Source organism: Coregonus clupeaformis, chromosome 1, assembly GCF_020615455.1.
Source record: "Coregonus clupeaformis isolate EN_2021a chromosome 1, ASM2061545v1, whole genome shotgun sequence".
Lineage (NCBI taxonomy): Eukaryota > Metazoa > Chordata > Actinopteri > Salmoniformes > Salmonidae > Coregonus > Coregonus clupeaformis.
The window spans coordinates 41533312-41677490 of record NC_059192.1 but is presented as its reverse complement, the minus strand read 5'-3'; the positions used below and the strand labels follow the sequence as shown (position 1 = coordinate 41677490).

The 144179-nt window shown below is 43.4% G+C and overlaps 5 protein-coding genes across 8 annotated transcripts; 2 read left to right on the top strand and 3 right to left on the bottom strand.

Annotated features, from left to right (window-relative positions):
• The first annotated feature begins 2197 nt into the window (after nt 1-2197).
• Nucleotides 2198-11012, top strand: LOC123491204. Its single transcript, XM_045221203.1, has 6 exons — nt 2198-2545; nt 8492-8597; nt 8725-8939; nt 9124-9329; nt 9466-9625; nt 9899-11012. The coding sequence occupies exons 2-6, from the start codon at nt 8524-8526 to the stop codon at nt 9916-9918; spliced, it is 675 nt and encodes a 224-aa protein (XP_045077138.1). The 5' UTR covers nt 2198-2545; nt 8492-8523; the 3' UTR covers nt 9919-11012.
• A 102-nt stretch (nt 11013-11114) lies between these two features.
• On the bottom strand, nt 11115-22074 carry LOC121567485 (BAG family molecular chaperone regulator 3). The gene is made up of 4 exons (XM_041877955.2): nt 21746-22074; nt 16362-16700; nt 15793-16143; nt 11115-13646 (listed from the first exon to the last, which is right to left on the bottom strand). Exons 1-4 carry the CDS (start codon nt 21938-21940, stop codon nt 12735-12737), a joined length of 1797 nt encoding a protein of 598 aa, XP_041733889.1. The 5' UTR covers nt 21941-22074; the 3' UTR covers nt 11115-12734.
• Nucleotides 22075-24930: 2856 nt separating this feature from the next.
• LOC121568780 (nucleolysin TIAR) lies at nt 24931-48110 on the top strand. 2 transcript variants are annotated; one of them, XM_041879214.2, is made up of 13 exons: nt 24931-25129; nt 34363-34459; nt 36160-36258; nt 39604-39658; nt 40029-40116; nt 45412-45487; nt 45810-45918; nt 46019-46114; nt 46261-46345; nt 46852-46975; nt 47112-47269; nt 47733-47771; nt 47869-48110. In XM_041879214.2, the coding sequence occupies exons 1-13, from the start codon at nt 25101-25103 to the stop codon at nt 47987-47989; spliced, it is 1176 nt and encodes a 391-aa protein (XP_041735148.1). In that variant the 5' UTR covers nt 24931-25100; the 3' UTR covers nt 47990-48110. The 2 variants fall into 2 exon arrangements, with proteins under 2 accessions (XP_041735148.1, XP_041735142.1); XM_041879208.2 differs by having other exon boundaries at nt 36109-36258.
• Nucleotides 48111-62507: 14397 nt separating this feature from the next.
• Nucleotides 62508-110177, bottom strand: LOC121568768 (myopalladin). 3 transcript variants are annotated; one of them, XM_045221194.1, is made up of 21 exons: nt 109957-110177; nt 107170-108447; nt 98295-98470; nt 98031-98079; nt 95542-96025; nt 91047-91139; nt 90723-90864; nt 90428-90451; nt 88210-88326; nt 86037-86817; nt 83685-84914; nt 83291-83435; nt 82594-82674; nt 69131-69352; nt 68594-68743; nt 68417-68499; nt 64775-64904; nt 64383-64590; nt 63932-64097; nt 63565-63698; nt 62508-63400 (listed from the first exon to the last, which is right to left on the bottom strand). In XM_045221194.1, exons 2-21 carry the CDS (start codon nt 108444-108446, stop codon nt 63222-63224), a joined length of 5871 nt encoding a protein of 1956 aa, XP_045077129.1. In that variant the 5' UTR covers nt 108447; nt 109957-110177; the 3' UTR covers nt 62508-63221. The 3 variants fall into 3 exon arrangements, with proteins under 3 accessions (XP_045077129.1, XP_045077132.1, XP_045077130.1); XM_045221197.1 differs by lacking the exon at nt 82594-82674; XM_045221195.1 differs by lacking the exon at nt 90428-90451.
• A 682-nt stretch (nt 110178-110859) lies between these two features.
• LOC121568762 (CDK2-associated and cullin domain-containing protein 1) lies at nt 110860-117609 on the bottom strand. The gene is made up of 9 exons (XM_041879176.1): nt 117160-117609; nt 116028-116154; nt 113929-114031; nt 113651-113746; nt 113386-113488; nt 113157-113246; nt 112760-112898; nt 112520-112563; nt 110860-112393 (listed from the first exon to the last, which is right to left on the bottom strand). Exons 1-8 carry the CDS (start codon nt 117479-117481, stop codon nt 112521-112523), a joined length of 1023 nt encoding a protein of 340 aa, XP_041735110.1. The 5' UTR covers nt 117482-117609; the 3' UTR covers nt 110860-112393; nt 112520.
• Between the last annotated feature and the right edge of the window lie 26570 nt (nt 117610-144179).

Below are 144179 nucleotides of genomic sequence, written 5' to 3'. Positions count from 1 at the left end.
TCTAGTCTCTTACACGGGTTGTAAAAGTTCACTATTACCATATTCCCCCCTCCCAACCATACCTCTACCACTACATACTCCTGTTCCACTCCCTCTCCCACACACCTATATGGGATCCCCCGCTTTATAAAGGTAGAACCACCTCCTCCTCCCCCTGCCACCCTTTCTCTACGGACTGCAACAGAACCTTGTAATACAAAATCTACAGTAGGTTTAAGCCATGTCTCCTGGAGACATATCACATCAGGTTTGACCGGTAACTCCTCAAGAAACTGTTTGAACTCTTGCCCATTAGCCATCAAACTTCTGTCATTCCATTGAATGATTAACACCATTATGAAAATGAACCAATACATGATTCCTGTCTGGACTGATTCTCAATCATTTTCCCATTTCTGTCCTGTGATTCCAAGATACTTCACTGCCTGCTCCACTATGATCTGTATCTTCTTAGTCAATTGATTGCTGCTGTCACAAATGTAACAACCTTCCTCATGTCTACTACCAGTCTTGTATTCGCCCCCATTCTGCTTCCTGCATCCCGACCTGCCCTGGAATACCTGCTCTTTTGGGTGCCCCACTTGTTTCTGCGTGAACTACCTTCACTGCCTCTGCATGCGAGATTTTACGCTCAATCCACACCTGCTGCACTTCCACCTGTCCTTTCATCAATGCACAACCCCCATATGCCACACTATAGGTGCCCCCAAAGTTACAGCACTTTAACCAGACCCGGTCTCCACATTCCCCATATGCACATCTCCTTTTGCCTTTACACACCGCCGCCACATGCCCAAACCTTTGACAGTTATAGCAGCGCAATGGTTTTGGAACATAAACTCATCCATAGTAACTCATATACCCAATCCTAACTTTTTCTGGCAGTACCTGATCCTCAAAGTTTAGTAGCACTGACTGGCTATCCACCTTCTTCCCTTCTTGTGTCATCTGGAGGCGCTGTGCCTCAATAAGAGAGCCTCCCTTCAAGTGGTCCCTTATTTATTTTGTGTTAACAATTTCTGGAACTCCTGTAATAACTCCCTTCACCCACTGCCGTCCAGTTGAGCTGGCATGCTACTAATCAAATCAAATGCATTTAAAGCCCTTTTTACATCAGCAGATGTCACAAAGTGCTTATACAGAAACCCAGCCTAAAACCCCAAACAGCAAGCAATGCAGATGTAGAAGCACGGTGGCTAGGAAAAACTCCTCTCTAGGAAGAAACCTAGAGAGGAACCAGGCTCTGAGGGGTGGCCAGTCCTCTTCTGGCTGTGCCAGGTGGAGATTATAAGAGTACATGGCCATTAAGGCCAGATCGTTCTTCAAGACGTTCAAAGATGACCAGCAGGGTCAAATAATAATCACAGTGGTTGTAGAGGGTGCAACAGGTCAGCACTTCAGTAAATGTCAGTTGGCTTTTCATAGCGCAGCATTCAGAGGTCGAGACAGCAGATGTGGTGGAGAGAGAGAGAGAGAATACTTAAGTTCACACAGGACACTAGATAAGACAGGAGAATTTCACCACATAGGACCAGGACACTGTGGCCCTGTTTGACGATACCCCAGGACAGGGCCAACCAGGCAGGATATAACCTCACCCACTTTGCCAAAGCACAGCCCCCACACCACTAGGGAGATATCAACAGACCACCAACTTACTACCCTAAGACAAGGCTGCTTATAGCCCACGAAGATCTTCTCCACCACACGAGCCCGCGCAAAACCGGACAGGAAGATCACGTCAGTGACTCAACCCACTCAAGTCGAGTATTGCGAAAAAAGCATGGCACAACGTGACACACCCCTACTAGGATGGCATACTATAAAGCACACGTGTACATATCTGCTTGAGTTTGAGTGCATTATCATACTGTTTGGCATTGACACACACCACCACTAAACTTCCATCACGAAGAACTTTAGCAGACGCAACCTCTCCTACTTTACTCTCCAAATCCCTAGTCAACGCGATCGGACTCACCGCCGTGACTCCACCTAGGACCTTACATTTCACCAACACCTTGAACTCCACTTCTCTCAGTACAACACAGAGAACCGAACCTCCCTCCCCAGCTAGCACAGTGGATCTGGGCTGATTCCGGCTGAGAGTCAGACTCCGCCGACGTCATGTGGCTTGAGTCTGGCCCGCCTTCGGCAGTATTACTTATGGCTAGGATGCGGGGATTCAGCTCGGGCCGATTCCGGTGTGCGTTATCAGGCCCAAATGTATTACTTGGGGCTCGGGACGATTGTGGATACTCTGGCAGATGATTACTGTGGCAATAATTAACATTTCATTATTTTTCCATAAAATGGTAGTTCAAATAGAATTGATAAGAAAGACAAACTAAATGTAGATTTCAGCTTTGAAAGTCATTTTGCGCGGCCGTATTCAGTATGGCTACTCGTTGAGTTTAAACCTCCACGGCTTGGACCACTACCAGCGATCGAGCAGATCTACTTGATGTCTACCAGCGCACGAGTTAATGAAGCGCTTGCTATTCCAACTGTCAAAAACTGTCACTAGAGCTCGACCATCAAGACGGTAGGTAGACCCCTTTTATTAAGATGGAAACAATATAGCTAGCCAGCTAATTATTGTTATTTTGTGACAGTTCTAACGTTAAAGGTAATCTATTTATGATATTTTGTTTGTGGTATCGTTTGCTAAATGGTCTGGTAAAATGATCGGGAAATCAGAGTACGTTCACGTTATGGGTTTCTGTGATTGTGTTTAACTTACAATATAACGTTAAACTTCAAAGGTAAATAATATTTCTTATCCAATTTGGACATTAAGTAACTGGATAATTTTTGTAATAAAATTCTGCAGAAAAGTATGTTAAAAGGCAAGTTGCAGTAGCCTAACGTTAATGTATAGGACTGAGTAGGATATCAACACATAAAACGACTAACGTTAACGTTAAGGGACTTCTAACATGTTTCGAGGCCAGTTTCATAATCAGCAATCAGATTGTGTTGTCTGTGATGTTAACTTACAGCAAACTGCTAACCAACCTCTTCTGATTAATCAAGGTGAGTGTTCCCTGAAAATGACGGACGTTTTTGAATGTTAATGCAGTCACTTTGACTCCTAGAAATCTCTGCCCTCTCTCTAGCCTGCCAGCTAATTACAGCAGTAGCCCCAGTCAACTATTTATAACTGACATCAACCCCCTGAGACAACAATATGTATCTGGAATCTGAACACAATACATTAATATTCCCTTACTGTTATGATTTACCAGTATTAGAACCCAAATGCAGACAAGTACACCAAGCCAGAGAAGGTTTAACAGGTTTATTTAAAATGTTCAATAGTCCAGGTTTCCAATAATAGGGGAAGAGCAAGTCCAGGTTACAGGGAGGGTAACAGATCCAGGTCAGGGCAGGTGTGGTACCGTAATGTCCTAGTGTCCGTGGTGAGTCCAAAAGAGAGGTCCGGTAGTGGAGAGCAGGATGGTGGTGGCAGGAGTGAAGCGGAGGCAGGAGTCAGGTTCCAAATATATGGTCATCTTGACTATGATCTGACGATGAGTGGTAAGTTTGACCGGGTCTTAAAGGCTGAGGTGATTATGGTGAATGAGCTGCAGCTGGAACCCTGACTCCCGCACACCAGACTTCACTCCTGCAATCAAGGACAGACAGAGGGGAGGGAGAGAGCAGAGAGAGAGCTACCTAGCAGCAGTAGGCCTAACAGTACCCCCCCCTCTACGGACGCCACCTGGCGGCCGACGGGGTTTATCGGGATGTAACCTATGAAACTCTCGGACCAGAGCAGGATCCACAATGAAGCTCCTGGGCACCCAGAACGTTCCTCAGGACCACAACCCTCCCAATCCACCAGGTACTGGAAACCACGACCGCCCGGGCGAAACATCCAGAAGTCGCGGACAGTGTGAGACCGGACCCCCACCCACGATCCTGGGCGGAGGAGGGGGACGAGAGGGCGGGCACAGAGGGCTAACCGACACAGGCTTAATCTGGGAAACATGAAAGGTGGAATGAACCCGTAGGGAGGCAGGAAGCTGTAGCTTAACCGCGCAGGGGTTAACAATAGACAGTATCTTGAACGGTCCTATAAAACGAGGCGCCATCTTCTTAGACTCCACCTTCAATGGAAGGTCCCGTGACTTCAGCCATACCTCTTGACCAGGAGAGTAACCGGGAGCCTGGGACCGGTGACGGTTGGCTTGCCTCTGCATGTACGCCCGAGCTCGGGACAGAGCTACCCTGGCCTTCCTCCAGACCTTGAAGCAGCGGCGCATGTGGGACTGCACCGAGGGTACCGCCAGTTCCCTCTCTTGAGAAGGGAACAGGGGAGGTTGATAACCCAGAGCACACAGAAAAGGAGACAAACCAGAGGAAGCGTTAGTCAAGGTGTTGCATGAGCATATTCCACCCAGGGGAGCATGGAGCTCCATGACCCAGGGTTAGACCCTGTGACACAGCGAAGAGCGGTCTCCATCTCCTGGTTCGCTCTCTCGGCTTGCCCGTTGGTCTGGGGGTGATATCCAGAGGACAGGCTGGATGTAATGCCCAAAGCTTTACAGAAAGCTTTCCACACCTGGGAGACAAACTGGGGACCCCTGTCAGAGACAATATCCGTGGGTAGACCATGAGAGCGGAACACATGTTCAACCAAAATATCAGCTGTCTCTCTGGCAGTGGGCAGTTTAGGTAGGGCCAAAAAATGAGCGAACTTAGAAAAACGATCAATCACCGTAAGAATTACAGTCTTTCCAGACGAGGGGGAAGTCCAGTGACAAAATCCATAGCGATATGCGACCAGGGCCGGCTGGGTATAGGTAGAGGTCGTAGATGACCAGCGCTGGCCTGGGTGGAGTTCTTACTTCGTGCACATACCGTACAAGCAGCAATGAAGGCTCGAGTGTCCGCCTCCATCGTGGCCCACCAGAACTTCCGTCGCACAAAGTCAAGGGTCCGCGAAACTCCAGGGTGACAGGTAAGGGAGACGAGTGAGCCCACTGAAGTACCTGGGAGCGAGCAGACTCAGGGACAAACATCCGGTTAGGAGGACCCCTCCCAGGGTCAGCTTGATGATGTTGAGCCTGTCTAACAATCCCCTCGATGTCACATGTGACGACCGCAATACTGCAGGTAGGAGGCAAAATGGGTCCAGGGTTACTACCAGTATCAACAGCCGAATGAACACGAGACAGGGCGTCAGGCTTGACGTTACAGTGACCCAGGACGGTAAGACAGAGAAAAATTGAATCTCCCAAAAAATAGTGCCCACCTGGCTTGACGGGGTTGAGCTGCTTCGCTGACTGGAGGTAAGCCAGATTCTTATGATCCGTCCAAACGATGAAGGGTTGTTCCGCCCCCTCCAACCAATGTCGCCACTCCTCGAGAGCCAGCTTAACGGCGAGCAGTTCACGATTGCCAACATCATAATTCCTCTCTGCCTGAGAAAGTTTCCTTGAGAGAAAAGCACAGGGATGCAGTTTGTTATCTTCAGGAGAACGCTGTGACAACACCGCACCTACCCCAGTGTCGGATGCATCCACCTCCACGACAAACTGGCGGTCGGGGTCCGGCTGCATCAGAATGGGAGCCGAGGCTAAGCGATGTTTCCAGTTCTTCGAACGCTGATTCGGCCCCTTCATTCCAAGCGAACGGTGCGTGAGATGGAGGTGAGAGCGGTGAGTGGCGCCGCAATGCGGCTGTAGTCCTTGATGAACCTCCTATAGAAGTTCGCAAACCCCAGAAATCGTTGAAGTTGTTTGCGGGTAGAGGGGGCTGGCCAGTCCGTGACAGCAGAGATCTTAGCTGGGTCCATCCGCAACTCCCCTGAGCGATGATGTAACCCAAAAAAGAGGTCTCAGACACATGAAATTCACATTTCTCCATCTTCACAAACAGTTTGTTCTCCAACAACCTTTGCAACACCTGGCGCACATGCAGTTCATGTTCCTGGGAGGACTCTGAGAAAATCAAGATATCATCCAGATAGACAAAAACAAACCGATTCAACATGTCCCGAAGGACATCATTGACTAGTGCCTGAAAAACAGCAGGGGCATTAGACAACCCAAAAGGCATAACCAGATACTCAAAATGTCCCAAGGGGTGTGTTGAAGGCAGTCTTCCATTCATCACCTTTACGAATGCGCACCAGGTGATACGCATTTCGTAGATCCAGTTTCGTAAAGATGGTAGCACCATGAAGGAGGGGAAAAGCAGAATTAATCAAAGGCAGAGAATACTTGTTCTTAATGGTGATGTTGTTAAGTCCACGGTAATCAATACAGGGTCTGAGGGTCTTATCCTTCTTAGCAACAAAAAATAATCCCGCTCCTACAGGTGACGAGGAAGGACGCATAATACCTGCCGCCAAGGAGTCCCGAATGTAGTTCTCCATAGCCTCCGTCTCCGGCCGGGAGAGATTGTACAGGCGACTGCTGGGGAGCGGGGCTCCTGGCTGGAGGTCAATGGCACAGTCGTAAGGCCGGTGAGGAGGAAGAGAAGTAGCTCTGTGTTTGCAGAAAACGGATGCCAGGTCATGATACACGTCAGGAACATTAGAAAGATCCATGGACTCCAGTGGAGGTCGAGGCACAGTACTGGCAGGAGTCAGAGCAGAACACAAACAATTCACATGACAAAATGTGCTCCATGAAACAATTCTACCTGTCACCCAATCAATGTGTGGATTGTGTCTTATGAGCCAGGGGATACCAAGGACCAGAGGGGTCTGTGGGCAGTCGATAATATGGAATTGAATGTTCTCCCTGATGATTTCCCGACACTCTAAGACAAACAGGAACAGTCTGATGGGTAATATGGGTCAACAATTGTCCATTCAGACCCTTAGCCTGCAGCGGACAGTCCATAGGAACAGTCTCCAAATCCATTTGTTGAGCCCACTCTCTATCCAAAAGCTTCGGTCTGCACCAGAGTCAATCAGCGCACTAACAGAGAGATTCTGGAACTGCCACTGGAGGGATGCCTGGAGCAGAATGCGGGGAGAAGAGGAAGAATCCGCTGCTCGGCTCACCAAAACTTCTCCCATTAATGATGAGCCGGCCCTTTTCCCGGACGAACTGGGCAGGAAGGAACGAAATGACCAGCTTCTCCACAATACAGGCAGACCCGAGCCTGAATGCGACGTGCACGCTCCTCTGAGGACAACCGTGCACGACCCACCTCCATGGCTTCGGGTTCAGTGCTCCTCGTATCGACTTCGGGAAGACACGGCTTTCTCCGTAGGGAAGATGCGGGGAGGAGTTTGTTGATGACAGACAGGTTGCTTGGAACTAACACTCCTCTCCCGGCGGCGCTCCCGAATCCGATTATCCAACCTGATGGTGAGTGAAATAAGATTATCCAGCGTAGGCGATTCATCATATGACACCAATTCATCTTTTAAAGTCTCAGACAAAGCATTGATGAACACTCCTTGTAATGCCTCGTCATTCCAACCACTCACTGCTGCTAAAGTCCGAAACTCCACTGCCATCTCCGCCACACTGCGAGCCCCCTGCCGAAGAGAAAACAACCGTTTCGCAGCCTCCTTGCCTCGTACGGGGTGGTCAAAACCTTCCTCATCTCAGTGGTGAAGGCAACGTAAGCGTTGCAAATGTCCGACTGACTCTCCCCAGACCGCGATCCCCAGGCACGAGCGGAACCGCTAGTAGAGTTGATAAGGTAGGCAATACGGGCTCTTTCTGAGGCGTAGGTGAGGGGCTGTTGTTCAAACACTAACGAGCATTGAGTCAAAAAATCGCCACAGGTTCCCATGTTCCCGTCATAGCGCTCTGGAGCAGGAACAAAAGGCTCTCTGATCTGGGCTGAAGGGGTAGTAAGGGCAGACACTTGATTGGTGAGTAATTGAACCTGATTAAGCAGCACCTGACTGTCCTCAGCAATCGTCTTAAACAGGGTATCATGTTGGCCAAGTAAAATGCCCTGATTGGCTATGGCAGTCCAAATTTGAGTGCACTCTGGGGTGGTATCCAAGCTACTGTCTGCTGGGTTCATGATGGTCAGATCATACTGTTATGATTTACCAGTATTAGAACCCAAATGCAGACAAGTACACCAAGCCAGAGAAGGTTTAACAGGTTTATTTAAAATGTTCAATAGTCCAGGTTTCCAATAATAGGGAAGAGCAAGTCCAGGTTACAGGGGGGGTAACAGATCCAGGTCAGGGCAGGTGTGGTACCGTAATGTCCTAGTGTCCGTGGTGAGTCCAAAAGAGAGGTCCGGTAGTGGAGAGCAGGATGGTGGTGGCAGGAGTGAAGCGGAGGCAGAGTCAGGTTCCAAATATATGGTCGTCTTGACTATGATCTGACGATGAGTGGTAAGTTTGACCGGTCTTAAAGGCTGAGGTGATTATGGTGAATGAGCTGCAGCTGGAACCCTGACTCCCGCACACCAGACTTCACTCCTGCAATCAAGGACAGACAGAAGGGAGGGAGAGAGCAGAGAGAGAGCTACCTAGCAGCAGTAGGCCTAACACTTACAGACAAATATGAAGAGGCTCGCTGTAAGCTTCCTATGGCTGTGGTCCAATCTGATCTTCAGACTGAGGAGGAGGATGACCACCCTGCATATATGAAGAGAAAAGGAAGGTATAACAACTATAACAAATATGATAAAAAAAAAAAACATTTCTCAGTGGATGGCCTAAATATCCAACATATGTTTACTTTACTGGTCATTCTTATGAGTTCAATAACCGTATATTTTTAACATCAGGGGCACAAATACGCAAATATTCAGTGTCACTGAAAGTGATGATGAGGAGCCAAAGGAAATGTTTCCACGCAAGGGCCAGTCAAACACCTCTAAGGGTTTGCCACCTGCACCAGTTATCAGACCTCCAGAGGACAGAAGAGAGACACCTGGGAATTCTGATAGGCCAACAAGGATTGAGCCAAACATTCAACAACAGCAACAGCCAGTGTGTGATCGTAAGTGTTACATGTAAGGTACATATTGTGGCCCCCACCAACATCAAAGTTGCCCACCCCTGATCTATAATGTGATTGCGTTGATTATGTTGTTTATATTGATCTTTGTTATCCTTTATAACTTTTACTACTGAAAGAATGTGAGGGATAAAACACAACTGTGTTCTGTTTTGTATTTTTGCAGCAATTCTTTGTGAGATCTTAACCTCCATAGAAATTATTAAGCAACAGCAAAAGCTGATTTTGCTGCAGCTGCAAAAGCTTCAGGCGAACAGATCAACCCTGGATGAGGTTCCAGATTTGACAGACCTTCGACTTCCAATGTCCTCGCTGGAAAACTTGAGGAGAATTGAGGGCCAACTTTCAGATCAAGACTTTAAAAATAACCTGGTATGACAAGATATCATTATATCATTACATGTATTGCTGAAAAGTAATCAGCCAAACCATAATCTGACCCAGAGTAACATTCCAGCTTTCTTCAAATTAGTATTATATTCATCATATACAAGTTTTTGTTTTTCAGACCATATATTTGGGACTGTCTGGAGGGATGACCACCAAGGAGATTGTGTGGAGAATCCTCTCAAAACTCCTTACAAATGGCCTGGCCATGAAAATGAATTGGAGAGGGGCCAATGGGAAACAGGCTTTTGAACCTCTTGCCTTAAAAAGTGTTGTTATCGGTAAGTTTGCTTTCAAGGCCACTGCATGGGGCAGAGAGACATAATGTCACAGAAGTGATTAATTCAATAAAACAGGCCAGCATGTCAATTTGATTGTCAGCAGGGAAGTTCATTATTATAACAGTTTTCAAGGCAGGAAGAATATAATGAACTGGAAATATTTTACAAAAAGCCATTGATAAAACTATTTTGTAGGGATAGGGGAGATGTATAAACTATGAGTCATATTTCAGGGAGTATTTCAATAAGTCTCTCTTTCTGATATTTACAAAGGTGCATCGCAGCCATTCTGAAGTTCCTGATGTGGAGATAGAAAAATACATAAAACGATGGATGCAGCTAGCCCCTGACAGAGATGGGGGGAGAAAAAGGAGAGAGCGAGTGAGAATGACCAGACCTGGGAGGAGTGATGGAGAAAACTGAATGACTACCAGACCTTAAATAGAAAGAAAGCTTAAGTAGTCAAAATCAATGTTTCTGTGATGAAAAAAAATGAAATTAACATTTAAATTAAATTCTTAAAGAGTCTTTCCTGTTTAAATAGTATTTTAGTATTTTGATACTTTATGCAAGGCAATTGATCAGCATTAAAAAATTGGTGGATGGGTATAATTTGTATGTATAAAATGTATAATAGTAATATTTAAAATGACTAAATCGGGTAATTGTGTATACATTTATTAAAATTAGCATCGGGCCGCTTATGGGGGGATTCTGGTAAGATGCCGGCAAAGTCGGCTGAATTCCGGTAGACGGAAACACTTGGGCCGATTCTGGGCAGTCATTCATTTTGATTCCGGGCAGAGTCAATCAGTTCCGGCCCCCCGGAAGAGGGACGCTTCTGTGCCGATTCCTCATTGCTAGCTTGGTCATCACTATTCTCTGACGACCTGCAAAGGTTCCTTAGGCTTCCTCTTCTTCTTAACCTTTAATTTCACTACTCTACCTCCACCTTTTCCCACTCCACCACTCCACTCCATCCCATCCTCCTCAACTCCTAACCCACTACCTTTCCATCCATCTCTGCTCCAGTCACAGCCCAGTCAGTGTTGCTCAACCACCTCCACAGGATTTCACGCTCCAAAACAAAAAACAATCACAAGTGACCATACTCTTCATTCTATATCAACCTCCACCAGATACACTCGATTTACCTCGCCCAGTGCACAGATTGATGCGCGTCTCTTTTCTGTGACTGTCCAATATGAGCGCCATATGGAGCTAAATCCAACGTACAGTAAGTTTTAGGTTTTCAAAGGTAGGCTCAGCTGTTTGAGCTGATGGAGTCTGAATTTGTGACACGTCTCTCATAAGAATGTGAACATTAAATTCAAATAATGTTTTATTGATATACTGGTATTTGGGTAATTACACATTTAGGCTACCAGTTATTATCAATGTTAATAGGCTGATTATGAATGTCGAAGGTCTATCATATCAAACTTTCACTTCCCCCTTATGTTTGTATGTTGAAAATGTACTAGTCAAGCACGGTTCATTATGATATTTATTTCAAGTGGCACTTACAGCAGGGTTATATGCTCCCCTAGTGAAAAACACATGGTTGGTGGTGAACAGGACATTGAATGGAATGCATTAAACCTAAAAATACAACTAAACACCCATTTGCCAAGTTAATAGAGTGCTTATTCAAGACTGTGCATTCTCCTAAAGTCTGTCAATTTTACCTGGATCCACATGAAGTGTAGATCCACCATGTGTCGCTTGTCTCAAATAAGACATGATGGTGAGGATACAAGGAGAAGTTTAGGTTTGCGTAAACCATATAGAGACACTTGATAGCAAGGATGTCAACATATCACAATACTGTAACCTACTGTATAATCACTCAATTATAGACAATGTAAAAATAAATAATTGTATTTGCAACCATGCCAACGTGACTCCAAGCTGTCAACACTGCAACAACCTGCAATGCACAAACTGTGATAAACAATGCATACTTTTACATTGACACTCTGACCCTTTGAATTGTTATTCTTGATTAGCAGCTGATGCTGATAGTGTCACATCTCATGAGGTTATGCAGCTCACATCCAACATTTCTAAATGCATTCTTAAATTCATAAATAATTCCTTTCTTTAAATAACATTACAAGTGAAATTACAAATGTAAAAATCTTGTCAAACAATCTACCAATTTTAAATCTTACTTGAATCAAAGGTGCCTGGATGTAATTGTTGAATGTAACATATCAAGATCCCTAATAATTATAAATGAAATATAAACATATTATAATGGTGAAATAAGTGCCAAGACCACAAAATAGACAATGCACCTACGGGCTGAAACGAATGAAACCCAAATTAACCCTATCAACCATATCATTTGTTGGGTGTGTGTAAAATAACTCATATTTTCGGGAAAATAATTGAGAGGAAGAAAATGAATATTTTGCCCTCAAGTGGCTTTTTGTCACCTGAGGCACAAAAATAAATGCTTTTCTCTGACTGAATCATTAACATTAACTAACATTTATCCCATTTCTTCATGTAGAATCTGAGGTAAATATTGTTTCTCGAAGTAGTGGATTAGAACTAAGAGGGAAATATTACACATCTCTTACAATAGCCACTGAAGCCCTTTCTTAGATAGAGAGATGTATCCTACTACTATACATACTGTACCAACCAGTGTTCTCTTATTGAATATGTATTGAATAACTTTACAACAACCACGTCACATGGTCCGAAGGTAACAACATAGACGTACATAAAAAAAATAAAATAAGCTATTTTCATAGTATTTTCCTTTATGGATGGATAAAGGCCTCTTTGATCATCTCCATTCTGCATGTGTCTAACACAATGAACATGACAATGGTCTTGCAAAAAGACATTGGCACAGCAAAAGGCAACAACAGTGGCTAAACATAATTGAATACATGTTGCACTCAGATACCACCATCACATATGTGGTGAATACCAGACAATACCAACACTGTAAATTAAGCATACATGCATCTTATAGTTCATATGTGATATCTGCCGTAGAAAGGGGGGTATAGGGAGCGTTGGGAGCAGCCTATTTCCACGTCATATTTGATGACATTTCTCATCTCTTCACTCTACTAAAGCAACGCAGTCATTATAAGATCTCACTGGCCATCTCCACATTCACTTGGTTGATCATGCTGGGCTGCTCTCCTTTCTGTGGCGGGCTCTCGCCCTCCATCGAGGACTCACTGACTGGCCCTGATGGCCGCTCATCCAGTATCTCCAGTGCATCCAGTATGGTCTGGACCCTCCGGACTCCATCGCGTCGCACCTGCCGCACATCCACACGCCCCTCTGGGTCCACTGAGTCCAAGGCCAAAAGCTCTTTGGTCAACAGCTCCTCCAGCAGCAAGTACCTCTTATCGTTCTTCTTCCCAACAAAGCATTTCACCTCTTGCTCTAGTTTCGCCACTCTCTCCACTATCTTTTGTACTTTAGCCAAGCCTGGGTGACACTGAGCGGCGGACTCGTTTTCTGCTTTTGTGGGCGGGACCTCCTGTGGAGCAGGAGCAGCCACTGGCTCCTGGGCTTCTGGTTTCGGGGGCATCTGGACTGTGATGTTTGCTGTCTGTTTCGGCTGCGGTTGCAGCTGTGGCTGTGGTTGTTGTGGAGGTTGTGGTTGTTGTTGGGACTGTTGTGATAGTTGATACTGCTGCGGTTGTTGGTACTGTTCAGGTTGTTGGTATTTTTCTGGCTTTTGGTACTGTTGTGGCTGTTGTGGTTGTTGTGGTTGTTGGTACTGTTCAGGTTGTTGGTATTGTTGTGGTTGTTGTGGCTGTTGGTACTGTTGTGGCTGCTGTGGTTGATGTTGTGGCTGCTGTGGTTGTTGGTATTGTTGTGGCTGCTGTGGCTGTTGTTGTGGTTGTTGTGACATCTGTGGCTGTTGAAGCTGCTGTGTGTCAGCCTCTCTCTGCACTGTTTGGGGATACTGAGCGATCTCCTGCTCCTGCTCCATTCTGTGGGGTGATTCTATCTGTGGGACATGGTGGTGGTGGACCTGGACCTGGGGAAGGAAGAAGGAATTATTCGCAGGTTGGCATTTATTGTCATGAATCTTGACCTGGAGGCAGCTCTGCAGAGTGGTCACTAGCTAGCATAGCTACAAAGTTATAAAATCTGATTTTAAACCTAACCTTAACCACACTGCTAACCCTAACCTTAAATTAAGACCAAAAAGCACATTTTAGTTTTCATGGCATTTTATGATATAGACAATTTTGACGTTGCAGCTGGCCTATCTAGCGGAAATCACTCAGTTCTGCCTCCTGGGCAAGATTCATGACAAACGTCAACCTGTGAATTATTCATCAGGGATAATGTCAAATGTGCTATTCTGGCATTTATGGCTATGTACAGTGCCTTGCAAAAGTATTCATCCCCCTTGGCATTTTGTTGCATTACAACCTGTAATTCAAATGGATTTTTATTTGGATTTCATATAATGGACATCTAAAAAATAAATAACGGAAAAGTGGTGCGTGTATATGTATTCACCCCCTTTGCTATGAAGTCCCTAAAAAAGATCTGGTGCAACCAATTACCTTCAGAAGTCACATAATTAGTTAAATAAAGTCCACCTGTGTGCAATCTAAGTGTCACATGATCTGTCACATGATCTCAGTATATATACATCTGTTCTGAAAGGCCCCAGAGTCTGCAACACCACTAAGCAAGGGACACCACCAAGCAAGTGGCACCATGAAGACCAAGGGCTCTCCAAACAGATCAGGGACAAAGTTGTGGAAAAGTAGAGATCAGGGTTGGGTTATAAAATTATATCAGAAACTTTGAACATCCCACAGAGCACCATTAAGTCCATTATTTAAAAAAATGGAAAGAATATGGCACCACAACAAACTTGCCAAGAGAGGGCCGCCCACCAAAACTCACGGACCAGGCAAGGAGGGCATTAATCAGAGGCAACAGAGACCAAAGATGACCCTGAAGGAGCTGCAAAGCTCCATAGCGGAGATTGGAGTATCTGTCCATAGGACCACTCTAAGCCGTACACTCCACAGAGCTGGGCTTTACGGAAGAGTGGCCAGAAAAAAAGAAAAATAAGCAAACACGTTTGGTGTTCGCCAAAAGGCATGTGGGAGACTCCCCAAACATATGGAAGAAGGTACTCTGGTCAGATGAGACTAAAATTGAGCTTTTTGGCCATCAAGGAAAACGCTATGTCTGGCGCAAACCCAACAACTCTCATCACCCCGAGAACACCATCCCCACAGTGAAGCATGGTGGTGGCAGCATCATGCTGTGGGGATGTTTTTCATCGGCAGGGGCTGGGAAACTGGTCAGAATTGAAGGAATGATGGATGGCGCTAAATACAGGGAAATTCTTGAGGGAAACCTGTTTCAGTCTTCCAGAGATTTGAGACTGGGACGGAGGTTCACCTTTCAGCAGGACAATGACCCTAAGCATACTGCTAAAGCAACACTCGAGTGGTTTAAGGGGAAACATTTAAATGTCTTGGAATGGCCTAGTCAAAGCCCAGACCTCAGTCCAATTGAGAATCTGTGGTATGACTTAAAGATTGCTGTACACCAGCGGAACCCATCCAACTTGAAGGAGCTGGAGCAGTTTTGCCTTGAAGAATGGTCAAACATCCCAGTGGCTAGATGTGCCAAGCTTATAGAGACATACCCCAAGAGACTTGCAGCTGTAATTGCTGCAAAAGGTATTGACTTTGGGGGGGTGAATAGTTATGCACGCTCAAGTTTTTTGTTGTTGTCTTATTTCTTGTTTGTTTCACCCCCAAAAATATTTTGCATCTTCAAAGTGGTAGGCATGTTGTGTAAATCAAATGATACAAACCCCCCAAAAATGCAATTTAATTCCAGGTTGTATGGCAACAAAGTAGGAAAAATGCCAAGGCGGTGAATACTTTCGCAAGCCACTGTATGTAATAATAAATAATAATATGCCATTTAGCAGACGCTTTTATCCAAAGCGACTTACAGTCATGCGTGCATACATTTTTGTGTATGGGTGATCCCGGGGATCGAACCCACTACCTTGGCGTTACAAGCGCCATGCTCTACCAGCTGAGCTACAGAGGACCACTATGTATATTATAACTTTTATATAGAGGAATTCTACTGTTATTGGATTGGCAATAGGGTAAGTGATGAGGGAAAAAAGGTACCTGTGGTCTCTCTGTAATGACCTGTGCTCTGAGGGGAGACTGGCTCCTCATATGCGGTGGGATATGGATGGCAGCAGTCTCGCGGTGCTGGGGAAGCATGCTCGGGGAGGGGGAGGCACGGTCCCGGGAAGAAGGCGTGGACCCATGATGACCGCTCCAGTCCTCTGGTTGCAGGTGATGGAAGGAGGGCTGGTGCTCTGAGTAAGCCGGAAAGCGCTGGGTGTAGAGAATGGAGTTGACAGGGGCTTGTTGTGTGTGACCTCCGGCCCTCTCGTGGATCACTGGGATAGGAATGTAACCTGCCTGGAGGCCTGTGCTGCTGGGTCGCGGGGGCTGTTGGAGGGGGTGGCCCTAAGAAATTAAAGTTTAGCGTGAATCAGAGGAAGTACAATTGTATATTCAATTTAGAAGTAGCTCTAGAAGTAGCTAGAGGTTTAGTTTGATTCCAACATCAAACACCTGCATGTAACTACAACTTTCCCTGCAAATCCTCCAATGACATCAATCTATGGTTAAAGCAAATGGTAAGAGTTAATATGCAGTAATCTCATTAGCTAAATCAATCTCACCTCAGGTCCCTGTGAACTAGGCGAACAGGACATGTAGGGCTCAGGGGTAGTGCTCTCGGAGGGACCCTGCAAAGGAGATCTAGGCCTGCAGTGGAGCGTCGGGGTGGGGGAGGGTGTCCGCCCGTCTGCTCGTACATTTTGCAGAGCAGTCGGCTGGATGTAGGAGAAACATGGGTGTTGCTGTTGCTGACGGAGGTCTGCGCCTTCATGGCAGACTGGGATTGGGATGTAACCCTGGCGGAGGGTGGGGTGCTTCATGTCTCTCACAAAGGCCTTCTGCATCTCCTGAGGACTCGGCTCTGGGGGCACACTGGGGCCATTTTGAGACAACTGGCTGACCTGAAGATGAACAAAAGTCTGAATTAATACATACAGTGGGGAAAAAAAGTATTTAGTCAGCCACCAATTGTGCAAGTTCTCCCACTTAAAAAGATGAGAGAGGCCTGTAATTTTCATCACAGGTACACGTCAACTATGACAGACAAAATGAGAAAAACAAATCCAGAAAATCACATTGTAGGATTTGTAATGAATTTATTTGCAAATTATGGTGGAAAATAAGTCTTTGGTCAATAACAAAAGTTTCTCAATACTTTGTTATATACCCTTTGTTGGCAATGACACAGGTCAAATGTTTTCTGTAAGTCTTCACAAGGTTTTCACACACTGTTGCTGGTATATTGGACCATTCCTCCATGCAGATCTCCTCTAGAGCAGTGATGTTTTGGGGCTGTCGCTGGGCAACACAGACTTTCAACTCCCTCCAAAGATTTTCTATGGGGTTGAGATCTGGAGACTGGCTAGGCCACTCCAGGACCTTGAAATGCTTCTTACGAAGCCACTCCTTCGTTGCCCGGGCAGTGTGTTTGGGATCATTGTCATGTTGAAAGACCCAGCCACGTTTCATATTCAATGCCCTTGCTGATGGAAGGAGATTTTCACTCAAAATCTCACAAAACATGACCCAATTCTTTCCTTTATCCGGATCAGTCGTCCTGGTCCCTTTGCAGAAAAACAGCCCCAAAGCATGATGTTTCCACCCCCAAGCTTCACAGTAGGTATGGTGTTCTTTGGATGCAACTCAGCATTCTTTGTCCTCCAAACACGACGAGTTGAGTTTTTACCAAAAAGTTATATTTTGGTTTCATCTGACCATATGACATTCTCCCAATCCTCTTCTGGATCATCCAAATGCACTCTAGCAAACTTCAGACGGGCCTGGACATGTACTGGCTGAAGCAGGGGGACACGTCTGGCACTGCAGGATTTGAGTCCCTGGCGGCGTAGTGTGTTACTGATGGTAGGCTTTGTTACTTTGGTCCCAGCTCTCTGCAGGTCATTCACTAGGTCCCCCGTGTGGTTCTGGGATTTTTGCTCACCGTTCTTGTGATCATTTTGACCCCACGGGGTGAGATCTTGCGTGGAGCCCCAGATCGAGGGAGATTATCAGTGGTCTTGTATGTCTTCCATTTCCTAATAATTGCTCCCACAGTTGATTTCTTCAAACCAAGCTGCTTACCTATTGCAGATTCAGTCTTCCCAGCCAGGTGCAAGTCTACAATTTTGTTTCTGGTGTCCTTTGACAGCCCTTTGGTCTTGGCCATAGTGGAGTTTGGAGTGTGACTGTTTGAGGTTGTGGACAGGTGTCTTTTATACTGATAACAAGTTCAAACAGGTGCCATTAATACAGGTAACGAGTGGAGGACAGAGGAGCCTCTTAAAGAAGAAGTTACAGGTCTGTGAGAGCCAGAAATCTTGCTTGTTTGTAGGTGACCAAATACTTATTTTCCACCATAATTTGCAAATAAATTCATTAAAAATCCTACAATGTGATTTCTGGATTTTTTTTTTCTCCTTTTGTCTGTCATAGTTGACGTGTACCTATGATGAAAATTACAGGCCTCTCTCATCTTTTTAAGTGGGAGAACTTGCACAATTGGTGGCTGACTAAATACTTTTTTCCCCACTGTATCTAGGAAATGCAAATAAGTATGTGAGTGAAACCCTAGCCACAGAGGCAAGCAATTACTGCCAATCCATCATAAAACATGTTTTCTATAAGGGAATGATGTCCAACATCCCGGAAAGATTTGGGTTTTTTCCAAACTAAGACCATTAGGCTACTGAGATTAAATTGAGATTGATTGAAAAGAGCCATTCGCTAGAGGCTGAAACAAATGAGTCTGCTCTGGAATCTGCTCTGGCATTAGGTACATTGTGAAATATCCCTGGGAGATGTCAAAAGTATCATTTTTCTGACCACTTGGAAGAGGAAACTACACTCTTAGAAAAAAAGTGCTATTTATAACCTAAAAGGGTTCTTCGGCTGTCCCCATAGGAGAACCCTTTGAAGAACCCTTTTTGGTTCCAGGAAGAACCAATTTGGATTCCATATAGAACCCATTCCACAGAGGGTTGTCCTCTAAATGAAACCCAAAAGGGTTCTACCTGGAACCAAAAAGGATTCTGCTATGTGGGACAGCCGAAGAACCCTTTTGGAAAAAAAAATTTTAAGAGTGTAGTTCTTATCCAATTGCAAGTATGTGGATCTCAGAAGAAGCAAGCCATCACTACATGTGGGTATGTAGGCTCTGCATTTGTTGGTTTGCTAGGCAGTGTTTACTATCATAAAACATAACAAATCATAGTTGTCTCATGTCCTCATATGCATGTTGATAATAATTCACAATAGAGACAAAAAACTCCATGATGCTGTCTTGGTGATCACCAGGACAACCAATTAAACTGTCAACTGTCAGAGTGAGACACCTGGCTGTGACAGCGAGGAAAGGTATCTCTGTGATAGCACTACATGACCAGTTGTGTTTCACCATGCAAATATAATTAGCAATACAGTTTATTGTGAGTGATTTAAGAATATCAGTCAGTATCTGGTGTGACCACCATTTGCCTCATGCAGCGCGTCACATCAACTTCGCATAGAGTTGATCAGGCTGTTGATTGTGGCCTGTGGAATGTTGTGCCACTCCTCTTCAATGGCTGTGCAAAGTTGCTGGATATAGGCGGGAACTGGAACACGCTGTCGTACACGTCGATCCAGAGCATCCCAAACATACTCAATGGGTGGTGACATGTCTGGTGAGTATGCAGGCCATGGAAGAATTGGGACATTTTCAGCTTCCAGGAATTGTGTACATGGGGCCATGCATTATCATGCTGAAACACGAGGTGATGGCGGCAGATGAATGGCACGACAATGGGCCTCTGGATGCCTGCCCATACCATAACCCCACCGGCCACCATGGGGCACTCTTTTCACAACGTTGACATCAGCAAACCGCTCGGCCACACGATGCCATACACGCTGTCTGCCATCCTAGAAGAGAACACTTCTCCAGCGTGCCAGTGGCCATCGAAGGTGAGCATTTGCCCACTGACGTCAGTTACGATGCCAAACTGCAGTCAGGTCAAGACCCTGGTGAGGACGACGAGCACGCAGATGAGCTTCCCTGAGACGGTTTCTGACACTTTGTGCAGAAATTCTTCGGTTGTGCAAACCCACAGTTTCATCAGCCGTCCGGGTGGCTGGTCTCAGACGATCCCGCAGGTGAAGAAGCCGGATGTGGAGGTCCTGGGCTGGCGTGGTTACACGTGGTCTGCTGTTGAGGCCAGTTGGACGTACTGCTAAATTCTCAAAAACGACGTTGAAGGCAGCTTATGGTAGAGAAATTAACATTCAATTTTCTGGCACCTTCTCTGTTGGACATTCTTGCAGTCAGCATGCCATTTGCACGCTCCCTCAAAACTTGAGACATACGTGACGTTGTATTGTGTGACAAAACAGCACATTTTAGAGTGGTCTTTTATTGTCCCCAGCACAAGGTGCACCTGTGTAATGATCATGCTGTTTAATCAACTTCTTGATATGCCACACCTGTCAGTTGGATGGATTATCTTGGCAAAGGAGAAATGCTCACTAACAGGCATGTAAACAAATTTGTGCACAACATTTGAGAGAAATACGCTTTTTGTGCATATGGAACATTTCTGGGATCTTTTATTTCAGCTCATGAAACATGGGACCAACACTTTACGTGTTGCGTTTATATTTTTGTTCTGTATAAGTCCACACAGTTTGATACGACAAAGACAAAAGTTTGTCCACAAGACTATGTAGGCCCATTGGACACAATGTATTGGGTCCAATGCTGCTCATCTTTACATCATTCCTTGGCTTCTTTTGTTGTTGATACAACAACAGTAGTTATGACACAGCCAATAGCTCTGAACGACCCTTTGCCCTCTGCCATTTTGGCAGGGTCCCTGTACACTGCCAGCATTGCACCAATGTTATCCCCTGACAGCTGTGTCTTTCCAGCAGATTCTTAGTGACACTAACTTTGGACAGCAGCAAGTGTTGATCTTCCTAATGCAAGACGCCAACTGGCAGCCTAGGGTCTGCTCCCCCAACCCTTCAACATTTAAAGTTGACACATAGTTCTTCTGCACACAGTTCAATTGTGTAAAACCCTATCAACAAATTCAGTGATTTGTTAATTTAATGTAGGCTTGGAGCTGTTATATATGGGTGGGTGATGAACACCCTCAAATCCCTTGTAAGGAAAAGTTTAGTAAAAAAGGTGCTATCTAGAACCTAAAAGGGTTCTTTGGCTGTCATGGTCAGAGAACCCTTTGAAGAACCCCTTTTGGTTCCATGTAGATCCCATTTGAGTTCCATGTTGAACCCTTTACACAGAGGGTTCTACATGGAACCCAAAAGAGTTCTACCTGGAACCAATAAGGGTTCTCCTATAGGGACAGCCAAAGAACCCTTTTGGAAACCCTTTTTTCTAAGAGTGTACGAAATATGAACAAATGCAGTCTGCTTGGCCTAATAGGCTTAAATAAACATTATGGAAATGGTCAAACACATTAAGGCATGGCTTTACATATGAATGCAGTGCGTCATCAACAAACCTGCGTGCTTAGATCATAACACAAGAACATAGCCGTTTATAACAGCCATTGCTATTGTTAGTTAACCCGTTATAATGCATGTGGGAGAGGGCTGGAGCCTACAATAGACAACATTCCATTGCGTTGGCGTATATTACGTCTTAGCAGAGGCAATTTGTAGCCGATGTTTCTAAAGTATATAAAAAGATATAGAAGCATAGCCTACTATAAATAGAATATGCCCACTCTGTCTCCCCTATAATAAAAGCCAATGAGTATCAGAAGCAGTGACCATCATTATTAACAACTGAAGCGCTTGATCGAGGAACGTGCCATATATTAGAGAGATGATGTGTTGTGTCTGCCATGCTGTCAAGCAGACATTACATTTTCAATCCAACTTTGAATAGGTATCACACTAGCCCTCCCACGCTACACATCATGTTACTACACATCCATGAGCCTACCTTTTTGAAGCCGTGTCTTGGGTCATTCCAGCTTGTTGTGCGATTAATGTGATCCACAAAAAAATGCCATCCTGTCTGTGGGTCAATTTTAATTTCCCATCCTGGCGGCAGAGGGTCGTTATTAATGACCATATCTACCATTGGTAACTGTGTCTTCATGCTGCTTAAACTCCTTGATCCTTTATACTGTGCCATTTTATACAGTCAACGGACCCTTTAAAGATTCTGCACGGGTGACGTGTGGGGATGGGCTGGAAGTTTCTCGAAATATATAGCACGGTCAATGTTGCGTAAAAGTTGCCAGTGTATCTCGAGATTCTTGGGGTTCCAGCCTGACAGTGAGCCGACTGGCATTTCAGTCAGGAACCTCAAAGTTCTGTATGTATCCTTCACACGTGGTGGCTATAATGTATTCAGCTCAGAGGGTGGCTACAGATACAAATGTATCATTGGTCAATGTTGATACAGTAACGTTATAATTTACTGTATTATTTATTTAAATATATATACACACTACCGGTCAAAAGTTTTAGAACACCTATTCATTCCAGGGTTTTTCTTTATTTGTACTATTTTCTACATTGTAGAATAATAGTGAAGACATCAAAACTATGAAATAACACATATGGAATCATGTAGTAACCAAAAAAGTGTTAAACAAATCAAAATATATTTTAGATTTTAGATTCTTCAAAGTAGCCACCCTTTGCCTTGATGGCAGCTTTGCACACTCTTGGCATTCTCTCAACCAGCTTCCAGCAGGTATATCTCACTGGTCATCCCCAAAGCCAACACCTCTTTTGGCCGCCATTCCTTCCAGTTCTCTGCTGCCAATGACTGGAACGAATTGCAAAAATCTCTGAAACTGGAGACTCTTATCTCCCTCACTAACTTTAAGCATCAGTTGTCAGAGCACCTTACCGATCACTGCACCTGTACACAGCCCATCTGAAATTAGCCCACCCAACTACCTCATCCCCATATTGTTATTTATTTTGCTCATTTGCACCCCAGTATCTCTATTTGCACATCATCTTTTGCACATCTATCATTCCAGTGTTAATACTAATTGTAATTATTTTGTACTATAGCCTATTTATTGCCTTACCTCCATAACTTGCTACATTTGCACACACTGTATATATATATTTCTGTTGTACTTTTGACTTTATGTTTTGTTTTACCCCATATGTAACTCTGTGTTGTTGTTTTTATCGCACTGCTTTACTTTATCTTGGCCAGGTCGCAGTTGTAAATGAGAACTTGTTCTCAACTGGCTTACCTGGTTAAATAAAGGTGAAATAAAAATAAATAAAATAAAAAATGAGGTAGTCACCTAGAATGCATTTCAATTAACAGGTGTGCCTTGTTAAAAGTTAATTTGTGGAATTGATTTCCTTCTTAATGCGTTTGAGCCAATCAGTTGTGTTGTGACAAGGTAGGGGTGGTATACAGAAGATAGCCCTATTTGGTAAAAGACCAAGTCCACATTATGGCAAGAACAGCTCAAATAAGCAAAGAGAAACGACAGTCCATCATTACTTTACATTTACATTTTAGTGATTTAGCAGACGCTCTTATCCAGAGCGACTCACAGTTAGTGAGTGCATACATTTTATTTATTTATTTTTTCATACTGGCCCCCCGTGGGAATCGAACCCACAACCCTGGCGTTGCAAGCGCCATGCTCTTCCAACTGAGCTACACAGGGCCCACTTTAAGACATGAAGGTCAGTCAATCCAGAAAATTTGAAGAACTTTGAAAGTTTCTTCAAGTGCAGTCGCAAAAACCATCAAGCGCTATGATGAAACTGGCTCTCATGAGGACCGCCACAGGAAAGGAAGACCCAGAGTTACCTCTGCTGCAGAGGATAAGTTCATTAGAGTTACAAGCCTCAGAAATTGCAGCCCAAATAAATGCTTCACAGAGTTCAAGTAACAGACACATCTCAACACCAACTGTTCAGAGGAGACTGCGTGAATCAGGCCTTCATGGTCGAATTGCTGCAAAGAAACTACTACTAAAGGACACCAATAAGAAGAAGAGACTTGCTTGGGCCAAGAAACACGAGCAATGGACAGTAGACCGGTGGAAATCTGTCCTTTGGTCTGATGAGTCCAAATTTGAGATTTTTGGTTCCAACCGCCATGTCTTTGAGAGACGCAGAGTAGGTGAACGGATGATCTACGCATGTGTGGTTCCCACCGTGCAGCATGGAGGAGGAGGGGTGATGGTGTGGGGGTGCTTTGCTGGTGACACTGTCTGTGATCTATTTAGAATTCAAGGCACACTTAACCAGCATGGCTACCACAGCATTCTGCAGCGATACGCCATCCCATCTGGTTTGCGCTTAGTGGTACTATCATTTGTTTTTCAACAGGACAATGACCCAAAACACACCTCCAGGCTGTGTAAGGGCTATTTGACCAAGGAGAGTGATGGAGTGCTGCATCAGATGACCTGGCCTCCACAATCACCCGACCTCAACCCAATTGAGATGGTTTGGGATGAGTTGGACCGCAGAGTGAAGGAAAAGCAGCCAACAAGTGCTCAGCATATGTGGGAACTCATTCAAGACTGTTGGAAAAGCATTCCTCATGAAGCTGGTTGAGAGAAAGCCAAGAGTGTGCAAAGCTGTCAACAAGGCAAAGGGTGGCTACTTTGAAGAATCTCAAATATAAAATATATTTTGATTTGTTTAACACTTTTTGGGTTACTACATGATTCCATGTGTTATTTCATAGTTTTGATGTCTTCACTATTATTCTACAATGTAGAAAATAGTAAAAATAAAGAAAAACCCTTGAATAAAATGTAAAATTAGTAGGTGTGTCCAAACTTTTGACTGGTACTGTATATAGAACATAAAATACTGTAAAATCACCAGGAGCTCAAAGTAGTTTTAATTTAGAAAATCTGTTCCCAAGTATTCCCACCCATAAATAGAGGACTATGTGATCGTATCCCACTGTAAGGTTTGTAATTGTTCTGTTTTTGTAAATTAGCCTACTATATCTGTTTGGGATTCTTGCGGTCAATTTGCAGTGTAGTTTACTATTTATAACTATGTTTCCGCAGCATCATTCGGGCGCTGCATCATTTGTGAGGGACGACATGTTTACTGTTGTCTTGTTTTATTCTAGTGCTGACTCAACTTTCTATTTCACTCTCAGTCCCTCTGTAGGCGACATGCGCATCAGTCGGCTTCCTGGCTCTCCGGTTTGCGCCATTTTCTTCCTCTTTGCTAGCTAGCTAGCTTAGATACCGTATAAATACATTGATTTAGGCCCTCTTCTTATTTAATTTAGCACACCCAGTTAGTTAGTCGACATTTATACCAATCGATTTCTGAACATGGAAGACGAAAGCCACCCCAAAACCCTGTAAGTAGTCAACACAACAGTCACGACGTTGCCAAGTTAGCTTGCTAATGTTAGTTAGCTATATCGACCTCACAGCTTCCTCATTTCAACCTCTCACTCATCAGCATACTGTTTATCCCTAAGTGAAACAAAGGTTACAAGACTATCAACTAGGTTGACCAAACTATATACATGAACTTATGTAATAATATATTGCATGACACATCAGCTAGTTAGAACTAGCTAGCAAGCTATAGGTATCTTCTTAGCTAGCTATCTTCATGTTGAAATGTTCCAATCATGGCTGGTCTAAGCTGAGGTCGGAACGCTCAACTCTGTTCTTATATCGAGAACGGAGTTGAACGTTCCTCAGCTAGGCTGGCCATGGCTAATGTTAGCTGTCAGCGAGGTGCTTTTAAAAATGTCAAAATAAAAGTCCTGCACCTACGTCATATGTGGACAAAACGGAAATAATTTGTGGTGGACTTTTATTTTGACATGAGGTAAACAGAGAGGAAGTGGGTCTACAACAGACTCACGTTTCAGTCGGTTTAATAATACAATCTTTTAAATATTTTGTCTCAAATTCCCCCGTTATAATGATCAACCGTCCTGCCCACCAGTGCAGTAAGTTAATGGAATTGTATTTAACTTCTGGCTTCCCGTGGACTGTTTTTGTCCAACCCAATACAATTGAAAGCAATGCTAAAGTATGTAAATATACCCGCGTCCTACTAAGTGTTTTTGGTATTTGGTATTTTATTAGGATCCCCACTAGCTGTTGCAAAAGCAGCAGCCACTCTTCCTGGGGTCCACATGAAACATGACATAATACAGAACATTAATAGACAATATTTGCTCAAGGACAGAACTACATACATTATTTTTAAAAGCACACGTAGCCTACATATCAATACATACACACAAACTATCTAGGTCAAATAGGGGAGCGGCGTTGTGCTGTGAGGTGTTGCTTTACCTGTTTTTTGAAACCAGGTTTGCTGTTTATTTGAGCAATATGAGATGGAACGGAGTTCCATGCAATAATGTCTCTATGTAATACTGTACACTTTCTTGAATTTGTTCTGGATTTGGGGACTGTGAAAAGACCCCTGGTGGCATGTCTGGTGGGGTAAGTGTGTGTGTCAGAGCTGTGTGTAAGTTGACTATGCAAACAATTTGGGATTTTCAACACATTCATGTTTCTTATAAAAAGAAGAAGTGATGCAGTCAGTCTCTCCTCAACTCTTAGCCAAGAGAGACTGGCATGCATAGTATTTATATCAGTCCTCTGATTACAATGAAGAGCAAGACGTGCCGCTCTGTTTTGGGCCAGCTGCAGCTTAACTAGGTCTTTTCTTGCATCACTGGACCACACGACTGGACAATAATCAAGATTAGACAAAATTAGAGCCTGCAGAACTTGCTTTTTGGAGTGTGGTGTCAAAAAAGCAGAGCATCTCTTTATTACGGACAGCCCTCTCCCCATCTTTACAACCATTGAATCTATATGTTTTGACCATGATAGTTTACAATCTAAGGTAACGTCAAGTAATTGAGTCTCCTCAACTTGTTCAACAGCCACACTATTCATTACCAGATTCAGCTGAGGTCTAGAATTTAGGGAATGATTTGTACCAAATACACTGCTCTTAGTTTTAGAGATGTTCAGGACCAGTTTATTAGTGGCCACCCATTCCAAAACAGACTGCAACTCTTTGTTAAGGGTTTCAGTGACTTCGTTAGCTGTGGTTGCTGATGCGTATATGGTTGAATCATCTGTATACATGGACACACATGCTTTGTTTAATGCCAGTGGCAGGTCATTGGTAAAAATAGAAAAGAGTAGAGGGCCTAGAGAGCTGCCCTGTGGTACACCACACTTTACATGTTTGACATTAGAGAAGCTTCCATTAAAGAAAACCCTTTGAGTTATATTAGATAGATAGCTCTGAATCCACGATATGGCAGAGGTTGAAAAGCCATAACACATACGTTTTTTCAACAACAGGTTATGGGTCAATAATATCAAAGGCTGCACTGAAATCTAACAGTACAGCTCCCACAATCTTTTTATTATCAATTTCTTTCAACCAATCATCAGTCATTTGTGTCAGTGCAGTACATGTTGAGTGCCCTTCCCTTTAAGCATGCTGAAAGTCTGTTGTTGATTTGTTTACAGAGAAATAGCATTGTATTTGGTCAAACACCATTTTTTCCAAAAGTTTGCTAAGAGCTGGCAGCAAGCTTATAGGTCTGCTGTTAGAATCAGTAAAGGCCGCTTTACCATTCTTGGGTAGCGGAATTACTTTGGCTTCTCTCCAGGCCTGAGGACAAAGACTTTCCTCTAGGCTCAGATTAAAGATATGACAGATAGGAGTGGCTATAGGTTCAGCTACCATCCTCAGTAGCTTTCCATCTAAGTTGTCAATGCAAGGAGGTTTGTCATTATTGATCGATAACAATTTTCCCACCTCTCCCACACTAACTTTACAAAATTCAAACTTGCAATACTTTTCTTTCATTATTTGTTTTTTATGCATGAATACGATTGCTCACTGGTCATTGTTGGCATTTCTTGCCTAAGTTTTCCCACTTTGCCAATGAAGTAATCATTAAAATAATTGGCAACATCAAATGGTTTTGTGATGAATAAGCCATCTGATTCGATGAAAGATGGAGTTTTTGTCTTTCTGACCATAATTCCATTTAAAGTACTCCAAAGTTTTTTTCCCATCATTCTTTATATCATTGATCTTGGCTTCATAATACAGTTTCTTCTTCTTTTTGTTGAGTTTAGTCACATCATTTCTCAATTTGCAGTAAGTCAACCAGTTAGATGTGCAGCTAGACTTATTAGCCACTCTTTTTGCCCCATCTCTTTCTCATTGATCTTGGCTTCATAATACAGTTTCTTCTTCTTTTTGTTGAGTTTAGTCACATCATTTCTCAATTTGCAGTAAGTCAACCAGTTAGATGTGCAGCTAGACTTATTAGCCACCCTTTTTGCCCCATCTCTTTCAACCATACAGTTTTTCAATTCCTCATCAATCCATGGAGCCTTAACAGTTCTAACAGTCAGTTTCCTAACAGGTCCATGTTTATCAATAATTGGAAGAAGCAATTTCATAAATTCATCAAGTGCAGCATCTGGATGCTCCTTATTAGTCACATCAGACCAACAAATATATATATATATTTTTTTACATCATCCACATATGAGTCACAGCAAAATCTTTTGTATGATCTCTTAAACACTATTTTAGGCCCAGCTGTTGGAACTTTGGCTTTCCTGGATATAGCCACTATATTGTGATCACTGCATCCAATGGGTACGGATACAGCTTTAGAAAAAAGTTCTACAGTATTAGTAAAAATGTGATCGATACATGTGGATGATCTTGTTCCTGTAGTGTTTGTAAACACCCTGGTAGGTTGATTAATAACCTGAACCAGATTACAGGCACTGGTTACAGTAAGAAGCTTCCTCTTGAGCGGACAGCTTGATGAAAACCAGTCAATAGGCAGGTCCCCAACAAAGTAGACCTCTCTGTTTACATCACATACACTATCAAGCATTTCACACATATTATTTAGATACTGACTGTTCGCACTTGTTGGCCTACAGCAACACCCCAAAAGAAAAGGCTTTATATATGGCAAGTGGTTCCAATCATTTTTCCACCGTTCATTTTTCCCATAGGGGATTTTAGGAACACTTAAAATAAATCAAATCAAATGTTATTGGTCACTTACACGTATTTAGCAATAAGGGCTGTGTTTCATGTAGGCATGCCCTGGCATGACGTTTTGATAAGCATGTAAATGACAAGGTGACTTTTATCAATCTATTCGCCTGTAGTTACCTCCCCCCAAAAAAAAATGAAGTGCTAATTAGCTGCTAATGAACTACAAATGCCATGATGATCTGGACGAGACTGCCAAATCGAGGCAATGCTAAGAATCACTGGATTAACTATCTAATGTTAGCTAAATGTAGTAATGAATAAATTGGCTACATTTATTTAAATCAACAATTCTGTGAACTGTCTTATGCAAGTTTTCAATTGACACAATACCTGTTAGCAAAGGTGTCAGCTAGAGATGATGTGCAGGAGCTTGCTGGGATTTGTAGTTTTGCATGATGTCTACTTTGATGCTAATTAGCATTTTCAAATCTGAGAGTAAATAGAGCCGAATATATTGATAAAAGTCACCTTGTCCGAGAGAGATTTACATGGTTATCAACACGTCACGCCAGGGTAAGCCTACACGGAACACAACCCTTATTTTAAGTGTTTCTAGAATCCCCTATGGGAATAATTAATGGTGGGAAAACGATTGGAACCATTCCCCTGTTTGACCACTAGGTTTTAAGGGTATTATGACACCTCCACTGTGGGACTCTATAGGGCCATAAGATAACAAGAAAATGCTCACCCAGAGGCGGCGCTCCTAAAAAAATAAAAGAATAATAATATGCCATTTAGCAGACGCTTTTATCCAAAGCGACTTACTTATTTTTTTTTTTTACAATTATTTTTGTGTATGGGTGGTCCCGGGGATCAAACCCACTACCTTGGCGTTACAAGCGCCGTGCTTTTTAATGAGGTAAAACTGAAATCTGTTTTACCTCATTTCTACCAACATGTCACCTCTGCAACTAAGGCGAAAAATCATCTTTACTCCACATACAGAGACACATACAAAGCTCTCCCTCAGTCCCCCGCCCTAAATTTGGCAAATCTGACCATAACTTTATCCTCCTGATTCCTGCTTACAAGCAAAAACTTAAACAGGAAGTACCAGTGACATGCTCAATACGGAAATGGATGTTAAAGGAAAAATACATCCAAAACCACTAATTCCTATAAATTTACAGTGCTACATAACACTAATATGTAACAACAATATTTTTTGTGAACAAATGTTTCATTTTGTCGTCATAATAAGGTTGGTAGCAACGTGTTAAAAATAATTGTGGAAATCTGTTTGTCAATGCTGAGGTGTATGCGGCGGTGAAGTCAGGCGCAGGACACAGAGGATCAGTAACGACTACTTTACTTTCCAAAGTAAAATACGCACAAAACAAACACCTCCAAACACAAGAGGAGAAATGTACGCGGAGTGCGTAATAAACAAGATGGTCAATGCCGAACATACATACAAGAGACGCGGACAATAACACACAAAGGCAAACATAAAACAAGGGAACTTATATGGTACATAATCAATACAGAATACGAAACAGGTGTACCAACTAGACAATACAAGACAAACATCGAAACATCGAGCGGCAGTAGCTAGTACTCCGGGGACGACGAACGCCGAAGCCTGCCCAAGCAAGGAGGAGGAGCAGCCTCGGCGGCATCCGTGACACTGTTGCTGCTCAAGTCGACTACAAAACCCACAATGCAATGCTCTCTCTATGGGCTGGCTGGCTAGCTAGCTAGTTAGGTAGCTACACACAATAATACCAAAGTCGATTACAAAGGGAAACCCAGCCGCGAGCTGTCTTGTGACGAGAACCTACCAGATTAGCTAAATACCTTCTATGCTTGCTTGAAGCCTAGCAACACTGAACCGTGCATGACAGCACCAGCTATTCCGGACGACTGTGTGATCACGCTCTCCGTAGCCAATGTGAGTAAGACCTTTTAAACAGGTTAATATTCACAAGGACGCAGGACAAGATGGATTACTAGGACACGTACTCAAGAGCATGCGCTGACAAGTGTCTTCACTGACATTTTTTACCTCTCCCTGACCCAGTCTGTAATACCTACATGTTTCAAGCAGACCACCATAGTCCCTGTGCCCATCGTCCCGTAGCACTCGCATCTGTAGCCATGAAATGCTTTGAATGGCTGGTCATAGCTCACATCAACACCATCATCCCAGACACCCTGGACCCACTCCAATTCGCATACCGCCCCAATAGAGCCACAGATGATGCAATCTCTATTGCACTCCACACTGCCGTTTCCTACCTGGACAAAAGGAACACCTACAGTGGGGGAAAAAAGTATTTAGTCAGCCACCAATTGTGCAAGTTCTCCCACTTAAAAAGATGAGAGAGGCCTGTAATTTTCATCATAGGTACACGTCAACTATGACAGACAAATTGAGAATTTTTTTTCCAGAAAATCACGTTAGGATTTCTAATGAATTTATTTGCAAATTATGGTGGAAAATAAGTATTTGGTCACCTACAAACAAGCAAGATTTCTGGCTCTCACAGACCTGTAACTTCTTCTTTAAGAGGCTCCTCTGTCCTCCACTCGTTTACCTGTATTAATGGCACCTGTTTGAACTTGTTATCAGTATAAAAGACACCTGTCCACAACCTCAAACAGTCACACTCCAAACTCCACTATGGCCAAGACCAAAGAGCTGTCAAAGGACACCAGAAACAAAATTGTAGACCTGCACCAGGCTGGGAAGACTGAATCTGCAATAGGTAAGCAGCTTGGTTTGAAGAAATCAACTGTGGGAGCAATTATTATGAAATGGAAGACATACAAGACCACTGATAATCTCCCTCGATCTGGGGCTCCACGCAAGATCTCACCCCGTGGGGTCAAAATGATCACAAGAACGGTGAGCAAAAATCCCAGAACCACACGGGGGGACCTAGTGAATGACCTGCAGAGAGCTGGGACCAAAGTAACAAAGCCTACCATCAGTAACACACTACGCCGCCAGGGACTCAAATCCTGCAGTGCCAGACGTGTCACCCTGCTTAAGCCAGTACATGTCCAGGCCCATCTGAAGTTTGCTAGAGTGCATTTGGATGATCCAGAAGAGGATTGGGGAGAATGTCATATGGTCAGATGAAACCAAAATAGAACTTTTTTGGTAAAAACTCAGCTCGTCGTGTTTGGAGGACAAAGAATGCTGAGTTGCATCCAAAGAACACCATACCTACTGTGAAGCATGGGGGTGGAAACATCATGCTTTGGGGCAGTTTTTTCTGCAAAGGGACCAGGACGACTGATCCGTGTAAAGGAAAGAATGAATGGGGCCATGTATCGTGAGATTTTGAGTGAAAATCTCCTTCCATCAGCAAGGGCATTGAAGATGAAACGTGGCTGGGTCTTTCAGCATGACAATGATCCCAAACACACCGCCCGGGCAACGAAGGAGTGGCTTCGTAAGAAGCATTTCAAGGTCCTGGAGTGGCCTAGCCAGTCTCCAGATCTCAACCCCATAGAAAATATTTGGAGGGAGTTGAAAGTCTATGTTGCCCAGCGACAGCTCCAAAACATCACTGCTCTAGAGGAGATCTGCATGGAGGAATGGGCCAAAATACCAGCAACAGTGTGTGAAAACCTTGTGAAGACTTACAGAAAACGTTTGACCTGTGTCATTGCCAACAAAGGGTATATAACAAAGTATTGAGAAACTTTTGTTATTGACCAAATACTTATTTTCCACCATAATTTGCAAATAAATTCATAAAAAATCCTACAATGTGATTTTCTGGAGAAAAAAATTCTCATTTTGTCTGTCATAGTTGACGTGTACCTATGATGAAAATTACAGGCCTCTCATATTTTTAAGTGGGAGAACTTGCACAATTGGTGGCTGATTAAATACTTTTTTCCCCCACTGTATGTGAGAATGCTGTTAATTGACTACAGCTCAGCGTTCAACACCATAGTGCCCTCCAAGCTCATCACTAAGCTAAGGACCCTGGGATTAAACACATCCCTCTGCAACTGGATCCTGGACTTCTTGACAGGCCGCCCCCAGGTGGTGAGAGTAAGCAACAACACATCCACCACACTGACCCTCAACACGGGGGCCCCTCAGGGGTGCGTGCTCAGTCCCTCCTGTACTCCCTGTTCACCCACGACTGTGTGACCGGGCACGACTCCAACACCATCATTCATTTTGCAGATGACACGACGGTGGTAGGCCTGATCCCTGACAACAATGAGACAGCCTACAGGGAGGAGGTCAGAAACCTGGCAGTGTAGTGCCAGTTGTTGTCAGCAAGACAAAGGCACTGATCATGGACTACAGGAGGGCAGAGCACGCCCCCATCCACATCGACAGGGCTGTAGTGGAGCAGATCGAGAGAGTTCCTCAGTGTCCACATCACTAAGGAATTATCATGGACCACACACACCAACGCCTCCTTCTCCTCAGGAGGCTGAACATATTTGGCGTGGGCCCTCAGATCCTCAAAAAGTTCTACAGCTGCACCATTGAGAGCATCTTGACTGGCTGCATCACCGCTTGGTATGGCAACTGCTTGGCATCTTACCGCAATGCGCTACAGAGGGTAGTGTGTACGGCCCAGTACATCACTGGGGCCAAGCTCCCTGCCATCCAGGACCTCTGTAACAGGCGGTGTCAGAGGAAGGCCCTAAAAAGTTTAAAAGAGTCCAGCCACCCAAATCATAGACTGTTCTCTCTGCTACCGCAAGGCAAGCGGTACTAATGCACCAAGTCTGGAACCAACAGGACCCTAAACTGCTTCTACCCCCAAGCCATAAGACTGCTAAATAGTTAGTCCAGGTAGCTGTTGGTTAACTATTTAACTATCTGCCTTAACCCTTTTTGCACTCACTCTAATGACCCATCACATTTACATTTACATTTTTAAGTCATTTAGCAGACGCTCTTATCCAGAGCGACTTACAGTTAGTACACTGCTGTTACTCTGTTATCTATTTGGTTGCCTAGTCACTTTATCGCTACCGATATGTACAAATCTACCTCAATTACTTCGCACCCCTGCACATCGACTCGGTACTGGTACCCCGTTATGAAGCCAAGTTATCGTTACTCATTGTGTATTTATTCCTTGTGTTATTATTTTTCTATTATTTCTCTTTTTTGTCTCTCTACATTGTTGGGAAGGGCCCATAAGCACTGTTAGTCTACACCTGTTGTTTACGAAGCATGTGACAAATAACATTTTATAACATTTGAAATAACACTTTCAATCAAAATTTTGTCAGATCTAGAGGCTATACAGACCTATAGGCTAAACTTTAAAATGCCTATACAGATATTTTGCCTTTATGGGTGCTCTAGTGCTAAAAAGGGTCTCCTAGGCCTAGAGCCGAAAGTCCCTTAAATGGACAGAATTTTTTTCCAGATATGTCCTCATTGGACAGGTAGGGCCACGCCTTCCCACAACCATGAGCAAAGGCATAACTAAACTTCCATAGTGTAGCCTATCCTTAAATCGTCAGCTGCCAACCTAATAAGATCACTAATTTACCCCATCTTTTTCCTAGGTATGTTGGTAACCTGTCCAGAGATGTAACAGAAATTTTGATTCTTCAGCTGTTCACCCAAATTGGACCTTGCAAAAGTTGTAAAATGATAACTGAGGTAAGATGTATTCTGCTCTATTAGCTATGATGACTTATGGAGACAATTAGTTTCATTAATGGATTATGTACTAGGTCTAGGAATTCACGTCAGTATACAGTATAGCTACTACTGTTAACCTTTGACTGTAACAACTGTCATTAGCTAGGTTTCCATCCAACTGGTGACAGATTTTCATGCAAATATTCAAAAATCTGCATAAAGAAAATATGCGCATTTTCCCACCAGTGGTGTGTTTCCACCAAATGGGCTTGTTGATTATTATGGATAAGAGTGAGAATTATTTTTATTTGTCAAATGGCAGTCAAGCATCGATCATTGTGTCACCAGAATAAGACCCACGATATTTATTGGAAAGGAGCATCAAGCTCATCACCGTACACTTTCACCACCCTGTGAAGTTCATCATAATTTATTTCATCTGTAGCCTAATAAACTGCATGGTTTCCTGAGTCGTAGTGGGAGGACCACGGACCATATCATCACGTGACTCCAAGTTTACGTTGAAATTATGGTTATTATATCAATATTTGCGCATAAAGGCTTTTCTACGGTATGACTTTACTCTCATAAATACTGTGGATGGAAACGTGTTTAATGGCACATACCAGTTTTTCACATAATTAAGTCCCTTTTTATGTCCCTATTGTTTTATCAATGTTGCCTTTGTTGGTCTTATTTCTCACTTAAAACTGATTACATTTGCATCATGTTGATAAACACACCATTACATTTACATAATTGCTTTGACACATCAAGGAGAGAAAAGGTCATTTGTAATTAGGCTAGGCCTACCCTTTTATAAAGCATTTAGCTTAGATCCTTGCAGAACCTAAAATTGATTTTTTATGCAGTTCTCTTCAAAATAATTTTAATCGTCACCCAAAAGGGATCAGATTCAGCACCTCCCCTAACTTGAGAGTAAACCTTTCTAATATCCTCCTCCTTGCAGTTACCGTAGTTACAGGGGGAGAAGGGTAAACATGGTCTACCATGGGATGCTGATGTAATGGCCTCTAGTGGACCTGTCCTCAAGTTTCTCGACATCTCCAGCGTAGCTGGGTGAGACAGTATAGGCTACCCTCCATATGAACTAGATGACAGTCTTTGATTTGATCTCTTTTTTTGTCCTGAATAACTCGTTTAGTCAGATGTATCAGGGGATATTTACTAGTCTAAATGGGGTGTTTTCCGTTTTGGCTACTTTTCTCTCTCCTTTAGTAAATGTATGATTAGGCCTTTTTCAAATGCCTCAAAAATGGTAACTGATTCCTCTGCTATTATAGTGGGTTATATCTATATATTGTGCAATGAATGCAATCAGATCAAATTGCTTATTTTTTTAATGGATGAAACAGCCATTAGGTTAGCCTTTGGCGTTCCTGTCCAAAAGAGGAAAGTTAGGGTTATTGAATCCCAGCCTTTTAAACAATGGCCATTATTTTAATTGGCTAACATCTCCGTTACATATTGCAACACAATGTTGATGATACATGGTAATCCCCCCAATAGAGTAACATGGTCACTCAGTTCTTGCAATTGTATTCCAAATAACATTATATGTTTGGCAATAATATACTCTCCCAACTTGGCAATAATATACTCTCCCAACTTGGCAATAATATACTCTCCCAACTTTTTTTTCTCAGCAACCCGATAGCAGGAGGATGAACTCTTCTGTCGGATTTTCTGTTTTGCAGCAATCAAGCAATGACCCGTATTGCTTTGTGGAGTTCTTTGAACATAGAGATGCTGCTGCTGCCCTAGCAGCCATGAACGGGAGGAAGATATTGGGAAAGGTAATTTTTCCACTCTGAAATGTAGGACTCTGTGTGTGAGGCGGTTTTCTTGCTAAGAAGTGCTGGTTCTAACTAGGGTTGAATGGCGGGAACCCGGTTACCGAGATTTACCGGGATTTACCGCCCAAAACCACTCCCTTTTCCCGGGATAAATAACTGCGAGAAACCGGTAAATTATAATAAATCATTTATATGAACAGCATGACGTGAAATGGAACTGTTAAATTACATGCGATGTCTAAATCTGGCTTCTCTACGGCTTCTGTATGATGAATCAACACTCAGGGTGGGGACAGACAGCCCATCTCAGTATGGAGCGCAGTTCACAATGCATGTAGACCTATCATCTCATCATGGTAACTTTTTTTCTTGTGACAGGTTGGCCTACATTTGCTGCAGCATAGCCTATGCTACAGTAATATAAAGACAGAGTTAGCGTCTAATTTACCCATCTCCATCTGGCTTTCGGGGGTCACCTTGTTTTTTTAATTGTAAAGATAAAAAACATTTTTTTATTGCAGTTGAAGAGTTTTAAAACAGCCTATCATTTGAATATCAGTGCATGCGCGAGCACTCTCTCGCAGTCTTTCTCTCTCTCTCCATCAACTCCATTCAAATTGCATCCAAAATAGATAATCCTGTTCTAGATTCATATATAGCCCTATATATAGATGTCCTAGCCTACCTCTTTCAGGTAATACATTCAATGCAGTATTAGCCTTATATTTAGCTAATTAATGGTGGGTTATGCATAATAAGCTTCTAACCTCTGTCTCTTGTGCAATATGCAAGCACCTGTGCTCCGCTGGCCTCTCCTTAAAAAACGCTCCTTAGCTCTTGTAGTCCCATGCAGGAAAAGCTAGACTAGAATAGCTTGCTGAACATTTTTTTTTTTAGCATTTGTTATACCAATAGACTATTCAAAGATGGACGCAAGCTCTTTTTTGCTGAATGTTAAATACAGCAGCCAATAGAATTCACGGGTAGTTTGAAAGAAGAGTGAATGCGCGATGGCGGTAGGCTATAGCAGTTATTTATTCAGACCCATAACCATTCAATCTTTGTGAAGAGAAGGGAAAGCCTTCTGCATCTAATTCTAGTCCTATATTATTCAAGGATGTCATTAGAATGATTAAGATAAGGACCACAACTTATTTCATTTAACTTTTGAACGTGATGAAGGAATGAAGCAACAATAGAGAGAGAAAGAGGAGGTAGGCTAATAACATTAGGGGAAATATTATGAAAGGGGTCGGAAAGTATTCAGACCCCTTGACTTTTTCCACATTTTGTTACGTTACAACCTTATTCTAAAATTGATTAAATAAAACAATTTCCTCAGCAATCTACACACAATACCCCATATTGACAAAGCGAAAACAGGTTTTTAGAAATTTTTGCAAATGTATTAAAATAAAAAACGGATACCTTATTTACATAAGTATTCAGACCCTTTGCTATGAGACTCGAAATTGAGCTCAGGTGCATCCTTGAGATGTTTCTACAACTTGATTGGAGTCCACCTGTGGTAAATTCAATTGATTGGACAAGATTTGGAAATGCAAACACCTGTCTAAATAAGGTCCCACAGTTGACAGTGCATGTCAGAGCAGAAACCAAGCCATGAGGTCGAAGGAATTGTCCGTAGAGCTCCGAGACAGGTTTGTGTCGAGGCACAGATCTGGGGAAGGGTACCAAAAAATTTATGCAGCATTGAAGGTCCCCAAGAACATAGTGGCCTCCATCATACTTAAATGGAAGAAGTTTGGAACTCCACCAATCAGGCCTTTATAGTAGAGTGGCCAGATGGAAGCCACTCCTCAGTAAAAGGCACATGACAGCCCGCTTGGAGTTTGCCAAAAGGCACCTAAAGACTCTCAGACCATGAGAAACAAGATTCTCTGGTCTGATGAAACCAAGATTGAACTCTTAGGCTTGAATGCCAAGCGTAACGTTTGGAGGAAACCTGGCACCATCCCTACGGTGAAGCATGGTGGTGGCAGAATCATGCTCTGGGGATGTTTTTCAGCGGCAGGGACTGGGAGACTAGTCAGGATCGAGGCAAAGATGAACGAAGCAAAGTACAGAGAGATCCTTGATGAAAACCTGCTCCAGAGCACTCAGGACCTCAGACTGGGGCAAAGGTTAACCTTCCAACAGGACAACGACCCTAAGCACACAGCCAAGACAACGCAGGAGTGGCTTCGGGACAAGTCTCTGAATGTCCTTGAGTGGCCCAGCCAGAGCCCGGACTTGAACCCGATTTGAACATCTCTGGAGAGACTTGAAAATAGCTTTGCAGCAACGCTCCCCATCCAACCTGACAGAGCTTGAGAGGTTATGCAGAACGGAATGGGAGAAACTCTCCAAATACAGGTGTGCCAAGCTTGTAGCGTCATACCCAAGAAGACTCAAGGCTGTAATCGCTGCCAAAGGTGCTTTAACAAAGTACTGAGTAAAGAGTCTGAATACTTATGTAAATGTAATATTTCAGTTTTTTATGAATTTGCAAACATTTCTAAAAACCAGTTTTTGCTTTGTCATTATGGGGTATTGTGTGTCGATTTGGTGAGGCAAAAAAACTATTTAATATATTTTAGAATAAGGCTGTAACGTAACAAAATGTCAAAAAGGTCAAGGGGTCTGAATATGCGTCAGCCTACTAATTATACTAATAGGCCCTGTTATATTAAACAAGTAAAACCAAATTCGCTAGCCTATACTTATGCTGCACCAGAATCGCATGTTCTCTTCTGCTTCATGGTTTGAACGAGATGCGTAGTTCCAGTCCATATAATACAGAATAATACAATACAGTACAGTAATACAGTTCACACTCAAAAAGATTAGCCTACCGGAGCTAGTTTAATATATTTACCCAAGAGAGCATATAGCTAGCGACATCTGTGGGCTTTTATGTTTTTCTGTTGTGCGTAATGTGTTGTAGCCTATATCATGTATGTATTGGATAACGGCACAATCATTTGGGCATTTTTGGGCTTGGGCTCATTAAATGTTGTTAATGTAAGGATCATAAAATGTATTTAATATATGGCTCATCAGGCTCAGGTAGCATCAGGTTTGACTTTTCATGCTGATCAAAGCTCTAATCAAATCCAGACATTTATATGCCTTAAAATGCTTTTGAATTACACTTCCGGTTTTGGCGGGAAGTACCGGGTTACCCGGGAGAAAAGTGATTTATTCTCGAGATGGAACATTTGTAAAATACCGGGAAAATATTCAACTCTAGTTCTAACCCTTTCACAGTGGCTTTTAGGGACATGGAATGAATGTCTTTGCTCCACTTACGTTTGATTGTTCTGTGAAATGTTTTATCTTCAGGAGGTCAAAGTAAATTGGGCCACCACTCCAAGTAGCCAGAAGAAAGACACATCTAGTAAGTGTTTACATTTGAACTTTTTCCTCTTTTACTACAAAGGCAGTAAAAAAAAAAATACAAACAATTTTAAAGGCACTCGCACATCTGAGCTATCTTTGGGGTTTTTCACAGTAAAAAAAGAAATAAAATATGTTTTATTGTCGCATACACTGGAAAGGTGCAGTGAAATTTAGTAGTACAGCGCCCCTGGAGAAAATTCAGGTTAAATGCCTTGCATAAGATTACATCAACAGATTTTTCAGCTTGTCGGCTCGGGTATTCGAACCAGCGACCTTTCGGTTACTGGCCCATCAATCTAACCGATGGGATACCTGCCACCCAGTAGCTACATCAGAGAATAATAGTGATTCTGTCTTGGTCATTTCAGATCACTTCCATGTATTTGTTGGAGACCTGAGCCCTGAGATCACCACTGAGGATATCAAAGCCGCATTTGCACCTTTTGGGAAAATCTCGTAAGTTGCTTTGTGTTTTAAGCTTGTTGGATTTAGTATGTTGTTTCCTGACTTGACATCCTCTGGAAATGGTTTTACTCTATTTTATCTGATCATTCGAGTAACTTTCGAGTTCTTCTCATAATAAATGTGTTTGTAAGAGGTCCATAAACAGAATAGATGTGTAAGCACATACAGCATATACAGTGCATTTGGAAAGTATTCAGACCCCTTGACTTTTTCCACATTTTGTTACAACCTTATTCTAAAATTGATTAAATTGTTTTTTTCCCTCATCAATCTACACACAATACCCCATAATGACAAAGCAAACATTTATTTAAATTGTTGCTAATTTATAAATAAATAAAAACTGAAGTATCACATTTACATAAGTATTCAGACCCTTTACTCAGTACTCTGTTGAAGCACCTTTGGCAGCGATTACAGCCTCAAGTCTTCTTGGGTATGACGCTACATGCTTGGCACAACTGTATTTGGGGAGTTTCTCGCATTCTTCTCTGCAGATCCTTTCAAGCTCTGTCAGGTTGGATGGGGAGCCTTGCTGCACAGCTATTTTCAGGTCTCTCCAGAGATGTTCGATCGCGTTAAAGTCTGGGCTCTGGCTGGGCCACTCAAGGACATTCAGAGACTTGTCCCGAAGCCACTCCTGCGTTGTCTTGGCTGTGTGCTTAGCGTCGTTGTCATGTTGGAAGGTTAACCTTCACCCCGGTCTGAGGTCCTGAGTGCTCTGGAGCAGGTTTTCATCAAGGATCTCTCTGTACTTTGCTTCGTTCATCTTTCCCTCGATCCTGACTAGTCTCCCAGTCCCTGCTGCTGAAAAACATCCCCACATCATGATGCTGCCACCACCGTAATTCACTGTAGGGATGGTGCCAGGTTTCCTCCAGACATGACGCTTGGCATTCAGGCCAAAGAGTTCAATCTTGGTTTCATCAGACCAGAGAATCTTGTTTCTCATGGTCTGAGAGTCTTTAGGTGCCTTTTGGCAAACTCCAAGTGGGCTGTCATGTGCCTTCTACTGAGGAGTGGCTTCCGTCTGGCTACTCTTCCATAAAGGCCTGATTGGTGGAGTGCTGCAGAGATGGTTGTCCTTCTGGAAGGTTCTCCCATCTCCACAGAGGAACTCTGGAGCTCTGTCAGAGTGACCATCGGGTTCAAGTTCACCTCCCTGACCAAGGCCCTTCTCCTCCGATTGCTCAGGTTGGCCGGGCGGCCAGCTCTAGGAAGAGTCTTGGTGGTTCCAACCTTCTTCCATTTAAAAATGATGGAGGCCACAGGGTTCTTGGGGACCTTCAATGCTGCAGAAATGTTTTGGTACCCTTCCCCAGATCTGTGCCTCGACACAATCCTGTCTCGGAGCTCTACGGACAATTCCTTCAACCTCATGGGTTGGGTTTTGCTCTGACATGCACTGTCAACTGTGGGACCTTATATAGACAGGTGTGTGCCTTTCCAAATCATTTCCAATCAATTGAATTTACCACAGGTGGACTCCAATCAAGATGTAGGAACATCTCAAGGATGATCAATGGAAAAAGGATGGACCAGAGCTCAATTTCGATTCTCAGACGAATACTTATGTAAATAAGGTATTTCTTGTTTTGTTTTTGCCAAAAAAAATTGAAACTTGTTTTTGCTTTGTCATTATTAGGTATTGTGTGTAGGTTGATGAGGACATATTTTTCTTTAATCCGTTTTAGAATAAGGCTGTAACATAACAACATTTGGAAAAAGTCAAGGGGTCTGAATACTTTCTGAATGCGCTGTATACTGTAGATGTAATTACTTTGACTATTGGTTGAAATTACATTTTAAAGCACATCACACCCAGTCTCGTTACATAAATCACTATCCCTGTTTTGATCCTTTGTGAAAAACAGGATGACAGAACAAGTGACAAAGTATTTTCAATTGTAACATATAGATATAGACTTTGTCTGTATCAAAACCCCCACACTAATTTCACAACACCAACTATTTTCACTGCCAACATTGAATGTGTAGCTTTCTATTTTCCCCTCATGCTTTTTTGATAAATGTAGGAAATGGTAAGTAGTTTGGGATGTCAAATTTAAGATGGCAGTTCAAGCTTTGTATGTGTAACCCTGAAAAGCTTTCAGCCTTTCTGTAATTGTGAGTCTCAGTTAAGTAATAGCGTTCTGGTTATTTTACAGAAATGCTCATAGGATTGGACAGGAGCTTGAAGTCTTACAGCAAGGAAGTGTGCACACTGGAAACTCAGATGTAGACCTTTTCTCATACCTATTTATTCTATTTGTTTGTTTTTGTATTTTTTGTATTAACATGACCTAGTTTAGTATAACAAACTCCAATATTCAATACATATACAGTGGGGAAAAAAAGTATTTAGTCAGCCACCAATTGTGCAAGTTCTCCCACTTAAAAAGATGAGAGAGGCCTGTAATTTTCATCATAGGTACACGCCAACTATGACAGACAAAATGAGGAAAAAAAATCCAGAAAATCACATTGTAGGATTTTTAATGAATTTATTTGCAAATTATGGTGGAAAATAAGTGTTTGGTCAATAACAAAAGTTTCTCAATACTTTGTTATATACCCTTTGTTGGCAATGACACAGGTCAAAGGTTTTCTGTAAGTCTTCACAAGGTTTTCACACACTGTTGCTGGTATTTTGGCCCATTCCTCCATGCAGATCTCCTCTAGAGCAGTGATGTTTTGGGGCTGTCGCTGGGCAACACGGACTTTCAACTCCCTCCAAAGATTTTCTATGGGGTTGAGATCTGGAGACTGGCTAGGCCACTCCAGGACCTTGAAATGCTTCTTACGAAGCCACTCCTTCGTTGCCCGGGCGGTGTGTTTGGGATCATTGTCATGCTGAAAGACCCAGCCACGTTTCATCTTCAATGCCCTTGCTGATGGAAGGAGGTTTTCACCAAAATCTCACGATACATGGCCCTATTCATTCTTTCCTTTACACGGATCAGTCGTCCTGGTCCCTTTGCAGAAAAACAGCTCCAAAGCATGATGTTTCCACCCCCATGCTTCACAGTAGGTATGGTGTTCTTTGGATGCAACTCAGCATTCTTTGTCCTCCAAACACGACGAGTTGAGTTTTTACCAAAAAGTTCTATTTTGGTTTCATCTGACCATATGACATTCTCCCAATCCTCTTCTGGATCATCCAAATGCACTCTAGCAAACTTCAGACGGGCCTGGACATGTACTGGCTTAAGCAGGGGGACACGTCTCACACTGCAGGATTTGAGTCCCTGGCGGCGTAGTGTGTTACTGATGGTAGGCTTTGTTACTTTGGTCCCAGCTCTCTGCAGGTCATTCACTAGGTCCCCCCGTGTGGTTCTGGGATTTTTGCTAACCGTTCTTGTGATCATTTTGACCCCACGGGGTGAGATCTTGCGTGGAGCCCCAGATCGAGGGAGATTATCAGTGGTCTTGTATGTCTTCCATTTCCTAATAATTGCTCCCACAGTTGATTTCTTCAAACCAAGCTGCTTACCTATTGCAGATTCAGTCTTCCCAGCCTGGTGCAAGTCTACAATTTTGTTTCTGGTGTCCTTTGACAGCTATTTGGTCTTGGCCATAGTGGAGTTTGGAGTGTGACTGTTTGAGGTTGTGGACAGGTGTCTTTTATACTGATAACAAGTTCAAACAGGTGCCATTAATACAGGTAACGAGTGGAGGACAGAGGAGCCTCTTAAAGAAGAAGTTACAGGTCTGTGAGAGCCAGAAATCTTGCTTGTTTGTAGGTGACCAAATACTTATTTTCCACCATAATTTGCAAATAAATTCATAAAAAATCCTACAATGTGATTTTCTGGAAATTTTTTCCTCATTTTGTCTGTCATAGTTGACGTGTACCTATGATGAAAATTACAGGCCTCTCTCATCTTTTTAAGTGGGAGAACTTGCACAATTGGTAGCTGACTAAATACTTTTTTTTCCCCACTGTACTTAAGATCTGTGTAAAACTGATTCTGGTTTGTTAGTATTGTTGATAGTTTTATGCTCCTTTCCTAAAAATCTGAAAATGTAAATGTTTTCAAATTTGCAGCTCCCCAACTCCATATTGGTGGTAAAGAATTTACCAGGAAAAATAAAGAAATCTGTTAACAGGCCATGTATGCCATTTAATTCCTGTTTTTCTCTTTGATATTTATATATATTTCTATTAGTAGGATGAGCACCATCAGCATATATTAGGAATGCATGGTAATCCATAAGAAGTGTTGCAGATTATAATTAGTGCACTGTGACAGGGAACCCTTAACTGAAAATGAAACAGTTAAAATATCAGTGTAGGTTGCATTTCTTTGTACTTGTTTTTGTTTTCAAATGCTGCTTTTTATCAGTAATCAGTTTAGGATTTTTAAGGTAGTTAAAGGTGCTTGAATTTTTGTAATGCAATTTCAGAAAATATCCATAATATATCTGCCGTTAATAGTGGAGTGATATGTTTCACAGTATTACCGACCCACCAGTGTTGTGATTGGCTGTGATATTCACTAATTGATTTCTCCCGTCAGAGTGACATCTGTTGTCAAAATGGGAAAGCTGTTCTGACTTTGGCTGTGTTGTCTAGTGGAAATTGCTGTGTCATTTACTGGTTGCAAAATTTCTACACTGTTCGCTAAATTTCAGTTTAAGTGAGAAAACTACCACTGAATAGTGCAGGTAATCATTGTACCATCTAAATCGCTGTGTATTTATTGTTTTTTTTTCTCGCTGTTTGAAGCTGGTGGACCAAAACCAAAACGGTTACAGCTTCAAACAGCTGTAAAAACGGTATTTCTTGTTATTGAAAATATATTTCACACCGATTTAGATGGTACAATGATTCCCTACACTATTCAGTGCTTATTTTCTCACATAAACTGAAATTGAGCGAACAGTGTAGAACTTTAGCAACCAGGAGATGACACAGCGATTTCCACTAGATACTACAGCCACAAAGTCCGAACAGCTTTCCCATTTTGACAACAGATGCTGCTCCGGTGGGAGAAATCAATGGACTGATATCACAGCCAATCACAACACTGGCAGGTATGTAATACTGTGAAACACTATCATTCCACTATTAATGCAGCTATATTATGGACCTTTTCTGAAATTACAATGCAAAAATTTAAACAAATCCTATGTGTAGCACCTTTTAAGATATTTATTGGGATTTTGTGTGACAATGTAGTCGATTCGCAGTTCAGTGTGTGTGTGTGTGGTTCCTTTTTTTAAATGTTATGCATGTAATACAGTGGTGCAGTGGTCTGATGCTATTGTCTTGTGTCCTTCCAGGGATGCTCGTGTTGTGAAGGACATGACTACAGGGAAATCTAAGGGGTATGGATTTGTGTCCTTCTATAACAAACTGGTAAGGCTCCAGTGCAGGAACACAAGATGAAGGTTATTTCTATTTCTGTTTACTATTTCCAGTAGATTTGATCTTTAGACAATTTTAAAGTTTTATAAATAAGTACACTGTAAATGCACATTTCGTGTTCTCTGTTGATCATTTTGTAACTTAAGTACAAGTTGTAGTATATTTGATAGTTAATTATTCCTGTTGAATATTCGTATCCATCCATCTAGTATGCAAAACATGTTTAAAATGACATAAATAGCACATCGTTTATAGAATATGTATAGAACAATGTAGAATCTGGAGAGGAAACGTTGTCTTTTGTTTTAAACAGGATGCAGAGAATGCCATCGTGCACATGGGGGGACAATGGTTAGGGGGACGCCAGATCAGGACCAACTGGGCAACTCGCAAGCCACCCGCCCCAAAGAATGTGCAAGACAGTAAGTATGAGTGAGATATGACTGTGTTGATTTAACAGAGTTGAAATGGGAGTTATGAGGCTGAATGCTCATATTCATCTCCTTTGTATGTTTACACCAGATGGCTCGAAGCAGCTGAGGTTTGAAGATGTAGTGAACCAATCCAGTCCCCAGAACTGCACCGTGTACTGTGGAGGAATCCAGTCAGGACTATCAGGCAAGTTCATTCAAACATGATAAGTTACACAGAGACTGTTTTAGAATCAATCGTTAGATGTTTCCAACAAATAAAGTTTTGGAAACAAAGACTGGGTTGGCAGACAAAGTTGGATGATTGTTTCATTGAAATATTTTTTCTTGCAGAGCACCTCATGCGACAGACATTTTCGCCCTTTGGACAAATCATGGAAATAAGAGTTTTCCCAGAGAAAGGTTACTCTTTCATCAGGTACCATTTTGTTCTGAGCAAAGATTCTGATTTTGTTTATGTACAACACTATGAATTGCCTCATTCTGCGTGTAGATGGCAGTACCGGTACATGGCTCAGTAATAAATCTTCTAATACTACACCAAATGCCATAATTTATTAATAGTATGTACACTATTTATAAATGGTTTGTTTATTCATGATTTGTATTCTTGGAACTGTACTTATTACTTAACACTGTCAACCATTAAAAACCCGTCCCGTGTAGCTCAGTTGGGTAGAGCATGGCGTTTGCAACGCTAGTGTTGTGGGTTCGATTCCCACGGGGGGCCAGTATAAAAAAATAAAAAATAATGGATGCACTCACTAAATGTAAGTTGCTCTGGATAAGAGCGTCTGCTAAAATGACAAAAATGTTTTAAATAAATAAATAAAATGCACATTTTTATTTTACATTGTGATATTATACTGCTGAATGACTTTTCTTGACCACTGTTTCTTGTCGACATTTGTGTTCTTCTGACAGGTTCTCCTCCCATGAAAGTGCTGCCCATGCAATTGTTTCTGTAAATGGAACGTCCATCGAATGTCACATAGTTAAGTGCTACTGGGGCAAAGAATCCCCCGACGTTGCCAAAAACATACCACAGGTAGGACACCAGTATCTTTCATTGAGATACTGCTCAATTACAATATAGACATTTCCCAGTGCACATTGTTTTTTTCTTTACTCACCCAGAAAAATGTATCCTGCTTTGTATTATGATTCATTTGATCTTTAAACAGATGGAGTATGGTCAGGGTCAGTGGGGACAATGGAACCAAATGTATGGGAGCCCCCAGGCCCAGCAGTATGGACAACAGTATATGGCAAATGGATGGCAAGTGCCCTCTTATGGAGTGTCTTATGGACAGTCTTGGAATCAGCAAGGATTTGGTGTAGAGTAAGTATAAACTAGTTACTTAGATCATGCACATTGTGAAATCCTCTTGAAAGGATAATTATTTCCTAAGTATCCAAACACGTTCAGTTGTATGCAGCACTTCTTCATTATGGAGTTCTGTTCTTGTCGTGTCCAGTTATGGTTGACTGACTGACCGCCACTTTTTCAGACTATACTGTAGGCTTCCTGGTGTGATTGCACAAAATAGTCAAACATTGCTGGTTACATTCATACATGTTTTATCAAGACTGTTTGCTTTCCTCAACAGTATATATTTAAAATTTTAACACCATGGAAGTTATAAAGCTCATGTAACTTTTACTACTTTTCTGTTGGCAATATTCTCCTTAACCACAGTTTCTTGTTGACATCTGCAAGCATAGGCCTACATCCAGTGTCATAGCGAACCTGGTGAAATGGTTAGACTCCAGAGCCACACTAAACTATGAGATCTTGTTTACAGGGACTCCATTCTGGCTGCAGCAGCACAGAACATTTCAAGGTGACGAACGCACTCAGTGTTTTACAGCCCAAAGCTTTCACTTACCAGCCTCTGCATCATGCCGTGACCCTTGTTGTGGGTGTCTTCTCTCTTGCAGACAAACCCAGTCCCCAGCCTGGGTGGGAGGGTTTGGATCCCCGGCACCGTCCCAGCCCCAGACCGGTCCTGTGATGCCCAACCAGGGAAACTTCAACATGGCTGGCTACCAGACACAGTGAGCAGGCTCTCACTCACATCAGTAACACAGTCATGTCGGAATTAGTGGACTTTCAATTAGGAGAACATAAAGAAATGAGCATTGTAATCATCTGGAGAGATTGTGTGTTAAAGCAGAGAAGATCAGGAACAATAGCTTACCTCTCAGATATTAGGAAGCAAATGTATTTATAAAGACAAGTAGTGAGGGGAGGGGGTTGTTTTTATTGGCTGAGGTTATGTACAAATGAAATGTCAACAAGTGGTTTAAACTAAACTTGGACTGAATTTTCATGCTTTTATATAGGGGATATCTTTTTCTTTTTGTATGAGTTTTTGTTTACTACTTAATGTAGCCTAAAACAGACTTAAAAGGTAATTTGAATACCCTAGTTTGTCACAGGACATTGCATAGGTACATATAGAAAAAAGTTGTACATTCTGAACATAATGCTCTTTAAATGGTTAGTTTCTCCCCATCAACTCTGATCATGCGTTTACTGATTAAATCACTTTCTGAACTTTTGACAGATGTGAGTAAACACATTTTCAGTCTCCTGTTTTAAGAAGCACTTTTAGGGTTCAAATGTTTGCTGTAAATCTTCAAATACATATGGATTTGCGTGCCATTATGTATATTTACATTTTATTTGCTTCACTCTTCATCTCTTGACATTGTACTAGCCGAATGTCTTGATAATGCGTGTAAATCTGTATGCTAGTATTTGATTATACCTGTAAATGTCACTTATAAAGGAAAAGGGTCAGGAAGGCCAAACATTTATATAACCCTCGAAACCTGATTTTAAAATAAGGATTTCCAAGCATGTACTCTTTAGTAACACAGGACCTCCACAAACCTAATTCTGTATATATTGTAGATGGGTGTGCAATGCAGGGCTGACATATTGAATATATTCAATATAATTTACAAAGAAGCCTTAATTTAAATGTCAGTTACTGCACCCATTAATTATTTTACTCACTGAAGCCCTGTTAGAAACCTGAACTCTAGATTTTAGAACTGATGTTTTTACCATTTAAAGTTGTGTGCCATTTTCAGCTAATAGCAGGCGACGAGGAATGAACATTTCCTGGAGACATTGAGGGTGTATTGCACGTTTTTGAAAATGTATTATCTTGGTTGCTCAAAGTATTGAATGTAAATGGCAGAATTGTTTTAATGATGAATAAAGCTCAGCGATTGACAAAATTCCCTTTTCAATGTAAAAGGGTCTCAATAAAAATGACTATTGGAAGAAAATAAGCTGATCCCCCTCTTGTTTGTGTTCGCCTAAATGGGGAGTAAAAATTGTAAAGCTAATGCTTTATAACAATTTTCATGAATAACACTACTCAAAATACTACATATTACTTGATACTAAAAACTGTACATACAATTAACACAGGAATAGTTAAAATGGCCTATGATCCTTAAAATAGCCAAATGCTACTTTAAAAGTCAAGGTCACCTGCCTCTAACAAAAACAATACCATTTCTAGTGAAAAGAAAGGGTTGGACACCTTTAAAATAAAACCTAATTATTAGTCACTAGTCCTAGGGTTTTGAAGACAAGGCAGTTTCCCAACCTAGTGTTCCCAACTCTGGTCCTCGAGTACCCCCAAGGCCCCAACAACAAATGTTTTGTTGTAGCCCCGGATAAAAATCACCTGATTCAATTTGTCAAGAGCTTGATGATTAGTTGACAAGTAGAATCAGTTGTGCTTGTCTGGTGCCACAACAAAAATGTAATGTTGGGGGTACTTGAGGACCGGAGTTGGGAAACAGACAGTGAATCCCAAACCACCCCCTCTCCCCTACCAACTCTCTTGGAGGGCCCTCTTGCTGAAGAAACTCAGAGGGTGACTTCCAGAGAGTGGCGATGGGATCGATAAAGCCATCAACTTCGGGACACACTCCTGACTTGAATGATGCAATTCATGTTAATTGTTAAATAATAAAACAAGCTTCAAATTCAAATTAACAAATCCCCCCCAGTCGTTTTACAAGATATAAACCTCAGTAACAGTTAAACATTTAATTTGGGAGGTGTTACATGTGGCAAGTCTTGAAATTAGACAAACAAATGCACGTGGAATATAATTAGGCACGCCTACCCATTCTTTTGTATGAAATTGCGCAAACTCCAAACATATCGCAGTGCGTCTCGGAATAGCACTTTACTCTGCTCTGAAGCCTTGGTCAAAGTGTCTGAGGGTCTAATTAGCCCCTACACTCTCGATAATTTACGGAATACCCCTCCGTAAAGAGGTCCTCCATGGGTGTCTGTGGACGAGAGGAGGTGAAAGAGAGGAAGTGTGTGCTTGCATGCGCGTGCGTCGGTGTCGTGACTGCATGTCCACTACTGATGCAATCAATGTTACAAGTAACTACAATCTGGAAATTGCACTAATATCATAACCATAAAAATTGGTCTGTCAAACATTATCAAAAATAATACCATACATTTAAATTGAATACATTTGAACAAACCTTACTGTGTATCCCTCAAGTGTGAGTGACTGATTGTTCTCTTTATGTGAGTGGAGAGTAACTTACCCAAACTGATATAGCTCACACGCATGATCTGTGAAATTACAGGCTGTACATACTCTCCCATTTTTGCATACAGTAATGGACGTGAAAAGAAAACAATCATCAAAGTAGTACACTTATGGAAAGGGAATCTTTTATATTTGCACTCCACGAGATTATAGAAAGATTTTAATGTTTTTTTTTGCTTCATAACTAAAGTTCAGTGAGGTTTGGGTACAACTAAAAAAGGAGTACACTGAGTATACCAAACATTAGGAAAAGGAGATATCGGGGTGCCTGGTAAGGAGCCGGCGACAAGTGGCTAATCTGCCTTTGCCATCGATACTACTGGCCAATTTACAATCGCTTGTTAATAACGTGGAGAAACTACAAGCATGTATATCCTACTAACGGGACATTAAAAACTGTAATATCTTATGTTTCACCGAGCCGTGGCTGAACGAAGACATTAATAACATACAGCTGGCGGGTTATACACTGTATCGGCAGGATAGAACAGCAGCCTCTGGGGTGGCGGTCTATGTATATTTGTAAACAACAGTCTTGAGGTTTTGCTCGCCTGAGGTAGAGTATCTCATGATAAGCTGTAGACCACACTATCTACCAAGAGAGTTTTCATCTATATTCTTCGTAGCTGTATATTTACCACCACAAACCGATGCTGGCACTAAGACCGCACTCAATGAGCTGTATAAAGCCATAAGCAAACAGGAAAATGCTCATCCAGAGGCGGAGTTCCTAGTGGCCGGAGACTTTAATGCAGGGAAACTTATATCCGTTTTCTACCAGCATGTTAAATGTGCAACCAGAGAGGAAAAAAACTCTAGACCACCTTTACTCCACACACAGAGATGCGTACAAAGCTCTACCTCGCCCTCCAAAATCAAATCAAAACAATTTGGCAAATCTGACCATAATTCTATCCTCCTGATTCCTGCTTATAAGCAAAAACTAAAGCAGGAAGCACCAGTAACTCGGTCAATAAAAAAGTGGTCAGATGAAGCAGATGCTAAGCTACAGGACTGTTTTGCTAGCACAGACTGGAATATGTTCCGGGATTCTTCCGATGGCATTGAGGAGTACACTACATCAGTCACTGGCTTCATCAATAACTGCATCGATGACGTCGTCCCCACAGTGACTGTACGTACCCCAACCAGAAGCCATGGATTACAGGCAACATCCGCTCTGAGCTAAAGGGTAGAGCTGCCGCTTTCAAGGAGCGGGACTCTAACCCAGAAGCTTATAAGAAATGGAGCCCTTACTATCTGACTATTTAGAAACATAGAGAGACACTTTGAGTAAAGATTTGATGTATAATTAACAACAGATAAAATGCAATAGCTTTAAATTTAGGCTAGCCTATATATTTACAGGAAATCTCATATTTGAAGGATATTCTCGATTTAAACAAAGATATAGTTGGCAAAAGATAAATAAATAGTCTTAGTTGCATGTTCCAAGGGACGCTTGTCAATATTCAAAGATTAACGCACTAAAACTCAGTTTAGAAGTACCTGTATATATTTAAGCAATAAGGCCCGAGGGGGTTTGGTATATTGCGTCATACCCATGGTATATTGTCTGATATACACACGGCTGAAATGATGTTTCACCCAATCAGCATCCAGGACCCAAACTACACGGTTTATAATATGGACTTGTACACATTCATTAAATCAGGTGCAAGGTGGTGGCAGTACTAATACTGTATAGAATATTGCACATATACAGTGAACTCCAAAGCATTGGGACAGTGACACATTTATTTTTTGTTTTAGCTCTGTACTCTGACTATGCGATTAAAGTGCAGACTGTCAGCTTTAATGTGAGGATTATTTTCATCTATATCGGGTGAACCGTTTAGAAATTACAGCACTATTTGTCCATAATCCCACCATTTTAGGGGACCAAAAGTATTGGGACAAATTCACTTATGTGTATTAAAAGGTTAAGTAATTGGTCCCATAATCATAGCACGCATTGACTACATCAAGCATGTGAATCTACAAATTTGTTGGATGCATTTGCTGTTTGTTTTGGTTGTGTTTCAGATAATTTTATGCCCAATAGAAATTAATGGTAAATACTGTATTGTGTCATTTTGGAGTCACTTCTGTTGTAAATTTACATTTTAGTCATTTAGCAGTTATTTAAATAAGAATAGAATATGTTTCTAAACACTTCTACATTAATGTGGATGCTACCATGTTTATGGATAATCCTAAACGAATTATGAATAATGAGGAGTGAGAAAGTTATATGCACAAATATCATACCCCCATCCAAAAAATACTAACCCCCCATTTTTTTTTTTTTTACAGGTAAGTTAACAGAACACATTCTCATTTACAGCAACGACCTGGGGAATAGTTACATGGGAGATGAATGAGGCAATGGGAAGCTGGGGATGATTAGGTGGCCATGATAGGCCAGATTGGGAATTTAGCTAGGACACCGGGGTTAACACCCCTACTCTTAAGATAAGTGCAATGGGATCTTTAGTGACCACAGAGTCAGGACCCCTGTGTAGGGTGCCATGTCCCCAATCACTGCCCTGGGGGAAAGAGTGCCTCCTACTTGCCCTCCAACACCACTTCCAGCAGCATCTGGTCTTCCATCCAGGGTCCGACCAGGACCAACCCTGCTTAGCTTCAGAGGCAAACCAGCAGTGGGATGCAGAGTTATTGTAATGTTGAGAGGTTAGCACATCTCGGGCATAGGTCTCGGGACCCTGGGAAGGAACATTTTAAAGGCCCGCCTCTTGGTATCAGAGAGAACATTTTGCAGTTTTCAAACTAATTCTATACATTTTGTCTTGGGACAGAGAGATTTTTTGTTGTTGCGGATTTAAAGCTAGTATCCTGCAATTGCACACATTTTTTCATGAGGCAGAGAGAAAATTACTGTTTTAAAGGTTAAATTACAGTGAATTTTTAAAGCTTAAATTACAGTGCATTTATGTAAAAAAAAAAAAAAAACGTGGAATACAAGAAGTATTGAGTTGAAAACGTTATACAGTGAGGGAAAAAAGTATTTGATCCCCTGCTGATTTTGTACGTTTGCCCACTGACAAAGACATGTTCAGTCTATAATTTTAATGGTAGGTTTATTTGAACAGTGAGAGACAGAACAACAACAAAAAAATCCAGAAAAACGCATGTCAAAAATGTTAGAAATTGATTTGCATTTTAATGAGGGAAATAAGTATTTGACCCCTCTGCAAAACTTAGTACTTGGTGGCAAAACCCTTGTTGGGAATCACAGAGGTCAGACGTTTCTTGTAGTTGGTCACCAGGTTTGCACACATCTCAGGAGGGATTTTGTCCCACTCCTCTTTGCAGATCTTCTCCAAGTCATTAAGGTTTCGAGGCTGACGTTTGGCAACTCGAACCTTCAGCTCCCTCCACAGATTTTCTATGGGATTGAGGTCTGGAGACTGGCTAGGCCACTCCAGGACCTTAATGTGCTTCTTCTTGAGCCACTCCTTTGTTGCCCTGGCCGTGTGTTTTGGGTCATTGTCATGCTGGAATACCCATCCACGACCCATTTTCAATGCCCTGGCTGGCTGAGGGAAGGAAGTTCTCACCCAAGATTCGCGAGCTAACTAGCCGTTTTTTCGAACAGAGTCAGAGTCAACACAGTAGCCATTGTGTGCCGGGTGTAGCCGAAGCTAGCTAGCTAGCCGTTCTTCAAACAAAGTCAACACAGTGGCCATTGCTAGCTACCCAACACGACCAGCGAACTGTACGGTAGTAGCTAATTACAATATACTTGTCCTAGCTAGCCAACGTTGAATCATTGCTGCGTCATGAAAGGAACTTGACACAGACACGAATGATCTGTTTAGTGTGTTATCACACTATTGGTGGTTTGCTGTGACCAAGTGTTTGTGCTAAACTGTGTGTTACTGGATGCTAGCATGCTAGTTAGCTAGTTAACACACTATTGGTGGTTTGTTGTGACCAAGTATTGGTGCTTAACTGTGTGTTAAACTGTGTGTTATTGGATGCTAGCATGCTAGTCAGCTATGGTGTCATAGTTAGTTAGCTGAATAAAGTGGGTTGAGTCTATTCCTTTAAACATTGAACAACTGTGGTTCACAACAATTTCTGATTTCTAAAGGTGGAAGTTGGGAGAGTTTTTGTTCGGGTGGTTCAGTGAAACAATTTTAGTTTCTGAGGTAGAAGTTTTTTGGTGAGGGAGGCCCCCTCTCTCCTCTCCCAGATGCTTAGCTCATTTCATTCCGATCTCCTCTGCATTTTTGTAGCCATTTGCTACAGCCTGTCAACTATGCCTCTGCCTATCCCTGTTTCTCTCCTCTCTGCACAGGCTACACAAACAACGCACCACACCGCGCGGCTGCTGCCTCTCTCAACCTGGTGGTCCCTGCACGCACCCCTCACCTGGAGTTCCAGGTCGCAGGCAGCCTCTGGAACTGCCGTTCTGCTGCCAACAAAGCTGACTTCATCCCAGCCTATGCCAACCTCCAGTCCCTCGACTTCCTGGCGCTGACGGAAACATGGATCACCACTGAAAACACGGCTACTCCTACTGCTCTCTCCTCGTCTGACCATGTGTTCTCGCATACCCCGAGAGCATCTGGTCAGAGGGGTGGTGACAGAATCCTCATCTCTCCCAAGTGGACATTCTCAATTTTTCCCCCTAACCCATCTGTCTATCTCCTCATTTGAATTCCATGCTGTCACAGTCACTAGCCCATTTAAGCTTAATATCCTTGTCATCTATCGCCCTCCAGGTTCCCTTGGAGAGTTCATCAACGAGCTTGAGCCTTGTATAAGTTCCTTTCCTGAGGATGGCTCACCCCTCACAGTTTTGGGGGATTTCAACCTCCCTATGTCCACGTTTGACTCATTTCTCTCTGCCTCCTTCTTTCCACTCCTCTCCTCTTTTGACCTCACCCTCTCACCGTCCCCCCTACTCACAAGGCAGGCAATACGCTTGACCTCATCTTCACTAGATGCTGCTCCTCTACTAATCTCACTGCAACTCCCCCTCCAAGTCTCCGACCACTACTTTGTTTCCCTTTTCTCTCTCGCTCTCCTCCCACACTACTCACTCTGCCCCCTACACAGATGGTATGCGCCGCCGCAACCTTCGCTCTCTCTCTCCCACTACTCTCTCCTCTTCCATCCTATCATCTCTTCCCTCTGCTCAATCCTTCTCCCTCCAATCTCCTGATTCTGCCTCCTCAACCCTCCTCTCCTCCCTTTCTGCATCCTTTGACTCTCTGTGTCCCCTATCCTCCCGGCCGGCTCGGTCCTCCCCTCCAGCTCCGTGGCTTGATGACTCACTGCGAGCTCACAGAACAGAGCTCCGGGCAGCGGAGCGGAAATGGAAGAAAACTAAACTCCCTACCGACCTGGCATCTTTTCACTCCCTCCTCTCTACATTTTCTTCATCTGTTTCTGCTGCTAAGGCCACCTTCTACCACTCTAAATTCCAAGCATCTGCCTCTAACCCTAGGAAGCTCTTTGCCACATTTTCCTCCCTCCTGAATCCCCCCTCCCCTCCCCTCCTCTCTCTCTGTGGATGACTTCGTCAACCACTTTGAAAAGAAGGTTGACGACATCCGATCCTCGTTTGTTAAGTCTAATGACACTGCTGGTCCTGCTCACACTGCCCTACCCTATGCTTTGACTTCTTTCTCCCTCTCTCTCCAGATAAAATCCTGCGACTTGTGACTGCAGGCCGCCCAACAACCTGCCCGCTTGACCCCATCCCCTCCTCCCTTCTCCAGACCATCTCCGGTGACCTTCTCCCCTACCTCACCTCGCTGATCAACTCATCCTTGACCGCCGGCCATGTCCCTTCCGTCTTCAAGAGAGCGAGAGTTGCTCCCCTTCTCAAAAACCAACACTCGACCCCACTGATGTCAACAACTACAGACCAGTATCCCTTCTCTCTTTTCTTTCCAAAACTATTGAGCGTGCCGTCTTTAGCCAACTCTCTTGCTATCTCTCTCAGAATGACCTTCTTGATCCAAACCAATCAGGTTTCAGGACTGGTCATTCAACTGAGACTGCTCTCCTCTGTGTCACGGAGACTCTCCGCACTGCTAAAGCTAACTCTCTCTCCTCTGCTCTTGTCCTTCTAGACCTGTCTGCTGCCTTTGATACTGTGAACCATCAGATCCTCCCTCTCCACCCTCTCCGAGCTGGGCATCTCCCGGCGCGGCTCACTCCCTGGATTGCGTCCTACCTGACCGGTCGCTCCTACCAAGTGGCGTGGCGAGAAGCTGTCTCCGCACCACGTGCTCTCACCACTGGTGTCCCCCAAGGCTCAGTTCTAGGCCCTCTCCTTTTCTCCCCTATACACCAAGTCACTTGGCTCTGTCATATCCTCACATGGTCTCTCCTATCATTGCTACGCTGACGATACACAACTAATCTTCTCCTTTCCCCCTTCTGATAACCAGGTGGCGAATCGCATCTCTGCATGTCTGGCAGACATATCAGTATGGATGACGGATCACCACCTCAAGCTGAACCCTGGCAAGACGGAGCTGCTCTTCCTCCCGGGAAGGACTGCCCGTTCCATGATCTCGCCATCACGGTTGACAACTCCACTGTGTCCTCCTCCCAGAGTGCGAAGAGCCTAGGCGTGACCCTGGACAACACCCTGTCGTTCTCCGCCAACATCAAGGCGGTGACCCGCTCCTGCAGGTTCATGCTCTACAACATTCGGAGAGTACGACCCTGCCTTACACAGGAAGCGGCACAAGTCCTAATCCAGGCACTTGTCATCTCCCGTCTGGACTACTGCAACTCGCTGTTGGCTGGCCTCCCTGCCTGTGCCATTAAACCCCTACAACTCATCCAGAATGCCGCAGCCCGTCTGGTGTTCAACCTTCCCAAGTTCTCTCACGTCACCCCCCTCCTCCGCACACTCCACTGGCTTCCAGTTGAAGCTCGCATCCGCTACAAGACCATGGTGCTTGCCTATGGAGCAGTGAGGGGAACGGCACCTCTGTACCTTCAGGCTCTGATCAGTCCCTACACCCAAACGAGGGCATTGCGCTCATCCACCTCTGGCCTGCTGGCTCCCTTCCTCTGCGGAAGCATGGTTCCCGCTCAGCCCAGTCAAAACTGTTCGCTGCTCTGGCACCCCAATGGTGGAACAAGCTCCCTCACGACGCCAGGACAGCGGAGTCACTCACCACCTTCCGGAGACATTTGAAACCCCACCTCTTTAAGGAATACCTGGGATAGGATAAAGGAATCCTTCTACCCCCCCCTCATGATCATTGCAACTGCACGAGGTGAGATCTTGCATGGAGCCCCAGGCCGAGGGAGATTGACAGGTCTTTTGTGTTTCTTCCATTTGTGAATAATCGCACCAACTGTTGTCACCTTCTCACCAAGCTGCTTGGCGATGGTCTTGTAGCCCATTCCAGCCTTGTGTAGGTCTACAATCTTGTCCCTGACATCCTTGGAGAGCTCTTTGGTCTTGGCCATGGTGGAGAGTTTGGAATCTGATTGATTGATTGCTTCTGTGGACAGGTGTCTTTTATACAGGTAACAAACTGAGATTAGGAGCACTCCCTTTAAGAGTGTGCTCCTAATCTCAGTTTGTTACCTGTATAAAAGACACCTGGGAGCCAGAAATCTTACTGATTGAGAGGGGGTCAAATACTTATTTCCCTCATTAAAATGCAAATCAATTTATAAAAAAAATTACATGCGTTTTTCTGGATTTTTGTTGTTGTTATTCTGTCTCTCACTGTTCAAATAAACCTACCATTAAAATTATAGACTGATCATTTCTTTGTCAGTGGGCAAACTTACAAAATCAGCAGGTGATCAAATACTTTTTTCCCTCACTGTAATTGGTGGAGTACTGTGGATACCAATATCCCTGTGAGCCTGCCAGGCCCATGTTGCCCAGGCTTAAGAACCAGGGTTGTAGGCTACAAGTAGAACACAAAACAATTGCATTCATGAACAAAACAATAAACGTAACATGTAAAGTGTTGGTCCCAATTTTCATTTGTTTACATCGCTGTTAGTGAGCATTTCTCCTTTGCCAATATAATCCATCCACCTGACCGGTGTGGAATATCAAGAAGCTGATTAAATAGCATTATCATTACACAGGTGCACCTTGTGATGGGGACAATAAAAGGCCACTCTAAAATGTGCAGTTTTGTCACACAATACAACGTCACGTATGTCTCAAGTTTTGAGGGAGCGTGCAAATGGCATGCTGACTGCAGGAATGTCCACCAGAGCTGTTGCCAGAGAATTGAATGTTCATTTCTCTACCATAAACTGCCTCCAACGTCGTTTTTGATAATTTGGCAGTATGTCCAACCGGCCTCACAACCGCAGACCACGTGTAAGCACTCCAGCCCAGGACCTCCTCATCTGGCTTCTTCACCTGCGGGATCGTCTGAGACCAGCCACCCGGATAGCTAATGAAACTGTGGGTTTGCACAACCGAAGAATGTCTGCACAAACTGTTAGAAACCATCTCAGGGAAGCTCATCTGCGTGCTCCTCGTCCTAACCAGGGTCTTGACCTGACTGCAGTTCGGCGTCGTAACCGACTTCACTGGGCAAATGCTCACCTTCAATGGCCACTGGCACGCTGGAGAAGTGTGGTCTTTATGGATGAATCCCGGTTTCAACTGTACCGGGCAGATGGCAGACAGCGTGTATGGCGTCGTGTGGGCGAGCGGTTTGCTGATGTCAACGTTGTGAACAGAGTGCCCCATGGTTGTGGTGGGGTTAAGGTATGGGCAGGCAAAAGCTACGGACAACGAACACAATTGCATTTTAATCAATGGCAATTTGAATGCACAGAGATACGACGAGATCCTGAGGCCCATTGTTGTGCCATTCATCCACCGACATCACCTCATGTTTCAGCATGATAGTGCACGGCTCCATGTCGCAAGGATCTGTACACAATTTCCTTATATGAACTGTAACTCAGTAAAATCTTAGAAATTGTTGCATGTTGCATTTATATTTTTGTTCAGTGTAAGTGTATACCATTTCATTTTGATTTATATTTAATGTTGGGTTATTCATAAATAACAAATCATATATTTTATATAAATATTAAAATAAACAATCTTTATTTGGCACATATACAGTATATGTTTGCAACAACAAAAACATCATACAACCACCACTTACAGAACGAAACAGTCAATTTTCTAAAGATTAAGAACAGGTTGTAATGTATGATGAAAGTATATCATCATCAACCTTCTCCAATGTGTACTATCCCAATAATTGATGTCTAGTGAGCCTCTGGCACCCTAGCGAAATCTAGCATACGCCAGCTTCACCCAAGTGGGTGCTACATGCTGTTTGAGGAGTATCTACCCACGGAGTCTGCAGAGAAGCTGGGGATGGCAAAGGCTGGCCTGATGATCCGGACCTGTCTAAAGCCTTGTTCGCACTGAAGGCCTTAATGCTCAAATCAGTTTTGTTTTTTCAAATCCGTTTTGGAATACTGACTGTCCAAACAGCAAGTTACAAGTGACCAAATCGGATATGTGTGTTCTCAGACAGCAGTCATTTGCTGACATGGCTACGCTAGTTGTCATAGTAACAACGGATGTGTGCACAGTGGTAGTAACGACGGGTGTGTGCACAGTGGTGTAGGCTGATGGTGCTTTTGCTTCCTATTACTCAGAAGTTATGTAGCAAGTTAAGGTGACAAGAATTCCTGCCAAGGACGTTTCCCAGTTGCTTTGAATGTTCAAAATCATAGTGTAAGAACACTTAAAGCCTCAAAGGATAAGATGACCTAACTTTCAAAACAAGTCCTTTTTGGCTATCCACAACAGTCAACTAGCTAGCTAGGTAGCTGTTTAGCACATTCACTCATTTGTTTGTAAACTATTAACAAGCTAGTTAGCTACCACGTGTTCTTGTCAAACTGTCAACAGAGTATCTAGCAAGCAGCAAGATATGCCAAATAACAGTATAAAACCACTTGAGAGCAAACAAATCAGGTTTGACCGTCCAGACAAGTCACATGGCCAGGAATCAGATTTGTATCTGACTTCAAACCACCTTTGTAAATGTGGCTTGAAATATTTTGGCTGTTCAGTCTGCAGGAAAAAGAATCAAATATGCAAAATGTTTTATTTGAGTCACTTCAAACAACCAATGTGAACAAGACTTTACTGATTTGCAGGGGCGTCATTTCAGCTAAACCTAGGTATGGCAGAGGTAGGGAGGTTCGGGTTGAGGAATTTTTATAAAATTTAAGCTCATTTACTAAATTTATACACAATTCAAAAACTCTAAAATGCAATTTGGAGAACAGCAAAACAAGCGAAATTGACGAGCCATTATCACCTTGTTGCTGTAGCTTCATTCACTTCAGTCAATAGGGGATTTAACATTATACAATTAAATCATACAAGAATTTGATGCTATCCACTTGCTCAGCACCGGGATTAAAACTCTAGTTTAGTTTAATGTTTACCTGTTCTGAGAAAAAGTCGCGCTATTCCCTGCAGCTGCGTCGAATCGATGAGCTCTCCATAAAGCCAGCCACACAAACAGCCTTCCCTCCCACTCGTCTGCATGGTCGTAAAGTAAATTAACATCTGCCCATAAACTGAGTTTGCCTTTTAATCTGGATTTTCTGCCCCTAAACTGCGTTTGCCTTTTAATCGGGATTGGAATGATTTTAGTAACCTTTTAAATGTTTGGTGTTGAACTAGCGTAGGTGCATAAAGATAGCGGACCCCATACACTTAGCACAAATGCCTCATTTGCTAAATTCGCTGTATAGTATATTGTTCTCCTTTACATGCTGACCACACCGCACGCATCGTCAACGAGCGTCTGCGTGGCCAGGGCCTAAAAGAGAACTCCGTTCTATTTGTGACGCTCAATTTGCTGCAAATCCTGCCTCTCCCATCTCCTCATTGTTTTTTAGGAGCATCTATCCACGTGGGTGATTGAAAGATGAATTTGAGGTCTACGCTCCAGTCCAGTTGGCTGTGGTAATGCGCCATAAAGCTGGTTGCCAACCGCAATATAAAGTCCAAAGAAGAAGAAGAAGCCTGAAGGAGGAGAGATTACTAGAAAACAAACCTTTACTGTTTTATCTGTGGATGAATTGTCGGAGTAGAGGACCTTGTGCATTTCAGATAAAATAACAACCCAATGTTTATATCCCAGGACAAATGATCTAACAACAGCAAGCTAGCTAGCTAAATTGCCATAAATGTTTAATGCTTTTCGACCCGTCCCGAAATTAATATAATTGGTTCAGAGTTTGTTTTGATATTTCAACCTGCGTGTCCTGATCCTGTCTGGTGTGGGGGAACAAAATCAACTTGCACGCGCGGTCTGGATAGCATGTTACTCTTTTTTGTGTGTCGTCATAAACACAGTATACATGACCACAATTCTATCCTCAAGGCACCGGCAATTTGAAAAACCGAAAAAGTTACATTGTGGTGATTTATTGGCGAGTTGAACCATGTCGCGCGCAGTAGTTTTAAAATCCTCCAGTGCGTGAGAGGGGCTGAGAACAGCGTGGCTGAGGAGAGTGCTGAGGGTGGAGAGTGAAGGCTCTTCACTGACTTTCAGGACACTGTTGTAGGGTTGGCCATGTAGATCTTGTCCAGCCGATGAACTACATATACTTTTGTTTTTAAGCGTCTTTGAGATTATCTGTATAATGAAAAGCGCTATATAAAATCAAACAATATATTATTCGTATTAATAATTTGGTGGGTGCTTATATTGATCCTATTTAGCACATGTTCAAGTGTGTATTAATACGCATATGTGAATTGGAAATGTGTTTTTTGCACATCCTAACTCTCCATGAGACACCCTCAGAGAGTGGGGTCACAGCCAGGGTCTGCCATTATCACCTTGTTGCTGGAGCAATTAGGGTTAAGTGCCTTGCTCAAGGGCACATCAACAGATTTTTCACCTTGTTGGCTCGAGGATTCGAACCAGCAACCTTTTAGTTACTGGCCCAACGCTCTAACCGCTAGGCTACCTGCCGTCATATCAATCTAACTAATCAAAAATAAATAAAATAATAAATCTGATCTATTGGAAGATTATAGCTGACTCGTGGCTCGTGAACTAAGACTTGGCGAGTTTGTCTGTTTTTTGTGAATAAAATGCTTCAAATGATACAATTCAATAGGAATGGTGGACAAAGAAACACAGCATTAGGTTGACAGTTTGAAATCTAACTGTTTTTGTCATTCTAATTTCAATGTATCACTTCAAATGTTTCACACAAACCAGATGAAACAAACTGCTCAGATTATAGTCCTGCTCTTCCATCTCTTAATCTCACTGGCCACCACAGATTAGATTGACTAGTATATTAGTCATTAGGTGTCAGAGCAGACTAAACTCTTGGATACAGTTTCCCCAGACACAAATTAAGCCTAGTCTTGAACTAAAAGCAATTTCAATGGAGATTCTCTATTTGGGCATACTTTTTAGTCCAGTACTGTGTCTGGGAAACCGGCCCTACAAGACTACAGAGAAGAGTAATTTGTGGGTTCAAAAGGCCAGTGGTGATTAGGTTGTTTGTGGAGTAGGTTGGCAAAATTCCATAAACTTTCCTAAACTTTCAACTATAATTTCTGAAAAACCTGTGTTCATTATGGGGAAGTTTACAGACTTTTACAACCCTCCGCCGTGTGTCTGCTTCCTACACACTGCTAGCTCCTCACAGCTCCTGACTCTCCAATTGTGCCTCCACAGGGGAGCTGGAGAACAGAATGGGGCTGTTGTCCATCGTGGGAAAGGCAGACTTGCTGTCTAGGCCTTGGCCAGTCAGCGCTGCATAGTGACTGCCTTGCTGCGGAGCCTTCTTCATAGGCAGAGGGACATGCTGATGCCACTGGGCTGCAGAGAACAGAGATGTCTCTAGGTATTTTAGGGCATGTATTTGATATATTGATACACTTAAAGCACAATCATTAGCAATTATTGAGTAATTTAAAACTATCACAATGAACACTGTGACAGGTAAGAGAAAGCTGTTAAAAGTTGTATTGAATGTAACTTACCATAGATGTCTAGCCTCGCTGTGCATGAAACAATTCCAGCCTCATTCTTTGCTGATACGGTGTACCAGCCAGCATCCTCTTTCCTGGTTGGCTGAATCAGGAGGCAAACATATCCAGTGGCATCCTTGTGTAAGCTAGAATCAAAAAACATATATCTTCAATTAAATGATCACACTAAACTAAATGTATTTATTTTTGGTGAATAACACATTAATATTCTAATAAATAAAAAAATCATCAAGTGGCTGAATTGGAATGTACTCAAAGCATGGGTTTTGTGTGTTACCTCTAGTCTTCATGAGTTTGAATATAAGTGGGCAGTCACCTTTCTGGTTTAAGGGTGAGAGGTTAGTTAGGGAATATTAACCTGACTCTGGCCTTGGTGTGAGGAATGGTGTCATTGTCTTTCTTCCAGTAGATGACAGGTGGAGGTATGCCCAGCACCCTGCACTCCAGTCGGACGGGGGTGCCCTCTGCGACGCCTGTGTTCTGGAGCTTCTCCACAAACTGGGGGACCTGCCTCATCTCTTTTTCTGAACAGGAAAATAATAGTTATTCTCTGTTATGTACAATTACTATACTACTTATCAATTGTCATGGCATACATCACTATACCAACAAATTTATGTTTTTGTCTTTACTTATTCAAAAGCTATCATTGATACCTACATTATATAATTTAGGTACACTTTATACTAACTTTCAATAATAAGTCATCATAAATGCTTATAAATATTTATTCATAATGGAATACTAATTTGTTAACAAGATGTACACTATTTTGGTTTCATGAAAATACTTGTTTCGAGAACTCTTACCCACAACTCTTAACTCTAGACCGAAGGAGCTCTGTCCTGCTTTGTTGCTGGCAATGCAGGTGTATGTCCCGGTGTCGTCCTGTTTTAGAGGGTCTATGACAAGGGAATGGATGCCATTCTCCCTCACCAGCATCCGGTGGTAGAAGTCTGGGTAGATGGGCCTCCCGTTGATCAGCCACATCAGCTCTGGGTTTGGAAGGCCACTAACCTGGAAAACAGAGAAACACACAGGACTTCTTGTGAGATGTATACAGTACTATCTATCTTCAAAGGCTATCCTGACTGATATTTAGCACAGATTTTTTTAAATAGTCAATCTAAAATGTATTTAAATGACCATTGCTTAAATCATTCTATTCAGTTATTTTACAGTCCATGGTTATTTCACATACCTTGCAGTCTAATCTACAGACTCTGCCCTCATGAGCCACTGTGTCCCCTGGAGCCTGGAGGAAGTGAGGTCGGAAGAAGCGTTCCTGGGTTGGTTCACCCTCTTCCACTTCCTGTATGCGGGCCCGCACCCTGTAGGCATGTAGGGATGTGCAGAACATGTTACAGTACACATATATATATATTGGCCCTGGTGTTGCTGAGATATCTTGTCATCTGCAATTGCTATTGCTAAGACAATGATGTATGAGATTAGTGTTGCTATCATAGGGATAAAACAATATCGCTTTCTCAGGCTCTGATTGGTTTATCTCTATATTGGTTTATGGTTGCTATGATGGTTTGTGTCCAACAGTAGTCTGGGCAATATCTACAGTAACAGTCAAAAGTTGGACACACCTACTCATTCTAGGGTTTTTCTTTATTTTTACTGTTTTCTACATTGTAGAATAATAGTGAAGACATCAAAACTATGAAATAACACATATAGAATCATGTAGTAACCAAAAAAGTGTTAAACAAATCAAAATATATTTGAGATTCTTCAAAGTAGCCACCCTTTGCCTTGATGACAGCTTTGCACACTCTTGGCATTCTCTCAACCAGCTTCATGAGGTAGTCACCTGGAATGCATTTCAATTAACAGGTGTGCCTTGTTAAAAGTTAATTTGTGGAATTTCTTTCCTTCTTAATGCGTTTGCGCCAATCCGTTGTGTTGTGACAAGGTAGGGGTGGTATACAGAAGATTGCCCTATTTGGTAAAAGACCAAGTCCATATTATGGCAAGAACAGCTCAAATAAGCAAAGAGAAATGACAGTCCATCACTACTTTAAGACATTAAGGTCAGTCAATCCGGGAAATTTCAAGAACTTTCAAAGTTTCTTCAAGTGCAGTCGCAAAAACCATCAAGCGCTATGATAAAACTGGCTGTCATGAGGACCGCCACAGGAGTGGAAGACCCAGAGTTACCTCTGCTGCAGAGGATACGTTTATTAGAGTTACCAGCCCAAATAAATGCTCACAGAGTTCAAGTAACAGACACATCTCAACATCAACTGTTCAGAGGAGACTGTGTGAATCAGGCCTTCATGGTCGAATTGCTGCAAAGAAACCACTACTAAAGGACACCAATAAGAAGAACAGACTTGCTTGGGCCAAGAAACACGAGCAATGGACATTAGACCAGTGGAAATACAGTGAGGGAAAAAAGTATTTGATCCCCTGCTGATTTTGTACGTTTGCCCACTGACAAAGACATGATCAGTCTATAATTTTAATGGTAGGTTTATTTGAACAGTGAGAGACAGAATAACAACAAAAAAATCCAGAAAAACACATGTCAAAAATGTTATAAATTAATTTGCATTTTAATGAGGGAAATAAGTATTTGACCCCTCTGCTAAACATGACTTAGTACTTGGTTGCAAAACCCTTGTTGGCAATCACAGAGGTCAGACGTTTCTTGTAGTTGGCCACCAGATTTGCACACATCTCAGGAGGGATTTTGTCCCACTCCTCTTTGCAGATCTTCTCCAAGTCATTAAGGTTTCGAGGCTGATGTTTGGCAACTCGAACCTTCAGCTCCCTCCACAGATTTTCTATGGGATTAAGGTCTGGAGACTGGCTAGGCCACTCCAGGACCATAATGTTCTTCTTCTTGAGCCACTCCTTTGTTGCCTTGGCCATGTGTTTTGGGTCATTGTCATGCTGGAATATCCATCCATGACCCATTTTCAATGCCCTGGCTGAGGGAAGGAGGTTCTCACCCAAGATTTGACGGTACATGGCCCCGTCCATCGTCTCTTTGATGCAGTGAAGTTGTCCTGTCCCCTTAGCAGAAAAACACCCCCAAATCATAATGTTTCCACCTCCATGTTTGACAGTGGGGATGGTGTTCTTGGGGTCATAGGCAGCATTCCTCCTCCTCCAAACACGTTGAGTTGATGCCAAAGAGCTCCATTTTGGTCTCATCTGACCACAACACTTTCACCCAGTTCTCCTCTGAATCATTCAGATTTTCATTGGCAAACTTCAGACGGGCATGTATATGTGCTTTCTTGAGCAGGGGGACCTTGCGGGCGCTGCAGAATTTCAGTCCTTCACAGCGTAGTGTGTTACCAATTGTTTTCTTGGTGACTATGGTCCCAGCTGCCTTGAGATCATTGACAAGATCCTCCCGTGTAGTTCTGGGTTGATTCCTCACCGTTCTCATGATCATTGCAACTCCACGAGGTGAGATCTTGCATGGAGCCCCAGGCCGAGGGAGATTGACGGTTCTTTTGTGTTTCTTCCATTTGCGAATAATCGCACCAACTGTTGTCACCTTCTCACCAAGCTGCTTGGTGATGGTCTTAAGCCCATTCCAGCCTACAATCTTGTCCCTGACATCCTTGGAGAGCTCTTTGGTCTTGGCCATGGTGGAGAGTTTGGAATCTGATTGATTGATTGCTTCTGTGGACAGGTGTCTTTTATACAGGTAACAAACTGAGATTAGGAGCACTCCCTTTAAGAGTGTGCTCCTAATCTCAGTTTGTTACCTGTATAAAAGACACCTGGGAGCCAGAAATCTTACTGATTGAGAGGGGGTCAAATACTTATTTCCCTCATTAAAATGCAAATCAATTTATAACATTTTTGACATCCGTTTTTCTGGATTATTTTGTTGTTATTCTGTCTCTCACTGTTCAAATAAACCTACCATTACAATTATAGACTGATCATTTCTTTGTCAGTGGGCAAACATACAAAATCAGCAGGGGATCAAATACTTTTTTCCCTCACTGTATGTCCTAATTTGAGATTTTTGGTTCCAACCGCCGTGTCTTTGTGAGACGCAGAATAGGTGAAAGGATGATCTCTGCATGTGTGGTTCCCACCGTGAAGCATGGAGGAGGAGGTGTTATGGTGTGGGGGTGCTTGTTGGTGACACTGTCTGTGATTTATTTAGAATTCAAGGCACACTTAACCAGCATGGCTACCACAGCATTCTGCAGCGATACGCCATCCCATCTGGTTTGCGCTTAGTGGGACTATCATTTGTTTTCAACAGGACAATGACCCAAAACACACCTCCAGGCTGTGTAAGGGCTATTTGACCAAGGAGAGTGATGGAGTGCTGCATCAGATGACCTGGCCTCAACAATCACCTGACCTCAACCCAATTGAGCTGGTTTGGGATGAGTTGGACCGCAGAGTGAAGGGAAAGCAGCCAACAAGTGCTCAGCATATGTGGGAACTCCTTCAAGACTGTTGGAAAAGCATTCCAGGTGAAGCTGGTTGAGAGAATACCAAGTGTGCAAAGTTATCATCAAGGCAAAGGGTGGCTACTTTGAAGAATCTAAAATCTAAAATATATTTTGATTTGTTTAACACTTTTATGGTTACTACATTATTCTAAATGTGTGATTTCATAGTTTTGATGTCTTCACTATTATTCTACAATGTAGAAAATAGTAAAAATAAAGATAAACCCTTGAATGAGTAGGTGTGTCCAAACTTTTGACTGGTACTGTACATCTGGGATCTTACTGTAAGTAACCTCTACAAACAACAGTAAGAGCTGCAATCATGCTGGCTCTCCATGCTGAAGAGGGTTCTTCTTACCTCTGCAGATCACAATTCACACTCAGTCAGCCCTTCTCACCTCTGAGAGTGAATCATAGGTGTCATTCTGTTTCGGAGAGGACCTGTTTGGATGATCAAATGACCAGAGCAGCTGATTCGTCCCTGGTGAGCATCAATTAATTCATTAGCAAATTAGATTTGGCGAAGGGGTAAGAAAGGTGTATAAGAGTGAAACAATTACAGGAGGTTATGTTACCTGGGGGTTAGCTGCCATGACAGTGTAGTTGCCATCATCGTCGTTATTGGTGACCTCTATGTGTAGGGCACAGGTTCCGTCCCCCTCTCTTATCTTCTTATAATGATCATTTATTCTCAAAATCTGCTTGCCATCCTTGAACCAGTAAACCTGAAATGGGTTAAAGAGAGAGGAAGATTTCTAACAAATGTTGAGTACATGTCCACTCACTGTATGGTGAATATACAGATGAATTGCCATATCAAAGTCCAGATCCTGGACGACCCCCCAAATATAATACAAAAGAGAGGCCAGAGGCCTCTGTCCTTCCTGCCTGATATTGGCAGATAAAACATTAACAGTCTGTGTGGCTCAGTTGGTAAGAGCGTTGTTAGTGCAACACTAAGATTGTGGGTTCAAATCCTGACAGGATCACATACACATACTATAAATCTTTGTACTCACCATACTGTAAGGCACTTTGGATGAAAACCTCTGCTAAAAAACATTCTGGGTCACATGATAACATATTAAAGAAACATACATGTGCTGTCTCACCTTAGGTACGGGGATCCCCACCACTTTACAGGAGAATGTCATAGGCACACCCTCCATGGCCCTGAAGTTCTTCAGCTTTTTGTCAAATATGGGAGCGATGCACTTCCCTGTTGGGATCTCATCGTGTTGTACCTCGTCATCTGACTCCTCGACTGGCGTGCGCTCCAGACGGAACTCTATCTCACTCATCAGCCTCTGCTCGAAGTTGGACACTTTGTACTCCTAAAATAAAGTAAGACCACTGTATAAAAGTAATTGCTGTAGTCATGCCAATAGTGTAAGTCATTAAAGTGCTTTCCTTGCGTAGGTTAAATTTAAGCAAAACTAAAAAGAGCATCACTGTTAAATATCTAGGTATCATATCATGCGACAGTATAGAATGTAAAAAATCAAGATACTGGAAATAATAATACTATGGCAGGAATAAAAATAGTATGACACCTGATATAATGGTAGAGACTCCTGCATGTAGTGAAGGAAACATATTCACCAATTGAAATATTGTATCAAACACTTTACCCAGATGGAATGGGGATACATTTCAGAAACGGTTTTGGAGAGTATTTACAGTACTTTAGTAGATTTACAGAGGAGTCAGACCCAGAGCACCATTTCACCATTTAGCAATGGTGATATTGTGTTAAAGGCATGGTGGGAGTCAATCCAATTCCAATATTCCTAATTGAGAAGTAATGAAGAACATTGGAATCAAATCAAAGTTTATTGGTCGCATACACAGATTTGCATATGTTATCACAAATGCTTGTGTTTCTAGCTACAACAGTGCAGTAATAATACCTAGCAATACACAACAATACACACATAATCCAAAAAGTTAAAATTAAGAAATATCAGAACGAGCAATGTCAGTCTGGAATATAAATATACAGTGCATTTGGAAAGAATTCAGACCCCTTCCCTTTTTCCACATTTTGTAACGTTACAGCCTTATTCTAAAATTGATGAAATATTTGTTTCCTCATCAATCTACACACAATACCCCATAATGACAAAGCGAAAACAGGTTTTTAGAAACGTTTGCAAATAAAAAACAGAAATACATTACACAAGTATTCAGACCCTTTGCTATCAGACTCGAAATTGAGCTCAGGTGCATCCTGTTTCCAATGATCAACTTGATTGAAGTCCACCTGTGGTAAATTCAATTGATTGGACATGATTTGGAAAGGCACATAGCTGTCTATATAAGGTCCCACAGTTGACAGTGCCGTGTCAGAGCAAAAACCAGGCAATGAGGTCAAAGGAATTGTCCGTAGAGCTCCGAGACAGGATTGTGTCGAGGCACAGATCTGGGGAAGGGTACGAAAAAATATCTGCAGCATTGAAGGTCCCCAAAAACACAGTGGCTTCCATCATTCTTAAATGGAAGAAGTTTGGAACCAACAAGACTCTTCCTAGAGCTGGCCGCCCGGCCAAACTGAGCAATCAGGGAAGATGGGCCTTGGTCAGGGAGGTGACCAAGAACCCAATGATCACTCTGACAGAGCTCCTCTGTGGAGATGGGAGAACCTTCCAGAAGGAAAACCATCTCTGCAGCACTCTACCAATCAGGCCTTTATGGTAGAGTGGCCAGACGGAAGCCACTCCTCAGTAAAAGGTACATGACAGCCCGCTTGGAGTTTGCCAAAAGGCACCTAAAGGACTCTCAGACCATGAGAAACAAGATTCTTTGGTCTGATGAAACCAAGATTGAATTCTTTGGCCTGAATGCCAAGCGTCACGTATGGAGGAAACCTGGCACCATCCCAAGGGTGAAGCATGGTGGTGGCAGCATCATGCTGTGGGGATGTTTTTCAGCGGTAGGGACTAGGAGACTAGTCAGGATGGAGGAAAAGATTAACGGAGCAAAGTACAGAGAGGTCCTAGATGAAAACCTGCTCCAGAGCGCTCAGGACCTCAGACTGGACGAAGGTTCACCTTCCAACAGGACAACGACCCTAAGAACACAGCCAAGACAACGCAGGAGTGGCCTTGAGTGGCCCAGCCAGAGCCCAAACTTGAACGCAATCGAACATCTCTGGAGAAACCTGCAAATAGCTTTGCAGCGACGCTCCCCAACCAACCTGACAGAGTTTGAGAGGATCTGCTGAGAAGAATGGGAGAAACTCCCCAAATACAGGTGTGCCAAGTTTGTAGCGTCATACCCAAGAAGACTCGGCTGTAATCGCTACCCAATGTGCTTCAACAAAGTACTTAGCAAAGGGTCTGAATACTTATGATATTACGTTTTTTTTATATATATATATACAGTTGAAGTCGGAAGTTTACATACACTTAGGTTGGAGTCATTAAAACTTGTTTTTCAACCACTCCACAAATTTCTTGTTAACAATCTATAGTTTTGGCAAATCGGTTAGGACATCTACTTTGCATGACACAAGTAATTCTTCCAACAATTGTTTAGACAGATTATTTCACTTATAATTCACTGTATCACAATTCCAGTGGGTCAGAAGTTTACATACACTAAGTTGACTGTGCCTTTAAACAGCTTGTAAAATTCCAGAAAATGATGTCATGGCTTTAGAAGCTTCTGATAGGCTAATTGACATCATTTGAGTCAATTGGAGGTGTACCTATGGATGTATTTCAAGGCCTACCTTCAAACTCAGTGCCTCTTTGCTTGACATCATGGGAAAATCAAAAGAAATCAGCCAAGACCTCAGAAAAAGAATTGTAGACCTCCACAAGTCTGGTTCATCCTTGGGAGCAATTTCCAAACACCTGAAGGTACCACGTTCATCTGTACAAACAATAGTACGCAAGTATAAACACCATGGGACCACGCAGCCGTCATACCGCTCAGGAAGGAGACACGTTCTGTCTCCTAGAGATGAACGTACTTTGGTGCGAAAATTGCAAATCAATCCCAGAACAACAGCAAAGGACCTTGTGAAGATGCTGGAGGAAACGGGTACAAAAGTATCTATATCCACAATAAAACGAGTCCTATATCGACATTACCTGAAAGGCCGCTCAGCAAGGAAGAAGCCACTGCTCCAAAACCGCCATAAAAAAGCCAGACTACGGTTTGCAACTGCACATGGGGACAAAGATCGTACTTTTTGGAGAAATGTCCTCTGGTCTGATGAAACAAAAATAGAACTGTTTGGCCATAATGACCATCGTTATGTTTGGAGGAAAAAGTGGGGTGCTTGCAAGCCGAAGAACACCATCCCAACCGTGAAGCACGGGGGATGGCAGCATCATGCTGTGGGGGTGCTTTGCTGCAGGAGGGACTGGTGCACTTCACAAAATAGATGGCATCATGAGGAAGGAAAATTATGTGGATATATTGAAGCAACATCTCAAGACATCAGTCAGGAAGTTAAAGCTTGGTCGCAAATGGGTCTTCCAAATGGACAATGACCCCAAGCATACTTCCAAAGCTGTGGCAAAATGGCTTAAGGACAACAAAGTCAAGGTATTGGAGTGGCCATCACAAAGCCCTGACCTCAAGCCTATATAACATTTGTGGGCAGAACTGAAAAAGCGTGTGCGAGCAAGGAGGCCTACAAACCTGACTCAGTTACACCAGCTCTGTCAGGAGGAATGGGCCAAAATTCACCCAACTTATTGTGGGAAGCTTGTGGAAGGCTACCCGAAACATCTGACCCAAGTTAAACAATATAAAGGCAATGCTACCAAATACTAATTGAGTGTATGTAAACTTCTGACCCACTGGAAATGTGATGAAAGAAATAAAAGCTGCAATAAATCATTCTCTCTACTATTATTCGGACATTTCACATTCTTAAAATAAAGTGGTGACCCTAACTGACCTAAGACAGATAATTTTTACTAGGATTAAACGTCAGGAATTGTGAAAAACTGATTTAAAATGTATTTGGCTAAGGTGTATGTAAACTTCCAACTTCAACTGTACATTTGCCAAAATTTCTAAAAACCAGTTTTTGCTTTGTCATTATGGGGTATTGTGTGTAGATTGATGAGGGGGGGAAAAACAATTTCATCCATTTTAGAATAAGGCTGTAACGTAACAATATGAAAAAGTCAAGGGGTCTGAATACTTTCCGAATGCACTGTACATATAAAATGGTATAGGCAGTATGGTCAGTATATGAATAGAAAAGGTGTGTACAGCAGTAGTTATATAGGATGAGCCATGACTAGAATACAGTATAATACAAATAAAAACTATGTAAACATTATTAAAGTGACCAGTGTTCAATTACTCTATCGGGCAGCAGTCTCCTAAGGTGTAGAGTAACGGATGGTAGCCGGCTAGTAACAGTGACTTAGGTTCAGGTCAAGGTACTGGGCGGAGGCCGGCTAGTGGTGACTGTTTAACTGTCTCATGACCTGGAGATAGCTGTTTATCAGTCTCTCTGTCCCAGCTTTGATGCACCTGTACTGTCTCCTCCTTCTAGATGGTAGCGGGGTGAACAGGCCGTGGCTCGGGTGGCTGAGGTCCTTGATGATCTTCTTGTCCTTCCTGTGACACTGGGTGCTATAGATGTCCTGGAGGGCAGGCAGTGTGCCCTCGATGATGCGTTGGGCTGCCCGCACCACCCTCTGGAGAGCCCTGCAGTTGCAGGCGGTGCAATTGCCATACCAGGCGATGATACAGCCTGACAGGATGCTCTCGATGGTGCATCTGTAGAAGTTTGTGAGGGTCTTAGGAGCCAAACCAAATTTCTTCAGCCTCCTGAGGTTGAAGAAGCGCTGTTGCGCCCTCTTCACCACAGTGTATTTGTGAAGCGACCATTTCACGTCATCAGTGATGTTCGGCAAGGAACTGAAAGCTTTTGACCCTCTCCGCTGTGGCCCCGTCGATGTGGATGGGGGCGTGCTCTCTCTGCTGCCTCCTGTAGTCCATGATCAGCTCCTTCATTTTGTTGACGTTGAGGGAGAGGTTGTTTTCCTGGCACCACTCCGCCAGGGCTCTCACCTCCTCCCTGTAGACTGTCTTGTCATTGTTGGTAATCATGCTTACCACTGTTGTGTTGTCAGCAAACTTGATGATTGAGTTGGAAACATGCGTGGCTACACAGTCATGGGTGAACAGAGAGTACAGGAAGGGGCTGAGCATGCACCCCTGTGGGGCCCCCGAGTTGAGGATGTGCGTGGCAGAGGTGTTGTTGCCTACCTTCACCACTTGGGGTCGGCCCGTCAGGAAGTCTAGGACCCAGTTTCACAGAGAAGGTTTCAGACCCAGGGCCCGGAGCTTAGTGATGAGCTTGGAGGGCACTATGGTGTTGAAGGCTGAGCTGTCATCGATGAACAGCATTCTTACGCAGGTACAGTATTGAAGCAAGTGGGGACAACAGACTGGGATATGGAGAGATTGAATATGGCCATAAATACTCCAGCCAGCTGGTCTGCACATGCTCGGAGGACGTGGCTTGGGATGCCGTCTGGGTGGGCAGCCTTGCGAGGGTTTACACACTTAAATTACTTACTCACATCAGCCAAGGAGAATGAGAGCACACTGTCCTCGTGAGCAGAGGGGGCCCACGTCGCGGCTCAATGTTGTTTTCCTTGAAGCGAGTGAAGGTGTTTAGCTAATCCGGAAGCGAGGCGTCAGTGTCCGTGACGAGGCTGGCTTTCCCTTTTATAATCCGTGATTGTCTGGAGTCCCTGCCACATACACTACCGTTCAAAAGTTTGGGGTCACTTAGACATGTCCTTGTTTTCGAAAGAAAATAATTTTTTTGGTCTATTAAAATAACATCAAATTGATCAGAAATACAGTGTAGACATTAATGTTGTAGCTGGAAACGGATGATTTTTTATGGAATATCTACATAGGCGTACAGAGGCCCATTATCAGCAACCATCAGTCCTGTGTTCCAGTGGCACGTTGTGTTTGCTAATCCAAGTTTATCATTTTAAAAAGGCCAATTGATCATTAGAAAACCCTTTTGCAATTATGTTAGCACAGCTGAAAACTATTGTGCTGATTAAAGAAGCAATAAAACTGGCCTTCTTGAGACTAGTTGAGTATCTGGAGCATCAGCAATTGTGGGTTCGATTACAGGCTCAAAATGGCCAGAAACAAATAACTTTCTTCTGAAACTCGTCAGTCTATTCTTGTTCTGAGAAATGAAGGCTATTCTATGCAAGAAATGACCAAGAAACGGAAGATCTCGTACAAGCTGTGTACTACTCCCTTCACAGAACAGCGCAAACAGTCTCTAACCAGAATAGAAAGAGGAGTGGGAGGCCCCGGTGCACAACTGAGCAAGAGGACAAATACATTAGTGTCTAGTTTGAGAAACAGGCGCCTCACAGGTCCTCAACTGGCAGCTTCATTAAATAGTACCTGCAAAACACCAGTCTCAACGTCAACAGTTGTGCACCGGGGCCTCCCACTCCTCTTTCTATTCTGGTTAGAGCCAGTTTGCGCTGTTCCTTTTACAATCACATGTGGTCCTCTGTAGCTCAATTGGTAGAGCATGGCGCTTGTAACGCCAGGGTAGTGGGTTCGATCCCCGGGACCACCCATATGTAAAAATGTATGCACACATGACTAAGTCGCTTTGGATAAAAGCGTCTGCTAAATGGCATATTATTATTATTATTATTATTATTATTATAATGTTAGTGGTAATGGTAGTGGTGTCTGAGATGTATGGAAATGATGACAACATTACAACACAATGACTTTCGGAGGGATAACAAATGGGATCCATGGCCTCAGCTGAAATGTTATATTTTAAAGAAATGTTTTTATGCACATTTATACGCAAGAAAGGTAGACGGTTGCTCAAATCTTAGAATGTCATATACAGTACCTCAACTTATTTGGGACATAACATGAATGTGGTCGATATTTCAGTTTAGAAATAGTTTAAATCAGTGGTCACCAACCTTTCCTGAGTCAAGATCACTTTGAGTCAAAATGCAAGCCGAGATCTACCGTTCAGATTATTTTTATGCAAGTTTATGCAACATTAACCAATTAAAAATAATTCTGTACCAATGAGGTTTGAGCAGTAGTCCATAGGCCCAATACATTATCACTGCATATTGGCTACGCTTGAATTGCCCTGCCAATGTTGTTCTTCTCAGAACATTTAGAAATTATATTTCAAAATTGTAGGTATATGATCACACTGGTAATATATCATTTGTTCTATTACTTGTGAGGCACAGCTGAGTGAGCATAATAATTAGCTTTTTTTTTGTGGACTGATGGCCTGCATCTGATGGTCAGTCTGAGGGGAGGGAGGGAGCAGCGGTGAGACTGCCTCTCACCCGACTCAACGTCCCTCCTCTCTCCTTCCCTCCGCTGAGAAAAGGGGACACAGTCTTCCAACTGATGGCGAAACATACACCTATATATACAAAAGTATGTGGACACCCCTTCAAATTAGTGGATTCGGCTATTTCAGCCACACCCATTGCTGACAGGTGTATAAAATCGAGCACACAGCCATGAAATCTCCACAGACACACATTGTCAGTAGAATGGCCTTACTGAAGAGCTCAGTGACTTTCAACGTGGCTCCGTCATAGGATGCCACCTTTCCAACAAGTCAGTTCCTCAAATTTCTTCCCTGCTAGACCTGCCCCGGTCAACTGTAACTGCTGTTATTGTGAAGTGGAAACGTATAGGAGCAACAACGGCTCAGCCGCGAAGTGGTAGGCTACACAAGCTCACAGAACGGGACTGGCGAATGCAGAAGCGTGTAAAAATCGTCTGTCCTCTGTTGCAACACTCACTACCGAGTTCCAAACTGCCTCTGGAAGCAACATCCGCACAATAACTGTTCATCGGGAGCTTCATGAAATGGGTTTCCATGGCCGAGCAGCCGTACACAAGCCTAAGATCACCTTGTGCAATGCCAAGCGTCGGCTGGAGTGGTGTAAAGCTTGCCGCCATTGGACTCTGGAGTAGTGGAAACGCGTTCTCTGGAGTGATGAATCACGCTTCACCATCTGACAGTCCGACGGACTAATCTGTGTTTGGCGGATGCCAGGAGAACGCTACCTGCCCGAATGCATAGTGCCAACTGTAAAGTTTGGTGGAGGAGGAGTAATGGTCTGTGGCTGTTTTTCATGGTTCGGGCTAGGCCCCTTAGTTCCTCTTAACGCTACAGCATACAATGACATTCTTGACGATTCTGTGCTTCCAACTTTGTGGCAACGGTTTGGGGAAGGCCCTTTCCTGTTTCAGCATGACAATGCCCCCGTGCACAAAGCGAGGTCCATACAGAAATGGTTTGTCGAGATCGGTTTGGAAGAACTTGACTGGCATGCACAGAGCCCTGACCTCAACCCCATCGAACACCTTTGGGATGAATTGGAATGCCGATTGCGAGCCAGGCCTAATCGCCCAAACTTCAGTGCCCAATCTCACTAATGCTCGTGGCTGAATGGAAGCAAGTCCCCGCAGCAATGTTCTAACATATATTGGAAAGCATTCCCAGAAGAGTGGAGGCTGTTATAGCAGCAAAGTGGGGGACCAACTCCATATTAATGCCCATGAGTTTGGAATGAGATGTTTGACGAGCAGATGTCCACATACATTTGGTCATGTAGTGGAAGTCGCACTGCATCATTTCTGCCTTATGCACCAATTCATTTTGTTACTCCTATGACCAGAGAATGTGAAATATTCCTTGACATTAAAAAAGACACAAGCCGCAAATAATAACAGCGCAAGATTATCGAAATACTCATTCATTGCAGCTGCAGTGCTGGTTGTAGCGTGAGTGGAAGTAGGGAGGATGCACATTCTATGGCTTATAACGTTTTGAACAAAGTGTCAACAGCTGAATAACAACTTAAACATTAACTTACTCATTAAAAACAGCAGCTGTTTGCTGTATTCATTGAGTCTCTCTCTAGGTGGTTGTAAAAGTTTAGAAATCTCACATTATTAACTTTTCTGTGCATTCCAGGCATCCTTTTACAATCTATGGCACAAGGAAACTTTGCAGACTCGTGATCTGAGCTATCTGATTGCCAGTGTTAGTCCTATAGGTGCACTTGATTTGCTCTCTGGAACTGCCGGATAGGTGGAGGTCTACCTTCAGACACATGAAATGGTTGAAATTGTGAACACTTTGCCATCCTGGTGCTAGGGCTGCTGAATGAAGTGCACCTACCACCAACAGTGTGAAACAAATAAAACAATAGGAATGCAAGGCTTTATCATTTTTTTTGTGTGAAATGTTTGGTGATCAACTAGGAATGGTTTGAAGATCGACCAGTCGATCGCGACCGGTTGGTGACCACTGTTTTAGTTTATTCATGAAATGGATATTAGTTAACAAATACTTGCCTCCTTTATGAATAATTAACTACAGTAGCTAGGTTTCCATCCAATTGGCGACAGATTTTAATGCAAAAATTCTAAAATCCGCATAAAAACAATGTGAATTTTCTCACCAGATATGTTTCTGTCAAATTGACTTTTTGCAGATTAAACTGTGCGTGTGTGACGTTCTGGCTCCGGGACTCTTAGTAGTGAGCCAGGGTTGTCATTTTCATTTGGGTGTAGTTCTATGTGGGATCTAGTTGTTTCATTTCTATGTTTGGTTTTGATGTTGATTAGTCATATGACTCCCAATCGGAGGTAACGAGTGTCAGCTGTCGGCTCGTTATCTCTGATTGGGAGCCATATTTATACTGTGTGGTTTCACCTTGGTTTGGTGGGTTTTTGTTCCTGTACAGTATTTTGTAACTGTGGACTTCACTAGTCGTCTTGGTTTATTGTTTTTGTCGTTCGTGTACTTTTCTCAAATAAAGTCATGTTCGTTCAACGCGCTGCGTTTTGGTCTCCTTCGTCAGACGACCGTGACAGAAAAACCCACCATAAAAGGACCAAGCAGCGCGTCCAGGAGCAAAGGGTCTGGACATGGGAGGAACTGTTGGACGGTAAAGGGTCCTGGACTTGGGAGGAGATCCTGGATGGTATGGATCGCCGACCATGGAGCGAGACGGTGGAGAGGCGACGGCGAGAGGAGCAACGGCATCGGCAGGGCCATCGTCGGAAGGACGGGAGGCAACCCTAAAAAATTTTTGGGGGGGGGCACATGGCTTGGGCGGCTGGGCAGCAGGAGGCTGCCACAGGGAGAAAAGGAGAGAAGGCTAACGGAGTACGGGAGCCATTGGCGAGTAGAGGGAGGGAAGTGTTTGTGGCACGGCGTGAGAGACTGATGGGTGTTGCCAGTCCGGTCCGGCCCGTTCCTGATCCCCGGTTGAGGCCAGTGGTGTGTGTTCCCGGTACGGACCGGCCTGTTCCTACTCCAAGCACCAGGTCCACGGTGTGCTACGCCAGCCCGGCCCGGCCTGTTCCGGCCACTCGCACCAGGGATACGGTGCGCGTCGCCAGCCCAGCCCGTCCTGTTCCTGCTCCACGCACCAAGGATACGGTGCGCTTCGCCAGCCCGGCCCGGCCTGTTCCGGCCACTCGCACCAGGGATACGGTGCGCGTCGCCAGCCCAGCCCGGCCTGTTCCTGCTCCACGCACCAGGGATACGGTGCGCTTCGCCAGCCCGGCCCGGCCTGTTCCGGCCACTCGCACCAGGGATACGGTGCGCGTCGCCAGCCCAGCCCGGCCTGTTCCTGCTCCACGCACCAGGGATACGGTGCGCTTCGCCAGCCCGGCCCGGCCTGTTCCGGCCACTCGCACCAGGGATACGGTGCGCGTCGCCAGCCCAGCCCGGCCTGTTCCTGCTCCACGCACCAGGGATACGGTGCGCTTCGCCAGCCCGGCCCGGCCTGTTCCGGCCACCCGCACCAGGGAGACGGTGCGCGTCGCCAGCCCAGCCCGGCCTGTTGCTGCTCTCCGCACTAGGCCTTATGTGCGTCCCCAGGGTCCAGCATGCCCTGTTGCTGCTCTCCGCACTAGGCCTTATGTGCGTCCCCAGGGTCCAGCATGCCCTGTTGCTTCTCCCCGCACTAGCCCTGTGATGCGTGTCCTCAGCCCGGTACCTCCAGTTCCGGCACCACGCACCAGGCCTACGATGCGCCTCAGACGGCCAGAGTCTGCCGCCTGCCCTACGGCGCCTGAACTGTCCGTCTGCCCAACGCCGTCTGAACTGCCCGTCTGCCCAACGGCGCCTGAACTGCCCGTCTGCCCAACGCCGTCTGAACTGTCCGTCTGCCAAGCGCCGCAGGAACTGCCCGTCTGTGCTGAGCCTGCAAAGCCGCCCGTCTGCCATGAGCCTTCAGAGCCGTCCGCCAGACCGGAGCCGCTAGAGCTCTCCGCCAGACAGGAGCAGCCAGAGCCTTCCGCCAGACAGGATCAGCCAGAGCCTTCCGCCAGACAGGAGCAGCCAGAGCCTTCCGCCAGACAGGATCTGCCAGAGCCTTCCGCCAGACAGGATCAGCCAGAGCCTTCCGCCAGACAGGATCAGCCAGAGCCTTCTGCCAGACAGGATCAGCCAGAGCCTTCTGCCAGACAGGATCAGCCAGAGCCTTCTGCCAGACAGGATCAGCCAGAGCCTTCCGCCAGACAGGATCGGCCAGAGCCTTCTGCCAGCCAGGATCCGCCAGAGCCGTCCAGCCAGGATCCGCCAGAGCCGTCCAGCCTGGATCCGCCAGAGCCGTCCCGCCAGGATCCGCCAGAGCCGTCCCGCCAGGATCCGCCAGAGCCAGCCAGCCAGGATCCGCCATCTAGTCAGGTGCTGCCCCTTAGTCAGGTGCTGCCCCTTAGTCCGGTGCTGCCCCTTATCCTGGTGCTGCCTCTTAGTCCGGTGCTGCCCCTTAATCCAGGTGGGTTTAAGTGGAGGGTGGTCATTGGGAGGAGGTTAAGAAAGCGGGTAGTAACTATAGTGGGGTGGTGGTCAAGCCCGGAGCCGGAACCGCCTCCGGGGAACAACACCCACCCAGCCCTCCCCTATTGTGGGGTTGTGAGGCGCGGTCGCAGTCCGCGCCTTTAGGGGGGGTACTGTGACGTTCTGGCTCCGGGACTCTTAGTAGTGAGCCAGGGTTGTCATTTTCATTTGGGTGTAGTTCTATGTGGGATCTAGTTGTTTCATTTCTATGTTTGGTTTTGATGTTGATTAGTCATATGACTCCCAATCGGAGGTAACGAGTGTCAGCTGTCGGCTCGTTATCTCTGATTGGGAGCCATATTTATACTGTGTGGTTTCACCTTGGTTTGGTGGGTTTTTGTTCCTGTACAGTATTTTGTAACTGTGGACTTCACTAGTCGTCTTGGTTTATTGTTTTTGTCGTTCGTGTACTTTTCTCAAATAAAGTCATGTTCGTTCAACGCGCTGCGTTTTGGTCTCCTTCGTCAGACGACCGTGACAGCGTGATGACGTTGTGCACATACAACTACCCTTTGCGGTTAAATTCCCATCGCATTTTCAACTCTACTGATGGGTATTTTCACAACAAGTGTTGCCTTATATAGCGAGTGTGCCCACTGTTGGCTAGAGCGTGTATAGCCTACATGATGAGATTATTATGGACTAAAGAGCAATATTATTTTTATTTGTTAAACGGCAGCCAAGCATCAATGATCATGTCACCAGAATAAGACGCTTGATATTTATTGGAAAGGAGCATCAAGCTCATCACCTTACACTTTCACCACCCTGTGAAGTTAATCATAATGTATTTAATCTGTAGCCTAATAAACTGCATGCTTTCCTGACAAGTCGTAGTGGGAGGACCACACAACATGTTATCGCGTGACTCCAAGTTTAATTTTATATGACGGTTATTATATCAATATTTGCGCATTAAAGCGTTTATACCGACATTTCTCGCATAATTAATTTTACTGACACAAAAAGATCCCCCCTTGTCTAGTGTATTTTGTTTTCAGGCATGTCAGGACATTTTTTATCCGACATGTACTTTACCTGCATAAAAAGTTTGGATGGAAACCTGGTTAGTGTTTGGATATATGAGTATATATCCATACTACCTAAAACCTGTTTTCAACATTCACTAACACTTTACATTAAGTTGCTCTTATATCTGTGTAGTAATGCTGTAATTACTACACTCACTATGAAATATTTTTATTCACTTTGTAATTGTAATGGGCTTGAGGGGTTTTAGTTATTACGCAAGTGGAATAAGGAACAGTCCCGATTCCTCGTGTCCCTTACGAAAAAAGATTGCAGTTAGAGTGAAGTATAACTGCAGTATGCTGCAAATACTGTGGCCAAAATAACACTGTTTTCCTTTACTGCAGTAATTTTGCAGTGTAACTGCAGTTAGAGTTCAACTGCAGTACACTGCAGTTATTCTGCAATTACTGAGTCCAAAATACCACAGTCGACTGCAGTTACTGCAGTTTCAAAACTGCAATCTTTTTTTGTAAGGGTTACAAAAAACATTCAACTCCATTATGCAATTACTAAAGTACTATGTATTAACATGTTAATCCAATGTTGTTACTGGTGTAAATACAGTGTTTCTGCACAGGTATAAGAGCAACTTAATGTAAAGTGTTACCGAACATTCTGAGCAAAGCAATGCTTGGGAGAGAGAGATGTTCGCTGTACCTCGTCATAGTTAAAGACAGTGGCAGGAATGTTTGGTCCGAGGGGTCTGCTCGCTGTTTTCCCCTCATAAGCAGTCGGCTTCTATGAGAGGATAGGGATGAATGATGAACACCAACACAAACTCACAAACTCACACACACACACACACACACACACACACACACAGAGACACACAGGCATCACTACCACTAATGTGTGATTGATATGATGCATGGTGTTATATGGGACACATACAGTACATGATGAATGAATATGGAAAATGAATGATTGGAAAAGGATTGCTCTCTGATGCTCTGCTGATCTCTGTTTAGATGAATGCATGTTCTCACTGCTTCCAGATTGTTTCACATTGTGTCACTTTACTCCACTTCCAATGTTAAAGGAGAACAAAATGGAATTGTAATACGAATGCTAGAATAGCAAATTGGAAACAAGTGAGAATGCACCATGCAGTCTCCACTTTGTATTATTTTCAAATGTTTGAAGGACTTGGTGTTGGGTTGAAAATAATTTGTAGATTAAGAATACTTTATTTATTTATTTGAGATCACTTTGTTCCTTCGTTGGTTCCACTCGGAGCCATATTATTACTACATAACTCATTAATTTAGTTACATATTCAGTCAATCGCCCAATCTATAATGGAAGGAATGTGCCTTACGGAATAACAGTACAATTGAAGGGATATATCCTATACCTGTTGTACATGACCACGCATAAAATCTTCATTGAACCTAAGCTTTTTCTCAATATCGTGGAGGAGAGTTTGTTGGCTGCTACGAATGTCATCTGAAATAGGACGAGTGCTTGGAGGCAACTTCTTCAGTATGCCTTGAGGCGGCCTGTGGATGAAAACAAATAAATTAGCAGAAATGAATTTTTACAATATATAAAACTGAAACACGATGAATTGAATGGTGAGGTAAGAGGTCCAAAGTTCCCGGGGTTTTCTAAAATCCGGGTCGGAGGATTCCGCCTCTGCTTATTCCCTCCCGATTCCAGCAATCCTCCAACCAGGATAAAAAATAAAAAATAAAAAAAACGGGGAACTTTGGGAATGTTTCTGGAATTCAGGAACCATAGGGACTTACCCATGAGCACTCCTGGGCAGGCCCATAGAGTTGGTGGCTTGTGTAGTGTGTAGAGAGGGCAGGACAGAGCTGAGGAAGGCCACATGGTTCTGGATGGGGCTGGGGGTGGAGGTGCTGGAGGTCGGGGACGCTGCCTGCGGGGGCGACTGCTGTGGTAGGGTGAACACAGAGTTAAGGTAGGCAGCAGGCAACAGGTTGGGGGAGGACATGAAGAAAGGTGGGCTGGTGGGTGACTTGAGGACTCTGGTGGGGAAGAGTCTGGGTTGCGGAGAGAACAGGTTGGGGTTGGAGGAGTTGAGCTCGGCAGCCAGCTTGTGGAGCAATGGAACAGGGGATTCTGTAGGAGAGGGACTCCTGACTGGAGAGAGGGGAGTCTGGGCAGTGATGAACTCCTTTGGCCTGGCGTAGTTGAAGCTCTGTGACGTGGGGGCCAGGTTGAGGAGGGAGGCGTGGGTTGTTCTGAGCAGTGGGGAGGGGGAGGTGTTCTGCATGGTTGTGGGGGCCTTGTTGAAAGCTGCAGGGATGGAGCTGAGAGATTCTGTGGGGGCTGTATTCAGATGAGATGTGGGAGGTGTGCTAAACTTTGGTACGTGAATGGTTTTAGGCAGGGATGAGTGGGCTAAGTTCAGCTGGGAAGAATGGGCGGTGTTTTGGGACATATAGGGTGGGGATGCAGGGCTGGTGTACAGGTGTGGTGCAGGAGCAGTTCTCAGCAGAGGGGCAGACGGAGGGGTGCTCATACAGGAAGGAGCTGTCTTCAGTTGAGGAGGGGACGGCAGGGTACCCATAACTGGTGCAGGAGGGGCTGTGTTCAGTAGCGGTGCAGAGGTAGTGTTCATTGGTGGTGCAGGGCTTGTGTTTAACAGGGGTGAAGAAGTAGAATAAGAATGGGTGGCGTATGGGTTCAGTAGTGGTGCAGAGGCAATGTTTAGCAGGAGTGCAGGGGTAGCGTTCAATCTTGTCACAGGGGAGGAGTTGAGTAAGGGTGTTGGGGCTGTGGTCAGTATGGGTGCGGCGTGGGTGGTCTGCAGGGGCATGGGGGTAGATGAACGGGGCAGGCCTGACTGAGGCTGGGCTTGGGGCTGGACCTGGGGCTGGGACCCGTGGTGTGTTTGGGCTGGCCAGGCAGATGCCTCCGGTTGGCTCTGGCTGGTTCCGGTTGACTCAGTCTCAGTCTGCTGCTGCTCCATAAGCACCTGGTTGTGCAGAAGTTGCAGCTGGACAGGGTCTCTGAGAAAACAGAGATGGAAGTTGTTGAAAACATGAAAACTTTATAAAATAAAACTAGCCTGGTCCCAGATCTGTTTATGTGGTCTTGCCAACTCATAGGTCATTGTCACGCCAAACCATAGGAGTTGGTAAGACAGTATAAACAGATGAGACCAGGCTATAATAAAACCATATATTTGTTCAAAAGTCTTAATGTGTTCCTCACCCGAATAAATACAAATACTCTAAACACAGTTCCCTAAAAATTAATGAGCACAATGTGTCTTTCAGGGGCAGGTGAAATAGTATGCCCTTTTAACTTATAGGAGTATCCAGAGATCTGCAACTGGACATGTCAGTAATGTTCTGTATCAAGCTTGGTACAAGAACCTTTCATTGCATTATTCTAGCATTTTAAAAATTAGTTTTGATGCCCTTACTGAGATGCATGTTCTGTAGCTTCTTATTCAATATCAGTCACTTTGATAACGTAAAGTGAAAACCAGACAATAACTTATTGTCCATGAATCAATTATTATTATTATTAACACTATGCAAAACACTTATCTTAGAGCCAGACACGTTTTTCATCCAACAGAAATATGAAAAACACAATGCCAGAATGCAAAAATTCATAGCATGTGCAAAAAGCATAGAATTACACTTACTTACATTAAGAAATCACCAACCTCAGGTTTTTGTAGTGTTAAACTCCACATAGTTAAGCACATATGTATTCAGTAGACAAATGACAACTGGAATACAGCAGATCTGATAGGGAGCTCAAGAGGAGACCTTCCCAACTTCAATGTTTACTGTTTTAAATATAGCCCACACAACTGAAGCTGCTTTCTTCACTTCAAAACAAGGACAGCAAATGAAAAACTACATCACAAGACTGAGACCAAACCATTTTTAGAATTACTTTTATAATTAAGCGTTTTCGTAACAAAATGAACTGCAGGTGCAAAATTTGGGAAACACAATGGTGATAAAACAAATGGTTTGTGGTCTGACTGGTTGTTCATTTGGCACCAAATCATGTCAGGCTGTCAGTCTTGGGATTTGTCTTAAGTTAGGATTTGTCTTAAGTTAAGTGATACTAGATAAGTTGAAAAATACTTGAGAAAAAGGAATACTCACAGTTTGGGCTTGGTCAGTACTGGAGGTGGTTCCTTATTGGCCAACTGCGACATATCTTCATATGAATGGCTATTGGATGCTTCACTCTCGTTTTCCATCTCATCATCCTCAGGCAGTTTAAAGTGCACACGGAGGCCTGCCCTGGAGCTAGACCTGGGCCCGTTGTGGTTCACCAGAACCCCAGGCTTAAGGCAGGAGGAGTTGGGGGGATCAGGGAGGTTTATAGGGGGAGGGGGCTCAGGTTTATGGATAGGAGTCCCTTCCACCTTAGGACTCAGACCAACGGCAGGGTCAGGTAACACTGAAAAGGCTCTGGACACTTCCTGGTCAGTCTTGGGCATCTCACCACTGCTCTGGGGCTCAGGGTGTAGCCCGCTGGAGCTAGTAGGCAGGTCTGGGTGAGGGGTGCTCAGGTAGAGTGGGTCCAGATGAGATGTGCTGGAGCTACGGGTGCCTATCCGGTGGCTGCTGCCCAGGCTTAGTGGGTCCAGGCTGGGCATGCTGGGGCTGATAGGGTCCTGGCGCAGCATGCTGGAGCTCAGAGGGTCTAGACGGAGGGTACTGGTGCTCAGAGGTTCCAGTCGTAATGTGCTGGAGCTGAGGGGATCCAGGCGGATTGTGCTGGAGTGAGGCTTGATGCTGTTGGTGACAGGAGCCTCAGCTTGAGGCTTTAGACTGGGGAGAGTGAGATCTGATGTAGAGGCCTCTGGGACTTGTGTGGACTCCACTGTTAAAGTGCCTATGGGAGTTTTCACGTGGTTGTTGTTGGTGTTGGCATTGCCTAATGAGGTACAGAGAGAAGGATAGGTACAGTGCCTAGTGAAAGTCTACACACCCCTTCCACAGTTTTCAAATTTTGCTGCCTTGAAATTACCTCTAAAAAGGAATTGCATTGATTTTCCACTACTAATCTACACAACCTACTCCACATTTTCAAAGTGAAAGAAAAATTATAGAAAATGTTCAAAATGAAAAATAATAATAACATGTCTTGATTGTGTATGTCTTCACACCCCCGAGTTAATACTTGGTGGAAGCACCTTTTGGCAGCCATTACAGCTGTGTGAATTATTTTGAATAAGATTCTACCAACTTTGCACAACTAATAGGGCAACATTTATCCATTGTTTTTTTTATTGTTTTTTATTGCTCAAGTTCAGCTAAATTGATGGACAGCAATATTCAGGACTGAGGCTGGACCACTCAGGAGCACTTAACACCGCTTGGAAAGCCATTCTGTTGTGTCTTTGGCATTACAATTTGTGTAATTGACCCACTGAAAAAGAAAATTCCAGGGTTAGTTATTCAGAAGACTGAGGTAGGTTTTCCTCTTACTTTTTACCTGGGCTTTGCTCCTTTCATATTTATTTTGATCCTGACAAACTCCCCAGTCCAAGGATACCCATAACATGATGCTTCCACCACAATACTTGAAAATACAGAGGGTTTCACTCTGTGATGTGTTGTATTTGACTCAAACTTGGTTTTTAATTTAGGCCAAAAAGTAGATTTATTTGCAATGTTGTCTTGCAGTATTACTTAACGGCCTTGTTGCAAAGAGAATTTATGATTTGGAGTGGATTTTTTTAAGACAGGCTTCCTTCTTTTCACTTTTTCAAACAGGCCAGTAATGTGGAGTGAATGCAATGTTGTTGATCCATGCACAGTTTTCTCTCAGCTCAGCCAATGAATCCTAAGCCTCATAGTGATGTCATTGAGCAGTTTACAATTGCCATACTTGACCATACTCAAAGGGATATCCAGTGTCTTGGAATTATTTCTTAACGTCCCGTGATCTATGCCTGTCCCAAAAAAAACATTGTTTGACATTCACTATCTATTTGAGGAACCTTACAGAGACAGGTAAAGTTTTTCTTAAATCATGAGAACCACAACTTTTGCAAACAGATTGATTGTTGTGTGATTTAGTATGAAAATATTTGCTCCTGAACTTATTCAGATGTGCCACAGCAAAGGGCGTGAAGACCATAGCAATCAGTAGAGTGTGTAGATCTGTGGATAAAAATCCCTTTTTAGAATTTTAGGCAGAAAAATTTGAAAACTATGCAAGGGTGTGTAGACTTTCACTAGGCACTGTAAACATAGTCTCCAAATATGATCTTACTAATAGAACTGTCAAGTCTAAACTTTGTTTGTAAGCCAGTGACGTTACCTTTCACCCTTAGTGCAGCGATACTGGATACAGTTCCATATTTGTTGCTTGCAGTGCAAGTGAACGTTCCAGAATCTTCAGGGAAGACTTCAGCAATGACCAAAGTGCATATTTCCTCTAAAGGGAATACAGAATTAGGGAGATAAGCGACAGCTGAATGTAATTGTTGAAGTTCAGGTAACATGTCTGACAGATTAAAGGGCAGAGAAGGTACTATACTGAACAAAAATATATAAATGTTGGTCCCATTTTTCATGAGCTGAAATTAAAGATCCCTGAAAAATCACAAAAATAAGATTTTTTCTCAAATGTTGTGCACAAATGTGCTTACATCCCTGTTAGTAAGCATTTCTCCTTTGTCAAGATAATCCATCCACCTGACAGGCGTGGCATATCAATAAGCTGATTAAACAGCATGCTCATTACACAGGTGCACCTAAAAGGCCAATCTAAAATGTACAGTTTTGTCACACAACGCCACGTCTCAAGTTTTGAGGCAGCATGCAGTTGGCATTCTGACTGCAGGAATGTCCACCAGAGCTGTTGCCAGATAATTTAATGTTAATTTTTTGACCATAAGCCGCCTCCAACGTCATTTGAGATAATTTGGCTGTAGGTCCAACTGGCCTCCCAACCGCAGACCACGTGTAACCACCCCAGCCCAGGACCTCCACATCCGGCTTCTTCACCTGCGGGATGGTCTGAGACGAGCCACCCGGACAGCTAATGAAACTGTGGGTTTGCACAACTGAAGAATTCTGCACAAACTGTCAGAAACCGTCATCCTCACCAGGGTTTTGACCTGACTGCAGTTCGCCGTCGTAACCAACTTTATTGGGCAAATGTTCACCTTCGATGGCCACTGGCAAGCTGGAGAAGTGTGCTCTTCATGGATGAATCCCGGTTTCAACTGTACCAGGCAGATGGCAAACGTTGTGAACAAAGTGCCCCATGGTGGCGGTGGGGTTATGGTATGGGCAGGCATAAGCTACGGACAACGAACACCATTGCATTTTATTGATGGCAGTTTGAATGCACACAGATACCGTAACAAGATCCTGAGGCCCATTGTCGTGCCATTCATCCGGCCCATCACGTTGTGTTTCAGCAAGGATCTGTACACAATTCCTGGAAGTTGAAAATGTCCCAGTTCTTCCATGGCCTGCATAGTCACCAGACATGTTACCCATTGAACATGTTTAGGATGCTCTGGATCGATGTGTACGACAGCGTGTTCCAGTTCCCGCCTATATCCAGCAACTTCGTACAGCCATTGAAGAGGAGTGGGACAACATTCCACAGGCCACAATCAACAGCATGATCAACTATATGCAAAGGAGGTGTGTCGCGCTGCATGAGGCAAATGGTGATCACACCAGATACTGACTGGTTTTCTGATCCATGCCCCTACTTTTTTTTTTAAAGGTATCTGTGACCAACAGATACATATCTGTATTCCCAGTCATGTGAAATCCATAGATTAGGGCCTAATGAATTGATTTCAATTGACTGATTTCCTTATATGAACTGTAACTCAGTAAAATCTTTGAAATTGTTGCATGTTGCTTTTTGTTCAGTGTATAACAGCATGGTAGCTGTACTATGTAGCTAACCTACTGTGTGTACAGTATATGCACAGTGAAACAGACAGTAAGCCTTTGCATTGTAAAATGTCTGCATTTCTATATACTGTATAATTATTGCTTAATATATTGTATTTTCTAAGATACAGAGAACTAATACACATTCATATAATGCATATGCTGTAAGTGAGCTGTTTTTCCAATGGCACAGCAGCTACATTTGCTTCCAGTCACGAGTGATTCTCTGTGTTTCAGACACTCTGAAAGGCTCTGTAACCATGATAGTTCAACAGACACAGGTTGTTAAGGTTCCTTTTATAAGGTTGAGTTTTAGGAGGAGAAGCAAACTGGCTTTTACACAGAGGAGTTATAGGAGCTACAGCCCCAGCCAGATACTGTTACCATCTGGGAAGAGTAATGGTGTACACTTTTTCAAAGAAAACATCACCTAGGCTACAGTAGGACTGACTTTTCATTTTTGTTATTGTATCTAATACTTGTATATTGTGAATATATTTACATTTCAGTAACACATCACACAAAATACTTTGATACATGCAGAAATATGCTCCTTCTTAAGATTTTACAATTGTATTAATTGTACTATGACAGTCTATCATTTGCATAATACGTACCTAATTCAGCCATGGATCGAGGCTCTAAAAATGAAGAAAATGCTAATATATATTTAATTGTTTGAAATCAGAGCTTTCTGCTCTTCATGCTGCCTTCTAAAAAACGTGCACTTTTTTGGGGATACTTTAACTGTTTTCAGAACGCTTACATTTATTAACTTCAAAGATAGCTCCATATCAGTGACAATTTACTAACAAACTAATACAAGAGAATTGAGGTAAATCACAGAAAATACCACAAGATGAATGTACATTATTCCAACACATAGTAAAGGAGTGAAGGTCTTGGACTTACTCTTCTGCAGGATCCTGAAGTCAGGGGAATCCTCTATGACGGTTCCTTCTCTGTACCAGTCCACCTTGGGGGAGGGCACCCCTTTAACACAGCACTCTAGCACCACCAGCTGGTTCTCAGACACCAATAGGTCCTGCAGACTCTGAGGGGCCAAGTAGTCATAAGTTTATCATCACACACAAAACATACAGTTTCTTAAGTACATGAGCTTTAAAAATGTACCATATAAGACAATATCATATTTTGTTCGATGTTTAATGATGAAGTTGACATTGTACATGTCTTCTAATTATTAATAGTGTGTATATAATATTAGTGTGGTACCTTTGTGAAAACAGGGACAGCCATGATAGGCCTCCCGTCTAGACCTTGAGGATAGATGTCAAGACCTAGAGTATAGCTGTCTCCATTTAGGTTCTGAAAAAAAAAGGATTCCATCAATTAAAGTGGAACTGACACCGTTTTAACTACCGTGCAGAAATGACATTAAACAAACACAATCATACAAACACATAATCATAATATCGGTCTAAAATATCAAATTCACATTTTATGCTTCAAAACCAACTTTATAAGAGTTTTTTAAAATAGGTTATATTTGACTCAAAATTCCATTACATAGGCCGAATTAAATGGATGCAATCAATGCATGATTAATAAAATGTATCAATAAATCGCTAGATAGTCTAATACATATTGCTATCAGGTCATAAATCACAATTGCCTCCAGCAATTCAGGGGATGAATTGTTTCAGATTCACAGACCCAATATTTTGGACAAAAACAGATGGAAAGGGCAGTGATTGGGAATCTCAATTAAATCAATCTAGCTATGCGGTAAGTGCAACGGCTATTGCTTATCTATTTATGTAGGCCTACTTATTTAGCAAACTAGCAATATGGCTTGATAGCCAAGTCATTTAGCAATCTAGAACCTAAAATGACACGGAGCCTTGTACTGTAGCTAGTTAGTTATCTAGCAGCTGGAAGGATGCATGTTATCACCAGGGGTCTCATTTATTAGCATTGCGTATGCACAAAACTTGCCCTAAAACACGCATGCGCCAGTTGGCATTTATAAAAACTGAACTTGATGTGAGAATGTGCTTATCCCCCCACAAACTTTAGACCATGCGTATGCACAGTTTCTATTGGTTCTATTAGATAGGCTATTATAATTTCATTTCTTTGCTATATGCATCTGAAAGGGAGCGCGGTTTATAACATACAGTAGAATTAAACAGGTGAACAGACAGTTGATCTTTTGCATTGAAGTGTGTGAACTACCACTGTAAGTAGGCCTAATGTAGTAAAAAAAATAATAATCTAAGTACATTTACATTTACGTCATTTAGCAGACGCTCTTATCCAGAGCGACTTACAGTTAGATTTTGTAGTAATGTTCGAGTCACTCAAATATCACATTAATACACATTTGATATGGCAAAATGTATAGAATTGCAAGAAAATGAGCTTTAAAACTGCTCAATTTCCTCTGCACCCCATGACAAAATGTGTACAAATGTAGGAAATAACCTTTCAACCTGCAACATTTTCTCTCCGCCAACAAGAGGGATGTGAACAGTTTGTGTCATGAACAGTGCTTGTGCCCATAGAAATCGGCGTGGCGCGTACATGGGATGTTCCCCAATGCTGGAAGGGGGGCCGGAGTGAAAAGGTTTGGGAACCCCTGATGTAGAGGTGTGCGCAGGATGTTTTGATATTTTGTAGTGACTTTTTCAAACTAAATGCATGCTGCCTATAGAGCGAATGCCTGTGCATTCTGCAAGATTGATTGTATATTCAAAACAATTTAAAAGTAGGCTAAATGCTACACTCCTATGCAAAAGACGAATTGTTGTTCAGTATTTAGTTTATCAACATTGGGTTTCTATGTCCTGCCTTGGTATAGGCTCTGAGATTAAATAGGTAATAGCAATTCTGTAGCCTACACATACTGTCAACTATTTTACATAAGCTACCAGTGGATTTACTGTGTTGGCAATTTTTTAAAATCTTCTGCTGTAATTTATGCCGTATCTGGCAAGGACTGTGTCCATTTCTATAGGATAAAACAATGTCAACTAGTTCTGGAGCTGTCAGCAGAACATTTGAATTCAACAATGTTTTGCATCAACTTTTCCTCCAACCTAAATATGATGGACTGTCCGTGAATTCTGAAATAATTGCAGTATTTACAGTAGCATACAGTGAGGGAAAAAAGTATTTGATCCCCTCGTGATTTTGTACGTTTGCCCACTGACAAAGAAATGATCAGTCTATAATTTTAACGGTAGGTTTATTTGAACAGTGAGAGACAGAATAACAACAAAAAAATCCAGAAAAATGCATGTCAAAAATGTTATTAATTGATTTGCATTTTAATGAGGGAAATAAGTATTTGACCCCCTCTCAATCAGAAAGATTTCTGGCTCCCAGGTGTCTTTTATACAGGTAACGCGCTGAGATTAGGAGCACACTCTTAAAGGGAGTGCACCTAATCTCAGCTTGTTACCTGTATAAAAGACACCTGTCCACAGAAGCAATCAATCAATCAGATTCCAAACTCTCCACCATAACCAAGACCAAAGAGCTCTCCAAGGATGTCAGGGACAAGATTGTAGACCTACACAAGGCTGGAATGGGCTACAAGACCATCGCCAAGCAGCTTGGTGAGAAGGTGACAACAGTTGGTGCGATCAATCGCAAATGGAAGAAACACAAAATAACTGTCAATCTCCCTTGGCATGGGGCTCCATGCAAGAACTCACCTTGTGGAGTTGCAATGATCATGAGAACGGTGAGGAATCAGCCCAGAACTACACGGGAGGATCTTGTCAATGATCTCAAGGCAGCTGGGATCATAGTCACCAAGAAAACAATTGGTAACACACTACGCCGTGAAGGACTGAAATCCTGCAGCGCACGCAAGGTCCCCCTGCTCAAGAAAGCACATATACAGGGCCGTCTGAAGTTTGCCAATGAACATCTGAATGATTCAGAGGAGAACTGGGTGAAAGTGTTGTGGTCAGATGAGACCAAAATGGAGCTCTTTGGCATCAACTCGCCGTGTTTGGAGGAGGAGGAATGCTGCCTATGACCCCAAGAACACCATCCCCACCGTCAAACATGGAGGTGGAAACATTATGCTTTGGGGGTGTTTTTTCTGCTAAGGGGACAGGACAACTTCACCGCATCAAATGGATGATGGACGGCGCCATGTACCGTCAAATCTTGGGTGTGAACCTCCTTCCCTCAGCCAGGGCATTGAAATGGGTAGTGAATGGGTATTCCAGCATGACAATGACCCAAAACACACGGCCAAGTCAACAAAGGAGTGGCTCAAGAAGAAGCACATTAAGGTCCTGGAGTGGCCTAGCCAGTCTCCAGACCTTAATCCCATAGAAAATCTGTGGAGGGAGCTGAAGGTTCGAGTTGCCAAACATCAGGCTCGAAACCTTAATGACTTGGAGAAGATCTGCAAAGAGGAGTGGGACAAAATCCCTCCTGAGATGTGTGCAAACCTGGTGGCCAACTACAAGAAACGTCTGACCTCTGTGATTGCCAACAAGGGTTTTGCCACCAAGTACTAAGTCATATTTTGCAGAGGGGTCAAATACTTATTTCCCTCATTAAAATGCAAATCAATTTATAACATTTTTGACATGCGTTTTTCTGGATGTTGTTGTTGTTATTCTGTCTCTCACTGTTCAAATAACCCTACCATTAAAATTATAGACTGATCATGTCTTTGTCAGTGGGCAAACGTACAAAATCATCAGGGGATCAAATACTTTTTTCCCCTCACTGTACATACTGGGAGGGAGCTGGGTCAATACACTGTTCAACTGTTCACATGGTAAATCCGACTGTATATTATAGCCTAAACCGCGCCGCCTATGGGATAGCAAAACTTGAAATATACAGTAGCCTATCTATACTAGGCCAATTAAATGAGAGATGTGCACTGTAATTTGTTGTATGGCTACTTCAGAATACGAACCCATCACGGCCACAAAAGGTGAGGAATTTATTCTGCAATGGTTATGAAAATAAAATAGGAAAAATATTCCCATGTCTAATTATTTTAGATTCTACAAATAAAACACAGATTTCCGCTATTCTCACTAACGGCAAATGGCTGCATTCTTATTCATATGTTTACCTTTTTTTTAATGAATAAGCTTTTCATCATATCCCCCATTTGCACAAAATACTTACTTGCCAGCTTGCAATACAATATTTCAACCACTAGCAGATGTGTTTACACATGGTCTAAAGTTTGCAGGGAGGTGAGCACATTTTTATAAATGCTAACTTTTGCGTGAAAATTGGCGCACAAACATTTTGAGGTATATTTTGTACGTACACACGGTTTATAAATGAGGCCCCAGGCCTGGACAAGATTGACACGTTTTTATTTATTTACTGCACTGTCTCTTATTTACCCAAACGCATGGCCACTTTCCCATTCATATTACTATAGAATTTTCACAAATACCTGACTGTCATTTCCAAACATTCTATGAATGTATGAATACATGAAGATAAGCATATCTATGTGCTCGCTTGTCACACACACAGAAAAATGCATCATATTCTTCCTGAGGGTGTATATGAACAGATTTTAATACCATTTAATGTTCCACTTTAAGTAACCAAACACAAATACACATTGTCAAGTACTGTGTGTGTCGTGTAAAAGATCACTGAGCAGAAAGGAACGTTTTTGACACGTGCAGTATTTCAGATATCATGAATTTCCATTTAAATGTTTGCAGTGTATTCAGGAGCCAGAGCGTTTTGAGCAGAATATTACCTCAGCTAGAGTCGTCTGTATGGCAGCCACCTGGGCAGGCAGTGTAGAGGAGACCACCTGGGTCAGCGGTAGTGCCGTGGTAGAGACTGTCTGTGTCGGGAATGGTGTGGACATCACTGGGACAGGTGACGGTGTTGGCAGTGACAGTGTTGACACCTCCTGCGCCACTACTGACGCCGTGTCCACAGGTGGTAGATCTAGAGTAGAGACTACCTGGACAGATAACAGTGCCGACGTCTCCTGGGCAGGCGACAATGTAAATGCCACCTGGGTGGATGGTGCTGTTGTCACCTCCATAATAGGAAGGACATTAGTAGCTACCTGGACAGGTACAGATGCAGTGACTACCTGGCTAGAAGGCAGTGAGGTGGCCTCCTGTGGCTGTTCTTCAGTGCAGACGGTTGTGTCATCCTCATACACAGACACAACACTGAACACTGGAGGTAAAGATGGGGCACCCGGCTGAGCTGGGGTCCTCTGCAGCCTTTAGGTTTACAAGAGAAACAGGATACATTGTAACTAACCAGGTCCCACTGGGCTAAAATGATTTTTACAGTGTTGAAGTTACATACAGTGCCTTCAGAAAGGATTCATATCCCTTGACTTATTCCACATTTTGTTGTGTTACAGCCTGAATGGATTCAATTGTTGTTTATTTCTTCACCCATCTACACACAATACCCCATAATGACTCAATTACATTTTACATTTTAGTCATTTACAGTTAGTGAGTGCATACATTATTATTTTTATTTTTTCATACTGGCCCCCCGTGGGAATCGAACCCACAACCCTGGCGTTGCAAACGCCATGCTCTACCAACTGAGCTACATCCCTGCCGGCCATTCCCTCCCCTACCCTGGGCCAATTGTGCGCCGCCCAATGGGTCTGCCGGTCGCGGCCGGCTACGACAGAGCCTGGATTCGAACCAGGATCTCTGGCCTTAGACCACTGCGCCATTTGTATCTCATTTACATAAGTATTCACACCCCTCACTCAATACTTTGTAGAAGCACCTTTGGCAGCAATTACAGCTGTGAGTCTTTCTGGGTAAGTCTCTAAGAGCTGTCCACATCTGGATTGTGCAACATTTGCCCATTATTCTTTTCAAAATTCAAATTGGTTGTTGATCATTGCTAGGATAACCATTTTCATGTCTTGCCATAGATTTTCAAGTAGATTTAAGTCAAAACTGTAACTCGGCCACTCAGGAACATTTACTGTCTCCATGGTAAGAACCGCCAGTGTAGATTTGGCCTTGTGTTTTAGGTAATTGTCCTGCTGAAAGGGAAATTAATCTCCCAGTGTCTGCTGGAAAGCAGACTGAACCAGGTTTTCCTCTAGGATTTTGCCTGTGATTAGCACCATGTCTTTTTTATCCTGAAAAACTACCCAGTCCTTAACGATTACAAGCATACCCATAACATGATTCAGCCACCACTATGCTTGAAAATATGGAGAGTGGTACTCAGTAATGTGTTGTATTGGATTTGCCCCAAACATAACACTTTGTATTCAGGACAAAAATATAATTGCTTTGCCACATATTTTGCAGTATTACCTTTAGTGCCTTGTTGCAAACAAGATGCATGTTTTTGAATATTTTTTATTCTGTACAGGCTTCCTTCTTTTCACTCTGTCAATTAGGTTAGTACTGTGGAGTAAATACAATGTTGTTGAGCCGCCATCAGTTCTTCCATCACAGCCATTAAACTCTGTAACTGTTTTGAAGTCACCATTGGCCTCATAGTGAAATCCCTGAGCGATTTCCTTCCTCTCCGGCAACTGAGTTAGGAAGGATGTCTGTATCTTTGTAGTGACTGGGTGTATTGATACATCATCCAAAGTGTAATTAATAACTTCACTATGCTCAAAGGGATATTCAATGTCTGCCTTTTTTTTACCCATCTACCAATAGGTGCCCTTCTTCTTTGCGAGGTATTGGAAAACCTCCCTGGTCTTTGTGGTTGAATCTGTGTTTGAAATTCACTGCGCGACTGAGGGACCTTACAGATCATTTTATGTGTGGCATACAGAGATGAGGTAGTCATTCAAAAATCATGTTAAACACTATTACTGCACACAGAGTGAGTCCATGCAACTTATTATGTGACTTGTTAGGCACATTTTTACTCCCGAACTTATTTAGCTTGCCATAACAAAGGGGTTAAATACTTAGTGACTCAAGACATGTCAGCTTTTCATTTTTTATTAATTTGTAAAAAACTCTAAAAAAATATAATTCCACTTTGACATTATGGGATATTGTGTGTAGGCCAGTGACAAAAAATATCAATTTAATCAATTTTACATTCAGGCTGTCACACAACAAAATGTGGAAAAAGTCAAGGGGTGTGAATACTTTCTGAAGGCACTGTATGTGCTACACTGAGGCCTGTTACATTACAGAATGTAAACCTTTGAAGCTTGCTTTTACTACCCAATTAAATGTTTTCCAATCATATTTTGAGTAGAGGAAGAGTACTCACTGTGCAAGTTCAAAATGTTGTTCCCCCTCCGAATCTGTAGAGGAGGCACCTGTATAACATAAGAGGGTGATATGCAGCACACTAGTAGGGATGATCTTAGTATGATTGTCTATATTAATATATTTTAACCTAAAATTAAACATTTGAACCAGAGGAGATACTAATTAATCAGCAGTAATACTTTTTAGGTTATATAGTAAGTATTTATGTGACGATGCACTCTAGATTGGCCACTTGACTTGAAGGTGAAAACTCAATGGTCACCTTCGATGTAGATTTCGGCGGACGTCGAGTCGGTGCCGTAGAAGTTGGATGCAAAGCAAGAGTACCGCCCTGTGTCTTCCTCGAATGCCTCGGCAATGATCAGAGAGTGCAACTCGCCGTTGTTGATGATCTGAATGTCAGGGCAGTTCTCCAGCTCCTTCCCCTCACAAAACCACCTGGAAAGCCACACAATGCATATGCCCCATTTAGTGTCATCACATTAGAGATTCAGCCCATTGTGCATAATCATTGTATAAAATCTAACTGCTTCAACTTCAAAATATACACTGAGTGTACAAAACATTAAGGACACCTTCCTAATATTGAGTTGTACCCCCTTTTGACTTCAATGCTTCCCAGAGTTGTGTCAAGTTGGCTGGATGTCCTTTGGGTGGTGGACCATTCTTGATACACACGGGAAACTGTTGAGCGTGAAAAACCAAGCAGCGTTGCAGTTCTTGACACACTCAAACCGGTGCGCCTGGCAGCTAATACCACACCCCGTTCAAAGGCACTTAAAACTTTGGTCTTGCCCATTCACCCTCTGAATGGCACACATAAACAATCCATGTCTCAATTGTCTCAAGGCTCAAAAATCATTATTTAACCTGTCTCCTAACCTTCATCTACACTGATTCAAGTGGATTTAAAAAGAGCAGGTGGTCCTAATGTTTTGTACACTCAGTGTAAGTTAAATGAAGTTACATCAACTTAGAAAATCAAGTTGAGTTGACAAAACGAAAAACCTTTCTGTATTGGCAACTCTCCACCAGTCATAACACATTAGTGTATTGACCCAGCTCCCTCCCAGTATGTACAGTGAGGGAAAAAAGTATTTGATCCCCTGCTGATTATGTACGTTTGCCCACTGACAAAGACATGATCAGTCTATAATTTTAATGGTAGGTTTATTTGAACAGTGAGAGACAGAATAACAACAAAAAAATCCAGAAAAACGCATGTCAAACCAATTGTTTTCTTGGTGACTATGGTCCCAGCTGCCTTAAGATCATTGACAAGATCCTCCAGTGTAGTTCTGGGCTGATTCCTCACCGTTCTCATGATCATTGCAACTCCACGAGGTGAGATCTTGCATGGAGCCCTAGGCCGAGGGAGATTGACAGTTATTTTGTGTTTCTTCCATTTGCGAATAATCGCACCAACTGTTGTCACCTTCTCACCAAGCTGCTTGGCGATGGTCTTGTAGCCCATTCCAGCCTTGTGTAGGTCTACAATCTTGTCCCTGACATCCTTAGAGAGCTCTTTGGTCTTGGCCATGGTGGAGAGTTTGGAATCTGATTGATTGATTGCTTCTGTGGACAGGTGTCTTTTATACAGGTAACAAACTGAGATTAGGAGCACTCCCTTTAAGAGTGTGCTCCTAATCTCAGCTCGTTACCTGTATAAAAGACACCTGGGAGCCAGAAATCTTTCTGATTGAGAGAGGGTCAAATACTTATTTCCCTCATTAAAATGCAAATACATTTATAACATTTTTGACGTGTTTTTCTGGATTTTTTTGTTGTTATTCTGTCTGTCACTGTTCAAATAAACCTACCATTAAAATTATAGAATGATCATTTCTTTGTCAGTGGGCAAACGTACAAAATCAGCAGGGGATCAAATACTTTTTTCCCTCACTGTATGTCTGGCCAACTACCAGTAAGTGTAGCTACAATCAGGTCAGGGGAAGAAGTTCTGGTGAGTTCTCTTTCACCGTAAAACAAGCCACCACCACACCACCGTACCATGCCAAATGAGCCCTTAGTTACCACTTGCTATATGGCAGTAGTGATTGATGTAAAGTCTAAATGAATAATGTTCTGAAGATGACAAATATACTACTGTTCCTCACTGACTAGTTTAAAACCACCTCAACTAACTTCATTATTTTCTGTAAAAAAGTAACTCTAGTTTTGTATTCTCTGCTTCAATATTAAGTTAAAGATGTTCAAGTGTGAATTTACATGAGGTTGTCTTTCAGGCTTCGTGTAAAGACTGGCTAGTATTTCCAGTATGATATCAATGGAGTCCTCGACCTGCTAGATTGGCAACTCCATAAAGACACTTGTTAGATCAGAGAGATGATTTAACGGCCAAATACTAACCCTTTATTACTGTACTAACTGGTATCCTCTCATACCCTGTGTACTAAAAAGCCGACCAGCCACCATGTCTCTGTAGATCTATTTTGGGTGGATGAGGCAATGATGCAGTGTAAAATATGTAATATAAACATGTAGGCAAGAGTGTCTACGATCTCTTAGCAGAGGTCACCATACATATGTATAGGTCAGCTATGGGCCTAAATGATCCAGCAAGAATGAATGTTCTGCATACACAGAAAAATACAAAATAAAGTTGAGACTATGTAGTCAAATATAAATACTCAGTATTACAGAATCCCCCTGCCAAGAGCGCTGTGGGACTAATTTCCAGCGTGTGTGTTGTTGTTTATGTCTGGCTGGAGCTGCGGTCTGACTCACCCATCCTCACCCTTTCTCCCCTCAGGTGAGAGATCGATATCTCTTCCAGCTCATGGTTTCAGCCAATCGGACAATAGGCATGTGTCTCACCCCTGTGCACGTTCTAGCCATGCAGTCTCTACAGGCCCTGATTGGCTAGCCAGCCTGACCCACACTCTCCAAGGGAGTAGATATTGCCGTACCTGAACGGTGTTATTCCAGTCTGTGAGTGTGGGTGTACATATGTGCGTTACTACAAAAACGATGTACATCCCCATGTTTATCTTCTCCTGTGTGTGATTAAAGTTCCTGTGTGTGATTAAAGTTCCTGTGTGTGTGTTAACTCTTGGGTTGCTTTATTATCCTCTAACAAGGGGCAGTGTCAGTGAGTCACAAACCAGTAAAATACGTAGAGCCGAGTCGCTCTCTTTCACTCAATATTGGACAAAGTTTAAAATCAAACAAATCAGCATGCAATACACAGTATAAGCTGAGGATGTTCTGAACACTTTTAAAGGATTGCAAGTCTGCTACTCCATCTCTAACAAACCAGGAAGCCTATCAAAAGGATTTGCTGGATAGTTCAGCAAAGGTTCGAGTTTATTCCAAAGAGAGGTGGTCTTCTTTGGTGTGCCCCCTAGAGAAGAACAGATTCAATAGAAATCCCAATTGAGATTCTTATCAAGAAAGATGATCCAGTGTCCAAAATGGCCCTGATGCAATCACCCACTTTGCTATGCCATACTCCTGATGTGTGGCTGATATGTGGCTGATACTCGGGCGCAATGTACATATAGGAGACATCACTGGAATGTACTGCCTAAGGTCCATCTGGCAAGGCATGTCAGTTCTAATGAGTAAGGGTCTGATTTGAAAATATGAGTAGTAGAGGAGCTGGCTAATCTGCCTGGCTGCTGCACCTGTCAAGGCTATTTTCCCTCCAGACTCCAGCCCTGGAGAGGAAAGCCCCCCCAACAGAACACCCCAAAGCCTAGGGGGGCTATGACTGTGTGTCCCAATCGCACATACACACAATACTAAACATAGACTGAGAATATGCACAATACTATTCCCTGACACACCAGAGCTACTAAATCCTAGGAGGTGATACAGAGCACACTTAAAACTAGAATCCTTAATTGAAACAAGAACAAAGTGCTCACCCTGCCTCTGTTTTTGTAAAAAACTGAGGGATGGGCCTGGAGAAATGTAACCACTTTCAAATTAATAGACAGATATATGGATGCAAGGACTGACCATCCATGATATCAAAATGATAGTTTTAACCATGTTTTGAGGCTATACAGTGTTTGTTTATATTTACATTGTTTAAAAACATTGTAGTAAAACAAGCTTGTATTTTGGGTTCTGATGGGGTACGACAGTTGAACTAAGCTCATGAGGCATTTATAAGATATATTCTTCAAGAATCAATGGGTATATTTAATTAATGTATAAGTCAAAAATGGATGTCGCAAATAAGGATTCTAGCTTTAATACTGAGAGAACATAAGCATGACATCAAGAACTAACCCAACTGTGTACAGTGCCAAGCTCTAACAAAATTACATGACACACCATATGAAATACTAAGCTAAGAGGCAAACACTCCTTAATATACTGATAACGCTAAAACATCTAGTGAGCAAAACATGAACTCATACACAAGTATAATGCACTGACAATCTATAGATCCTTAATACATTCACACCATTCACACAATACAAATAATCAGACAACAGAACAGCACCAAGAACTGACATAAAACACCATACAACATTTCAAATACACACCTATCATATCAGCTGTTTTACCAAATCCTACTTTAATGTTTCTAACAACTCAGGCAATTCCATTCCACCACAAGACACTGTGCTCAGTGCCACTGCCAGTCCCGAAACGGCGGTGAGAAACATCACAGTGACAGGAGCGTGTCAGTAGGTTAGCATTGTCCAGTGGGACCTTCAGCTGGCCCTCGCTTATTCTGACCGCTCAGGTGACCTCTTTGTCTATCAATTCAAGCAGGAATCTAGTTCATTCTCAAACCCTGACAACTGTTCAAACTACTATACCACATTCCGTTACTGTTATTTCTTGGCAAATAGGCCGCAATCTGTGTTCAGATATTTAAGAACATTATTATGAGCTGATAAAAACACACTGTCATTTAGAGTGCTGCACACACTGGCACACAAACACTGCAATGATTTAATGTTCCAGACATAAAACAGAATACACACAGCACTTTGTGTCAGCTGTTTGCTAGCATCACCTGTCAAACATGCAGATCTCCCTTGATGTCTTAGAAAACAGCTAACTTTGTCTTGACTGTCCCATACAGAGCTTTGTCACAATCGATATCTATCTTATGACAAACACAGTGACAGTTTTATTTTCCAACCAATAGATGATCTATACTTAGGAATTGTGACACTTCTCTGGGTTTACTGTACCCTCTCACTAAAAGTACTGGTGTCCATGGGTGTCAGTATATAAATACCAGCTCAGTATCATGAATATCCCAAGGCATATTTGAATATTTGCACATTTAAGCCCAAACAAGCAAATATTACTGTGTACCCTGAGATCATTGACAAAATACCTGTAAAAACAGAATTTCTTACTGGCCTTCTCGTCTTTGAAACAAAAGAAAGCTATACATTTCAAGATGTGTTGAATAGCTACTCCAGAAAAAATACTGGTATTCATATTCGACAATGTCAACAACATTCCTAATATCATAATTGTCTCACTTTGCATCTTATTTCTCACTCACCCTTGATTCCTGCACTTCTTTCATATGTCCATTTAGATTATGTCTTCAACAGTAAAATAATGAAATTGTACTCAGATCCTGCTAAGTGGTGAGTAATCTCCTGTTTTCAGGCTCATAGTGCCTTCGGAAAGTATTCAGACACCTTGACTTTTTCCACATTTTGTTACATTAGTCTTGAGAGGATCTGCAGAGAAGATACAGGTGTGCCAAGCTTGTAGCGTCATACCCAAGAAGACTCGAGGCTGTAATCGCTGCCAAAGGTGCTTCAACAAAGTACTGATTAAAGGGTCTGAATACTTATGTAAATATATATATTTTTAATGATGTTTTATTTATTTTGCAAACATTTCTAAAAAACCTGTTTTTGCTTTGTCATTATGGGGTATTGTGTGTAGATTGAACAGGGAAAAAACTATTTAATCTATTTTAGAATAAGGCTGTAACGTAACTAAATGTGGAAAAAGTCAAGGGGTCTGAATACTTTCCGAATGCACTGTATGCTCCACTGCTTTGATTGGTGTAAGATAATGAAAAGGGACCCGCAAAGAAAATACGAGGAACTTATAGTTACATGTAATTTGCGGCCTACATGATCATGAGCAAAGTCATTGTAGCCTATAATTTCACTTCCCCTGTGAGAACCATGAGCAGGGGCTGACTTGGCTTTGCTGTACCGCAACCGAAGCCTGCCAGCAAGCCTACCTACCAAAGGTTGCACCGTGTCCATTACAATTTAGAAAAACACATACCAGCTATCTTTCAATATTTATCCATATTACCAGAGCATCATCTTATTCTTTCGAACTATTTCTATGGCAGATTCGCAGTCGCAGACTTTGGAGATAGCAATAGACGGCGATGTCCAAGATAGTGATTTCCATCTGTGGAGAAGTTCTCTAAATCAATGCTTAGGACAAATCTAGCTCCAGAACCAGCCATAGACCCAGCTGGCTAATCTTTTGAAAACTTTAGCCAGCAACAGAGATACTTGGTATCTGTACTTTACTATTTATATTTTTGACAACTTTTACTTTTACTTCACTACATTCCTAAAGAAAAGAATGTACTTTTTACTCCATACATTTTCCCTCACACCCAAAAGTACTTGTTACATTTTGAATACATTTTTTACATTTTAGTCATATAGCAGACGCTCTTATCCAGAGCGACTTACAGTTAGTGAGTGCATACATTTTCATACTGGCCCCCCGTGGGAAATGAACCCACAACCCTGGCGTTGCAAGCGCCATGCTCTACCAATTGAGCTACAGGGGACCCCTACTTAGCAGGACAGGAAAATTGTCCAATTCACTCACTTATCAAGAGAATATCCCTGGTCATCCCTACTGCCTCTGATCTGGCAGACGCACTAAACACAAATGCTTCATTTGTAAATTATGTCTGAGTGTTGGAGTGTGCCCCTGGCTATCTTTACATTTAAAAAAAAACAAGAAAATAGTGCCCCCTGGTTTGCTTAATATAAGGAATGTGAAATAATTTGTACTTTTACTTTTGATATTTAAGTATATTTAAAACCAAATACTTTTATACTTTTACTCAAGTATGACAATTGGGTACTTATTCCACCACTGATCATTGCTAGACAGCCATTTTCAAGTCTTGCCATAGATTTTCAAGCCAAATTAAATCAAAACTGTAACTAGGCCACTCAGGAACATTCAATATAATATTGGTAAGTAACTCCAGTGTATATTCATTTTAGGTTATTGTCCTGCTGAAGGTGGATTTGTCTCCCAGTGTCTGTTGGAAAGCAGACTGAACCAGGTTTTCCTCTCCTCTAGGACTTCGCCTGTGCTTAGCTCTGTTCCTTTTCTTTTTATCCTAAAAAACTCCCTAGTCCTTGCCGATGACAAGCATACCCATAACAGCCACCACCATGCTTGAAAATAGAAGAGTGGTACTCAGTGATGCGTTGTGTTGGATTTGCTCCAAACATAATGCTTTGTATTAATTTCTTTGCCACATTTTTTGCAGTATTACTTTAGTGCCTTATTTCAAACAGGATGCATGTTTTGGAATATTTGTATTCTGTACAGGCTTCCTTCTTTTCCCTCTGTCATTTAGGTTAGTATTGTGGAGTAACTACAATGTTGTTGATCCATCCTCAGGTTTCTCCTATCACAGCCATTTAACTCTGTAACTGGTTTAAAATCAACATTGGCCTCATGGTAAAATCCCTGAGCGGTTTCCTTCCTCTCCGTCAACTGAGTTAGGAAGGACATCTGTATCTTTGTAGTGACTGGGTGTATACTTCAACATGCTCTAAGGCATATATTCAATGTTTACCCATCTACCAATATGTGCCCTACTTTGTGAGGCATTGGAAAACCTCCCTGTTCTTTGTCATTGAATCTGTGCTTGAAATTCACTGCTTGACTGAGGGACCTTACAGATAATTGTATGTGTGGAGTACAGAGATGGGGTAGTCATTCAAAAATCAGAGTTAGTCCATGCAACTTATTATCTGACTTGTTAAGCACATTTTTACTCCTGAAGTTATTTAGGCGTGCCATAACAAAGGCGTTGAATACTTAGTGACTCAAGACATTTCTGCTTTTCGTTTTTGATTAATTAGTAAACATTTCTAAAACCATAATTCCACTTTGACATTATGGGGTATTGTGTGTGTAGATCAACAAAATCGACACCTAAGTACCGTGATAATAGCATATTGTGAGGTCCCTGGCAATTCCCAGCCCTACTAGCTAGCTACACTCACAGCTGACAGTGCCCTATTTTTTTATGTTTATCAACTCCACGTGGAAATTCCCACACCCAGCTCATGAATATTTATAAGTAGCCTTCGTCATTCTTTGGAAGTGAAACCTAAACATGCGTTTCCTCTCTAGGACAGGAAATTACGTCAAAATAGTGGCGGCAGCTTCCTCTGTGGGGGTCCTTTAAAGGCCCAATGCATCCATTTTTATATCGATATCAAATAATTTCTGGGTAGCAATTAAGTACCTTACTGTAATAGTTTTCCATTAAAATGGGCAAAAGTTGCTTTTTAGCTAAAAACTATTTCTCAAGCAATCATTTTGCTAGGACTTTCTGGGAGTGGTCTGTGTGGGGAGGGGAAAACTGAAAACTAGCTGTTATTGGCAGAGAGGTTTGGAACTCTCTTTGTTATTGGTCAATTAACCAATTTGCTGCATAGCGATGTCACCATGGAAAGCCGAAACCCTCGCCTATGCAAACCTGCTGATTAGAAGGTCCTGTGTAGATTGTATTTTCAACAAGCAACTATCAGGAATTAACACTGATCAAATGTTGTCACACTTTTACAGTGTTAGTTTCATCAGCTGTTGTACAATATGATACAAAACTTTGACATTTGACTGCACTAGGCCTTTAAGCTGACTTTAGCCACTATAACTCACATAGTTTTTCAGATAGCATTGGCTAAAGTTAGCTAAAATTAGCAGTGGCTATTTAAACAAATTTGAACTGCGGATGACAGTTTCTCCTTGCCCCATACATTTATTTCAGATTAAGTGTAAAAATAGAGGTAAGTGTAAAAAAAAAAAAAGATATCCTTTAAATTAAGAAGAAATGCAACTTTGGCTACAAAAACACTAACATTCAGTGAGGTTGACCGTTTGGGTAGCCTTACCGGACTTCGGGCATGGGGAATCCTCGAACAATGCAGTCCAGCTGAACCTTGCTGCCCTCCAGCACCTCCCTGCTTTTCAGTTTCTGGATGAAGTGAGGGGGCTCAGAGGTGGGGTCGGCTGTGTACACACTGGGGGTGATCTCCACCAGGGCAGGGCTTTCAGCCTCATCCACCCCATCCGCCTCCAGCACCCCCGAGTCATCATACTGCTCCTCAGTAGTCCTGCAGTCCTGCATGGGGAAGTAAGCGTTCCCAAACCCTGGTTCTATGCCCAAACCCTGGACTTCTGGCGGCTGAATGGTGAAGGAATTAGCAGGCCTCTCCATCGCCATTTCGAAGTCTTGGAGAAGAATGGTCCGTTCCCTGTCGTCTGCATTCAGGGAAGAAACGCTCCCATCCACTTGGCCCTTGTTGGCTCTGCTCCTATGAGCTTTGCATGATCGGGGCCGTATCCTTTTAGAGCTGTTAGCCTTGAACAGAGAGGAGAGCTCCTCGATGAAGTCTGCTGCCTTGTTGAGGAACTCCTTCTTGGACTGGGTCTCCAGTCCGTACGCTGGCGTGTTCATCCCCCTTGCCACTGGCCTCTTAAAGTCCTCCCTGGCCACCCCGTTGTTCTTCATTGTAATGTCCTGGATGATGGATGGTGGGAACGTCTGTCTGTCAGCCGTCATTCCATTGTCCTGGATGGACGGTGGGTACAACTGTCTGTCTGTCCTCATGGCGTTGTCCTGGATGGATGGTTGGGACAGTTGATATATCTGTCTGTCGGTCCTCATCGCGTTGTCCTGAATGGACGGTTGGGATGGCTGATATATCTGTTTGTCTATCCTTATCACATTGTCCTGTATGGACAGAGGTGGGAATGACTGTCTCTCTGGGAAGAATGTTGGGTGTGTTGGTAGGGGTTCTTTTAGTTCCAGGTCAGGCTGGGTGTCGGGAGTGTTGGATGCAGCGGAGGTGGCAGAAGGGGCCTTGACCTCTGTCCTCTCCTCGCGGGCCTCGTGTCCGATAGCCTGACAGGCCAGGTTGACACTCTTATCCAGTTCTTCCTGGCTCAGGAAGGCTGAGAGGTCTGGGAACCGAGGTTGGGGTTGGGGCTCGTCCTGCCCCGCAGAGTTCTCCGCCTTGCCTTTGAGGGGTGCGTAGACCAGGCGGCGCAAGGAGGAGTCGGAACGGCTCATCTCACTGTGTCTCTGGTGCGCTCGCGCTTCGGCCAAGTAGTTCTCTCTCAAGAGCTGAGACAATGATGTAGGCTGGTTCACATTGTTCTCTTGCATGCTGTGGGGAAATAAGAGGGTTTAAAACTTTAACTGATTGTGACGGTTTCATTTTAAGTGTGTCAGTGCATAAGTGTATTCCCCCTGTGAAAATTAATCATTACACTTCCATTTAAATTAGTTCAGACATTACTAATTTAGAAACTTATAATAAATCAATGCTTCTACATTCATTGAATATTTGACAAAAATAATGCAATATTGGTAAGATCACAGAATACTTTGCAAGTAATTCAATAACAATCTGTGTTCCACTTGTGGGTCATAATCAATTCCTATTTTAGGATGAGCTGCATTACTACCTTGCTTTTCCCAATATTCTGTCTTTCAATTGCAATGAAAATGCACAGTATACCATGCGCAGATACCACCCCCACAAAAACTGTTGACATTCAGTGTGTCTTTCTTTGGAATCGGTTTGCTGGGCTCAATATTCGTGGGGTCATAATTCTTCCACAAAAACAGCAAGCAGCCACATGGCTTGGAATTAGGGCACAGCTACAAACCTGACTAATTAGTGCAATTGCTCAATATGACTAATTGTTTCAATGACATACAAAATATCTTGTTTCCATATTCATTACCCCCCCCACCCCCACACCCCCCCACACCAAAAAAAAGAAAGAAAAAACACTAGAATCTTGAGCATCATTTCCATTGAATAATGTCAACCCACTTCGAAATCACAATGCATTCAATACGACTTAAAATAGCATTCTATTTTCATTTCAAAACACCTTAAACCTCGTGGCCCCAGACAGAAATTAGTTTCATTGGATCTCGCCCAACTTGGACAAGAGTAGCTGCTTTCAGTGTATTTATGGCACATTTGTTCATAATGTCCAGCCTTTAAACAGCTTTTTGACACTAGCCATGAGTAGTTCGCTCTGGATAAGAGCGTCTGCTAAATGACTAAAATGTAAATGTAGTTATTGAATCCAGAAACAGGATATAGTACACAGATGCTACTGACACTCAAATCTGTGCAATTAAGAGAGGCAGCAATGCCCTTCCAACAGACCTGCAGCTGCTGTGTACATTAATCATTTGCAAACAGCCTCCAAGCCCCCCAAGTCATATCTAATTATAGTAAGGTCTCAGTTTACATGAAAAAAAATAAACAGTCCTCCTGGTCTTCAGTGCAACAAGGATTTGATCGCCTACCAAAACTCAAACAAATTATTTTGTGCGAGATTATGAGGGTGATACAGAACACTTAGAAAAACACTACGTCACCCCCCTCAGACTGGAAATACAGACCCTGGCTTAAGTCAGCAGCACTACCCACCCAGGTTAATGGTAGAATGAATAAAACACATAAGTCACTTCAAATTCAATAATATAAGCCCATGCTTGCCCAATTTACATTTACATTTTAGCCATTTAGTGGGTTTATGTCAAACTTACTGAGTTTACTGTACACACCAATTCATCAGTGGTTGGTGTATGAACCCAAGTGACGGTCAATAGGACACAATGAACAACAGGTAATAGGTGTTGGGTGTTTTACCTTCAAATAAACCCCAGTGGGCCCGGCTGGAGCTGGTGGTAATCCTCGGAGCGTACCTGTGCTCAAAGAGAGGGGATTCCAGTCTTCCGGGGTTGGCCACCTGGGAAAATGTGGACACAGGAGGCAGCTGCCCCAGCTGGCTTCCCAATTTCTCGCACAGAGTTAACCTTGGAGTTTACTGGAAAATATGGAGGCGAGTAGCTAGGGAAACCTGTCACCAGTAAAAGTAGTAACATTTGTCAGCGCACTAGTCTCAGGTTATTTTGGGGCGGCCAGGACCATGTGCCTGAGTGGCATCCCAGCTCATTGGCCAGTGGGGGCGTTCTGGAAAGGGATTCCTCCTCCGGAAGAGCAGCACCTACAGTAGTCTGTCAAAGCACGACCACTCCCCTTGTTGAGACTGACACACTATGGTTAACGCAGCAGATTACTGGTGTTAATTAACAGCACTGCAAGTGCTCTCTGTGAACTAGTTGAAGGGGAATTATCATAGAGCCCTGCCACTATTTGATCTCATAAATATCTTGACTATCTAATGATTATATACACATACTGCATCATTCAACTCAGACATGTATGCAAAAAAAAATCTGCATAAATAAACAAAACAAAGATCAAGCATTGTTCAAGGGAGATCACTGAAATAAAGGCATGTTGCTGGACCTCTTCTCTGATACTTTAACACAGTAATTATTACTTAATGAATGCAATAAAATCCTGCCCCTGAGTGTCTTGTGTTGGGGTGTTGATTTCCTCCTTTCCCCTGCATTATTTAAGCCTGTCAGTGAAAAGCCTTTATTCACAGTACTAATTAACTTTTGAAGAGAAACTCAATCATTACTCAGCCCACAAGATCCTACCGCTGCCACCAACCCCCAGTGATTCCACAGGTGATAATATACATCCTTTTCAAGATTTGTTTATTGAAAGTAAAACTGTACATAAGACAATGAGTGTGCCATCTCCAACATCCTCACAGAAAAAAACAAGCCCGAGCATCACATTACACTTAAAACAGTGCAAAGAGCTGTATCAAATACTTTCATTTAACATAAACCACATGTAACAAAGGTAACTCTATGACAGTAACTACCGTACATTGATCATAACCACACTGTGTCTGGATCTGTTTACATCATCAGGGAAACTGGAGAGAACACAGGGATAATTTGACCTCCACCTACATCATTATTGTAACCAAATTCACAACAGTTTCAATAATTGATCCTAATCAATTGGCTCAGTAACTTGGTACAATGGGTAGGCTAATGCAGATACAGCAGCAACATGGGGAGACTGACACCATCATTTCTGGAGTCACAATGCAATGTTTTATAACAGGGAATAAAAACATTGTGAATCATCTTTGGCATGCTTGGTAAATACGATCTGGTTCAAAAACAACGCAATAAAGGATAAATGTTGTAGAAAATAGTCCTTTAAACAATTACCTACATAACCTATTCAGTTATAACCTAAACTTTACTCCTATTTTGTATACTAATGCTCATACATTTGAAATAGACTAAATGTAACAGAACAAGCTTTGTTGCTGTTTCGTACCCATTGAGAAAGAAATTCTGTTATACAGGACATATTTTATTCTGTAAGTTCCAGATAAACCATTGTTTAAAGTTGCCTAAACATCAAAATACCTAATAAGGTATGTGCTACTGTCGAACTTTCTGAAATTCAGGAGGAAATGTTCCCACTTCCCAGACCCTAGTCTTTTGTGACAGACGTTAACAGATCTGACTGATACAAAGAGACACAATTGGTTCCTATCCAAACAACTGTCAATATTAGTTACACAGACCAGACAGACAAAAATCAAGTGTTCTACACAACAACAGATGAGGAATAGCAGCAGACTGTCATAGTTACTGAATCAGATCAATCAGACCAATAACAGATCAGGGTGGCCCTGGTTAGAGATCACAATCATGTTCATTAGGCACAAAGCGGAAGAAAACTGACAAATGTTCCTTTTGTTTTCCATTGTTATTGTTTATGTTTTCCGCGGCATACCCTAATGAACACGACCCATGATTGACACAGTATACAGTATGTGGTCAAACTTGGAATCATGCCCAATCCACCTGGTTAATGGCATCTAATAGGCAACTTGAATATCCCAACAAAGCAGAGCAGAAGGCACACTTTAATGAAGAAAATAAAAAAAACTAGACATTAAACCACATAATACCTTAACAATAAAGATGGATTCATCACCAAAAGCTGACAGAATCATTCTGCACCCTTATGAATTCACTGTGCTTTTCAGAAGAGGCAAAGAAAGGAGTGTCCACTATGACTCTTGCGGGTCAAAAATGAGCCCATGCTTATGCTCACCCACTGCACTCAGCATCAGAGAATCTTAATCGTTCACGGTGTTTTGTGAATTTGGGTTGAGCCAGGTCGCTGACTGTCTGAGCACCTGCAAAAAACAACAATCAGTAATTCATATTTTTGTACATATTTTTCAATATGCCGATTATAAGTCATCATGCAAATGAGTGACATTTTGCTAGTCAATAGCAAGCAATGTATGCATCATCCTTACTCTATGCAGACTCCTCGCTGGCTCTCTTACGAGACTGGTCACCTCTGCAAAATAAAAGGAAGCTTAGTCAAAAACCAGGGTTGTGCTCTTTAGGCACAAAACACAAGAAAACAGTCCAAAATGGGGATGTACTATCTGAACTTGTCTAATAAGAAACGCACATTAACGTTTTCCTAAAGAACACTACCCTGGTGGAAGTATTATTTATTTATTTGCTAAACTCTGCCTTGTAACACTCACCTGGGAAAGCCATTCAGAGAGAGCTCCATTTGTAGTTTCTGGTCACGAGCAGCATAGTCAGAGAGCTGGGATTCCACTGTTGGGGGGTTGATTTGAGGAATGAATCCAGAGAAGAGAGCTGGGGCTAAATGTGCCCAATCTGAAACAGGTAGCCAATAGTCATTATAATAGAGGTCATAACACATACAGGGCAGGTGTTTTATAGTGCATGTTTACCTCTCCAACTTCAAGTGGGAGACACAAATAGTGCTCATCAGAGTTATCCATATTTCTCACACTTTTGATTGGTGCTACACTCGTGTTTGACAGTTAAACATCATTTTAATAGTGGATGTAACTATTTAGGCAGCAGCATGTGTTGTGGCATTTTAAAAAAGACAGAAAGGAAAGGGCTCACCTGGCCGAAGAGTATAGAGGCCTTTCACCACACTGGCCATTGTTGAAGGTCTGACTTGAAAAGGCATGGAATGGGCTTCGAGGAGAAGAGCTAAAGGAAAAACAGAGAAAAAAAATAAACAATAATAATTAAGCATCAACAACACAATTTTACAAGATGAGTAATAAGCTAAATAGTTTGGGTTTGGACTGCAAGGCGGGGTGTCAGTTGACCAGTCCACTGTACTCACGTATCAACGTGTTCACATGTTTTTCTGCAACATGATCAGTAAAAAGCTTCATGAGATCTTCTCGCAGGTGTCGGTTTAACTTCGTTTCAATGTAGAACTTATTCTTAGAAATGAAGAAGAAAAACATGCTTGTATGAAAGGAGTATATGATTAAGGTCTGCCCTAAACATTGATGGAGTAGGCTTTATCTATATCCTGGAAACAGGCCCAAAGAGATTTAATGGAAAGCATATTCCAAGGATGAGCACTTCATCAGGATACATACCATGTAGATGAATACAGGAACTATGCATTGAAGAGCATCTGTGTACTGAGTCAGAGCAATGTTGAAATTCTCAATGAAATTCCCTGGTGGACTGATCTGATAAAAGAGAAGAAATTATCAGTGTTAATTTACTTATCAGGTATTTATGCAAAAAAAATGCAGTGAAATGGGGGATACTATCTGCACAATAAGAAACACTTGTTTTTGTTATCCATTGCAAATATTTTTGTACAGTATGTACCCTATGAACACGACCCAGGTTCTCTGTTTTCACTTACCTGTAAATCAGATGAGACTTGTTGAAGATGGGTAGTAATCTTCAGCATCAAGTCTTTGTACAGTAGCTCAGAGTGCTGTTGACAAACACACTTGTACACGTAACTGAAAAAGGGAAAGGAAATGACCGTTAAAATGTTAACAAATGTGACCAACCGGCTCAATTCGGTCTTATGTAGCAAAATTTGAAATTTTGTTTTTTACATTGGATAAAAGTAGACTCAGAGCTAGAACATTTTATATAATACACTATAATTGAGGAACAATGGGAAAGTAATTCTGCTTTGAAAGTTGATAAACTTGTAACCTCACTTTTGAGAAAATGGCCCTTGAATGTTTTGGTACACCTACTGGAGAGCTCTTCTTTGTCTACACCCATTCAGCATCGTTCACACCCTCTAAAGCCTTAGCCCCACCCATCTCTTTGATTCACATGTGAGGCCATGTACTAAACAACCAAAGATTCCAAGACTAAAGGCTGGTTTATACTACGGGTGTGTTCGTCAATTTAATCTGGAGTGCCAGAGTGTGCTCAGAGTGCGCTCTGGGCGTTCGTAAACTCAGAGCGTTGTCATATTGTCAGTTCGTAAATTCTGAGCGTTCCGCTCTTGGAGCGTTCAGAGCACACACTGGACGCTCTGGCCGAGGAGTAGGGTTGATCCAAGCGTTCTGACCTAATAACAGCACCCAAGCTAACTGGCTAACGTTGGCTAGCTTGCTAGCTACTTCCAGACACAAATGAGAGAACAGCTCACTCTGACCATTTTGATCGCCCTAGCAGAGCTGGTTAGGCTATTTTTATGTTATCCAGAGCGTTGGGTGACTGCAACTGTGCTGCTGGCAACAATTTAATTACGCTTTTTTGCCAATGTTTACTGACACCGGCCATATTAAAATGGGTGTTGAGCATTCGTAAATTTGTCAGTTATTCTGCGCTCTCGCACACTCAGACGAGATAGCCAGAGCGAATTTACCAGCTACGTCTATCGACAGTTGTCGCAGTGACATCATGAACATTCTATTGAAATGGTTACTTGCATAGTGGAGTCTTTTGTTTAGAGATTTAGCTAGCTAGCTAAACAATGACCATAATCCCAACTCATAACATTACTATCCTGCATGAATCTGCAGGCAGCTAACCAACCAGGTTCAATGTTAGCTAGCTAATATTAGGCTGTAACTAGCAATGCAAATGGCTCTGAGATACAAATAATATAACTACACAGATCATACACATAATGTTAGCTAGCGAGCCAGCCAGCTAACGTTAGCTAGCTAGCTAACAGTACACTTTAACTTGAAATGAAAACGACTTTGACAAAATTAGAAACGTGTAATATCTGAAAATGTAGCTAGCTAGACTATTTTACCCATATACATGGACGGACGCTTCTCCCTCTCTGTCACAGATGCCATGGTTGCCCTTAGTTTGAAGATGTAATCCGGAGACAGGTGTTTTATACAACAGCCTTCTGTGTGTTCTCTTTTCGACTCTGTCTGCATATTTGCAATCAAACGCCAGAATTTTCTCCATCTCCTTAGCTATCATACTCTAATTCCACTGATTTCAAAACTCGGTCCTCCAGAATGTGGAGAGCCACACTTATGCAGTTCTACTATGCAATATATTTTCTTTAAAGCCGTGTTAGACAGGATTATCTACACATACCGACCAGCTCAAATAGGCAGAAGTGTGCTACATGGCAGACCAATCCAAACTAATCTCTCGGCATGTCCAGCCCACTCATTATCTCAGCCAATCATGACTAGTGGCTAAACCAACTAGGCTCGTAATTTAACCATTTTATTCGTATTTACAGATGGCATACATGTTTGTTATTAAGGCACATGAAAGTTCACATGTTCCAGAAGGCATTTGTGCGAAAAAATGCATTTTGATTTTAAAACATAAATAGTTTACGTTCAAATGGCTCTTCTGTGAAGTAGTGACGCGCGACATACGCCTAGTTTCCTGAAACAAGTCACAAATGGCAATATCTCCCCTCAAAGGTCTCACACATGAGTAGTACAGCAGTTCCATGTCTTAATTTCTTTCAAAGCTACATAAGATATCAATACAGTCACACAGTTTGTGTCTCACCTGTATATCTGCTCATATGAAATGGAGATGTGGTCCATGGGGTTTTGTATCAGCAGGTGGTCAATGGCTTTCTCCAGATTCGGCCAGTATGTGGTTCTATAGTCCTCTTCGGTCATTGCATTCATTACTGAAACACAAAATTATAAAGATTAGGTTATTTTCATTACAACTTGAGCCGTCTCTCTGTCCTGACATGACAATAAAATGAATTCCAAACAAGGACTACAGCATACAAGGGACATTAGCTGAGGAATGTTCAACTCCGTTCTCTTATATCGAGGCGGAGTTGAGTTTTAATAAGTGGTCACGAGACTTGCTAGCAACATTTAGTCAACTTCAGCCAATTCTTCTAAAAATGTCAATTCTGAAAACGCTTACCTGTACATATGTTTGCCCTGTACAACTGTGGTCCTTCTGCTTGGTGCTGAAATTCATACTTTTAAAGAAAAACTTTGAATACAACCACCGACCTTTTCCTCATTTGTGTTGCTCAACTCAGCGCATGTGACAATTTAGCTGAGGAACCCTTAACTCCGTTGTCTTATATCGAGGCGGAGTTGAGTTTTGATTACTGGACACGGATTTGCTAGCAACAACATTGAGTCATCAACATCAGTCAATTATTGTAAAAAATGTCAATTCTGAATACACTTCACTGTACCCATCTTTGTCCTGTACAATTGCGGTCCTTCTGCTTGGTGGTGAAATTCATACTTCTAATAAATACTTTTATCGAATACCTGGGTCAATGGAAACCTGCCTATTGAGTCACCATCAGTCAATACTTGTAAAATATCAATTCTGATAACGCTTAGCTGTACCTATGTTTGTCCTGTACAACTGTGGTCCTTCCGCGGAGTGCAGAAATTCATAGTTTTAATAAAAACTTTTGTGGAATACAACCACCAACCTTTTCCTCGTTGCTCGTACTACATAAACTGAGATTCAATTGGGTCATGCTATCCCATCCCAAGGATATTCCTTAGCTAAACGGTCATATAGTAGCCAACTTACTCCACTGACGTTTAGGCCAAAGGCAATGCAATGGCATATTTGCATGGCAAACTACATCCTCATCCCATATCAGTAAATCAAAAACATGATAAACATAAACACGATGCTTTCAACTTACGAAACTTTGAGGCTGAGTTCAGGGTCAGTTTCCCTGCGATGGAAGCCGACGATGAACTGTCAGTCTCGCTGGTGTCACTGCTCACGCTGCTCGAGTCTGAATCCATGAACTTTGAACCACTGCTGGAACTGGAACAAACCTTTGCGTGGTTCCCCTGGGGCCCTACATCTCGCGTGCCCAGAACCGGCAAAATGGGTAGGGGCTGGGGTTCATTTGACAGCTCGGTCCTGAGATAGTGGACTTGTCCACTGGCACGGTTTTCACAATAGTTATGGTTGTGGTCGTCATTTAGACCAGAACTTTCTTCTTCCATGTCCTCCATGCTTTAGCCTTTCAAGTTGTCTAAGGAAAATCTTCATGAATTTGATGTTCGGTAGAATAATTTTGTTTTTAGAGCACCATCGCTTTGCACCTTGTACACGCTATTTGCTGTATGGGAAGTAAATTAAATGTTTTACGACACTTTGCAGCATTTGCTTTCAGGCAGAGCTGAACTGGGGTGGACCGATCGTCACTGGTTACCACAGCCACAAAGTCAGAAGGCCCGCCTACTCAACCAATCAGATGAGGGAGTGTGGTGACGCTCGGTTTTTGGTTCGTGGGAAACGACCAATGACGTGTATAAACCCACATCGTTGGAAACGACCAATCAGTTGAGGGAGTGTGATGACGTGTATGCCGACCGGCTTGCAAGGGCCAGTCACAGAGTTTATAAACTGTACTGTCTTTGGGGGCCAGACGAGAAACATGCATTTCTTATATTTATTTATCTGTCAATGATTTGGTTATTTATTAGATATGGTAAAACCAACCGTTATAAATGCAAAGTGTTAATCAGATGTCTTATTCACACTCAGCTTACAAGCTTATCATGATGTTTGCCCTTACTCAAAGTTACCCAAAATAGGTTTACTCCAATATCTGTAAAGGGAGGCCTTCAATGGGTGCCTGCCATCGCTGCCCCGTGTAGCTCAGTTGGTAGAGCATGGCGCTTGCAACGCCAGGGTTGTGGATTCGATTCCCACGGGGGGCCAGTATGAAAAAAAATATATGCACTCACTAATTGTAAATTGCTCTGGATAAGAGCGTCTGCTAAATTACTAAAAATGTGTGAAATGGGAGGGCTAAGTATGAGAGAATGGAAGTGTTTCTGTTTATCCTTTGATATACTGGCCAGTATCATAATCCATATTTCATCAATTTACAGTTATATGCATACTTTTATGCATACCAGTTATATGCATGCCTGATCGTTATTCTTAAGTAGTTGTGTGAATGAGAGTATGTGATATCATTTTGTTGTATTATCATTTTGTTGTCTTTTTGTGCCCTCTCTCTCCTCCCTCTATCGCTGATCACAGGTAATGAGTTGCACCTGTGACAGAGGGGAAGTGTATTTATTTGGGTGCTATGGTGTGGGCCTTGAAGTCTCCTGTGTTCTGGGCCTGGGAAAACATGTGAGATGGTGTCCATGAGGAGCCCTTCTGTATTGCCATCCGGCCACGTAAGAAGCTACATTAAATCTCCCTTTACTTTTCGCATGATACAACGTGATCCTGAGTTTCATTCAATACGGTCCAGGCAACGGCCTGTCTGGGACATTTGGTGGCAGCGTTGGGATGAGTTTCCTTACAGTGAGTGAGATAGAGGGGGAAGGGGCCCCAGTGAGGGCTCACAAGTCAAAGCGACAGTGCAGAGAGGCTAAGCAACAGGTCGTTTTGCAGAAGCTAGATGGAAAGCTACCATCTCCGGAGCTGGTGCCGAGGGATATTGTGAAGCTTCAGAGGGAGGATGCTAGCCTAGCTAAGCTGTTTGAGAAGGCGGAAAAGCAGCAGACCGGTGTGGTGAGTGAGTTGTAGTAGAGAAGGGCAACCAGTTGGTGTTGCCAGTGCAGTGCAGGGCCAGTGTTATGGAGTTGGGCCATAGTATCCCTATGGCTGGTCATCTAGGGAGAGAAAATACCCTTGCTCGCATACAGCAACGGTTTTATTGGCCCTGGATAACACAGGATGTTGCAGATTTTTGCCTGTCATGTCCAGTGTGTCAGGCTACAGCTCTTGTCAGGGTCTCAGAGAGGGGACCTTTGTATGCGCTGCCAGTGATTGAGGAGCCATTTTCACGTATTGCCATGGATATTGTGGGGCTTTTAGTACCAAGCAGCTCAGGGAACAAGTACATACTAGTCAGATGTGATTATGCAACACGGTCCCCTGAGGCTTTTCCTCTGAGGAAAATCAAAGCTAAGCAGGTAGCCAAAACTCTGTCATTTCATCACACGTGTAGGCCTACCTAGAGAACTAATTACAGATCAGGGCAGCAATTTTATGTCTACTTTCCTGAAGCACATGTACAAGTTCTTACGCAGTACTCCTTATCATCCAGAAACCGATGGGTTTGCTCAGAAGATTTGTGGATTAGTTGGGTAAGGACTGGAACGCATGGCTGCCCTATCTGCTGTTTGCATACCAGGAGGTGCCACAGGCATCCACAGGTTTCTCTCCATTTGAACTCTTGTATGGCAAAAATGTATGGGGCCCTCTTGATGTGTTGAGGGAAGCGTGGGAGGAGCCAACTGCAGTTGGTGCCAAGAATGTCATTTCTCATGTGCTGCAGATGAGGGACAGGCTTGCCCACTACGCTATGCTGGTGAGAGAGAACATGACTCCGGCTCAAAAGTGCTGGTATGACCACCACAGCAGAGAGAGGGAGTACATACGTGGCCAGAAGGTGCTACTGCTGCTGCCCTCCACAGAGCACAAGCTGTTGGCCAAGTGGCAGGGGCCGTTGGCCAGAGCAGGGGAGATCACGCCAGATCTTCCATGTGAACCTACTAAAGGAGTGGAAGGAGAGGAAGAGGACGGTGGCCTTAGTAAGGAAAGTGGAGGACGAGAAGGCTGCTGAAGGGGTTTTTCCTTGTGAGGACAGCGATGAGACTAAGCCGGACATCAGCCATCTGTCAAGGGAGAGGAAGGCGCAGGTGAAAAAGTTGCTAGATAGGCCAGGGATGTTCACAAAAAAAGCAGGCAGCACATCGCTGGTGGAGCACACCATCCATCCTAAAGAGCGCACCACTCCAATCCGACAGCGACTGTATTGTATCCCAGAGCGGTTGCTGGTTAAGATGAAGGAGGTCAATGCTATGCTGCGGCTGAGGGCAGTCGTGCCTTCAGAGAGCACTTGTAGCTCCATAGTGTTAGTGCCAAAGAAGAATGGTGAGATTAGGTTTTGTGTAGACTTCATAAAAGTAAACTATGTTTCTGACTTTGATTGCTACCCACTCCCTAGAATTGACGATTTGTTAGACTGGCTAGGCCCAGCTAAGTTCCTCACTACCCTGGACTTGAGCAATGGTTACTGGCAGGTGTCCTTGACCCCAGAGTCTCGACCCAGGACAGCCTTTAGGTCCATCTTTGGGCTCTTTGAGTTCACAGTGATGCCGTTTGGCCTCCAGAGGGTGCCAGCTACATTCCAAAGAATGATGGACAAAATGCTACGGGGCTGTGATGACTTTACTGCTACTTGGACGACATAGTGGTGTACAGCACTACATGGGAGCAGCATCTGCAGCACCTAGGGGCGGTCTTGGGGCGGATCCAGAAGGCAGGGCTCACTGTGAATGGAACCAAGTGTGCTGTGGCCCGAGAAGAGGTCCTGTACTTGGGTTTCCACATCGGCTCAGTGGACAATGTAGCAGCCATCCAAAACAATCCTACGCTTGGCACACGGGCTGAGGTGAAGTCCTTCCTGGAGTAAGTTGGCTGGTACCGCTGTTTTGTGCCAGACTTCTCAGATGTTGCCTACCCGTAGTTTTGGGCTGTGTCTGGAATTACACATTGTCCCATCGACCTGTCCAAACATCGTTGATATACGATTGTATCGTATAAAAAGAAAATTAAAAATTGGGGCAGGGGGGGAGCGCATCATTGCGTTGCCTAGCAAGGCAGTAAACGATCTGTAATGCAGCCTGTGTCATGCACAAACCTAATCATTAGACTACAATGTTGAAATCGTCTTACCAATATTGTATTTTCTTGAGTGCAAATAAATAAATCATATGGTGAAATGTGGGACCGATAACTTTGAATGGTGATTTGGAACCAAACGTTGTAGGCCTACAGTGTGATAGGAGCAGTGGTGACCTGTCATTCAGGGAAGGTAGAGCCCCACCTGTTTTGAGCCTCACCTGTTTAGCTAAAAAAAAAAGTGTATTAACATTTCTTGTGTGCCTGTTTGCATGTTATTTTGGCATTAATACGCGTCACATATCAGTTTGCAAACAATGTAAAATAAATGTAAAAAATCATTGAGTTAATAAAGTTACATACAAACTTGGTCTCTTTTTTGCTTTCTTGAGTAAGGCAGCTCCAGAATGCAGGTGTTTCAGCCTAGCTCAGTGCTTTCTGTGGTGGGGCAGCCAGCGGAAAATACGGAGCGTAGGGGTTGGTAATGTTCTCTAGTTGCGCCATGATTGGCTCAGTGTTCTGTCACTCATGGTTACACTACCTCGCCACAAAATCTAAGGGTAGAGCTCGAAAATTCAAGCCCCCTGGGTGCTGCCATAGAGTTACATTAGAAGGGCCCATCCAAGAGGCAGAATGTCATTGGCCACAGATAAAATTATGTCAAATCACATTATATCTACAGTAGCTTTGATTGGACTGATCATGTCAACATCATACTTTCAAAATCTTAGCTAGCAAGCTAGCAGTCATCATCATAAATCAAGTCGACAATCTACTAGCAAATCCTTTTCAATCCTTGTCATATGAAGAGAAATAATGAAGAGAAATTATAGATCAAACGTACGGTGCTCATCGGCCATTGGGCATAAACATTACACAGCAAGTTGGAAATTGCAAATTCAACAATGAGTGGTTTGGAAGGAATCAGTGGCTAACTGCAAGCATTGCAAAGCAATCACTAGCCTGATATTCAGTGGAGTGGGTGTGTGGTCTCAAGTGTGGGTTTAAGGGTCTCTTTTCCAAGCTTAAAAGGATAAACATTCAACATGTCAATCCAGCATGACTTCTGCCGCGCTCAAAATAACTGGAAACTCGGACCTAGGAAATCTCACTTCAGCGAAATCAAGACAACTGGGAAAAATACATTTTGAACGGTCATCCAACTCGGAATTGCAAGTCGGGAACTCGGGCCTCTTTCTAGCGCTACGACCTGAAGATCACTGACGTCATCATGATTCGACCTTGTTTTTTTCAGAGATCCCAGTTGTCTTGAAAGCACCATAAATCTAAAGAATGCCAGACTTTGATGACAAAATTTGCCCACGAAGGACCGCAGCGCCACCTTACTGTTCAAGTGTGCACAGCACAACAAGGTGAGTCCAAAAATGTAATATGCCAAGGAGATATGTATACTGTATGTAGCTAAGACAGTAATAGTAAGAGTATGTTGTGTAGTAAGCTGTTAGTAGCCCATGAGCCTCACCCTAATAATATGGTTACTTTTCCCCTCATAATTTCACCTAGTGTTCTGACTTGGTGGTGCACATGTAGCCTATAGCCTGTGTTAGAGAAATGTAAACATTAAATATTGTAAGAGCTTTCTTTGTTTACTTATATGCCCCCTTTATTTATCCTACGGTTCTGACTTGGTGTACAGGGAGAATACTATAAGAATGGCCCATGTTCTGAATTCTGTCACTGTACATTGCTGAACAAAAATTATATTGACTACGTCCGTCCTAGCTCGCTCATTAATGTCTTCATTGAAATTACGGGTTTCCTCTTATCCGCTCGTCGTCCCCTTATGAAGGAGGGCCAAAAAATATACTAAGGCTGGGAGTTAATTACTTTGAAACATTCAGGCAGGGACTCATACTCAAGAGCTCAATAACCTGCGCATGATGAACTGCCTATAAAACCAGGGTGGGTATAATGGCTAAGCATAAGCATGGCTATAGAGAAGAAGCCCCTGTGGGAAAATCATGAGAGATTCTGCTTACATATCAGAGATAAAATGATACTCTGTCTGACATGACATTAAAATTACTTATATTCATATTACATGTAGTGTCACTGCAATGAAACCAACAACAAAATGAACAAACCACATCAACATAGGTAAAATGGAAGAATTCAATAAATAACTTTTATGTTGGAATTCTTTCCTGACTTAGATAACTTACAGTGAGGGGGAAAAAAGTATTTGATCCCCTGTTGATTTTGTAAGTTTGCCCACTGACAAAGAAATGATCAGTCTATAATTTTAATGGTAGGTTTATTTGAACAGTGAGAGACAGAATAACAACAACAAAATTCCAGAAAAACGCATGTCAAAAATGTTATAAATTGATTTGCATTTTAATGAGGGAAATAAGTATTTGACCCCTCTGCAAAACATGACTTAGTACTTGGTGGCAAAACCCTTGTTGGCAATCAGAGGTCAGACGTTTCTTGTAGTTGGCCACCAGGTTTGCACACATCTCAGGAGGGATTTTGTCCCACTCCTCTTTGCAGATCTTCTCCAAGTCATTAAGGTTTCGAGGCTGACGTTTGGCAACTCGAACCTTCAGCTCCCTCCACAGATTTTCTATGGGATTAAGGTCTGGAGACTGGCTAGGCCACTCCAGGACCTTAATGTGCTTCTTCTTGAGTCACTCCTTTGTTGCCTTGGGCGTGTGTTTTGGGTCATTGTCATGCTGGAATACCCATCCACGACCCATTTTCAATGCCCTGGCTGAGGGAAGATTTGACGGTTCATGGCCCTGTCCATCGTCCCTTTGATGCGGTGAAGTTGTCCTGTCCCCTTAGCAGAAAAACACCCCCAAAGCATAATGTTTCCACCTCCATGTTTGACGGTGGGGATGGTGTTCTTGGGGTCATAAGCAGCATTCCTCCTCCTCCAAACACAGCGAGTTGAGTTGATGCCAAAGAGCTCAATTTTGGTCTCATGTGACCACAACACTTTCACCCAGTTCTCCTCTGAATCATTCAGATGTTCATTGGCAAACTTCAGACGGGCATGTATATGTGCTTTCTTGAGCAGGGGGACCTTGCGGGCGCTGCAGGATTTCAGTCCTTCACGGCGTAGTGTGTTACCAATTGTTTTCTTGGTGACTATGGTCCCAGCTGCCTTGAGATCATTGACAAGATCCTCCCGTGTAATTCTGGGCTGATTCCTCACCGTTCTCATGATCATTGCAACTCCACGAGGTGAGATCTTGCATGGAGCCCCAGGCTGAGGGAGATTGACAGTTCTTTTGTGTTTCTTCCATTTGTGAATAATCGCACCAACTGTTGTCACCTTCTCACCAAGCTGCTTGGCGATGGTCTTGTAGCCCATTCCAGCCTTGTGTAGGTCTACAATCTTGTCCCTGACATCCTTGGAGAGCTCTTTGGTCTTGGCCATGGTGGAGAGTTTGGAATCTGATTGATTGATTGCTTCTGTGGACAGGTGTCTTTTATACAGGTAACAAGCTGAGATTAGGAGCACTCCCTTTAAGAGTGTGCTCCTAATCTCAGTTCGTTACCTGTATAAAAGACACCTGGGAGCCAGAAATCTTTCTGATTGAGAGGGGGTCAAATACTTATTTCTCTCATTAAAATGCAAATCAATTTATAACATTTTTGACATGCGTTTTTCTGGATTTTTTTTGTGGTTATTCAGTCTCTCACTGTTCAAATAAACCTACCATTAAAATTATAGACTGATCATTTCTTTGTCAGTGGGCAAACGTACAAAATCAGCAGGGGATCAAATACTTTTTTCCCTCACTGTACATACTTCTCTGTTTTGGGACACTTGTGCATATGACAGAGGCGTGCGTGAATATACAAATGGAGGGGTGAGGGAAGAGACTAATTTGGTATTTGTATTTATTTCAGTCATCATTCATTTTTATTCTTACACCTGATAGAATGGTAATGTATTTTAGTTGTTGCCTCAGCAATACATGCTGTTGATAACTTTCACTGTCATTTCTGGTACACTAACAAACATCTAAGATAATGTGCTGTACTATAGAGATGACAGCCCACACTCACATTGTGGACAGTGGAGAGAAAGAAAATAGATAGGTTCATGAACTTTTGCACTTCTCGGTTCTGTCTTTTCTGGCACTCTGCAGTGCCAGTGTCCTCCGCCATGGTCACAATGTGTCAGAGTGCTGCGTGTGGATGTGGTGAAGGGAATCAAGCGCAGGAACAAGGGTGTTCTTCAACAGACTTTAGTAACTCCAAAACAGGAATGAGTCGCCAACCCAACCGGGCGGCACGAACAAATTACGCACAACACACAGTGCGAAAAAACAAGAAAAAGCGCACGCAGTGCGAACTCTCGAAATACAAACAAACGAGAGAGGAAACTCCTCGAAGGCAACAGCTGACAATAATAATCACACATAACACCTGACCCAACATACGATAACTAAATAGGAAACAAAATCAAACACTAACAAGGGACAGGTGTACAACCAGACAAAACCAAACAAACATGAAACATCGAACGGTGGTAGCTAGTACTCCGGGGACGACGACCGCCGAAGCCTGCCCGAACAAGGAGAAGGAGCAGCCTCGGCCGAAACCGTGACAGTACCCCCCCCTTGACGCGCGGCTCCAGCCGTGCGCCGATCCCGGCCTCGGGGACGACCAGGACGACGCGGAGCAGGGCGCGTAGGATGACCCCGATGGAACTCGGTCAGCAGGGACAGGTCTAATATGTCCCTCCTCGGCACCCAGCACCGCTCCTCCGGGCCGTACCCCTCCCACTCCACGAGATATTGGAGACCCCCCATCCGGCGTCTCGAATCAAGGACGGACCTCACAGTGTACGCCGGAGCCCCCTCGATGTCCAACGGGGGCAGAGGAATCTCCTCTATCTCATAATCCTGGAGTGGACCAGCTACCACCGGCCTAAGGAGAGACACATGAAACGAGGGGTTAATATTCCTGTAATCAATAGGCAGTTCTAACCTGTAACACACCTCGTTCAACCTCCTCAGGACTTTAAATGGCCCCACAAACCGCCGACCCAGCTTCCGGCAGGGCAGGCGGAGGGGCAGGTTTCTGGTCGAGAGCCAGACTCGATCTCCAGGTGCGTACACAGGCCCCTCACTGCGGTGGAGATCGGCGCTCGTCTTATGCCGACGGATGGCCCGCTGCAGATGAACGTGGGCAGCGTTCCACGTCTCCTCCGAGCGCCGCACCCACTCATCCACCGCAGGGGCCTCGATCTGGCTCTCGTGCCAAGGTGCCAGGACCGGCTGGTACCCTAACACACACTGGAAAGGGGTTAGTTGGGTGGAGGAGTGGCGGAGAGAGTTCTGCGCCATCTCGGCCCACGGAACGTATCTCGCCCACTCCTCCGGCCGGTCCTGGCAATAAGACCTCAGAAACCTCCCCACATCCTGGTTGACACGTTCAACCTGCCCATTACTCTCCGGGTGGTAACCCGAGGTAAGGCTCACCGAAACCCCCAACCGTTCCATAAACGCTCTCCACACTCTGGAGGTGAACTGGGGGCCTCGATCAGACACTATATCCTCGGGTACCCCGTAATGCTGGAAGACATGGGTAAACAGAGCCTCAGCGGTCTGTAGGGCAGTAGGTAGACCCGGCATGGGTAGGAGACGACAGGCCTTCGAGAACCGATCCACAACGACCAGGATGGTAGTATTCCCCTGTGAGAGGGGAAGGTCTGTAACAAAATCCACCGAGAGGTGGGACCAGGGTCGTTGTGGAACGGGCAGGGGTTGTAGCTTACCCCTGGGCAAATGTCTGGGCGCCTTACACTGGGCACACACCGAACAGGAGGAGACATAAATCCTCACATCCCTGGCTAACGTTGGCCACCAGTACTTAGTGCTAAGGCAGTGAACTGTCCGGCCGATACCTGGATGTCCAGAGGAGGGGGACGTATGAGCCCAATAAATGAGGCGATCGCGTACCTCGAGCGGAACGTACGTCCGACCCACAGGACACTGGGGAGGACTTGGGTCGGTGCGTAACGCCCGCTCGATCTCGGCATCGACCTCCCATACCACCGGTGCAACCAGACAAGACTTCGGTAGTATGGGAGTGGGCTTAACGGACCTCTCCTCCGTGTCATATCGCCGAGACAGGGCATCTGCCTTCCCGTTCTGGGACCCAGGGATGTAAGTGATTTTAAACACAAACCGGGCTAGAAACATAGTCCAGCCGGGCCTGGCGAGGATTCAGTCTCCTAGCTGCCCGGATGTATTCCAGGTTACGGTGGTCAGTTAGAATGAGGAAAGGGTGTTGAGCCCCCTCAAGCCAATGCCTCCACACCTTTAGGGCCTGTACCACGGCTAACAGCTCCCTGTCCCCTACGTCATAATTCCGCTCCGCCGGACTGAGCTTCTTAGAATAAAAAGCACAGGGGCGGAGTTTAGGTGGTGTGCCAGACCGTTGTGAGAGAACGGCCCCAATACCAGCCTCGGACGCGTCTACCTCTACCTGGAAAGGTAAAGCGGGATCCGGATGCGCCAACACCGGCGCTGAGGTAAACAGGTCCTTCAGTCTCCCAAAAGCCCTGTCCGCCTCAGCTGACCACTGCAAGCGCACCGGACCCCCCTTCAACAGAGACGTAATGGGAGCTGCCACCTGTCCAAAACCCCGGATAAACCTCCGGTAATAATTCGCAAAGCCCAAGAACTGTTGCACCTCTTTCACAGTGGTTGGGGTTTGCCAATTACGCACAGCTGACACCCGGTCAACCTCCATCTTCACCCCTGACGCAGACAATTGATAACCCAAAAAGGAGACCGACTTCTGAAAGAACAGACATTTCTCTGCCTTGACATATAGGTCATGCTCCAACAGCCTCCTCAACACTCGGCGCACCAGGGCTACATGCTCAGCTCGGGTAGAACTGTACACCAGAATATCGTCTATGTACACGACTACTCCCTGCCCCTGCATGTCCCGGAAAATCTCATCTACAAAGGATTGGAAATCTGAGGGAGCATTCATTAACCCATATGGCATGACGAGATACTCGTAATGACCGGAGGTCGTGCTAAATGCTGTCTTCCATTCATCGCCCTCTCTAATGCGCACCAAGTTATATGCGCTCCTAAGATCCAATTTTGTGAAGAACTGAGCACCGTGTAATGACTCCGTCATAGTCGCAATCAGAGGAAGTGGATAGCTGTACTTCACTGTAATCTGATTGAGACCGTGGTAATCAATACACGGGCGCAGACCTCCATCTTTTTTCTTCACAAAAAAGAAGCTTGAGGAAGCGGGTGAAGTGGAGGCCCGTATGTATCCCTGTCTCAGAGACTCGGCGATGTAAGTTTCCATTGCCTTCCTCTCCTCTTGGGACAAGGGATACACATGGCTCCGCGGGAGGGCTGCTCCTGACTGGAGATCTATCGCACAATCCCCCTGTCTATGAGGCGGCAGCTGCGCCGCCCTAGTCTTACTGAACACCAGTTTCAAATCCTCATACTCAGGGGGAATCTGCAGTGCTGGCATTAGATTCGGACTCTCCACCGAGGTCGCCCCTATGGAAACACCCAGACACAGCCCCACACACTGAGCAGACCACCCTGTAAGAGCTTTCTCTCGCCACGAAATAGTAGGGTCATGGGTAATTAACCAGGGAAGCCCCAGTACCACCGGATACGCAGGAGAGTCAATCAGATAGAGCTGAATCGTCTCCTCATGACCCCCCTGCGTCACCATCTTAAGAGGCGCTGTGACCTCCCTAATCAACCCAGATCCTAACGGACGGCTATCTAGGGCATGTACAGGGAAAGGCTTATCAACGGGACGGAGGGGAATCCCTAACTTTACACAGAACTGGCGATCTACAAAATTCCCAGCTGCGCCTGAATCTACCAGCGCCTTATGCTGGGAACGAGGTGCAACCTGTGGAAAACAAACAGGCAAGGTTAGGTGAACGCCAGAAAGCTCTGGGTAAGTAGGGCGCCTACTCACCTGGGAGGACTCCCCAATGCCTGGCCTGACCTCACCTCCACCAGGAGACCTTCCCCAACACCTAGCCGCGGTGTGCCCTCCACGGCCACAGTTGGTGCAGGGAACGGCCCCCCTCGGGTTCCTACTCCTCCGTTCCCTAGCGCCAGCACCTCCGAGCTCCATAGGGCTCGGCTCGGAGGTGCTGGAAGGTGGAATGGGCAACCCCCACCCGGGATGTCCACGGGTAGCGAGCAGGGTGTCCAGCCGAATGGCCATGTCGACCAGTTGGTCAAACGACAACGTGGTATCCCTGCACGCCAACTCTCTCTGGACGTCCTCCTGGAGGCTGCAGCGGAAGTGGTCTATGAGGGCCCGCTCATTCCACCCTGCATCTGCCGCTAGAGTCCGGAACTCCAACGCAAACGCCTGTGCGCTCCTCATCCCCTGTCGGAGGTAGAACAGACGCTCCCCCGCCGCCTTCCCCTCCGGTGGATGGTCAAACACGGCACGGAAGCGGCGGGAGAACTCCGCATAGGTAACAGTAGCGGCGTCTATTCCCCTCCATTCGGCGTTGGCCCACTCCAACGCCTTGCCGGTGAGACAGGAGATGAGGGCGGAGACGCTCTCGTGTCCCGAGGGAGCCGGGTGTACGGTGGCGAGGTAGAGCTCCACTTGCAGCAAGAACCCTTGACACCCGGCAGCGGAGCCGTCGTACGCCCTCGGGAGGGAGAGCCGAATCCCGCTGGGTTCCGGAAGGGGGACAGGAGGACTGACCGATGGGGATGGTCCGGTAGGTGGGGGCGTGGGTACCCCGCTGGTCTCCCATCGGTGGAGAGTGTTCATCACCTGATCCAGGGCGTGACCGATCTGGTTGATCCTGTCCTCCTGCCCACGAAGACGGTCTTCCATCATGTCCGTTGGCGCGGCTGCTCCTGCTGATTCCATAGTGTGATGTGTGATTCTGTCAGAGTGCTGCGTGTGGATGTGGTGAAGGGAATCAAGCGCAGGAACAAGGGTGTTCTTCAACAGACTTTAGTAACTCCAAAACAGGAATGAGTCGCCAACCCAACCGGGCGGCACGAACAAATTACGCACAACACACAGTGCGAAAAAACAAGAAAAAGCGCACGCAGTGCGAACTCTCGAAATACAAACAAACGAGAGAGGAAACTCCTCGAAGGCAACAGCTGACAATAATAATCACACATAACACCTGACCCAACATACGATAACTAAATAGGAAACAAAATCAAACACTAACAAGGGACAGGTGTACAACCAGACAAAACCAAACAAACATGAAACATCGAACGGTGGTAGCTAGTACTCCGGGGACGACGACCGCCGAAGCCTGCCCGAACAAGGAGAAGGAGCAGCCTCGGCCGAAACCGTGACACAATGGACCACTGCATCTCTTCCACTGTGAACTTCGACCTGAATGAACACACACAGACATGATTGGCATTGAAACTCTTAGGTGGCACATACACATTATTTGCTGGTCCAAATTCACTCCCTACCCCTCCTCTTTGGCCCTGACCTAACCCTTAGATTTTTCTGAAGGGTCTGGATAGGTGTAATCAGGAAAGTGGTGGAGCTTACACCAGATTGCTACACCTTACACAAATAAAAACATCGAAGGGTTAGGGCCAAGGGAAAGAGTTAGGGAGGGAACTGGGACCGGCTGATTCACTATGGGTAAAGCCCAAATCACACAGGGAACCGTTTTTATACGTGCGTGAACGAGCATGCTTACGCTGGAAATAGAATGCATAGGAGTCAATGAGAGAAAACAGACAGGCTGTGAGCGTCAAAGGCATCACAAGTATACAGAACGCCAAATTAGAATGATATTTTTCTCACGGCGCAATGCTAATAAAATGAGCTGATCAATTCTCTGAAAATAGGCTGTTTGTGCATTGTTACCGAGTCTGGAATTGTGAAGTGCAGGTTGGCATTTTATGTCATGAATCTTGTTCTGGAGGCAGCTCTGCAGAGTGTTCACTAGCTGGCACAGCCACAAAGTCATAAAATCAGATTTTAAACCTAACCCTAACCTTCATTTTTACAATATAGCCAGCTGGCCTATCTAAGGGGAAATCGCTCAGTTCTGCCACCAGGAGATAAATGTCAAGATGCTTGTGAAGTTCAGTTAACTCGTGTAAATAAGTTGAACTGCAAGCCAATATTATGTATAGACTAGCGCTTATGAAAAACAATGTAGCAATGTATGAATGCAACGTTATTCTACATTTATAAACTGGATTGTGTTTCGGAATGATATATCACATTGTCAATGTCATTTTCTTGACCTTATCACCGTTGTTGCTTACTGCCGATTTGATTGTACAGTTCAAACAAAGTGATTCAAATTAATCAAATCTGGTTTAGAGATTGAGTGGGTTGTTTGTAGAAAAGGAATTCAAGGAATTGTTATGATTTTCCCTACTTTGCTAAGTAAAATATATTTTGAGCTGTAGGCTATGGTTTACCTGACAAATAGGCTACCTATTTGAACAAAATGCACCAGCTACTCCTGTTTATTTAGATCATGGACATGTAGCCTAGGCTATGGCTGGATAACTTGAGGAATGAGGTAACTCCGATTTCAAGAGAGAATACAACTCTTTATAATGGCTTTTCCTGACAATTACGCTGGCATATGCTACGCTATCTATGTGAATTAATGCTTACTGCTGTCGCACGTGGTTGACAGACTCCCCTTGTTATTTCTGCTTAAGACTCAGTTCCTTCCTCCATGGTGACCACGGGCCCCTCTTCAATTGCCCCTTCCATGGTGACCACGTTCACCTGGTTGGCTGGCTCACAAGCCGATACTGAAAACCATGCATACTATTAAGTAATACACTTTTGTGGTGGAAACAAGTGTCATATTTAATTTACAAAAAAACAAAAAAACATTACTAATGACACATACAACAGTATTTGCAATAGTTCAAATCATTTTGTTGCAAATGTGACTGGGGACTAGCTACTCATTTTCAATAACCATGTATGACCACAAAAGTCTGTATGACCAGTTACAGTCAAATAATGTGCTTGCAAATGTGACTGGCTATAGTGCCTTCAGAAAGTATTCTGACCCCTTGACTTTTTCCACATTTTGTTACATTACAGGCTTATTGTGATGAGGTGATTTCGAAGGAGTCAGGCGCAGGAGGGTAAATCACAGAATAACAGGATTTATTCTGAAACACAGAGTTACGCAGCAATGCGTCAAAACACTCCAGTGCGCAAAACAGGCGCACTGGAAAATACAAGGCACACAGGGAAATATCCCGCCAATACAAAATACATGGAGCTCCACCGAGCTTCTCTATCCTCCACAATAAACAATCACACACAAAGACAAGGGGGCAGAGGCAACACTTATACAGCTACTGATGAGGGGATATGAACCAGGTGTGTGTAATGAACAAGACAAAACGAATGGAATGAAGAGATGAGGCGCAGCAGTGGCTAGAAGGCCGGTGACGACGAACGCCGAAGCCTGCCCGAACAAGGAGAGGTGGCAGTTTCAGAGGAAGTCGTGACATTACCTAAAACACATTGAAAGGGCGATAGGTTAGTGGAGGAGTGGCGGAGAGAGTTTTGTGCCCAGAGTAAGGCACCTAGGCACCTCCCAGCGGGTAAGTTACAGCCCTTACCAGTTCCACAACGGCCATGGTCCCACCTGTGTATTGACTTTCTCACTGATCTTCCCCTCTCTCAGGGTAACACCACCATCCTGGTCGTTGTGGACCGCTTTTGAAAAGCCTGCCGCCTCCTTCCTCTGCCCGGTCTCCCCACGGCCCTTCAGACTGCGGAGGCCCTGTTTATTCATGTCTTCCGGTACTACGGGGTGCCAGAGGACATAGTGTCTGACCGGGGTCCCCAGTTTACATCCAGGGTCTGGAAGGCGTTCATGGAATGTCTGGGGGTCTCAGTCAGCCTGACCTCTGGGTTTCACCCCGAGAGTAACGGGCAGGCCCCTTACAGGATGTCCTCTTCCATGATGTCCTCTAGAAGCCAGCAGGTTGTCCAACATGATGGCCATGTCCACCAGTTGATTGAAGGACAACGTGGTGTCCCGGCAGGATAGGTCCCTCCGGATATCCTCTCGTAGGTGGCACCGGAAGTGGTCGATGAGGGCCCGCTCGTTCCACCCAGACCCAGCCGCTAGAGTACGAAGCTCCAGGGCGAAGTCCTGCACGGTCCTCGTCCCCTGCCTCAGGTGGACCAGCCGCTCGCCCGCCTCTCTACCCTCAGGAGGGTGATCGAAGACGGCCCGAAAGAGGCGAGCAAACTCCCCGTAGTTGTCCAACGCGGCTCCTCCTTCACTCCAGAACGCGTTGGCCCACTCCAGGGCTTTCCCCGAGAGGCAGGAGACGAGGGCGGACACCTTCTCCCGCTCCGATGGAGCCGGGCTGATGTTCGAGAAGTATAAATCCAGTTGTAGGAGGTATCCCTGGCAGAGGGCAGCAGTCCCGTCAAAATCATGTGGTCGGGATATATGAATCCCTCTGGGTGCTGGGGTGTGGGTGGCTGGATCCGGTCGCTCAGCTGGTCCCGAAAGATCAGGTCCTCTCCTCTCCAGGCGTTGGACGACCTGGAGAACCCGATCCATTGCTTCTTTCAAGCTGGCTAGCATCGTCGAATGCTCCCGGACCCATGCCACGACTCCAGGCAGGTGCTCCTCTCCTGCTGACTCCATGTCTTGGTGTGTGATTCTATGATGAGGGGATTTCGAAGGAGTCAGGCGCAGGAGGGTAAATCACATAATAACATGATTTATTCTGAAACACAGAGTTACGCAGTAATGCATCAAAATACAAGGCACACAGGGAAATATCCCGGCGATACAAAATACATGGAGCTCCACCGAGCTTCTCTATCCTCCACAATAAACAATCACACACAAAGACAAGGGGGCAGAGGGAACACTTATACAGGTACTGATGAGGGGATATGAACCAGGTGTGTTTAATAAACAAGACAAAACAAATCGAATGAAGAGATGAGGAGTGGCAGTGGCTAGAAGGCCGGTGACGACGAATGCCGAAGCCTGCCCGAACAAGGAGAGGTGGCAGCTTCGGAGGAAGTCGTGACACTTATACTAAAATTGATTGAATTGTTTTTTTCCCTTAACCAATCTACACACAATACCTCATAATGACAAAGCAAAAACAGTTTTTTTAGAAATTGTTGCACATTTATTACAAATAAAATACTGAAATATCACATTGACATACACTACCGGTCAAAAGTTTTAGAACACGTACTCATTCAAGGGTTTTTCTTTATTTTTACTATTTTCTACATTGGATGCAGCACTCAATCTCTCTCCTTCTTGGTAAAATAGCCCTTACACAGCCTGGAGGTGTGTTGCGTCATTGTCCTGTTGAAAAACAAATGATAGTCCCTGTCACGTCTCCTCCCGTTGCTCCACTCCGGCGTTCTGATTCGCCGGTCTACTGAGCCACCGGTCTGAGCGCACCACCTCGGCAACACAGAAATGGAAACCCAACGCACCCTAATCACCTCCAGCGCACCTGCACCTCATCATCTCATCACCACCACTATATAGCCCTGGACTGTTCAGTCATTGTTGTGTGTAATTGTTAGCTTTGTATCGTTTACTCACGCCTTGTTATTCTCTTTCTCATTGTTAAGTAAACCTTTACCTTGTTGATTCCTGCGTCTGCCTTCTGCCTCTTCGTATCTTCAGTACTCGTCACAGAATTACACACCTCTCACGAAAATGGATGCAGCAGGTAATCCTCCTGGAGTTTCCCAACGCCTCAACCAGCACCAGCAGCAACTTGCCCAGTTGAACGCCGCCATGCAGGAAGTGCTCCAAACTCTGCATAATCTGCCCAGTGCTCCGGTTCCACCTCAGGGAGCGGCGAGTGCATCCAGTCCACCTGTTCCCGTGCTATCACCAACATCTGAGGGACCCCTTGCCCTACCGGAGCGCTATGACGGTAAAACTACTAAATGTAGCGGCTTCCTGCTACAGGTAGCTCGCGGAAGCTCGCGGCTGTGCTTCCCTTTGTAGTCTGTAATAGTTTTCAAGCCCTGCCACATCCGACGAGCGTCAGAGCCGGTGTAGTACGATTCAATCTTAGTCCTGTATTGACTCTTTGCCTGTTTGATGGTTAGTCGGAGGGCATAGCGGGATTTCTTATAAGCGTCCGGGTTAGAGTCCCGCTCCTTGAAAGCGGCAGCTCTACCCTTTAGCTCAGTGCGGATGTTTCCTGTAATCCATGGCTTCTGGTTGTGGTATGTACGTATGGTCACTGTGGGGACGACATCATCGATGCACTTATTGATGAAGCCAGTGACTGATGTGGTGTACTCCTCAATGCTATCTGAAGAATCCCGGAACATGTTCCAGTCTGTGCTAGCAAAACAGTCCTGTAGCTTAGCATCTGCGTCATCTGACCACTTTTTTATTAACCGAGTCACTGGTGCTTCCTGCTTTAGTTTTTGCTTATAAGCAGGAATCAGGAGGATAGAGTTATGGTCAGATTTGCCAAATGGAGGGCGAGGGAGAGCTTTGTAAGCGTCTCTGTGTGTGGAGTAAAGTGGGTCTAGAGTTTTTTTTCTCCTCTGGTTGCACATTTAACATGCTGGTAGAAATTAGGTAGAATGGATTTAAGTTTCCCTGCATTAAAGTCCCCGGCCACTAGGAGCGCTGCCTCTGGATGAGCGTTTTCCTGTTGACTTATGGCCTTATACAGATCATTCAGTGCAATCTTAATGCCAGCATTGGTTTGTGGTGGTAAATAGACAGCTATGAAAAATATAGATGAAAACTATCTTGGTAAATAGTGTGGTCTACAGCTTATCATAAGATACTCTACCTCAGGCAAGCAAAACCTCGAGACTTCCTTAGTATTTGATTTTGTGCACCAGCTGTTGTTTACAAATATACACAGACCGCCACCCCTTGTCTTACCGGAGTCAGCCGTTCTATCCTGCCAATGTAGCGTATAGCTCGCTAGCTGTATGTTATCCATGTCGTCGTTCAGCCACGACTCGGTGAAACATAACATATTACAGTTTTTAATGTCCCGTTGGTAGGATAACCGTAATCTTAGGTCATCCAATTTATTTTCCAATGATTGAAGATTGGCTAATAGAATTGATGGGAGCGGCAGTTTACTCGCTCGCCGTCGGATCCTTACAAGGCACCCCGACCTACGTCCACGATATCTCCGTCTCTTCCTCATGCGAATGACAGGGATTTGGGCCTTGTCGGGTGTCTGTAGGACATCCTTTGCGGCCGCCTCATTGAAGAAAAATTATTTGTTCAATACGAGGTGAGTAATCGCTGTCCTGATATCCAGAAGCTCTTTTTGGTTATAAGAGACGATGGCAGAAACATTATGTACAAAATAAATTACAAATAATGCGGAAAAACACACATAATAGTACAATTGGTTAGAGGGCTGTAAAACGGCAGCCATCTTCTCCGGCGCCACTTGTCAGGAGACTGTTGTTCAGAGGAGCTAGCTAACAACACAGCTAACACAATCACTTCAAACTGAAGCTGGAAAGACAGCAAACTAGCTGCACTTCGTTTAGTTTTACATCCATCAAAATTATGCCATCTGATTCATGATTTTGACTGGCGGAGAAACGCTGCCTGCCTGTCTGTCTCCTCCCAACTCCGTGACACGTTCATTACTATGGGACAGTTGGAGATCGAATTTGAATATTGAAACAATGTTGCAAATGTCGGAGACACAGACAGCAAGGCTTATACAAATCTCCGCTGTTGAAAACTAAATGTTAGTCTAAAAGAAATGTGAGATAATGGCTAGATGCTTTTTATAGTGGAGATCAAGTTTATAAATTGCTTGGCTGGGCTGATAAGACAGTGGATTGACAGTCAGATGGAACAGAGTAAATAGGCATTTTAATGTCATGGATTTATCCGGTGGTAACTTGTGGAATAGACACCAGCTGTAATGCGGTTTTAACCAATCAGCAGTCAGGATTAGATCCACCATTGTATAATTTTACATATAGTACATAATTAATGAGAGACTGGGTTGGGAATGACACATCGTTCCATCGACCTGTCCAAACATCGTTGAAATAGCTACGATTGTATCTTCTATTTTATTTACCCGGAGCGCGTCTTTGCGTTGCCTAGCAACGCAGTAAACGATCTATAATGCAGCCTGTGTCATGCACAAACCGCCGATTAAAGTCTTATCATTAGACTAAAATGTGGAAATCATCTTACCAATATTGTATTTTCTTGTGTGCAAATAAATAAATATAAAGCAATCATATGGTTATATGTGGTACCGATAACTTTTGAATGGTGATTTGGAACTAAACATTGTAGGCCTACAGTGTGATGCGAGACCCTTTCAATGTTCACAATAGAAGACGTCACTGGGCAGGCTTCTTGGGAGAGCTAAGCAAACAGTCACACTCAGTGCGCAACAGCGGGCCAGCGCAGAGCTCACGTCCTAACTACTCTAAAATGTAATCAGAGGAGATGATGACCCACTGGCATGGTGGAGAGGGAATGAGGGTCGCTTTCCGCTCTTGGCCAACGTCGCCCTCAAATACCTCTGCATCTGTGCAAAAAGCGTTCTGTCTGAACGTGTTTTCAGTAGGCCTACAGCAGGCAATAATTTGTTACCCCACTCCGCAGCCTATTAAAGGCAGAAAAGGTGAACATGATTGTGTTCCTTGCCAGAAACCTTTAGGTAGGTTAATATGTAAGGAAACGAAAAATAGTCCGAATGGTTCTTCACTGCACTTTTTATTTGTTTAATTTTCAAAGCCTGTATTCACCGATGTGTCTTATTCGAAATAAATGTAGCCTAGTCTAGAATATTCTGTTGTTTGCCTTAAACTTATTTGCACTGTAATTTATTTGGTTAATTTAGTACTTATTTTGTTTACTTTATTTATTTTGTAATGTGTAGCCTATCCAAATGTGGGTTATTATTTTTATAGGCAACATTTATTTTTTGTTCCTGCTTATCGAAAGCGCTGCTGTGGGAGCTTGTGTAATGTAATGCCTGTTGCGCAATTCAAGGATATGAATAAACACTGCCACAATATAAATATCTGTTTAGAACTTTAACTTGTACAAGTAAAGTTTACTGCAAATTTTTATTGACAGCAGCCTAGTGTAGGCCTATATTATTGGCTGTTTGGTTTGCAATTTGTTTTTCCTAAAGCTTTGGTCAGGTGGAGGCCAGAAACATATAAGGTTTGTTTAAACTTCCTATTCGATTATTCTATCTTGTAATTGTTGGTTCTCTCTTTTTACCATATCATGTTTTTATTTAGGCTATTCACAAACATAACTTTCTGAGATAGAACTCTGTTACTGGCCTCCTAGATTCATTTGAAAATGTATCATGAAAGATATGCTTAGACCAACAAGTCACATTCAAATAAAATGGGTATTGGGACAAAAAGGGAAATTAAGCTTTTCAAACAAGCCAGACAACGGATTGTCTGCTGCAAAAGGCCCATGATCATCCGACATTGGACATTTTGGGCAGCTTTTGGAACTCTCTGCTCCGCCTACAATCTACATTGTAGGCCTATTCTTGCATTATGTTAATAGTAGGCTAAATCTACCTACATATTTATTGAAAAAGGCTATTGCAAATAGGAATAGGTAGGTAATTTGGCGTGTTGCCCAGCTGTGAGCTGCACTGCTGTGCACTGCTGGACTCCAGCGGTGCCAGTCATGTTCAAATAGGTTACACTATCATCTGTAAAAAAATATATATATATAAAAACTATCATCTGTCACATCATGATGTAGTTGCCATCGACGATGTCTGTCAAACATAGTTGATTTCCGATTATATCGTAATATCGCACAACCCTATATCACACTGAAATGATAAAACTGGGGGGAGACAAAAATGCCATTTTAGAATGTGTGTGTGTGTGGGGTCCCCCCCGTCCCCCGCCCCCCCGTCCCCAGTGAAAGTTGTGCCCCTGGATATATTGATCTATCGATTTTAGAGGCTTAATTTAAACTTAGTTGTCTGACTTCTACATATAACCACAGTTTTGTCGGTACAAAACGGAGCTACTCACGCCCCATGCGCCTCGCCTGCCTCCTCTTTGTGCAAATAATTTCTAAGGTGCAAATAGTCTCTAAGGTGCAGGTCTGTGCAGGGAGACAACTAGCTTATAAGCAGTCTGATGGCCTGGTGGTAGAAGCTGTCTCGGAGCCTGTTGGTACGAGACCCGATACTCCGATACCGCTTGCCAGAAGTTAACGGAGTTAACAGTCTGTGGCTCCGGTGACTGGAGTCCTTGACGATCTCTCTCTCTCGCTCTCTCTCTCTCACCCACTCTCACATCGAAGCAAACACTGCAGCAGGTTAACTCCTTCATCCGCGTGAGGCTACAATACGTCGAGTTTCCGGGGGAAGCTGTGACAGTGTTGCCAACTCCTCAGTAAGGAAAGTAGCTATTGGCTGTCCTTAAAGTCGCTAGAAGTCGCTACATGACGTAATCACCTAATTTGCATAATTGTCCATGTACATGTAATTGTAATGGATGCTGTAGGAGAGAGGAATAACGTCGTGGGAGAGACAAAAAGTGAGTAAAAAGCTGCCAGAGGACTGGGCCCCCTGTGAGTGCTTTGGGACAGGGGTGGGGCCCCCACCCCCATGGCAGCACCCGCTGCTCGTTGAGAAGAGGAATAACAATACCTGCTTTCATGTCAGAGTCTCCAATAACACCATAAAAAGTCGCTAGATTTGTCGCTAGTCGCTTTTTTAAAAATGTGTGGCTAGAGGGGTCTGAATACTCGCTAAATATAGCGACAAAGTCGCTAAATTGGCAACACTGGTGTGAAGCAAGCTGTAGCCTATTGCATGATTGTGTTTATGAGTCTGTTATTAAAGAATGTGAAATATGAAATGCTGTTTATGTTTACTATTGCATGATTGTGTTCATGAGTCTGCTTTTCATTAAATAAAGTGTGGGGATCTATTTTCTTATAACTAGATGTGATGCCTAGCTTGGAAGGAATGCATTAAACATAATAGGTTTGTACTGTACTGATATAAATTGTTTAACATAACAAGCTGTGATTCATGTGAGGAATGTTAGGGAGTAGGGTGAGACAGACTTGTATTTCTCACAGACACATACACACTGCCTCTTTGTTAAACCGCGCTCAAGGACATGTGTACTGCAAAAGTGCTGACTTTCTGGACAAGTTGCAAAACAACTAGACACCTGGCAACAATGAAGCGCCAAGGGGCTGGGACCAGCCTGTGCGCCAACGATAGGCTGAGTAAGTCTAAACCACGCTCAGTCTCTACTCTGATTGGCCAGCAGGGAGCGGGAACTATCTCTGTCAGAGTATTTGGAGAAGAACTTAGAACAATGGATCAGTTCTCTGAGTGCCCTGCATGGTATTTCAGTGGACCCATATATACGAACATCATATTTACCATTGAAGTGGTTTGCATTAATTAAAATACTAGTCTATTTTAGAAGACGTGTATTGACTTCTTTTGTTCCTAATACCAGATTTGAATTGACGCAACTTAACAATTGGTGACCACCGACTGTGATCTGGTAGAAGGGACTTCGCTGGGTATTGTCCGGCCCATTGGACATCTCTGTCATTGAACGGTGTGTTTCACAAAGAGTCCGGACTACTAAAAACAGGTAAGCAGACACCTATTGTTATATAACTAAAGTTCTGCACATTGGCTTTATCCAAATTAATTTTGTGAAACACCTGTCTGATGTAAGTGAACTAAATTATGAAACTATTATGAGTAGATAAGCACCATATTGTGACATGCAAACCTGTGGTGAATGTGATGTTAAACCATGGTACCATAGAGTATTGTTCTACCGGCAAGGTCCGTAACTACGGGGGTACGGCTAGGTTCGGAGAAAATACTGAAATCTATCGGCAAGGTCCGTAACTATGAGGGTACGGCTAGGTTCGAAGATACAGGGAATAATTGACTTAGTAATTGCTATCGGCAAGGTCCGTAACTACGAGGGTACGGCTAGGTTCGAATAATTACACCGGCAAGGTCCGTAACTACGAGGGTACGGCTAGGTTCGGGAAATTTTAGATAAATACTAGCGACTGGCAAGGTCCGTAACTTCGAGGGTACGGCTAGGTTCGGGAAATTTTAGATAGGGAGGAGGATAGTAGGCGATGTTGAATTTGACAATGTAAAGGTAAAGATAATGAATAACTAGTATGACTAAACTGAAACGTTTGAACTGATATAACTGAACTGTAATGTTGGTGTTTGAAATAACATAATACTGGTTTTAAATAATTATGTTGAAGCAATTTGGTTTATTATTTGATTTAACGTTTGATGTTTGACCCTGCAAAATACTGGTTAAATAATTAGACTGAAATAATTTGGTTTATCGTTGAAATATAAATATGCACCGACTTTAACTAATTAGGTGGGAATAATTTGATTTAAATAAATAGACTAACGTACTTTAAATAACGGCAGAATATTGGAAACGCTAAAACGAAAAGCAGACAAAGCCTGTTCCGACTGGACACAGAAGGGAGAGCCGTGAGGGGAGGGGCTGGAGACAGCGAGAGTGTGGCTTTTGAAGAGTCAGGAGAGACAAGGGGGTGATTTGTGTCGATTGGGAGTTGGCTGGGAACACCACGGGGCGATTGTTTGAGAGGTACCTATACATTTCTAACGATATATACGTATGAACTTGCTCACCCGAACGTAGACCTACATCATGGGTGAGAAAGTAGAGAATATTTACATTTGCATTTTTGGTCATTTGGCAGACGCTCTGGTCCAGAGTGACTTATGGGAGCGATTGGGGTTGAGTGCCTTGCTCAGGGGCACATCGGCAGATTTTTCGCCTGGTCGGCTTGGGGATTGGAACCGGCGACCTCTCGGTTGTTGGCGCGGCGCTATTGGTCACTAAGCTGCCTGCCGCCCCATATGAGTTTAAGGTTGTGCCGTTGTTTGATCATGTGATAAGGTTTAATGGGTAATCGGACCATAACTAATGTGGCTATGGAAGTAATGTATAAACAGTGGAGAGCCAATAGGGGGCTCCATTGAACTATTATGTTTTGTTGGGCATTTTGGTGGCATGAGGTGAAGTCTGTGTGTATGAGTGAATTCAACAGCTGGTGTGGGTGGTGACCGAATGCTATGGAGTGTTTGGTTTGGTGATGTTGAATGGACGATTTGTAGCGTATTTTGGAGTTAAATAGAAAGACTCACTTATTCAATAGAGAATGGGTGAAGGGAGAGATAGCATTACTTTGTGTTGCTAAATGAGGTGAAAGCTAGTGCAATTTTCATTTGGTAACGTCACTTGCTCTATGAACTGGAAGTATTTACTTTGAAAGCATCGCGGAATGTGTGGAGTGACTGGCAATGTATGGAGAGGGTTCCTGGTTCGAACACAGGTAGGGACAGTGGGTAAAGCTTTCGCATTGGGGCTATAGACCTAGATTACTGCGTGGATTGAGAGATGTGGAAGGTTGAATTAGATGGCTTGAGTGGAAGTGTTCTAGAAGGGCCTGAGGATGTGTTGCAGGGTCCCCGCGCCTTCCCCGTTGTGTAGGAAGGAGCAAGGGGAGGGGTGAGAGATAGTTCAAATTATAGGAATATCATTAAATGTATGCTTATCAACGATAACAAGTATTTGTTTTATTAATTAGGGCCTAATCAGAGAGAACAGTTAAAGAAATTGAATAGCGAACTGAAATGGCGATAGAGCTGTAAAAATTGAGTTGAGGACAAAGGAGAATAATTTATGGCTCTGGTTAGCGGGAGAAAAAAAAATAGAGACAGTCAAGCGAGTTGGGTTGAGCTGTGGGATTTCAAGTGGAGGTCTGAATGCTTGACTGGAAGGCAGTGCTTTGATAAATTCTAATTGTTATTACTTTATTCGATGGGTTGCTTGACGCCAGTGGTGTATGCAAATAGTTGGTGAATTCTAGAACGATAATTTATTTTCGTTACGGGGACCAGGGGATGCAAGTGGCTTTGGCTGTTGTGCTGGGGGAATAGCACCAGCCTGTGGTGGGTTCTGGATTTGTTAAATAAACAAACGTATATTTTAAACTAAAGTAATGCAATAGGCTACAATTATAACATTATCAGAAAAAGGGCACAATATAATGTGTAATAGTTATTACAATTATTATTGATAGTTATTACAGTTATTATCATTGATCCAGTAATGATAGAAGGATAGTAGAGGAAAGGCAAGGGATTAAATCTCATTTAGGGAAAGCAGAAGAGTATGAAGATATATTAGGGAGAAAATACCATTAACTGAGGGATATAAAATGTTTAGCTGAAAAACACAACAGGAATAATTTACCTTACACCCTAATATAGACATCAGACCACACCAGAAGTAGAGATGGCAGGATCACCAGTAGCAATCATGAAGAGAAGGTTCCCAGAAAATAGTGAAGATATTGGTAATATCTCTAACAAATGAGAAAAAGGACCAGAAAGTTAGTAACTGTAACAAAGGAGGGAACATTTGATATAACTGTGATTGTATTGGCTAAAAAAAATGAAATGACATTTACAGGGGGGACAGGAACAATAGAAGAGGAGACAGATTTTCCTAGGGGGTTGATCAAATAATTGATAATGGATCATTTGAGATGAGATCACATGTAGCAGGGTTAGGGTAGTCAATTAAATAATCATTGTATACTCGAGGAATTTTGAGTGGTTTTATGGATTAGTTATGAGGAATTAGATTGATACAAACAATTATTGATGGGTTAGGACTGGGGATATCTGTATCATGTTTTGTGTGTACTACCATCTTTAGATTACTGATGGTAATTGAAGGATAACAAAAATTATAACCAGGAGAAAGAGAATTAGCTTATCTCATTGGAATGTTGCCCAGGGCTAGGGGGAGCAGTAGTGAAGTTAGGCAGTATTTAGGTCATAAAAGTGAGCTACCAAATCAAGTGAGGCCTGGCTATTTGTGGTTGTTGTTTTTCAAATTGGGTTTTCAAACAAAAACAACACACCTAGTATGATGTTTATAAAGCCTTGTTGTTTCAATTTTGGGGGGTTTTCAGCAGGTCAAGGGTGATTGGTCTTAGAG

Excerpts from the sequence above, each read along its gene's own strand:
- LOC121567485 (XM_041877955.2), bottom strand. The coding sequence starts at position 21,940 with ATGGCACAGTATAAAGGATCAAGGAGTTTAAGCAGCATGAAGACACAG. Across the intron at positions 16,701-21,745 it reads CAAGACACGGCTTCAAAAAG|GTCAGCCAGTTGTCTCAAAA; the intron begins GTAGGCTCATGG and ends GTTCATCTTCAG. Across the intron at positions 13,647-15,792 it reads TCATTACAGAGAGACCACAG|GTCCAGGTCCACCACCACCA; the intron begins GTACCTTTTTTC and ends TTCCTTCCCCAG.
- LOC123491204 (XM_045221203.1), top strand. The coding sequence starts at position 8,524 with ATGGCTGTGGTCCAATCTGATCTTCAGACTGAGGAGGAGGATGACCAC. Across the intron at positions 9,330-9,465 it reads AAGACTTTAAAAATAACCTG|ACCATATATTTGGGACTGTC; the intron begins GTATGACAAGAT and ends TTTGTTTTTCAG. Across the intron at positions 9,626-9,898 it reads CTTAAAAAGTGTTGTTATCG|GTGCATCGCAGCCATTCTGA; the intron begins GTAAGTTTGCTT and ends ATATTTACAAAG.
- LOC121568768 (XM_045221194.1), bottom strand. The coding sequence starts at position 108,446 with ATGCAAGAGAACAATGTGAACCAGCCTACATCATTGTCTCAGCTCTTG. Across the intron at positions 82,675-83,290 it reads TGCGTGGTCATGTACAACAG|AAGCCGACTGCTTATGAGGG; the intron begins GTATAGGATATA and ends ATCCTCTCATAG. Across the intron at positions 63,699-63,931 it reads CACACCAAGGCCAGAGTCAG|CTTACACAAGGATGCCACTG; the intron begins GTTAATATTCCC and ends TTTTGATTCTAG.
- LOC121568762 (XM_041879176.1), bottom strand. The coding sequence starts at position 117,481 with ATGGAGGACATGGAAGAAGAAAGTTCTGGTCTAAATGACGACCACAAC. Across the intron at positions 116,155-117,159 it reads GAACTCAGCCTCAAAGTTTC|TAATGAATGCAATGACCGAA; the intron begins GTAAGTTGAAAG and ends TTTGTGTTTCAG. Across the intron at positions 113,489-113,650 it reads TTCCTGTATTCATCTACATG|AATAAGTTCTACATTGAAAC; the intron begins GTATGTATCCTG and ends TTCATTTCTAAG.
- LOC121568780 (XM_041879208.2), top strand. The coding sequence starts at position 25,101 with ATGGAAGACGAAAGCCACCCCAAAACCCT. Across the intron at positions 36,259-39,603 it reads GGAGGAAGATATTGGGAAAG|GAGGTCAAAGTAAATTGGGC; the intron begins GTAATTTTTCCA and ends TTTTATCTTCAG. Across the intron at positions 47,772-47,868 it reads GCAGCACAGAACATTTCAAG|ACAAACCCAGTCCCCAGCCT; the intron begins GTGACGAACGCA and ends TCTCTCTTGCAG.